This window comes from Schistocerca piceifrons, chromosome 5 (genome assembly GCF_021461385.2).
Source record: "Schistocerca piceifrons isolate TAMUIC-IGC-003096 chromosome 5, iqSchPice1.1, whole genome shotgun sequence".
Taxonomy (NCBI): domain Eukaryota; kingdom Metazoa; phylum Arthropoda; class Insecta; order Orthoptera; family Acrididae; genus Schistocerca; species Schistocerca piceifrons.
This window is the reverse complement of record NC_060142.1, coordinates 636,146,529-636,290,707: the sequence shown is the minus strand read 5'-3', so window position 1 is coordinate 636,290,707 and position 144,179 is coordinate 636,146,529.

Genomic DNA, 144,179 nt, shown 5'->3' with positions numbered 1-144,179 from the left:
GTATGTCGTCCACCACCACAGTGGCCACGCTCAATGCACTCCTGGAGATTTTCGCCATTGAAGGGCTTCCGCACACCAATGTCCCTTGACAATGGGCTCCAGTTCCGACTCACAGTCGCCACACTCGGCATGTCAGCCTGCGGAATCTCATTCCAGCTACTAGACCTTTTTGTTTCCTTTTAATCAATTCCTTTCTAGGTAAACATCCATTATTTATTGTATTTTCGGCAAGCACGTTCAGAACATCTATTGGTGAAACAATATCTTGCTTCCCTTATTAAAATTTGCTGTAAATATTTCAGCAATAGTAACCAGTAACCCACAAGATCTGTATGTTTTCGGAAAGAGAATTGCATTTGTTGCAAATTTAAATATTCATACTTCATATTCTCATGAAACACTTTTGGAGCGTTAAGAGGAAGTATTGGAATTAACAGCATATCCTTTCGTTATTTGATCTCTCTGAAATATTTGGGAAATTGTTTATCAATTATCAATAATTGTTTTTGCATAATTTAATTAAATTTTTAAAATATTGTGTTAGTATGTAAAGGTCCTGTTAGCCTAATTAATAAAGTTATTTTGCTGACATGTGTTAGTAAAAATCTTCATACGAATGATGTTCAACCCTTATTTGGACCAGTCCTTCCACTCCCAGCTAATCGGACACCAGTAGTGTGTACCAGCAGAATCCATCATTTGTTGTGTTTCGAGGGGTTTACACATTTTCCTTATAACACCTCTTTGCTGTTCAGCGAATGTTGAGACTATAATCTCTGCTCTCTTGCAGCAGACTCTGCTTCTGCACCGAAGGCAGCTTTCCGTCACTGGCTGACCAATTATGGCCTTGTCATTGTTCTCCAAATCAAAGAGTTTCCTAACACTGCGCCAGCGCTTGTGTTTACCATGCTGGAACACATGACATCACGGGAGCTATGTTTTTAGTTTTTCTCTCTCCCAATATCTTTTTCTCCGAGAGGGCCGAGATTCCATTGTGATTATACATCTTCGTAATTAATGGGCTCAGTTAATTCTCCTCTGTAATCTGCATAAGTTCAAAGAACGTTTAAGTTACTCATGTAGGATTTTGCCACTCAATCTAGATTCAACCTTAATTTCTGCTTACCGTTGTACGTTGAATTTTCACACTATCAAATAGTTCTATGAACTTTTACACAGAAATTGTCCTAACTTCTGGTACCCTAATTCCCAATATTGCCGGCCAGAGTGGCCGAGCGGTTCTAGGCGCTACAGTCTAGAACTGCGCGACCGCTACGGTCGTAGGTTCGAATCCTGCCTCGGGCATGGATGTGTGTGATGTCCTTAGGTTAGTTAGGTTTAAGTGGTTCTACGTTCTAGGGGACTGATGACTTCAGCAGTTAAGTCCCATAGTGCTCAAAGCCATTTGAACCATTTTTGTAATCAGTTATTAGAAATAGAGCATAATGGTTTCACCTTACAAAAAAATAGATTGCCATATTTACATTACAGTCTTTAGGAAGTCATTTCATTTACTGTTTATGATATGTGAGTTAAAATGTTAGAAAATTTTGACGATGTAGGCAGTTCATTCACACTGTTGAAGTAGTTTGACCTTTGTATTTTTCTTTTGCCTATGCGGCAGTTCATTCTTAGAGTTTTGAGTAAAATTGACTAACAGAATTTAAATACAGGCCATACTGATTTTTAACATTTTCCCCTAGTCTTTCTGTCACTCCGGTCGTACCAGTGTTACAGAGTCTAACTGTGCCAGTTTACCGTCCTCTGTGTATGCTATGGAGCCCGACACCATTACCACACACCATCATCATAGCCGGAGCAACGACCGGGCGCTGTTCAGACCCGTCAAAAAATAAAAATGTATTTCGACCATTTGCTGTGAACCCATCTTTCGAGCCTAGCCGCTTAGGTCACTCTTAGCTGCAAGTCCCCGACACGGGTCATCTCCCCCCCCCCCCCCACCCAGTTATCCGTGGTCCTGCAAAAGAGGGAAGGAATGTACAGGTCATTGAACAACTCCAGGGGGTGTCACGAATTTATATGGTTATTTCAACTGTTTCCCACTTAAATTTTCATCTCCAGTGTTTTAGTAAAATTAGTTGTGCCTACATGCCCAGTGGTATCACCCCTGCATCGGAGTGTTTTTCCGTGAAGCATGCTGACCAACAAGCCTTTAGGCAACCTTTGAACAGCCAATAGGGAACATGAGAGAGCCGTTGCTTGGTGCCGGTCGTTACTGGAATGCCGATCCGAGTCTGGAGTGTCCCTCTGCTCTGGTTTTCAGCTGGCTGCCAGTGATCACTCCTTATGTTTCTAACTTCGTCCCGACATCAAAATTACATCTTTGTATGAACATCTTGCCTGGATAATGGCCTCGGATTCCGTCTTGACCGCTTAGATCCTCGTCTGTCCTCGCCAGGACGCACTCAGTCTACACAGCTGATGTGTGATTTGCTGAAGGAGAAAAGGTGCAGAAATCACTGAACTGCAGATGACGTCATGGTTCATCATTAGCCCCGCTAAACAAGCTGTTCAAGAATAATTATAGTTTGCTTAAATGCGCCATTAAGAGGTCCACAGTGCCACTCCACATGTACCAAAATCGTGTTGCCTATGGAAAATGGTTCAAATTGCTCTGAGCACTATGGGACTTAACATCCGTGGTTATCAATCCCCTATTTAAACCTACTTAAACCTAACTAACCTAAAGACATCACACACATCCATGCCCGAGGTAGGATTCGAACCTGCGACCGTAGCGGTCACGCGGTTCCAGACTGAAGCGCCTAGAACCGCACGGCCACAACGGCCGGCGTTGCCTATGGAGCTGTGGGTACCACGCCGTACGAATTTTCCTCGCATCACTGGGGTTGGAGGAGGGGAACCTGTTCGCGCGACTACTGAGTGGGCGTGGTTCTTGAAGACTCTTCATCATTTCTCGTTCCTGGATAGCTCGCCGGATACTGTACCTATAAGATAGGCTGCTAAGAAATTTAAATCAGTAATCATCATAATACCTTACGTACACAAAACTGCTAGAAACTATATTTAATGTCACAAGTATCACAAAGTAGCTGAAAAAGTCGACTACAGTAGTAACCCACAAATTTCTACAGGCATTAAGCATATTGACATTTTGGGTTGTCGGATGTTCTGACGGATATCAGCGTCCTACTTGCGCAATATTTCAGTAACGTAGCTCGTAACCGTCATCAGGTGAGATCAGAGACTGCTCCTCGAGGGAACCTGGTCCAGTATTTATGTCTGTGACCTTCTCCTTCCACCGGCGGTTGCAGGCGTTCCCTCTGTACTCCGCCCCTGCTCGCTGCGATCTTCTGGAAAGTGGCCGTTCTGTTTTCCGTCCGCTGCTGTTCTGGGTGTTCTCTCTGTGGTCCGCACCGACCACATCCGCTGCTGGGTGTTCCATCTTCGGTCTGGTGCGTTTGGAATTCTTTCTGAAGTACAAGGCGTTCCCTCTGCTAGCATGAGGGCGGTGGAGATTAGACGCCTTCTCCAGCGTGGCTGTGGGTCCCTCAGCGTGTAGTCGACGAAGTGGCGCCTTGAGCAGAGCCCCGCGAAGTGTCAGGCAGCGGTCTTTACACGAAGAGTACGTCCTCCTGACCTCCCACCAGCCACCATCATGGGAAGGGGGAAGGCCCGTCCCCTGGAGCAAGGCCGGCCGTCATCTCGCGGTCACCCTAGACCAGAAACCGACCTGGAAGCCACACATTCAGGACGTCAGGAGCAGAGCATCAGGATGCCTACGCATCCTGTACCCTCTGCTCAATCCATCGTCAGTTCTGCCTCCCCACCAAGGCATCACCCTGCATCTGGTACTGGTATGCCCAGAGCTGGAATACGCAGCTGTGGTCTTAGGCAAAGCAGCCGACACCCACATCAACACGATGCAGAGCGTGCAGAACTGGGCGCTCATGCTCGCTCTGCGCCTGCCGAGGCTCTACTCCATTGCTTGACTCCACGAGCAGTCTGGGATACGGCGGGCGTCCTTTATGAACGGGCTGAACCATCCGAAAACAGGCTGATCCGGGCCTGGGCCACTTAATGCATCATAGGCCGACCCCTCATTGGCCTAAGCTGTTGCGAGAGTAACACCCTGTAACAGAGTCAGGATGCCCCCCACGGAATCCCCTTAGGTCAATCCACCACCCCGCACCCGCCAGGAAAAGCAGGAATAGCGTGAACCAATTATCCTGCCCCAACACAAGCTAGGGTAGGCTCTTTAGGATAAGTAGCGGTAGCTGTAGCGTTCCCTCTGTGGTCCGCTACCACTCACTGCGATCTACTGGGGCGTTGTCGTTCGACTTTCCATCCAGTGCGGTTCTGGGTGTTCCCCTGCGGTCCCTGGCCATTCTTTTATTCATGGATTGCAGCAGCTGTCCCTGTTGCTCCTTTAACAATTCCAGAGCAGAACTCCAGGCTCTACTTGCCTGATACCAGATGTCGCGGTTCATGAGATTTTATCTCAGTCGATTCCCTTATAGCACTTCCCCAAAATCTGGATGTCTATGCTAGAATATGGAATTCATCATATTTCATTGCATGATCTAGTTCTAGACAGTGTTCAGGAATGGTTGACTTCGTCACCTGTTTTGATCGACTGTGCCTCTGATGTTCTTTACACCTGGTATCGACTGTTCTTGTCGTTGACACCAAGATTTTGGGACAATACTATAAGGAATCGATTGAGATAAAAGTGAATGACAATCTCATGAACCACGATGTGGGGTGCCAGCTAAATAAAGCCTGCGATCCTGCTCTGGAACTGTTCAAGGAACAATGGGGACAGCTGCAGCACTCCACGAATAGAAAAATGGAAGGCGTGCATATGGATATGGAAAACGATTAGCACACAGAGTGACAGGTGCAGCGGAAGGAACATGGAACGTCTAGGAGCGAGTCCGACGGGCGCGGACCGCAGAGGAAACCTCCAGAAACACAGCGGACCGAAAACGGAACGGAACGATCCAGCAGATCGTAGTGAGCGGGAGCGGAGTGCAGAGGGAATGCCTGCAACCACCATTGGTGGTGGAGGGCCACAGACATAAATACTCGAGGAGCAGTCTCGGGTTGCATATGATGAAGGTTACGAGCTACGTTACAGGAATATCGTGCAAGTATGACGCTATTATCTGGCAGAGCACTTGACAATCCAAGATGTCATTAGATCGCCGGGAAAGCCTGAAGGGTTACATCACACAAACTGCCTCAGAGAACAACACAGAAATGTGGTAGCATTCGTGATAGACAAGCCTGCTGGGCAATCAAATGTGGTTTTCTTGTATACAGTGAGATATTTCAATGAAAAGTTTTTGAATAGCGATGATGCTAAATATTGCAACTCATACAAGACTTCGCATTACTTAATTATGGCGAAAACTACGTTCCAGTGAAAATGGGACAATTTCTTTTTAAAGAAGCGTAGCAAAATGCAAGTAAATTGATGACACTGACAAATGAAATCTATTAATATTTAAATACACCACTGTCAATATCACAAGTAGGGGAGCACATCAGGCCAGTGAATATATTGGGTGACGTAATTGTTCGATGGTGTATGACCAATCAGTTGAGAACAAATCTTACGCAGAAAGTTACGTAAGATAAATAAAACTGTCGAAAAATTAATGCCAGAGGCGTTCTCTCTTCTATTAATGAAGAGCTAACGATAGACCATGAATAGCAGTCACATGTTCAAATGTGTGTGAATTCCTAAGGGACCAAACTGCTGAGGCCATCGGTCTCTAGACTCTGACACTACTTAAAATAACTTAAACCTACTTGTGCTAAGAACAATACACACACCCTTGACCGAGGAAGGACTCCGAACTCCTGCGGGAGTGGCCGGAATAGCGGTCTGTCTTTTCATCATCGAGATATGGGCTTCCAGCCTCTCGCCATCTGCGCTTCAGATCATAAATATACGTTGAAAATTCTGTTCATGACAAAGGAAATGAGGAATGTAATCGATTCTGAAATAATGAAACTTGATTAAATATAACAACCAAGTAAATAATTGGCAGCAAATTGGAATATAGTACAATTACATCCGATCTCTTAGAGTTCACACAGGAAAAAGATACACAATCATTTACAGGACAAATGAACTTGCACATTAGTTTGTTGTAAACAGTAATGAGCAGAAATCCTACATAATTCGATGATGCTGATGCTGATTTGTGGTGCGGTCAACACTGGTCGTCAGCGCCCATAGAAGTTTCCACTCTTTTCATTTCCAGTGTCGCCGCTTCCAGAATGATGATGCGAATCTTCTTTCGCTTGCGCCTTTGTCCCACAATTTTGCCAGGGTCAGCGTTATTACAATCGAATTTGGCATGGTTAGTTTGAAGTTGTGGCCTGATGCCCTTCCTGCTGCCACCCCATACTCCCCCATCATGGAATCAGTGTACCCCAAATGTCTGCGTCCAGGGTAATCATGAAATAGTGTTAATGTGTTTCAAATGTCTGCAAGTCATGTAACTGAGGCAGAACGTGGGGACCAGCCCGGTATTCACCTAGAGGGATGTGGAAAACCGCCTAAAAACCACATCCAGGCTGGCCAGCACACCGGCCCTCGTCGTTAATCTCCCGTGCGAATTCGATCTGGGGCCAGCGCGCCTACACGAGTCCAGGAAGCAGCCCATTAGCGCTCTCGGCTAACCTGGCGGATAATGATGATGAGATGATGAGGACAACAAAACCACCTAGTCCGCAGGTGGAGAAAATCCCCGACCCGGCCGGGAATCGAACCCGGGACCCTGAGATCCAGAGGCAGCAAGGCCAGCCACTAGATTACGAGCTACAGACTTCATAACTCGAAAAGCTTTGGTTCCTTTTACTAATACACTGCTGGAAAAATAAAATTCGTACGGCCTTTTAAAGGTTTCCAATACACTCTAGGATTATTGTTGCAACAGTTCATGAAATGATTGCATTTATAGACGAATGTTGCAAATGGTTCTGAGGTATCAAGTATCGATCCATGCTGGAACACTCACATCAGAACATGGTGTAGCTTCCCAATGTGGCAATGCAGGCCTGACTCTGGCATCCAGTAGATTGTACAGACGGTGAGTGTTGGCTTGGGATATGTTGCGGCACACGTGCTCGAACTGTTCTATATCTGTACGAGTTATTGGTTGTCAAGTCACATGAATCCCCTCTCGCCTCATCACACCCCACACGTACTCGATTGGAGACATATCTGGAGATCGTGGTGGGTCGGCCGGTGTGGCCGAGCGGTTCTAGGCGCTACAATCTGGAACCGTGCGACCGTTACGGTCGCAGGTTCGAATCCTGCCTCGGGCATGGATGTGTGTGATGTCCTTAGGTCAGTTAGGTTTAAGTAGTTCTAAGTTCTAGGGGACTGATGACCGCAGCAGTTAAGTCCCATAGTGCTCAGAGCCATTTGAACCATTTTTGATCGTGGTGGCCAGGCAAGTCACTGCATATCTTGAAGAGCACATTGAGTTCCACGGACAGTGTGTGGGCGAGCATTATCCTGTTGGAAGAACACATCACCCGCCTGTTGCAGAAAGGCAAAGAACAGGTCTGAACAATTCTGCACGTACCGATCGCTGGTTAACTTCCTCTCCTCCTATGGCACCCAAGACCATAAGATGGGGATTGGCCAGTGCGTCTTGCATGAATGCACTCTACGAGAAAACGCCAATCAGGTCAACGTCGTACACGCAAACGACTATCACTTGCGTGCAGGCAGAATCTGCTTTCACCGTTGAAGAACGCGGTGAGTCATTATGTCTCCCAAGTGATCCTCTGAAAGCACCAGTGGAGCCGTGCGCGTCAATGATATGTCGTGAGTGGAAGACGGTGTAGAGGTATGCCTGACTGTTATACCACTTCTAATAACCGGTTCACAACACGTCTGGGCCCACAAGCTCAGTTATTTGTGCTGTGGTAGCTGTATGGTCTGCCACTGCTGACCTAACAATGCGTCAATCGAGGCCGTCGTTTGTGCTGCGTGGACGCCCAGGACCTTCTCTACTGGTGCGAGAATGTTCGTGTGACCACTGATACTAGCATCATCGCACAACTGGAACAGCAAGTCCAACTTGTGTGGCAGTTCTCCGGAAGGGCCATCTCGCCACTCGGAAGGCCACGTCAAACCCCATTCAGTTGGCTGTAAGAAGGACAGGTGCGTCTGCATCACATGGATGCCTACTTGCTTCACACGTCTGCACCTATGAAAGGGCAGACACAGATGGCGCGCTGGTAGCAATACTACAGCCCTATCTGTTGGCGGACGACGTTAAAACCAATGTCAGTGCCTCTTCTATCCCCCAGGTGGCATGTGCCACCTTCGGATCAAAATCGAGGTATCTTTCGGGAGGGGTATTTACTTTGATTACAAAGAGTGGAACTCTCGTTGTGGATCAAGGAGACATTTACTATTGAAATTTCTAGAGATTACTTTCCAGGAAGAGCTGGACAACATATTCATTCCCCCCTCACATGTAATTGGGGTAATGACCACGAGGAGAAAATTCGAGAAATTACAGTCATTACACAGTTACCGACAATTATTCTTCTCACGCACAATTAGCGAGTGGGACGTGGCTGGAGGTCTCAGTTATTGGTACGAAAGTACCATCCATCCGTACACCATGATCTGGCTTGCGGGATATGATGTAGATGAGATCTCTTTGGTTTTCTTTATAATTTTCTCACACGAATTGGTGTAGATAGTACTTAAAATGTGATGCTTCAACAAAGATCAGAAGGTTGCTTGATTGCTTCAGAATGGACTCTTATATTACACCTGGTACATTTTAGACATAAATTAAAATCCTAGCCGACTTAATTAATAAAATGTCTTGAGCTTACATTAGAATTTAATTTTTGTGAAAGAATTTACTATTACGACCTCTACATGGTAACTGTTAGAATGCATCAAAAACTTTAAGGACACTGAAAAGTATGTCCATAATCAAAACACATGCTGCATGTAGGGTAAATACGGTCAGTCACAAAGACACATAAGTAGAACGGAAGACGATATGCTAAGTAATGGTGTTGCAGTACGCATGTCGGCTGCCAGGCGGGCATCCCTGGTTCACCGGAAAAGTCTCACTGTGTGTTTTGCAGACGATGCAACATCGCTCTTCGTGAACGAAATCAATTCATTAGTTGTGCAAAGTGCAGAAACCTGACAGGGAGCAAAAGAAAAATAGTCCATTTGTTTTAACGGAGAAAGCCTAGTATTCCCTTCCCAGGCCTGGAAACTGTCACATTTTTCCTCGCATATATCTCGGATGATGGCAAACACTAAGTGCCTTGAGGAAGGTGGAAGTCATTTCCAAGGGAGATGCGTCAGTAAAAGCTTTTGTGCCTTCTCAAGGAGTAGCGCTTCGACAGTATTTCATTGATTCGCCAAATTAGCAGTGAGACAGAAGTACAGAGAGAGAGAGAGAGAGAGAGAGAGAGAGAGAGAGAGAGCGAAAGCAATAAAACAGGGTGGTCTACTGCGCTCTAGTAATTGACCCTTGAGGTGCGCTGGCGGTGCTCACGCCGAAAGTAAGGCCGCCGCCAGTCCCCTGGGAGACGCAAGCGAGCGCCAGGCTGTAACCCAAGTACCTGCTCCCGAGGCGTCAGTGTAGCACTTCCACCGAGTACGCGTACAGCTTCGGCAGCATTTTCTTAGAAGGAAGGTAGCCTGCGCTGTAGACTACTTCTGAATTCTTGAACCCTTTGTGGGAAGTTTATTTCGTTCAATATCCCCATAAAAAGAAAAGTAATTTGTTAGTTCGTTTTTCCATACAGAGACTCATTTTTTCAGTGGAAACAATACAGCTGGTATCATCTGCAAGTGTAGATCGCAAAACACCTTACCGTACGTGACAGAAGGTAGTTTCACTACAACTACCGTTTACCTTTACACTAGTCAGTTAGCGAATGAAACGGGGAAGGAACTACTTTCGCTATGCCTTCGGACTGCGGTGTTAAGGATTTGCTCCCGGGGCCCTGTCGATATAACTTCGGCAGCATGTAGCTGGTCATTAGAGATAACGATGCAACTTCCATAATTTTGGAGACATGAAGAAAAACATCCGTGACTCTCGCTTTGCTTCCGATATAGAGCTGCAAGTCTGGGAACAATTATGTTTCCGTAGGCAATGGAATGCATTGTTGAAGAAGAACTAACTGTCTTGCCTCACACGCGTTAACAGTTATGAGGATTACACTGTAAGAAAGGAAAAAATGGGACATCGTTAGACGTGATGTACATGACATGAACGCGCAAACAATTTATTACAATTTCAGAAATATGTAAGATTTATTCAAGAGAAAGAACGTCATAAATTGAGCAAGACAATAGAGCGTTCATCCACCTCTGACCCTTATCAGTTATTCTACTTGGTATAGAAGAATAGAGTTGTTGGACCTTCTCCTGAGGGATACCCTGACAATTCTGTCCAATTGGCAGATAAGACCGTCAGTAGACCGAAGTGGTTGGGGGGGGGCTTGCCCATAATACTCGTAATGTTCTCAGCGGAGGCCAGATCAGGCGACATTGTTGGCCAAGGTAGGGTTTGGAAAGCAAGAAGACAGGCGGTGGTATCTCTCGCCATGTGCAAGCGGGCATAATCTTGCTGAAATATAAGCCTAGAATGGCATGCCATGAATGGTAACAAAACAAGACATCGCTATCCTCAACGTAGTTCTCTGCTGTACGAGTCCCTTGGAAAACAGCCAAAGCGGTCTCGCTAAGAAAGGAACTGACACCCAAGACCGTTACGTCTGGTTGTCGGGCCGTAAGGGGGGCGACAATGAGGTTGCTACCTCACCGCTGTCTGGGCCATCTCCAGACACGTCTTCGCTGCAGCCGGCCGCTGTGGGCGAGTGGTTATAGGCGCTTCAGTCCTGAACAGCGCTCCTGCTACGGTCGCAGGTTCGAATCCTGCCTCGGGCATGGATGTGCGTGGTGTCCTTAGTTCAGTTACGTTTAAGTAGTTCTAAGTCTAGGGGACTGATGACCTCACATTGGTTCAAATGGCTCTGAGCACTATGGAGCTTAACATCTGAGGTCATCAGTCCCCTTGAACTCAGAACGACTTAAACCTAACTAAAATAAGGACATCACACACATCCATGTCCGAGGCAGGATTCGAACCTACGACCGTAGTGGGTGGGCGGTTCCAGACTGAAGAGCCTAGAACCGCTCGGCCACCACGGCCGGCGACTGATGAACTCAGATGTTAAGTCCCATAGTGCTTAGACCCATTTCAACATTTTCCTCGCTGCTGATCGGAGCTCATTTGGAAGCGCGACTCATCACTGAAGACATTTCTACTCCAGTCCATGAGATTCTAGGCCGAAGAGGTGTGTGGAGACATTTCAGCAACCATAACGGCCGCCAGAACACGGCGAAAGTGTCTACGTTTTGTCTTCGTGCTTGCCTAACACTAGCTTGGCCAGCAACTCCGCCAGATCTCTCCTCAGCTGAAAATGTTTAGTCGATTACGAGCAGTGCCACCCAACCAGATTGGGATTTGGCGAGCTAATGCTCCAGATTTGCAGAATTGGGCACGGTATCCTTCAAGAGGACAGCCAAAACTCTCCGTTCGAGTAACTGCTTCCATAAGGGTGGGAGATGAACCAAGACGTTACTGACTTGCTCAATTTGTGAAGCTCTTTCTCTTGAACAAATCATGCAAAATTTCTGAAATTTTGAACATTTTTGTCGGTGCATATACATCACATCTACCGAATTACGGCCCATTCGGATAATTCCCTCGAGGTATGTCTTTTTTGTTTTGTCTTAGATTGTACTTCCGAAATAATGAACAGCTTACTAACTTTTTCTTCCATCTGTCTAGTTTTCGTTTGATTGTCCTTTATATATGGTCAAGTCATATTGATGTCACTACCGCCTATTTTAGACGTCGACGTGCAATAACCACACGCTGATGACATGTGGCAACGCTAGCGGTGGAGGGTATCTGACGCCTGTCAGAGGGATGCGGAAACAGTGCAGTCGTCGTCGTAATGCGGAAACGGAGCGATCTATCTGACGTCCAAAGGAGTATGACCACTGGATTTCGGGCCAAAGGCTTAACCATTTCAGAAACGGCTGAGTTGTAAATTTTCATATGGCACCTTGGTTAAAATATAACGTGCGTGGCAGAATGCCGGTATCCAAAATTGGAGCCGAGGAAACTGTGGTGCAGCGCAGGACACAGCCGATTCAGGGTAACGACAGCTGCAGACGTGTGTATTGGCGAACAGACCACTCATGCTGAGCACCTGACCGCCAAACGGAATCAGGGGAGTATCAACGGTGTCTTCCCAACGACCGTTCAGCGAACGTTGCTGCGTATGGATCTCCGCAACAGGCGCCTGGTTCGTGCACCCATGCCTACTGCTGTGTTTTCGGCTGGAATTTGCACGCCATTACCGCTACTGGACGTCGAGTGAGACGGTCTTTGAGACGTGGGTCTTAAGGAAAGCGGGAAAGATATGGACGGGGCCTAATCAGTTACCGTTGGTTGCACAGAAAACACACACACTTTATTCTCAACAATCATTTTTAAAGATTTTACTACACTGGTGGCTGAAAGCCTTTTAGAAGAATTGTAAGTTATTGTCGGCTGAAAGCCACAGGCAATGTTACACACAATCAACGGCTAAGGCCTGATTAAGAAGGTTCAAAATTATTCGTCAGCTGAAGTCCAGAAGCAACTTCAAAAATACACAACGGCTGAAAGCCTGAATTGCCAAGACACGTTAAAAATACCAAAAACCCTTTTCACAGTCTTCATAACTGTAACAAGTTATAGCGACGGCTGAAGGCCTTGTCAAGACAGAACTGAAACTATTTGTCGGCTGAAAGCCACAAGCGATGTTACAAACAATTAACGGCTGAAGGCCAGCAGCAATTTCAAAATACACAACGGCTGAAGGCCTGAAATACAAGTGAGGAAGGCAATTACACACTAACAAATACTAAGACATTTTCTTCTTGACAGTCATAACGGTAATAAGCTATAGTAACGGCTGAAGGCCTTATTAAGAAAAATTGCAAATTATTGGTCGTCTGAAGGCCACAAACAATGTTACACACAATCAACGGCTGAATGCCTGGTTAAGAAGGTTGAAAATTAATCGTGGGCTGAAGGCGACAAGCAACTTCAGAATACACAAGGGCTGAAGGCCTGAATTACAAATAAGGTGGACAATTACGTATTAAAAATACTAAAACCCTTTCTAATAATCTTCATTACTTCTAACAAACTATAGTGACGGCTGAAGGCCTCACTAAAACAGGATTGAAACTTATTTGTCGGCTGAATGCCACAAGCAGTTTTCAGAATACTCAATGGTTGAAGGCCTGAATTACAAGTAACACAGGCAGTTGCATGTTAAAATACTGAAACATTTTTAAAACAACCTTAACGAACTGTAAAAGGCTACAGTGACAGCTACAGACCTTATTAAGAGAAAATTGAAAACAATTTGTCGGCTGAAGGCCACAAGCAATGTTACAAACAATTAACGGCTGAAGGCCGGAATTACAAGTGGGGAAGGCAATAACATTTTAAAACATTAGGCTGAACTTTAAACAATTATGACAATTTGTCCAAATAAGACGGAGGGATCCACAGACAGTGCTCCCTGGATCGACCTGAGGAATGCGACAACAGCGGTGTAAGCGGTGAGACAGGCAGCCAAGAGTTGTACTCACGTAACAGGATGGCAACTCACACTAGGGGTAGCTTAAGCGCCGCCCGACCGACAAACCTACCCGCCTAACGTCCTATCACCGTTACAACGATGGAATATTTTTAGGCAAGGGCGAAGAGACAGATAGCACCACGTCTTCAAAACACACCCAATGCCGAAGGAAACACCAGAAACAAGGTAGACCTCCCAAAAACATATGCACAGTACAGTTCAAGAGGCTGTCGAACTACACGCCGTGTCGGACAGCATCAACACGACGAGCAAAGGTACGCTGACAGAAAAGTACTCTAACCTCCAGGGCAGGTAACTAAGACGTTAGCGGCCAGAAGGCAGAAAATGCCGCTGGTTGCACTACACAAATAAAAATAATACTAAATCCATACTAACATCAAGGAGTAGAAGGCGGCTAATAGATTCTGCCAACCTGACAGACTCCACTTGTTGCGGTTGGTCTCACCGACCCTTGGAGCAACAACACGCAAACAACAGCGAGATCTCAAACAGTGGAGGTTTCAGTACTGGACACGGTTCACTCAACTTCAAACGTCCTGGGTTCGGTCGTCGGCTACAGCCCCTCGGTCCGACAGTGCCTGCATCCCGCCAGCAGTTCCGGCCTGCCCGCACTCTGTGGACCTTCTCGCTGCTACTTCCGAAGCCGAACTGCCTGACACACACGACAACCTGGAATACTAGCCGTAGCACCAAAGATAGTACCACAGTACTGGCTATCGATAACGGCTGCTGCTGCCACTCGCAGTCAAACAATACTAGCAACTCAGTGGCAACATTAACACAAGAAGGATTCGAGACGCCACTACCGCTACCACACGACGTCAAGTTATGAACGGCAGAACGCGAGCTGCACACGGATCAGTCTTTTCAGATGAATAACGTTTTATACTCCATTGTACAGATGGTCGTTGCCGTGTATGCCATGAAACGTCTGAAAGCAAACACCCTAAAACACTGGTCGGAAGGTTCTGGGCCGGAGAAGGGAACGTTATGCTCCGGGGAATGCCATCGTCGTATTTCCTGCATGATCTCGGCCTTCTGGAAGGCACAGCAGATCAACAAATGCACGGTTCTATCCTGCGGGACCATATCCAGCCCTGCATGCAGTTTGTTTTTCTCTACCAGCAGGACAGTGGAACGTATCACATACCTCGCAATGTACGTGAATGGTTCGATGAGCACGGGGATGAGTTTACCGTACTCCTCTGTCCACCAAACTCCCCGGATTTAATTCCAATCCAGAATCTGTGAGACCACATCGATCGGATTGTTCGCGCCATGGATCCTCAACCGAGAAACATGGTGCAGATTGCCGCGACACTGGAGTGGGCACCTCTCCACGTCCCTTTCGCTACCTTCCAGAACCTCACTGACTCCCTTCCTGCACGACCCACAGTGATCCATGCTGCAAATGATGGTTATTCAGTATTTTGACACACGGTGACGTAAAATTGACTGGACAGTGTATAATCGATAAATACTACGACGGAGCTGTTTTAGACGGGTAGTCTGCAACGTATCCCCACTCAAACAATTAAAAACGATTATCTTCTTGTTTGCTCTGCTATCAAGAGAATTTAAGAAATTCGTATTAGACTTATGGCGTTTGCTTTTTTCACAGAGTCACACTGTGCTTTCTTCTTCTAAACTCTCTACACGCCAAAGAAATATCATTCGTATTGATAAGTCAATATACACCGCCTGTTTTATTTATGGGGACTTACCCATGATAGACCAAGATTATAGATTTCATTTCGTTGGTTGTCCAGATTTGAACTGCTGTCTCGGCATAGAGAACGACGAAGATACACTACTGGCCACTAAAATTGCTACACCAAGAAGAAATGCAGATGATAAACGGGTATTCATTCGACAAATATGTTATACTAGAACTGACGTGTGATTACATTTTCACGCAGTTTGGGTACATAGATCCTGAGAAATCAGTACCCAGAACAACCACCTCTGGCCACGCCTGGGCATTGGTTCAAACAGAGATTGGATGGCGTGTACAGGTACAGCTGCCCATGCAGCTTCAACACGATACCACAGTTCATCAAGAGTAGTGACTGTCGTATTGTGACGAGCCAGTTGCTCGGCCACCATTGATCAGACGTTTTCAATTGGCGGGAGATCTGGAGAATGTGCTGGCCAGGGAAGCAGTCGAACATTTTCTGTATCCAGAAAGGTCCGTACAAGACCTGCAACATGCGTTCGTGCATTATCCTGCTGAAGAGTAGGGTCTCGCAGGGATCGAATGAAGGATAGAGCCACGGGTCGTAACACATCTGAAATGTAACGTCCACTGTTCAAAGTGCCGTCAATGCGAACAAGAGGTGACCGAGTCGTGTAACCAATGGCACCCATACCATCACGCCGGGTGATACGCCAGTATGGTGATGACGAATACACGCTTCCAATGTGGGTTCACCGTGATGTCGCCAAACACGGATGCGACCATCATGATGCTATAAACAGAACCTGGATTCATCCGAAAAAATGACCTTTCGCCATTCCTGCACCCAGGTTCGTCGCTGAGTACACCATCGCAGGTGCTCCTGTCTGTGATGTAGCGTCAAGGGTAACCGCAGCCATGGTCTCCGAGCTGATGGTCTATGCTGCTACAAACGTCGTCGAACTGTTCGTGCAGATGGTCGTTGTCTTGCAAACGTCCCCATCTGTTGACTCAGGGATCGAGACGTGACTGCACGATCCGTTACAGCCATGCGGATAAGATGCCTGTCATCTCGACTGCTCGTGATACGAGGCCGTTGGGATCCAGCACGGCGTTCCGTATTACCCTCCTGAACCCACCGATTCCATGTTCTGCTAACAGTCATTGGATCTCGACCAACGCGAGCAGCAATGTCGCGATACGATAAACCACAATCGCGATAGGCTACAATCCGACCTTTATCAAAGTCGGAAACGTTATGGTACGTATTTCGCCTCCTTACACGAGGCATCACAACAACGTTTCACCAGGCAACGCCGGTCAACTGCTGTTTGTGTATGAGAAATCGGTTAGAAACTTTCCTCATGTCAGCACGTTGTAGGTGCCGCCACCGGCGCCAACCTTGTGTGAATGCTCTGAAAATCTAATCATTTGCATATCACAGCATCTTCTTCCTATCGGTTAAATTTCATGTCTGTAGCACGTCATCTTCGTGGTGTAGCAATTTTAATTGCCAGTAGTGTACATGTGTTAGTTATATCATACTTCGAACTTATTGCTGGTTAAACACCGACTAACGACTTGCAGTACCTCTTCCAACGTCTTTCTACATTATAATTGCACACAAACACCAGTGTAGCTCTCACTTTCAAATGCGATGTACAATTATTTCCATGAAACTGAATACACGAGGGGAACGATCGCTTCTAGCGACTTGCAGTTCCCATTGTAGTTGCAATTGCAGTGCATTGTAGTTTTCAGTTGTAACTGAATATCACTTCAGTACAACAGCCTATCAGCAGACTAACCAGATACCATCTGATAATTAAGCGAAACCGACAGTAATAATTAAATGATAACAATCAATAATTCCGATCGCTGGCGGACATCGCGTGTTTATTCAATGGTCTTGTCCACTAACAGTCTGTGATAACACAGGATGGACTTCTTTCGCACGCAGCCTCGTTCAGTGTATGTGAATCATAAGAAAAAACTCAAAGATACGTCAGTTTCTTCCCGTCTCAGCAATAAACATAAAATTAAAAAAAAAACTGTTCTTGGTTCCCACTGCCGGGTTTTCGTGAACGAGAGAGATACGAGTGCCACATTTTACGACACTGCAATACGCGTTGCCATCTGTCTGATATCCGGTCATGATCATTTGGCAAGATGTATGTGGTAGGAAAAAATACTGTGCCTTTTTCTTCTTGGAGCGTATGCCCGCGGAATCTTAACGGTAATATTCGCCAAGACGCACGAGACGAACCAGTGATTTAATGCGTCCTCCTTCTTTGATACATCTCAGTCACACCTGTCAATGGCCCCAGGTAGTCGGGCAGTACACACGAAGCGGTCACACGAGCGTTACGTAAGCCATTTCTTCTTTAGGTGAACAGTATCCTCTTCAGATTCTTGCAATACAACTGCCGTGGACCTGCTTTTCCTATAACTGTTTTTATGCGATCATTTCATCTCAGGCTGCTCCCAACGGTTACTCGCAGATACTTTGTGACTGTTAATGGTTTCTGGTCAAGAGCACGCACGGATCATACGTACTACTTATGTTTAATACTTTACCGTATTTGCGTTCATTGTCAACTGCCAGTCCCTGCACCACGCATTGATCTTCCGAATTTCATTACAGGTTTTGGGCATTGTTATTTTGTCTTACACAACACTCACCAGACTGATGGTACAACAGTGGAAGTAGCGTACAAGACAACTGGAGGAGCTAATCATGAAGCTGATTTTGAAAGTGTCGGTGTAGTTGAGAACATGGCTGGCAAATTTAAAAATGATTTTCGGGATGATGATATTGCCGCAGAGATGACAAAGGGGCCTATACAACATGGCTTGAGCAATAAGACTGGTGTTGAAAGAGGGTATGTAAGCCTGAGGGGAGAGGCAAAGAAAGCAGCAACTAGAGTAAAATATGCTATGTGGGCTTTAAATGTGAAGAAATTAATAACTGCATAGGGAGTTAAAAGTCCAAAGAAGAAACGACAGAAGTAATATAAATATATAACTCGTAAGTGTAGGTATATGGAAGACATATTACGAAGAAATTTTTAAAGAAGATCGATCCGAATTCCAAGATATATGCTCCTTTCCCGGCAACGGACGTGCCACAGAAATCCAGGAGTTAACAACAGTGGAAGTTTAGAATCAGTAAAGCAATTCAAAAATGCAAAGCACCAGGGCCTGGAGCTATGTATACGGAGTTGTTGAACGCCCGGCCAAATGTGTTATTGGAACATCTCGCAATGCTATTTAACCTCTGTCTTAGTGCAGAGGAAACCTCTGTCGCGCTTAAGTAAGGCTTTATCACAAACATATTTAAAAACGGAAGCAAGGATGACGGCACAAATTTATCGAGGCATCAAAGTCTCAATTATGTATCGAGACTATATGGTAAGATACTTAAAACTAGATTTGACAGAGAGAAATTGGGGAAGTGGTGTAACCTCCCCCTCACTTATCGACCTTAATGACAGTGAAAAATTAAACCGCGTGTACCTAATGGAAATTTGGGAAAAGCAATCGTCACCGAATTTAATCTGTCGGTGAAGATGGAGGAAAGGGTTACATCTAAATGAAAGGAAAAATGCAAATGAAACTGGTGGAAATTAATTTTGAAAAGGGGTAAAGTTAATAAAGAAAGTAAATGTGCGGCCGTTACGTTAACAATTAACTAGCGGTAATTAGATATTTGAGATTTGGGGGAAATTACGGTCGCCAGTCCTATGGACAATTACTATAGTAACTGAAAAAGAAAGGTTATTACAACATATAATTAGCACTAGAAGCGTGGCAACTGAAGATTGACACGTGTAGTGTGAAAACTGAAAGTTTGTCAGAAGTAATAAATTTCACTACACTCTGACTTAATTTAGCAAAAGAATTAATAAAACCGGAAAATTGAAAGTTAAATTAGTGACTGAAATTAATAGTCAGATTTGTTTCTGAAGCACTACGAAATTCAGTAAAATGAGGTTGGTCTTGGGCTACCTCAACAATCATTTCAAAAGTTACTTGAATCTACGCAATTTAGAAATAAGAGATTTAACTTTGAACTTGAATTAAATGATTCTGGACAATTAACAATGGTAACATTTAGTACGTACCAAGCTGAGCTGCAGTCACAGGTAAGCTAAAATATGCTAACAAAACTCGCACCCTTAATTTGTGCTTGTGTAATCTAAATATTGTGGCCAGCTATGAATGCCTTAACTGAACTTTGAAATTAAAGCAGTGAAATGGAATGATATTACTTTAATGCTGGCGTCTGAATTTCAACGAGACTCGGGTTCATTTCGGAAAAGGAAGGGACCCTGCTTGGTAATGCAATTGGGACAGTGAGCAACAAAGGTTCATGCAAAGTTGCTGTAATTTTGTGATGCAACAGTTTTAAAAGCTGAGGTCTGCCATACAGGTCTAAAACTTTACGTGCTACCAGTCTTCCTTGTTGGTTGATTGAAGGTTTGAAGTCGTCGATCGAGGAGGTGGCGACAGTCACTCATTGTCGGCCGTCGCTGTCGCAGAAGCTGGATGTTGGCGCGCCTTCTTCTCGACACGGTCTCCAGCCGAAACGGGCTCTTGATGTGTACCAGCTAACGCTTCCCGTCCGCGACACCGTGTCAGAAACTATCATAGCAAGTCGAGCGCAATTACGTGCTGACAAACCCCGAAGGCGCGGCAACTCGCGGGAGCGTCCCTCAACACACCTGCTCCACTGCTCTCCTCCAGCCAGACTCCCTCTGCCTGCGCTCCACGCACAGAGTTAACACTACCAAAGACCCTAAACACTTTGGTTCTCCACACGACCTATCGATGTAATCGTTCGATAGCATAGTTTTCCCTAGGCAAGACCCAGCGTAAAAATACAAATAATATTTACAAAACAAACCAATTATACATCGACATAAACGCATAAAAATATATATATATATATATATATATATATATATATATATATATATATATATATATATATACAAATAGTAAAACAATTACAATATATAAAGACACAGAAATGTCATATCTTGAGGTAACAAAACAAGGAAAAAAATTATAGTACAATATATGGAAATAGGAGGATATGCATTTCCGGCGTTACAGTGGGAGAACAGAGTGGCTTTCGGGCAAGGAAAGTCTTGTATTGATAATATCTGCAGCATTAGACAGGTGACTGATAAGAGACTGGCACATAACCTGGAGACACACATGGGCTCTATGGATCTGCAGAAGGCCTTTGAGAGTGTACCACTTTCTAGCATGTGGGAACCTATAGGGAGAGACGGGTGATATACAAAATGTACAAGAACCAAGAGGGAATAAGAGAGTGAACGACCAAGAACGAAGTGTGCGGATTAAAGCGAAAGCAAGACAAGATGTAGTCTTTCGCCCCACTGTTCAATCTGTACGTCGAAGAAGCAATGATTGAAATAGAGCAAACGTCCAAGAGTGGGATTAAAATTCAAGTTGGAAGTATATCAATGATTATTTTTATTCTCGTGTCAGAAACGTAGAGGTACATGTACATACATTTTACACAGTTATGATTAAATTACTGTTTGATCAAAACTTGGCCACTTCCAGTGTATTTTCTGTTGGTTGTTGAGGGTCATCTTCTGTAGAGGAGACTGGACACAATCGACACCGAAGCATGTGCCGGACTGGCTGAGCTTCTCCACAGTCACACCGAATATCATTAGGATCAGTGTATCCCCATTTTGCCAGGTTAACTTTTGATCTTACAACTCCGGATCTCAATCTACTGAAGGATTTTCAAGTTGTCCGTTCCGTGTCATGGACTGGAGGTAAAGCTGAACCTCTTTTCCAACATGGGAGAAGGTAGGTCGTAGCCCTCCATAGTTGTAACCTAGCTTTTTCAGCAGTGGTTCTAAGTTCCTTTGATGTCTTAAGGAAACTCTTCCTTGACTTCAGTCGTTGCGGATGCGGTTCATGCCCATACAGAGGATGTGTACAGGGCTATTACAAATGATTGAAGAGATTTCATAAATTCACTGCAGCTCCATTTATTGACATATGGTCACGACACACTACAGATACGTAGAAAAACTCATAAAGTTTTGTTCGGCTGAAGCCACACTTCAGGTTTCAGCCGCCAGAGCGCTCGAGAGCGCAGTGAGACAAAATGGCGACAGGAGCCGAGATAGCGTATGTCGTGCTTGAAATGCACTCACATCAGTCAGTCATAACAGTGCAATGATACTTCAGGACGAAGTTCAACAAAGATCCACCAACTGCTAACTCCATTCGGCGATGGCATGCGCAGTTTACAGCTTCTGGATGCCTCTGTAAGTGGAAATCAACGGGTCGGCCTGCAGTGAGCGAAGAAACGGTTGAACGCGTGAGGGCAAGTTTCACGCGTAGCCCGTGGAAGTCGACGAATAAAGCAAGCAGGAAGCTAAACGTACCACTGCCGACGGTTTGGAAAATCTTACGGAAAAAGCTAAAGCAGAAGCCTTACCGTTTACAATTGCTACAAGCCCTGACACCCGATGACAAAGTCAAACGCTTTGAATTTTCGGCGCGGTTGCAACAGCTCATGGAAGAGGATGCGTTCAGTGCGAAACTTGTTTTCAGTGATGAAGCAACATTTTTTCTTAATGGTGAAGTGAACAGACACAATGTGCGAATCTGGGCGGTAGAGAATTCTCACGCATTCGTGCAGCAAATTCGCAATTCGCCAAAAGTTAACGTGTTTTGTTCAATCTCACGGTTTAAAGTTTACGGCCCCTTTTTCTTCTGCGAAAAAAACGTTACAGGACACGTGTATCTGTACATGCTGGAAAATTGGCTCATACCACAACTGGAGACCGACAGCGCCGACTTCATCTTTCAACAGGATGGATGGTGCTCCACCGCACTTCCATCATGATGTGCGGCATTTCTTAAACAGGAGATTGGAAAACCGATGGATCGGTCGTGGTGGAGATCGTGATCAGCAATTCATGTCATGGCCTCCACGCTCTCCCGACTTAACCCCATGCGATTTCTTTCTGTGGGGTTATGTGAAAGATTCAGTGTTTAAACCTCCTCTACCAAGAAACGTGCTAGAACTGTGAGCTCGCATCAACAATGCTTTCGAACTCATTGATGGGGACATGCTGCGCCGAGTGTGGGAGGTACTTGATTATCGGTTTGATGTCTGCCGAATCACTAAAGGGGCACATATCGAGCATTTGTGAATGCCTAAAAAAACTTTTTGAGTTTTTGTATGTGTGTGCAAAGTATTGTGAAAGTATCTCAAATAATGAAGTTATTGTAGAGCTGTGAAATCGCTTCAATCATTTGTAATAACCCTGTAATTTCCTGTAAGATAAGCTTTGTTTATCACGTTGCTATTCTCAGCGAAAGTGAAGAAAACCTGGAGAATGTGTGGAATGATATGAAGTCTCTAATGAATGCCAAATAATGACTGACAATAAATTGAAGAAAGAAGGAAGGAATGAGAGGTAGCAGAAAAGAGAACAGCAAGAAACTTATCAGAATTGGTAATCACGAAGTAAATGAAGTTGTGGAATTCTGCTTCCTAGGCAGCAAAATAATCCGTGATGGACGGAGATAAGACGGTGTAAAAATTAGACTAACACGGGCAGAAAGGGCACTCCTGGCCAACGTAAGTCAACTAGTATCAAACATAGACCTTATTTTGAAGAACAAATTTATCAGGATGTACGTTTGGAGTTCAGCGTTCTATGGTAGTGAAAAATGGACCAGTTATGCGGTTTCTTTTTCAATAATAAGTTTATGATCTGCAGACTTCGTGCTGAGCAATCGTATTTTATCCTTAGTCGTTTGCCAAGACAGGGTCCTATACCTACTGCTAAGATATTTCCGCATATACTATTTTACTGAGCTAAAAAGTGATTTAAGTAATATCTCAGTATTTTTAATAAACTTTGTGGAGTAGTAAATATAACAATTTAATAATTATTCATTGAGCATAAGTTCTGAAGTACTGTCTAGTACACTATGAAGAGCCAGCGCAAGGATTAATTACTGTGCACGTTTCTAAGTAACAGTGTATATAATTTCATGTGTATATAGTTAAATGTGTTTCTCCTATTATTTTGTAGCTAAAGTGTTCAGTCTTGATCTGAGTGTACTGATAGATTAGTTTCTTGATACCTACTCTAATAGTTGAACCACATTTAAATTTTGTATTACAATCACAGTAATCAAGATGTACAACTTTCATTCTTGTAGCTTGTGTGTGCTAACTACAACTATTCCAACTATACAAGGTTCAAGTATCAGACGTCGAATCTGAGCTAAATAGTATAAAGAAGTGAATGCTCCTCGACAATGTACATAATAATCAGTACAAAAGATAGAATTACCTGAAAACTATTTCAGTGGTAGTAGTTTCTGACAAAAGGCCCCTTATCCAAGTTAGTAGTGCCCCACCATTAGTAATCATTTATCTATTACTATCATTTGCTTCCTACTGCAATGTACAGGTAGTTATGTGTCATTAAGAGCCAGTTGTTGCCTAAATATATTTATACTCCTCTCGTTTGGCTCATGTCAAATCACCGATACACTCCAGAATGGAATTTGCGCTCTGCAGCGGATTGTGAGGTGACATTAAACTTGCTGGCAGTGAAGACAGTGCGCCGGGCCAAGACGCGAACTCGGGACCTTTGCATGTCACGGGTAAATGCTCTACCAACAGAGTTATCGAAGCCCGACTCACGTTCCGCCCTCACAGCTTCACTTCCGTCAGTATTTTGTTTCCTACCGTCCAAACCTAACAGAAGCCCTTGTGCAAACCTTGCAGAACTAACACTCCTGGAAGAAAGCATATTCCGAAGACACGGCTTGGCCACTGCCTGGGGGATGTTTCCAGAATTAAATTTTCTCTGCAGTGGAATGTCCGCTAATCTGAAACTTCCTGGCAGATTAAAACTGTGTTCTGGCGGAAGTAAAGCTGTGAGGACTGGTAGCTTGGGTAGCACAATTGGTAAAACACTTGCCCGTGAAAGGAAAAGTCCCAAGCTCGAATATCGGACTTGTACACAGTTTTAATCTACCAGGAAGTTCCACTGGTGCATTACTTGCGAAACTGCGTGACGGCCTTGCATCTTATCAGCAAAACAGAATTTCCGCATCACGTAAAGTCAGTCCCAATAGTTAACTTTCTTTATGAATCATGGTAGTACTTGGTACAACTTTGCCTAATTAGGTTGCCGACTGTTACCTTTTACGTAATTTCAGATTATTTTATTACTAATACAATCGTGATTCGATTCCCTGCTATTGCTTTCCTTTAATAGAAATCTTTAGAGAAACAAGAATATTCCGATATCCTTCCACTACGCACAATCACAGTCAAATAAGTATCTTTTCACAGGAATAACATTGTAGATGTATTCATAATTTATTTGTAGCCGATAGTTTTAGAGGCGTCGCCTCATGACAGAACATTATTTAGATTCTTACACAGTAAAATACAGCCCACAGCGTATCTACTAAAAGCGAAACAGACGTATTACGAGCACTCAATGTCCACTGGCAGGAACTTGAAATAAATTTAATGAAGCAAATAGCAGGAAATATTAAGTGCCTTAAGAAAGTAAACTATTTCTCATATTCAATATTGAAATGACTACAAAAGCAGAAGTAGTTCAAAGTGAACAGAACGAGACAGTATGGGACGTACCGAAAAACACCTTAGAGACCGATATCAATTACCGAACCGAATACACAGGTACAACCCCAGAAGGGCAGTTGGCTTATGTGGAATACCACAGGTACGTTAACGATAAGATTTAGATGATGAAGCCGTCTCAAATAAACAGGAGCTAAATGACAGAGCAAATAAGAAAGATAACGTGGCAGATGCTATTTATGCGAATGAATCGGTTAATATGTTCAATTCGTCATTAATAGGGAAAGAACCGATTGAAACACTTTAGGTAGAACCAGAACATATGGATACGAAAGACGAGGATAGTGAAAAACCTTTGAGCATCAACGATCTGTTAAAATTTTTATCTACAAAAATTAAAACCCAACGTTGCAACATTAACAGTCAGCTCATGACAGAGGCAGATGGTATTAGTAGCCTTACCAACGCAAGCTGATGTCATGAAAACAGAGAGCGTTAAAATCAGTAAGTAGATCGAAAAAGTAAACGAAAAAGTGGGCGTTTTGACTACTGCAATTAAGGACTTGAAACTTGATATGAATACCCCAATTGCCAATGAGGCCACTGTGCAGGGGCGGATCAATGATGGTAACGAAAGGTTCGATTTAGAAATCGTAAAAATCCAGGAAAAAGTAGAACATTTGGCAGTAACGAAATTCGACGAAAAAGTTTTCGGTCCAAAAACAGAAATTGTTGAAGAACGTAGAAATGAAGTATCACATCTGAGAAAGACAGTGGTTGATTCGGAGAAAGAAACAATCAAATAGGTATTTGCGAATGAAAGTCTGACCATAAATCTTCACAAATTTAAGGCAGGGTCTGCGACCTTGAAAAGAAAAGAAGATACCAACCTAGTTGTGTCAATTATAGGACATCTCATAACAAACTATTAGAGGCTGAAGAATGCTTTCATCATCCCAAAAGACATGGTGGCTGGCACCTATTGGATCTTCTGAAAAATTGCGAAAAATTTTTTCCTTAACATTTGACAGATCGGGAAAAGATTAACGTAGTTATCAGTGCATTAGCAGATGATGCTAAGCGTTGGGGACTAGTCTGAACACTAATCAGATGACGTTTAACGAAGTCAAACAAAAGTTTACCGAGGAATACTGGTCAGAATAAATACAAGATTGTTTATGGCAATTGGGAAGAAAGTCCATGAAAGATTTCTGTGAATCCTCGTACCGAAAATTGACGTACTTAACAAGGAGACGATCCGAAACCGAAATTATTTGTGAGCTATGGAAAAAGAAGTACGAGGATTCGAAGAGATACCTAGGAAGCAATCATTAATTCTTTTCTGCGTTTCTATATTGAGTAAAGGATGAAGATCATGGGTGAATTAATCGTGATTATCTCCAGAATATTTATGACAATAGGGGTACTCACAACGACAAAGAACAAAATGATGGCGATAGGTATCAAGTTAATGTGGTTCAACGATCTAAGGGCAGATGTCGACGTATTTCAGCTGCTCGCGATAGAGGATTTGCACCGCGAGGATAGCGCGACTGCAACCACGTGTAAAACTGAATACCATGTACCGGGTGATCAAAAAGTCAGTATAAATTTGAAAACTTAATAAACGACGGAATAATGTAGATAGAGAGGTAAAAATTGACACACATGCTTGGAATGACATGGGGTTTTATTAAAAAAAAGTTCACATAATGTCCGACAGATTGCGCTGGACAGCAAAACTTCAGTGACTGCGCATGACAATCGTGTATAAAAGGAGCTGTAATGAGAGAGCGAATCAGATGCGCAAGCAGTCGCAGCATGTTGACGTTACCTGAAAAGGCGCTTTTAGTGAAGCTGTATTATCAGAATGGGGAATGTGCTAGTTCAGCGTTACGATCCTATCGCCATAGGAAGGGGATTCGAACGGGTAAAGGTCCGCTGACAAATGCAGCTGTGGCGAGAATGGTTTCGAAGTTCGAAGCCACGGGTTGTTTAGACGATAGACCCCGTAGTGGCCGACCGAGCACAAGGTGTAATGCTGCTGAGACAGTTCAGGAAGAAATGGAGACTGTAGCGGGTTCGTCCATGCACGGGGAAGTCAGCGCTCGTGCAGTCGCACGTCGCACCGGCATTGCATACACTACTGTTTGGTTGGCACTGAGGCGTCCCCTCCGATGCTATCCGTACAAAATCCATCGGCATCATGAACTGTTACCTGGCGATTGGTCCGCCCTCGGTAGCTGAGTGGTCAGCGTGACAGACTGTCAATCCTAAGGCCCCGGGTTCGATTCCCGGCTGGGTCGGAGATTTTCTCTGCTCAGGGACTGGGTGTTGTGTTGTCCTAAACATCATCATTTCATCCCCATCGACGCGCAGGTCGCCGAAGTGGCGTCAAATCGAAAGACCTGCACCAGGCGAACGGTCTACCCGACGGGAGGCCCTAGCCACACGACATTTCATTTCTGGCGATTTAGTGAAGCGGAGGGCATTTGCGGTGTGGGCGTTTCAAGAGATGGCGGAAGATGACGATTGGTTGAGTAACGTGTTGTGGACCGACGAAGCTCATTTCACGCTCCGAGGGTCTGTCAACGCCCACAACTGCGGAATTTGGGCTACCGAAAATCCTAGAACTGTCGTGGAAACTCCATTGCACGACGAGAAAGTCACGCTATGGGTTGGATTTACCGCATCTACCGTTATCGGGCCTTTTTTCTTCGAGGAAATGCGTGATTCTGGTTTTGTAACTGCTACCGTGACGGGTGAGAGGTACGCCGATATGTTACAGAATCGCATCATCCCCAGCCTGGCTGATAAACGCCTGCTGGAACGTACGATGTTTATGCAGGATGGCGCTAGACGCGCGAAAGATCTCTTGCGCGCGTCGTTTGGTGATGATCGTGTGCTCAGCCGCCACTTTCCTCATTCCTGGCCTCCCAGGTCCCCAGACCTCAGTCCGTGCGATTATTGGCTTTGGGGTTACCTGAAGTCGCAAGCGTATCGTGATCGACCGACGTCTCTAGGGATCTGAAAGACAACATCTGACGCCAATGCCTCACCATAACACTGGACATGCTTTACAGTGCTGTTCACAACATTATTCCTCGACTACAGCTATTGTTGAGGAATGGTGGTGGACATATTGAGCATTTCTTGTAAAGAACATCATCTTTGCTTTGTCTTATTTTGTTATGCTAATTATTGCTATTCTGATCAGATGAAGCGCCATCTATCGGACATTTTTTGAACTTTTGTATTTTTATGGTTCTAATAAAACCCCATGTCATTCCAAGCATATGTGTCAATTTGTACCTCTCCTACGGTCGCAGGTTCGAATCCTGCCTCGGGCATGGATGTGTGTGATGTCCTTAGGTTAGTTGGGTTTAATTAGTTCTAGCTTCTAGGCGACTGATGACCTCAGAACCTAAGTCGCATAGTGCTCAGAGCCATTTTGTACCTCTGTATCTACATTATTCCGTGATTTATTCAGTTTTACAATTTATACTGACTTTTTGATCACGGGGTATGTTGTGGAGTGCCGACCAGTACCGGTATAGACGCAATGAATATTGTACACTAGAGAGCGACTGCAAAGCATCGCAAGCATCTGCAAGGAGAGCGACACATGTGTTCAGGACTCAGTCACGGCAGGCAGGCGATGAAACGTATACCTGCTGGCTGACAGAGCGTCCACCGGTAATGAGTAAATCATATCAACTAGCTCCATATGGAAGCTGTAGTTCCGGCAGCAGGACAGAACGAGGTCATACAGGAGGATGCAATGAACCCATTGTTGCAGATGGCGACTCCGTCACAACAGAAAAGGTGAGCTTATTCGTAGGCTAGGAGGAAAGCGCCGACATTCATTTAAATTTAAAGTTAATGTAGTACATCCTAATGAACTCACCGAATTGTCATTTTTACGAAAGATGCACGTCTTCTTACATGCAATTACACGCTGTCCAGTCACGTTAATGTCTCTACCTGTCAAAGCCTGCGGACCACTTGCCGGAAGGGAATCAGTGAGGTTCTGGAAAGCACTAACAGATCTGTGGTACATAGAGCCCGATAGAGATGGTCACATAGATTCTCGATTGGGTTTTGGTTCAAATGGCTCTGAGCACTATGGGACTTAACTTCTGAGGTCATCAGTCCCCTAGAACTTAGAACTACTTAAACATCACTAACCTAAGGACATCACACACACCCATGCCCGAAGCAGGATTCGAACCTGCGACCGTAGCGGTCGCGCGGTTCCAGACTGTAGCGCCTAGAACCGCTCGGTCACCCAGGCCGGCACTGTCTTTTGATTGGGGAGCTCGGTAGCCGAGCGAGTGTGATAAATCCATACTGGCGCTCTTCGAAACACGCACAGACACTGCGAGCTGTATAAAATGTCTCATATTAGTAAAAAGGTACCCAATGACCACCGACTCAACTACTACCGAGGAATCATTACTGTTATTTTCATTTCCACCAAGCACTTCTCAAAAAGTAATTAGCAAGGAATTATAATCCGATCAATGAGTTTTTAAAGTCTCTCAGTGGAGTTACTTGTAACATAGCAATTAGCCCATGTGAAAGTGTAAAACAAATTTATAATCACTGTAAATTATTTATAGTGCGTTAAATTATTATACAAATGCGTTATAAAGCTATGGCACTGACAGACTGCCCGAGAAAGGTTTTACGTAACTGAGTAAGAGTCCGCTCCCAAATATTTCTGCAATCAAGCGCAAAATTTCTAAGCTAGTGTCGTAGACAGTTTATTTCTGGTACCACCCACACTCGATGGGGGGCAAGTTTCTTCGTTAGAAAGCAGCTTTGGAGCATTCGGCAAGATGGATGTGCTGCCTGCTTGACAAGCTGAACTTCCTATCTTTTACTTTCCCTTACAGCAGTGGTGTGCTTATAAACGTGCACGTATTCATGTATACAGGACAGGGCGCAGATGAGGAAGAATATTGCGAATTGCCGATGTCTTTCTGTGTGGAAACCTTTACATTGTTATTCTGTACTGCCCATTACGTATTCCCTACGGATGAAAAACAGTATTGAAGAAAAAAGTCAATGGAATAGTAAAACAGCTCAAAGACTGAATTTGTTAGACTGCTGTGTCAGCATAAGAGGTACTTCTATTTTCTGTTCCAAAGTGGACAATATTCGACCTGGATTTACAATTAACAAAAGCAAAGGAATGAAAAGAAAGGAAGTTGCGATATATATATTTCGAACTGAAATATCCGTCTTGTGGCTCCTCGTAGCCTCTTAGCTGGGTGTATAGCTTGACAGTAGTGGTCGTGGACCGTTTCATAAACGCCAAGTAGACGATAGCATGACTTTCGTCACGACAATATAAAATTGAAGTAGTTAATATCTAATGTAGTTTGAACATCAGTCTTTAGCTTTGTTCGCTTTTTTGCTTCTTTTTACGAAATTATGAAATATGTAGATAAGATATCGCTACCATTTACCGGTTTTGCACTATATACGAGTAATTGAAAAAATGTCTTGAAAAACATGTAAATTATCTACTTTTGGTAACGACAGAGATAAAGTACTCCGTCCGCAGCTTGTGGTATAGTGGCTCGCGTTGCTGCCTCTGAATCACGGTGCCCTGGGTTCGTTTCCAAGCCGGGTTGGGTTGGTTGGTTGGTTGTTTTGGGGAAGGAGACCAGACAGCGTGGTCATCGGTCTCATCGGATTAGGAAAGGATGGGGAAGGAAGTCGGCCGTGCCCTTTCAGAGGAACCATCCCGGCATTTGCCTGGAGTGATTTAGGGAAATCACGGAAAACCTAAATCAGGATGGCCGGACGCGGGATGGAACCGTCGTCCTCCCGAATGCGAGTCCAGTGTCTAACCACTGCGCCACCTCGCTCGGTGCCGGGTTGGGGATTTTCGCTTGTCAGGGACTGGGTGTTTGTGTCGTTCTCATCATCTCATCCTCGTTCGTGACAGTGGCTACATTGGACTGTGTAAAAAAAAATTGGACTTGTAAAACTTGGGATGATGACAGCGCAGTTGATCGCCCCACAAACCAAACGTCATCCTTATAATGAACTCTGGTGCAAACATTTTCCCTTGCAGCACAAGGAAAAAGTTGAAGCTATAAAGAACACACTGAGCTTATGCTTTCTTCAGTTAGAATACTGCTTTACTGGAACAGATGTCGAGCAAGTTATCAGCTCTAAACTTCATGTTTAGTAGCGGATGGTAAACATCAAGAGGGATCGCTTCATATGGAAAGTAAGTGACCGCATTGATTTGACACTACGAATATTTTTCAGCGGTACACAAAACCACCAATCACACGCTTAGCGACGTTACTGAAGTCGATATGTTAGGTAAACATCAATTTTCATGCCAGATGCAGAAGGTAAGGAAATCTAAACCTGTGACACTCACATACCTGCGTTATCTCTGTATCTAGTTATTCTTCGAGATCTTTCGACATTCAGCTTAAAATTATAAACTTTCCCTCTGGTTTAAAGGATCTACCTTACTCTTGTGGATAGTAATTACCTTATGCAGAAGTGACATGTTTGCGACTTTCGTGTGCTGTCCTACAGCAAATTCGTTACACTGTAAATACCGATAATTTATTGTGCCCTCGACCTTACTTCAACACCGTAAACGACACAGGGCGAAAGAAATAAGCTGGGAAGGAGAGAAAAATTATTACGGTTTGATGGTTCTTTTACCGTAAGTCTTGCATAAAAAGTTCTCTGTTTATTTGGCGCTCCAGATTCTGAAAGAAATCCGAGCTTGTAATTTCATCAAAATTTGAATAGGCAAGTAAAGTGTGAACTTTTTATTCAAGGACTCCACCGCGAAACGCTTGGAGCCATAACGTAAGTCTCGTGTGAATTAATTTGAAGCGTTCCATTTTAAATACACTAATTACGTTCTCCAGTTGCTCTCCAGAAATAAATAAAGCACGCTAAGAAAAGCGTCGCAGATGTTTCCCCAAATCCGCCCAGGTTCGCGTCCTCTATGACCAGGCTGTCAACACCAGTGGCTTTCACAGTACTAATACGTGGGTAATCCCAAAAATAAGGTCTCCTATTTTTTTTGAGTACATAGACCTGTTTATTTCTACAATGGTTTACATAAGTTTACAGCTTGAACATTTAGCTATTTTCGGCATAATCACCATTTTTGTCGATGCATTTTTGTAGACGCTGTGGCAGTTTTTGTATGCCCATGTCATTCCAGCTCGCCGCCATGCTGTTCAGAAAGCTATGAACCACTTCTTTCACCTCGTCGTCAGAGATGAATCGCATAGCCATAAGTATATATATGTAGATGGCGATAGTATCGCGTACACACGGTATAAAAGGGCAGTGTGTGTACTCAGGCGATTCATGTGAAAAGGTTCCCTATGTGATCATGGTGACATGAAGGGAAGTAAAACATTTTGAACGCGGAATGGTAGTTGGAGGTAGACGCAGAGGACATTCCATTTCTGAAATCGTTAAGAAATTCAATATTCCGAGAACACAGTGTTAAGAATGTGCCGAGAATACCAAATTACAGGCATTACCTCTCAATACGGACAACGCAGTGACCGAAAGCCTTCACTTAACGACCGAGATTAGCGGCGTTTGTGTACACTTATAACAGTCAAGGAACACTGCGCGACATAAGTGCAAAAATCAGCGTGGAAGCACGACGAATGTATTCGTTAGGACAGTACAGCGAAATTGCTATGGCAGCGGACTGCCGATGCAAGTGCCTTTGTTAACAGCACATCGCCTGCAGCACCTCTCCTGAGCTCGTGACCATATCGGATGGTCCCTAGACGACTGGAAAACCGTGACCTGGTCAAATGATTTCAGTTGGTAAGAGCTGGTGGTAGTTGTCAAAAAGGACCTGTACAAGCTGGTGGGGGCTCCATAACGGTGTTGGCTTTGTTTACATGGAACGGACTGGGCCCTTTGGTACAACAGAACCGATCATTGACCGGATATGCTTAGATTAGACTACGTGGAGACCACTTGCAGCCATTCATAGACTTCATTGTTATGGACGACAATGCGTCATGTCATTGGGCGGCAGTTGATTCCGATTGGTTTGAAGAATATTCTGGGCGGTTCAAACGAATGATTTAGCCACCCTGACCGTCCGATACGAATGCTTCGAAAATGTGTGGGATATAAGCGAGAGGTCAGTTAAAGCACAAAATCTTGCAAAGGCAACACAGTGGCAACAGAGATGAAGAGGCTTGCATGGGATAGAGTAGCTGGGAGACTGGACTGAATACCACAACAACAACAATTGTGAAAAATTGTTGATCCCTTGGTGATCCCTTGATGCCTCAGAATGTGCCCCACTAACCGATCTCCCCTCAGGGGCTCAGAATTCGTTTGCTGAGTACGCACTTGGAGACCCGGTGGTTCCTGAGCTGGGGCTGGTAAGCGCCGCTGGTCTCCTATCACCGTAAGCTCGAGGCACGATTCAGCGAATACTGTGCGGCGCGGCGGTGGAACATTGTGTGTCTCAGGGAACAGGGATCTTGGCTTAACCGCCCGGATCGCGAGGACAGAATAAACCTCTGAGGAGATGCGTAGCCGTTGAGGTGGAACAGTCGTTGCGGGCAACCTCTGGGGGACCTGACGCTCCTCAGCTTTATAAGGCTCACACAGGCACGCGGGGCTCTGTCTGAGCGGACCCTTATTTCCCTAACAGCTTGTGGAACCCAAATGGATTTTCCGAAATCCTCTTTCCCTCCTCCCAGTGGAACGGGTGGGCCCCTGGAATGTACTAACACCCCAACTAATAAGAGGGCTCGGGTAGCCAGCGCTTCAGACACGAGAGCAAGGCAGCACGCAGCAGTAAAGATTAACAGAACACAGGATAGCAATTAGAATGTGTTTTAGTAATAAAAATGAAAGAAGGCAGTCCGAAAAGGTCTCGCCTTTTTAGATCCAGAAGGGCTTAGAATGAATTGTTGGGACTTTAAAATCTGTAATGCGGTTCAAAATGGGATGCTGTAGGTTGAAACATTCAGTTCCCAACAAGTTGTTAACCTACAGACTGCTAAGTGCGTGGGCGAATATGCCATCGATACAGAGCTCCACAGCTCTCGGAACTTCAGCAAAGGTGTTGTGTCATGTAGGGATCTCGCTGATGTACCACTTGAAGAACAGGAGAGTGAGTGGGCTCCAGAGGGAATTGTGGATGTTCAGAACGTTATGAAAAGGGTGGATGGAAATCTGGTGTAATCTGACTCCTTCATCCTTACCTTCAACACCCCAAAACTCCCAGAGCACGCCACAGCAGGCTTTCTTCGTCTAAACGTACGACCTTATGTTCCAAACCCAATGCGCTGTTTTAAATGCCAGCAATTTGGGCATACAGCCCACGGGTGCGAAGTAGAAGCGACGTGTGGCAACTGCAGTAAGGCCACTCAGGAAGGAGTTCGTTGCTCGTCTCTGGCTAAATGTATCAATTTCTCTGGACAACATCCAGTTTGGAGTAGGGACTGCAGAATCTTTCTAGAGGAACGCAAACTACAGGAAATAAGAACAACTATGCGTATCCCCTGTGATTAGGCCAAAAGGATTTCCAGGTATATTCAGCCTCCCACGTTTGCTACGTCTTCTGCGTCCATTCTTCAGAAGGCTACTCCGAAATCTGATGTCTCTACGGAAACGAAGGTAGCGAGTGTTGACACAAACACCTGCCCCTGTCAGTGCACTTGCAAGACAGCAAGTGTTCCAACGTCTGACGTCTGTAGCCCCCCCCCCCCCTTTCAACAGCTGACGCAGGTACAGTAGCCGACTTGTGCGAGCCCCAGGCACCTTCGACGGCTGAAGGTGTTCAGCAGCCCAACATGGCCATTACCACTTGCACTCTGGCTCAAGCACAACCCACAAAACCGCGAAAAGCTGCTGTAAAGCAGCAACAGCAGGTAAGTCAAGTGGTAAACCATACGACCATGTCTACCTGATGCTTCATCTGACACTTCCCCAGAGCTCATGGAGCATGAGGTATGTGTGGGGCAATCATCTCGACCCACGACTGCCCCTCCACCTGCTCCAGTCTCCCCATCCTGGCAGAGAGACAAGATGAAGCTGCTACCACCGTGATAGATGGTTCCCATATTTCAGTGGAATTTGTAGGGGTTCAGGACGCATGTGGAGGAACTTCGTCTACTATCTCAGAGTAGACCACTGTGTCTGTGTCTCCAGGAGACTCTTTTCCATTAATCATACATCCCTGAGCGTTGGGGCTATGTACTCCACAAGAAGGACGACCTGAGGGGTGAGAGAGCTACAGGAGGAGTCGGTATTGTCGTTAGTACCGACTACCACTCCTCGCCTCTCTCCCTTACAGCGAATTTACAAGCAGCTGCCATATCGGTGCACTTGCGTCATCCATTGACAATAGGTTGCCCTTAGCTGCCTCCACGTGATGCGCTCGACAAAGACGCTCTCAACGATCTCCTTACACAGCTCCCCCACACCTTCATCCTCTGTGGTGATTGTAATGCACACAATATCCTTTGGGGTGCTGAAAGTTCCTGTTCCCGGGAGAGAGTAGCTGAGAGGCTTCTCATGTCATCGTGTACGTATTTGCTAAATACGGGACAGAGCACACACTTTTACACTGCACCTGGGTCGTTCTCTGCCATCGATCTCTCGCTTTGCTCTCCAGTCCTTGCTCACATGGCTCAATGGGAAGTAGTCGTCGAATGCATGGCAATGATCACCCCCCAATCTAGATGCACTTGCCAGATGAGGTGGAACGCGAAAGGAAGCCGCCGCGATGGGTGCTCTGTAGAGCCGATTCGACACTTAACGGGCAGCTAGCCTAGTCTGAACGATGTGATGATGTTGAGGAACGGGTGGATCAAGTTACCGAAATGATCCTCCATGCTGCTGCTGAGTCCATTCCACAGTCCACAGGACAACCGAAGAGGCACCTCGTCCCTTGGTGGAGTGACGAATGTAGCTCTGCAATCAGAACTACGCGTGCGGCTGTGCGTAGGTTCAAGTGTCCGCCAACTGCGGAGACTCTTGCAGCCTTTCGGGTGGCGAGGGCAAAGTGTCACCGGATTATTCGAGAGAGCAAGAAGAGGTCGTGGCAACAGTTTCTGAACACCATTACACATTCCACAAAGAGTTCTGTTTGCGATGGAACCGTCTCTGAGTTTCTCTGTCACTGAAGGAAGCTGCAAATTGATATTCACCTACGTCAGAAAGGGCGTCTGCTCAGTGTTCCTTCACTCCGCAACGTAGATACTTACAAGGTGATGAAAAAGCATCCTTGATAAAAACAGCACCTAATATCTACAATTACTGAGGTCGCGTAAATCTGATTATGATTGTTCTTGTAAATATTCATTATAAAATTTCGGGTGGAAAACGGAGTCTTGATCTTCACTGAAAGCTCCGAAATCTGGTACAAGTAGGTTTTATTTTCTTTGCTTCAACATGTGTCATCAGTACATATTTAGTATGCAAAACTGCTATTATAAGCTCCCAGTTTATATCACACGTAAAGCCGCCAGAATTCTCCTAAGTCCATTCCGAAAATAATCACGTGAGTATACAGTCACTTTCTACACATGACGATGATTTATTACATAAGTCATTCAGTAGATTTCTTTCACAAAGGTTGCTCGCCGAATTTATTCTGTAGCAGAACACGGAACATCGCACCGCGGAAGTCCAACAAGTCACACGCGTATATCTCCCGAACAAAATATCCCACGACTTTCAATTTTCTACAAAATGTCCGTAGCAACAAAAGCTGCCATTTCAAATCCATCTGTACACGAAGCACCGAGCATCTCTTCATCTTACATATTTCACGGACGGACACATTTAACATGACCTTCGCGTCTGAAGAGCTAGTCCACGACTCCTTCCCTCCAGCTGCTGTTACAACGTAAGTATCTCGCAGTGTGCGGGAACCATACTGACTTCCGACTGGCTGTTCGAAAAGGCCAGCCAATCCGATCACACTTTCTAGATCTTAATCGCGCCAAAACTGTTCTGAGCCAATCACTACATCGGGTTCATCGGCGTCACTTCGACAAGCAAATTATTACTATAATGTTTAATAACTGAAACTAAACGAAAATTAATCTTGAGATACCTTTAGAAAACTGATTATATCGTTACCGACTTTCTGGCTGCTTTATTACATAGGAAAACATTCATAGACATACGTCATCCGTCAGTTAGGGGGATTTACATTTTTCGTGAAACCCTGGTTTCGTAACACTTGCTAGTTACGTAAGGTGTATTACCATATAAATTTGACGTATGTCTCCCATACGCAGTCACATTCACTGTCATTTACTCTCACCCTAACTGAAAATACAAATATTAACTTTTAAACTGTTATTATCATTACGAAAGAAAAATAATCGAAAGTTTAGAATTGAAAATCTTTATAGAATAAATCGGCACACAGAGAGTACTATAACTGTTTTCAAATAACAAAAGATATATAAACTGTTATGGTTCCAATCTGACTTTACTTTCTTAAATTTCGGTTAAGTACTTTTTTAATGGATTTTTCATATCTCCGAGACTATTATAGGTAGCAGTATCAAATTGTGACACACTGTTCGTCTGAATAACAAAGGGTCCTCTACCACTTTTGGAATAAAACAGATCATATTTAACATAGTTATTTAGTTTCTTAGGTGAGGTGAATAATTGGACTCTATACGTGGCACACAAAAGCATTCCCACGCTCGGCCAGAAGGGCAGGTGGTTGATGACGCAATCGGCAGGCAACAATTCTGCTGCCGCTGGATGCTACTATACTGGAGGCTTCCAGTACAGTTTGTCACAACGTAACAAAACCTAGTGCAAAAACGGCGGTCACGAATTAACCCGCGACGCTGCATGTTGTATGGGAGACCATCAGGCGAATTTCTGGGAGGTGCAGGAGGTGCCCCAAGGCTGCTGTAGGGGGAAATTGGCGCTCTCAAAACCAATCCGCGAGACATTGCCCAGATGATGGCGGCCTATTTGGCCACAGTTACTGCAACAGCCAGTCAGGATGCAGGTTTCCAGCACCATAGAGCGGTTGCTGAGAGGAGCAGTTTGGACTCCCGGTCCGCCTCTGATGAAGATTACAACTGTCCATTCTCCATGTCGGAGCTGGATTGTGCATCGTCTGCGGCTCGTGACACGTCCCCTGGTCACGACAGAATCCGTCACAGTCTGCTGCGGCACCTCACCAGCCGAAACAAATGTAACCTCCACGCACATTTTAATGCCATTTGGGTGTCAGGTCACTATACTGACTCATGGCGTGAGGCCATTTTGATTCCTCTTTTAAAACCTTGGAAGGACCGTACGCGCCCCAGAAGTTATCGCAGTGTTGCCCTCACAAGCTACCTGGGAAAGACCTTGGAGCGGATGGTCAACCGCCGACTGATCTGGATGTTAGAATCCAGGAAACTCCTTAGTCACTTTCTGTGTGGGTTCAGGAGGTATCACTTCACCGCTCGACCTTTGATAACCTGGTCCTCCAGGAGGCGGCTATACAACAGGTTTTCCTGCGCAGGAATTACCTTTTAGATGCATTTTTGACATCGAGAAGGCCTACGATTCTAATTGGAGGCAAATTATCATCGAGAAGCTTCACGATTGGGGTTTTCATGGTTGTCTTCCGACTGTTATTCCGTCCTTTCTCTCGCCATGGTATTTTCGGTAGCAAGTCGGTGAAGTCCTGTCTGATCGCTTTGAGCAGGAGAACAGTGTCGCTGAAGGTAGTGTTTTAAGTGTGATTGTCTTTGCCGTAGCTAGTAATAGTATTACGTCAGCAGTGCAAAGACCTGTCCAGTGTTCTTGGTTTGTGGATGACTTCCCAGTGTTTTTCCACTTCTTTCAGCCTTGCCACGACAACATGTCAGTTGCAACTGACTCTTCGGCGTTTGGATGAATAGGCGCAGAAGATTTGTTTTAAGTTTTCAATCGAGAAGTCTGTGTGTGTTATTTTTATACGTTCTCGTTCCATTTTAAACATTCCCGAGTTGCGGAAGAGGGACACTGTTCTTAATTTAACAGACACAGTGCGACTTCTGGGCCTCATATTTCACAGCAAACTGACATGGTTGTCACATCTTAAGAACCTGAAGAAACGATCGCATAAGGCTCTCAGTATTTTGAAATGTCTTAGTCACACTGCATGGGAGGCAGACAGGACTCGTCAGCTCCGGTTTTGTAGGGCATTTGTGCGATCTTGTCTCGATTATGGGTGCAAAGTGTATGGGTCTGCGAGAACTTCTTATTGAAAACGTTGGACATGGTGCATCATGGAGGCATTCGATTGGCAGCTGGGGTATTCAGTACAAGCCTCATAACAAGCCTCTGTCCAGAGGCTGGTGAACCGCCACTTCCCATCAGTCCGTGACTGCTTACAGTGCGCCAGATATGTAAAACACTGTCCACACCATACACACGTGCAAACCATACCGCTGCTTGGCCTCCACTGGCATGGTTGTTTCATACCTGGCAACGTGAAACGAGGCCCTATGGGATTCGCACACAAGATTGCCTTTTAGAGATGGATATGGCTGGTCTTAATGTCTTACGTCGAGGTTGGAGCAGATTTCCACCTTGGCTCCTCCAAAGACCCAGAATTATTTTAGATTTGACTAATTTTAAGAAGGATAGTACGTCAGATTTTACATTCCAATATCTGTTTTCTAACATTTTACATATGCATCACGGTTCCACGGTCGTTTACACTGATGGCTCCAACCAAGGCTGCTCTGTTGTGTTCCCTGACCATGTCACCAGGTTTCGCCTTCCTGCCCCATATACAGTTTTTGCAGCGGAGCTCCACGCGATCCAGAAGGCGTCGTCTTCCGGAGGAAAGTTTTCTCATTTGCTCCGATTCCCTTAGTGCCTTACAATCGTTGCAGAACCTGTACCCAGCTAAGGAGTTTGTCCGCCTGATATTTGACCAACTATACTTGCTCAACCCGTGGGGTGAAGCAGGTGTCATTCTGCCAGGCCATATACGGATATGGAGCAATGAAGAGACCGATAAGGCTGCCAAGGAGGCCTGCATAGGACAGGATGTGGCCCAGTCTCCTATTCCCTTGCCGTCTATCGCTTCTGCCCTACACAGGAAGTGCAAGCAGTTGTGGGATGAGGAATGGCTGGCAATGACGGCCAGAAAGGTGCGGTTGGTGAAGTCAACAACTCGGCCGTGGCGTTCCTCCTGGCAGTTGCTAGGGCGGGATGAAGTCACACTCACTTGTCTTAGAATTGGGTACTGTCCTCTCACACATAGCTTTCTATTACGGCGGGAGGATGTCCCGTTTTGTGATGCTTGTGGTGTGCATATCTCTATCCGCCACATTTTAATGGAATGCAATTTATACTGTGATGCAACGGCAGCAGCAAAAATTGGTGGGGATCTGCCCTCTATTTTAGCTTATGATGAGATAAGTGTTACTAGGGTCTTAAAGTTTTGCAATGTGCCTGAACACTGGCCTAAACATTTAGGCTGGAGTTTTTAGTGAGTTGCAGAGTGGCTGGCTTCTCCTTTTTTTCCTTATGGCCAACCATCCACAATGTAACACCGTAAATGCAGGGTGCATAACACCTGCTACCGATATATATATATATTTTAAATTGTATATAAATATTTGTAACTTAAATGCTTTCTTTTAATAAGTAAGGATATTGCTTCACTGTATGTGTACATTTAGGTAGAAGTCTGTTGACGTTTCATTGTATTTATCTGTGTTTTACTGTGAATCTTATAAGCTCTGGTAAAAAGCGAAAGGAATTGCTATTTGCATCGACTAGCAACGGTAATAGTAGTGCTTGTGCGTTGTAAAATCTTTGGGTAGGGAGTTGTTGCCTAGAGCGCGCGGAGAGAGCGGGAGACGGGTTCCAGCGCTCGTAGTGTGCGGAACTGTGGTGCTAATGCTCTCGCAGTAGAGAGTACGATTTTCAGCGGCATCACGTACGCGCGCCGGCCTGATGTCTAGAACAGGAGTGCGGACAGTGGACTGGCGGAGGAGACAGAATTAATTACGATTGCCCATTCCTATAGTTAGTCGTGGTTCCACAGTATGCTACCGTCTTCAACAACAGCAGCAGTTCCAGCAACACAGTTTCGCCGTCGGCTCCGAGTTACGTCGCATGCACAGCAATTAAGTAAGACTGGTCATTGGTAGAAAGTATTAACGGCTAACCAAGCAGCACAACTGAATGTGATTTGTTTGATAAGATTTATTTAAATAATAATCAGTTAAACTCAGGGCGATTGTATCCTCATTGCCCCCAGACATTGTTACCAAGCAGGATCCTTGTTCCTTTTTTCCCTAATATGCTAACTGAGTGTCATAAGAAACAAATTGAATAGTTACAGCCAGTTTATTAATGAATAAATTCTCTTTTAAGAATTTTAGCCTCAGTCTACTTTCAATTAACTGTTGTACAACAGGGGATTCAGTGTATGACTAAAGTAAAGCAATTTCATTTTTTATGTTTGAGAATCAATCATTGGAAAAAATTCAAATCTAAATAAATGCACAAAGTAAGAGTGCGGTAGTTTTATTTATTTTGCCTATAGCTTGGAGCACATGGCTGTTTGGTTTGGCACGTATTCTAGTATTTAATTCTGTTCAAGTCAGTAAAAAAGAGTCAGTTGTTCACACAATAATGTGAAATCCAACTTGCAAAATAAGTAACGGCAAAGTAAAATGTGCTTGCTTTTTTTCTAAATTTCTTTGATGACATTATGCTGAGGTCACTGAAAGTCATTGTTTGCGTAACGAAGTTCAGTACTAACATACAGTTGAGTTGCATATTTTCAAATCATTACTCGATTGCCTTTTTCAAACTTTAGTGCCAAACATAACGTAAGAGTGATTTCTCAGTTTTCTTTATCATTACATACTCAAAATTAGTGAAAAAAGTGGCACCTAAAGGTCAGTGTTTAATGATACATAGTAGTCCACCGTTTGTTACATGTGTTTTACTTGCTGTTTCATCTTTCTGTACTGGATCTTTTACTGACACTCGTCTCAATCTGTTTCGCGCGGACGCTAAAGACCTTGTCGTAGTGCGCCCATAGCACCATCTCCATCCATCCATTCACTAACCGATCGCTTCTTCTAGTTAAGGTGTGCCACTAATGCCTCTTCTCCTCCGTTCTATTCAGTACCTCCGACCGAGCGAGGTGGCGCAGTGGTTAGCACAGTGGACTCGCATTCGGGAGGACGACGGTTCAATCCCGCCTCCGGCCATCCTGATTTAGGTTTTCTGTGATTTCCCTAAATCGTTTCAGGCAAATGCCGGGATGGTTCCTTTGAAAGGGCACGGCCGATTTCCTTCCCAATCCTTCCCTAACCCGAGCTTGCGCTCCGTCTCTAATGACCTCGTTGTCGACGGGACGTTAAACCCTAACCACCACCACCACCAGTACCTCCTCATTAGTTACTTGATCTACCCATCTAAACTTTGTAAGTAAGCTGTTTAGGTTTTTTTATTGGTAACACCACCTCTGTATGAAAATCACTGGCTGTGCTGTGTGCAGTCCGTGTCTAGTTTGCATTGTTGTCTGCCGTTGTAGTGTTGGGCAGCGGCAGCTGGATGTGAACAGCGCGTAGCGTTGCGCAGTTGGAGGTGAGCCGCCAGCAGTGGTGGATGTGGGGAGAGAGATGGCGGAGTTTTGAAATTTGTCATGAACTGCTATATTTATATATGATGATATCAAGGTAAATACATTGTTTGTTCTCTATTAATATCTTTCATTTGCTAACTATCCCTATCAGTAGTTAGTGCCTTTAGTAGTTTGAATCTTTTATTTAGCTGGCAGTAGTGGCGCTTGCTGTATTGCAGTAGTGGGAGAAACGAAGATTATTGTGAGGTAAGTGATTTAGTGATTTGTGAAAGGTATAGTTTAATGTTAGTCAGGGCCATTCTTTTGTAGGGATTTTTGAAAGTCAGATTGCGTTGCGCTAAAAATATTGTGTGTCAGTTTAAGCACAGTCGTGTATAATTGTTCAAAGGGGACGTTACAACTTCAACATTCTTCTGTAGTACCACATTTCGAAAGCTTCTATCCTCTTCTTGTCTACACTATTTATCGTCCATTTTTCACTTCCATACATGGCTACACTGCATACAAATACTTTCAGAAAATGCTTCCTGACACTTAAATCTATACTCGATGTTAACGAATTTCTCTTCTTCAGAAATGCTTTCCTTGCCATAGCCAGTCTAGATTTTATATCCTCTCTACTTGGACCATGATGTTATTCTGCTCCCCAAATAGCAAAACTAATTTACTATTTTAAGCGTCTCGTTTCCTAATCTAATACCCTCAGCATCACCCGATTTAATTCGACTACATTCCATTATCCTCGTTTTGCTTTTGTTGATGTTCATCTTATATCCTCCTTTCAAGACACTGTCCATTCCGTTCAACTGCTCTTCCAAGTCCTTTGCTGTCTCTGACAAAATTACAATGTCATCGGCGAACCTCGAAGTATTTATTTCTTCTCCATGGATTTTAATACCTACTCCGAATTTTTCTTTTGCTTCCTTTACTGCCTGCTTAGTATACAGATTGAATGACATCAGGGATAGGGTAAAACTCGGTCTCGCAGCCTCCTCAATCACTGTTTCCCTTTCATACCTTTCGACTGTTATAATTGCCATCTGGTTTCTGTAAAAATTGTAAATAGCGTTTCGATCCCTGTATTTGAGCCCTGGCGCCTTCAGAATTTGGAAGAGAGTATTGTAGCGAACAATGTCAAAGGCTTTTTCTAAGTCTATTAATGATACAAACTTAGGTTTGACTTCCTTTAACCTATCTTCTAAGATAAGTTGTAGGGACGGCTAAAGACGCAGTATGGCTCAGTATTTCTGCAAGGGTCTTCCAACGATTTGCTGTGTCCATGGCTCATCGAGTTGCTGCACTACTCAGGGTAAAAGGAGGTCCGACAAGGTATTAAGAAGTATGCCATGACTTTTGTCACTTCAGCTTAATATTCATTTTAAGGCGACCCAGAGATTACGATAACGGTATGATGTGACTCACGTATAGGCATAGTTTCGTCTTATTTTTTCAGCTTAATATACTTTGTAAGTAATAAACTCGTAGCTATCACTAAGGAGACGGTTCCCATATACACAAATCTGTCCGTCAGAACGATGCTGTATTTACGTGCAATGGTTCACCTGCGGGGGTGAAACTCGCCGTTAGAATGACACTAGGAACTAACAGTCTGAGAACAAAGAGCAGTTTGTTCAGGAAGTTCTGCAACAATGCTGATTATGACAGTCATAAAAAGTAGCTTCTTTCTCATTAGTCGATTTGTTAGAAGGAACGTCGATCCTACATATTGTTGTTGTGCTTAGTAACAGGATTGCGCAGTGTTTCATCTTTATTTAGATGTGGAAATGTAGTTCATAATAAATTTTTAATACCCATATGTCTTTAATTATTGAGTGCCGAGATTATTCCATATTCAGTTCCCTTAATTTCGTTTATTTATAGGCAGATTTATCTAGGACATAAATTATGTTAATACAATTTTCATCTTGAATATTTTTGGAATATTTCGATAATAATTGTTCTGTGTACGATGATTTCATATTACTTAAAACTTTCCACATATCACTTAGATTTTGAAAATAACATTTCCAACAAATTTAGAGGTCATGGTAACCACGATGAAACAGTAATCAATACAATTTCTGTCAGATATTTCTTAACATTTTTTATTTAAAAATTTTAGTATTCGAAACTTCCTTCATCATTATCATTTTCCTTCGACTTTCCAGCATTTACCAAATGCTGGAAAATGTTGGCACTGTCCCTTTTGTATGTCTTGGAAACTATTGAGACCAATAATCCTCCATAAAATATAATAGTGAAAATTTAATTAATTTCAATATTTTCACATAAAATATTTCACCTAAGTCCAACAAAAGCGAAATCAACAAACGTATATGGAATTATGTTCATAGAAAAATTATATAAATAAAATACGTAACTATATAGTCGTATCCACCACTTCGACAAACATTTGTTCCAATAAGTGTTGAATTTGTATAAAATTTATAAGAACCTAGTTCGCATGCAGGATATTTGATAACCGGTTTCGACGATTACCGGTCATCTTCAGATCAAAGTATACACAACACTGGCTAAGATAAGAGGACACATTGTCAAGGGCAGTTCATCCTTTCATCTTAGACAGTGCTGACTATATTTTGATCCAAAAATGATCGATAACGGTCGAAACTAATTATCTGATATCCTATATGTGATCTTCACTAACAATGATTTTATATAAAAAGTCATCATACCCCATACAATGAAATAACAGATCGTGTCTCTACGTTGATAATCTCAGGTAACAACGAATATTTATTACTGTAATAAATTTTTATTTCAAAATAAAACTTAAACGAACAGTCTAAGATTTGAAACTCCTTATAAGCTGACCGCACGTGCAATTTCAAGTTTGTTGTTGGTTTTTAGATATTGTGTGGCAAAGACGTGTATGTAATACGGATGTTTGTTGTCATTGTCTTCCGTCACAAGATTGATTCGCTGCAGCTCACGTGCTTGCCTATCCTTTGCAAGCTTCTTCCTCTGTGTGACTACCTGTAAACCACATCCATTTGAAATGGTTTCCTGCATTCAGTCCTTGCCCTCCCTCTACAATTTGTCCCCCCCCCCCCCCCCACAAAACCATTCACTACCTCATGACAGTTACTTGATGACAAAAACAGTGTCCCATCAACTGATCGTTTTTATTAGTCAAATTGTGCCCGAAATTTCGTTTTTACTCAGTTCGATTCACTACCACCTTATTAGTTACTCGATCTACCCATTTAAGCCTCTTTCTCTTCTTGTCTGAACAGTTCATCGTCCACGTACTACTTCCATACAAGGCTGCACACCGAGCAAATACTAACAGCAAATTTTTTAACACTCCAATTTATATAAACGTTAACAAATTCCACTTGTTCAGAAGTATTTTCTTGCTGATGCCGATGTGTGTTTGATATATTTCCTACCTCAGCCTTCATCAGTTATCTAGCTGCCCAATTACATGTTACTTGTAGCGTCTCATTTCATGATCTAACTTCCTCAGCAACGCTTAATTTAATTGGACTACATTTAATTACCTTTTTTTCACTCTTATCTTAGAATGTCTTACATCGAGACATTATCCATTCTGTTCAACTGCTCTTGCATGCCCTTTGCCATCTCTGACACAATTACAATATTATCGGAAATCGTACAAAAATTTTATTTCTTCTACCTGAACCTTAAATACTTTCCTAATTATTATATGGTTTCCATCACGACTTGCTCAGTGTACAGTCTGAACAACAACTTCTCAACTATGGCTTCGACTCTTACAGTTACAGTAGTAAACTTCCGCCCTCTTAGTTTTATCCTTGCTACACTCCAAGTCTCAGAGACTATATTCCAGTCAACAACGTCATTCAGCATTTCAAAGAATGTATCAAGCCAACATTGTCAAGATTTTTCCTTGAATTGCATATCTTGTAAATGTTGGTTTCCCTTTCTAAGCTAAGGCATAGGCCCAGTATTGCCTGGAGTGCTACTTTATTTCGCCAGAACCCAAAGTGATCTCTTCCAGGAGGACAGCTTCTAACTGTTCTTCCATTCTTCTGCATAAAAGACGTTCCAGTATTTTGCAGGAAGGACTTATTAAACTGATTCTTCAGTATCATTCAAACCTGTCAGCTCCAGTTCTCCTTGGAAAAAGAATTATTACACTTTCTTGAAGTTTGAGGATATTCCGCCTGTCTCATACATGTTGTGCATCGAATGGTACGGTGTACTCATGGCTGTCTCTCTCAAGGATCTCAATAATTCTGAATGAATGTTGTCCACCCCAGGAGCCTTGTTTCGATTTATGTCTTTCTGCACTTAGTCAAATTCTTCTCGGATTCTCTTATCTCCCACCTGATCTTCACCTACTTCCGATTCCGTTTCTGTAATATTCACATCGAGTTTGTTTCCCTTACCCCTAGGAAAGCTAGGATATTTTTATGTGTATGCGTGACTAGTGAGTCATAACGTAGAAGTGCCGGCATTTTTCACAGTTGAGTTTCATAGCTTAGAATAATTTCGCAAGACAGTGCTGTAGAAAGCTGAGAAAATTGTGGTTTCAGGTCTGTGGAAAGCTGAGCAAATTTTGCTCAATACAAGTGTGCTACATATGTATGTGAGCATCGTATAGAAAATGTGTTTTGAGATTACGACACGATAGCACTAAAAGTTATAAAAGACGGCTACGATCTTCACTCCTGTGCGTTAACGGGCGAGTTGTGGCGTCCTGGAAATACTCTGAGTTCGGAGTTGGCTGGGCTACGCGGGAGCCGCTCGGCGGGCGTGGGCAGCTCGGCAGGCCAATCACGTGGTGCCGGACATTGGTTGAAGCAAGAGGGGTCCAGCGACCGGGTGGCTGGGAATTCCATGGTGACACTGTGTCAATGAAACAGACATGTATGCCGTGAATGCCAAAGATGGCGGACTTTGTGAAACCACCATGGCAGACATTTCACAGTTCATATAGAAGTTAATAGTAACAAGTAGAATCATGATACCTCAAAAAGAAACATGTACATTATCATTATTTGCATGACGATTCTGATGGTGTAATCAGATTTTCAATATCTTTAGTAGTTTAAAATTAAGTATCTGATGAGAAATTCTACAAGTAACACCCAGCATTGAATGTCCAAAATCTAAACGGTTCAGCCGATTTCGTCGAACTTCGTGTCTTTAGAAAGCTATTAATGTAAACCTAAATTGGTATGAATTACAGGCATGTAACTTGAATAGTACATGAGTTATTGGAGGTCACAGTGGCCAATTACTACTAATTGCGTCAGGTCATAAGTACTCCACAGTGACACGAGAAAACGGCAGCAGCATGCTTATAAATGTATTTCTTCGCCTACGTCTTCGTTTACATCCTGTATATACTATTCATGAAGAAATTGGTTAAATATTTACTGTATCTTAGAAAGCATAGAGACATTAGGCTACTGGCCTACCTTTTGTTCTATTCCTTTGATATATGTTTATTTAATTTGTTTATCTGATAATGTGTGTTAGACTGTGTTTATGGTCCAGCCATAGGAGTATTCATTTAGTTACAAGTTATTTAAACGTAAATACCATATTTCGAATGTGTTTCAATATGTTTGTGAGTGTACGTTGGCTTGGAGACGTGGAGGGAGCACTCTAGCCAATCACAGCGCTCATTACTAAAAGAGACATATGGAGGTTGGGGAGGATCATCGATTCCAGAGAGGACACGGGGAGCGTATGGGACAGGACACGGGAAGTGCTGGACGCGACGGACGCACGGTCGCGAGGGAGACTGGGAGTGTGGAGCGGTGCGCGTGGTCGCGAAAGAGGGATATACACTCCTGGAAATGGAAAAAAGAACACATTGACACCGGTGTGTCAGACCCACCACACTTGCTCCGGACACTGCGAGAGGGCTGTACAAGCAATGATCACACGCACGGCACAGCGGACACACCAGGAACCGCGGTGTTGGTCGTCGAACGGCGCTAGCTGCTCAGCATTTGTGCACCGCCGCCGTCAGTGTCAGCCAGTTTGCCGTAGCATACGGAGCTCCATCGCAGTCTTTAACACTGGTAGCATGCCGCGACAGCGTGGACGTGAACCGTATGTGCAGTTGACGGACTTTGAGCGAGGGCGTATAGTGGGCATGCGGGAGGCCGGGTGGACGTACCGCTGAATTGCTCAACACGTGGGGCGTGAGGTCTCCACAGTACATCGATGTTGTCGCCAGTGGTCGGCGGAAGGTGCACGTGCCCGTCGACCTGGGACCGGACCGCAGCGACGCACGGATGCACGCCAAGACCGTAGGATCCTACACAGTGCCGTAGGGGACCGCACCGCCACTTCCCAGCAAATTAGGGACACTGTTGCTCCTGGGGTATCGGCGAGGACCATTCGCAACCGTCTCCATGAAGCTGGGCTACGGTCCCGCACACCGTTAGGCCGTCTTCCGCTCACGCCCCAACATCGTGCAGCCCGCCTCCAGTGGTGTCGCGACAGGCGTGAATGGAGGGACGAATGGAGACGTGTCGTCTTCAGCGATGAGAGTCGCTTCTGCCTTGGTGCCAATGATGGTCGTATGCGTGTTTGGCGCCGTGCAGGTGAGCGCCACAATCAGGACTGCATACGACCGAGGCACACAGGGCCAACACCCGGCATCATGGTGTGGGGAGCGATCTCCTACACTGGCCGTACACCACTGGTGATCGTCGAGGGGACACTGAATAGTGCACGGTACATCCAAACCGTCATCGAACCCATCGTTCTACCATTCCTAGACCGGCAAGGGAACTTGCTGTTCCAACAGGACAATGCACGTCCGCATGTATCCCGTGCCACCCAACGTGCTCTAGAAGGTGTAAGTCAACTACCCTGGCCAGCAAGATCTCCGGATCTGTCCCCCATTGAGCATGTTTGGGACTGGATGAAGCGTCCTCTCACGCGGTCTGCACGTCCAGCACGATCGCTGGTCCAACTGAGGCGCCAGGTGGAAATGGCATGGCAAGCCGTTCCACAGGACTACATCCAGCATCTCTACGATCGTCTCCATGGAAGAATAGCAGCCTGCATTGCTGCGAAAGGTGGATATACACTGTACTAGTGCCGCCATTGTGCATGCTCTGTTGCCTGTGTCTATGTGCCTGTGGTTCTGTCAGTGTGATCATGTGATGTATCTGACCCCAGGAATGTGTCAATAAAGTTTCCCCTTCCTGGGACAATGAATTCACGGTGTTCTTATTTCAATTTCCAGGAGTGTACTTCGGAGTGCGGACTTGTTAACTTGTGAAATTTCTGTGGCTTCCATTGTTTCCCTGTTATTCTACTTATATTTTATTTAATTGCTGTACCATAGACACAAATAAGTGTTTTGCAGATATATACCGCATTCTCAAAAGTACTTCTACTATCGTACTTACCATTTAAAGTCGTTAAGATAGTACTTGCAGATTTTTTTTAAATTGCTATCTTTCATTTATAAATTTGTATGTTACCTTCATAATTCACAATTGCAGAGGGATAGGAACTTCGACCAATCGATTCATGTGTCTATTCGTATTGTATACTGTTCACTCAGCGCTATTTGGCCTGTAATGCGGCAACTACGTATCCCAGCCCCTAGACAACTAAACCAGTCAAAACTTTTAACATTGCAGCCTCGAGTCTGAGGGTGCGTAGTTGAGGACCACCATATCACACCATTTCATTTTATTGTATTTGGAAAGCCCGCACTCCGAATCATTGCTGATCAAGCCTCAGGGGATCTAAAATCCATGCTCGATGCACGGATATTAACTCGGAAAGTCGCTTCATGAAAGTGTCGGAATTTTTAAGAGTTCATTTTCGGGACAGGTTTGTGAACTTAGGAGGATTTTCTCAATGCAGCTCTGTGGACTTAGAACTTTTCTGTGAGGAATTAGGGACTTCGTTAAGTTCGCGCAACAGTTGCATGATGTTGCAATATTTGTGCAGCTTTTCCATGAAACCCATTAGTTTTCCTGGAAAAGAAGTTCATGGAATTCCTTTTCACTGCATCGCAATCACAGGTGGTTGCTTATTGCCTTACGGCAGAAATTACAACAACTGCAGAATAGAAACCAAAAACAATTACTGGAATACAAAGACAAAACAATACCATTTACTAAATTTGATAGATTATGAGCCCAAAACATTCAAGCACATAAGTTTAAGTAAATGCAATCAACAATATAACATTAGAATCAGCATAATTTTTCAAGGAACCCATCAACAGATTAGAAGGAGTGACTCATGAGGAAACTCTTCAGTTTCAATTTGAAAGCGTGTGGGATTCTCTAATGCAGCGGATGCAGCGGTATACCTTTTGCACAAGAGTTATGAAAGTGCAATCCAAATGCAGACTGGATTTCTGCCGAGCATCAACTAAGTGAAAGCTGCTAATTCTTTGGAATAAGATGATACTGTTAACAAGAAACGACAATAAAGAATGTATATACTGAGTGGGCAATGTCAAAATACTCGGACTAGTGAATAGGAGTCGACAACAGGTTCGCGAACTTACGCAACTTGTTGCCCGAACTGCCCGTTTCTGGGCCAAAATATCCTTTGAGAATTGGAAGAAGATAACACGACACGACATAAGCGAATGAAAATAAGCAAAGTAGACTAATTTTCGTGCTGAACGATCACTTAGAACTTCACGTACCGTTCGCATAGTAAAACGTGCTGCATTAAGTCTTTATATAAGAGTCTGAACGTTTGCTTCCCACCACAGTTGACTATCTATCTGAACACCTAGTAATTTGATCTATTTAGTTTCAATAATCAAAACCCCGTTCTGCGAAATTAAAACATCGGGTTTTTTGAATTGTGTGTTATAAACTGTAAAAAATGAGTCTTACTGTGATTTCGAGTTAGTTTATTTTCTGCAAGACATGAACTTATAAACTGCACTATTTGAAACAGAGCGTAATATGTAAGAAATTGTCCATGCAACCTGTAAGTACAGTTCAAAACATTACTACTTAATAGGAAATGCCAACCACCAGAACTGTTTACAACCTACAGGTACAGTGAGAAAAATGTAAATTAAATAGCAAACATATGTACATATTCCAGGCCACTGTTGATGCCTTGAAGAAAATAAAGCCGAAACGCGTATGGCACTAAAATTGCGTTTTATTCAGTTGCTATCAGACGGTCCGTAAGTAAAAATTATCAATATACCGTATATGTCTTCCTGACAGGATTACAAAAGTTGAAGATATCAATACAGCTACCCGAGCGGTCTAAGGCGCTGCAGTCATGGACTGTGCTTTTGGTTCTGGCGGAGGTTCGAGTCCTCCCTCAGGCATGGGTGTGTGTGTTTGTCCTTAGGATACTTTAGGTTAAGTAGTGTGTAACCTTAGGGACTGATGACCTACGCAGTTAAGTCTCATAAGATATCACACACATTTGAACATTTCACACACATTACAGCTATGTCAAGCTTTCCTGTCAACATGTACAACATGTTCAAGAAAATACATCTGAAACTCCATAAGACGATACAGCACATAAAATTCAACAAAACATGCAAAAAGATCGATTTAATTCCAAGTTACATTAATGTAAATATTAAAAACAGTTCTACAGTGGCACAAAAGTCGAAATTGGTTGTAGAACGATATTGGATACTAAATGAAATTAAGATGCTCTATTTGAAAAAAACAGCACCTATATATGATGCTCTAAGAGACTCACCTAGAACTGGCAAAAAAGTAGGAAACGCCATAGATATCACGGCACTAGTAGAGAAACTAAGCACAACACATACACAGCAATGAAACAATGAAACATTTGCAAAACAAACATAAACAGAAGATAATGAAACTAACAGGAAAAAAAAAAACGCAAAAATACATTTACATATTAGATGTGAAACCACATGAACACCATCACACATTCCATCCACGTTTAGTTAACCTACTAAAACGATTACCCGGGTTACAGTGTTAAGTATAAGGTGGTACTTTCTAACCTGAGTGACTGCAGGGCAGTCCGTTGTTCGAAAGAGCAGAAATGGCCCGCACCAGCTACTATGACGGACTGACAGGGTGGTGCAATGGAAAATATCTTTGTGGACGATGTTTTGGCATGTACTTATGAATAGGAGCGTTGGGTCGCTCCATTTAGGAGCTGCTGAGGTAATTTCGTCATAAATTCTTGTTTAAAGTTTGTCCATAAAAATGTGTTGATGATGACTTCACACTTGAATCCTACGGTACTCAGTCTTCTCACAACGACGTTGTAGTTACTGATACCTTTGTCCGTGATGGTGCTTCCTATTTACTAAAGATTATTTGTTGCTAAAAGGTATAGTACGTTTACGCGCCGATGTGAAGCTGACGTTCATTGCTTGCAGACTTCATGGTGTTGCAATTTTAATGGGCAGCAGTGTACAGAGGTACAATTTTTGAACGAACCTGACATTGTATATATTTTATTTGACATTATTACACCCAATTTGCATTCTACGGTTTGGCTGCCACAGTTTCGGGCAAGGCACTGCAACGATGAAGAGGTTTCTGACGTAGAAGTAACCAATTTAGATTTCGTCCAAAACTTTCAGTTCCACTGTAGTTGTCACGAATAGTGGAATCAGTTACGAGTGGGTTTAATGATTGTAGATCCACGGCAGTCATATACCTGGATGTTCCTCAAGCCTTCGGTACAAAATGGCATAATGGATTTTTTATAAGTTAATAAAGCTGAAATTCCTACTGTATATTGCCAGCTTAATTAGTTCGTATCTCCAGGGCCGTACTTTTATTTTACACATTTGTGATATGGCTCCTTATGCCCATTTTATCCTTTTTGGACCGACACCATTTAACACTTATATACACATACCAGAAAACTATGGCATCACCTCGGTTCCTAGAGTTCCGTAACCTTTACAGGTAACTGGAATAGAGATCAACAGAAACTTCATTTCAGCCCTTTTTATTGCTCATGAGAACCACACATTGTATGTTGTACCACCAAACAGCGCGACCTTCAGAGATAGTGGTCCAGATTGCTGTGCACAGAGGTACCTCTAATACCAAGCAGCGCGTCCTCTTGCACTGATGCATGCCTGTATTCGTAGTGGCATACTATCCGCAAGCTCATCAAGGCACTGTTGGTCCAGATTGTCCCGCTCCTCAACGGCGATTCGGCGTAGATCCCTCAGAGTGTTTGGTGGGTCGCGTCATCCATAAACAGCCCTTTTCAATTTATCCCTGGCATGTTCGATAGGGTTGAAGTCTCGAGAACATGCTGGACACTTTGGTCGAGCGATGTCGTTATCCTGAAGGAAGTCATTCGCAAGATGTGCACAATGGGGGCGCGCATTGTCGCCCGTGAAGACGAATGCCTCGCCAATATGCTGCCGATATGGTTGCGCTATCGCTCGGATGATAGCATTCACCTACGGTACAGCCGTTACGGCTCGTTCCAAGACCACCAGCGTCGCACGTCGGCCCCACATAATGCCACACGCAAAACAGCGGGGAACCTCCAACTTGCTGCACTCGCTGGACAGTGTGTCTAAGGTGTTCAGTCTGATTGCGTTGTCTCCAAACACGTCTTCGACGATTGTCTGATTGAAGGCATATGTGACACTCATCCAAGAGAACGTGATGCCATTCCTGAGCGGTCCATTTGGCATGTTGTTGGACCCATCTGTACCGCGCTGCATATTGTCGTGGTTGCAAAGAAGGACGTCGTCATGGACGTTCGGCGTGAAGTTGCCCACCATGCAGCCTACTGCGCACAGTTTCAGTGGTAATACGGCGTCCTGTGGCTGCACGTAAAGCATTATTCAGATTTTAAGACCCATAGTGCTCAGAGCCATTTGAACTACATATAACACGAGCCGTGTACCTCCAGCCGGCCGTGGTGGTCTCGCGGTTCTAGGCGCGCAGTCCGGAACCGCGCGACTGCTACGGTCGCAGGTTCGAATCCTGCCTCGGGCATGGATGTGTGTGATGTCCTTAGGTTAGTTAGGTTCAAGTCGTTCTAAGTTCTAGGGGACCGATAACCACAGCTGTTAAGTCCCATAGTGCTCGGAGCCATTTGAACCGTGTACCTCCTTCCTGGTGGAATGACTGGAACTGATCGGCTGTCGGAGCTCCTCCGTGTAATAGGCGCTGCTCAGGCATGGTTGTTTACATATTTGGGCAGGTTTAATAACATCTCTGAACAGTCAAAGGGACTGTGTCTGTGGTACAATATCCACCGTCAATGTCTATCTTCAGTTCTGGAAACGGGGATGATGTAAAACTTTTTTTGAGTGTGTATTATATCTGACACACCAGACTTTCATCCAGCAAATATGGCAATCTTCGCTGATGATAAAACGATAAATCGCGCCTAAAACTCCAAAGGGCTGGACTACTGATTGAAAAACGGTTTACAGAATGGCGGGTCAAAATAAATGTGGGAAAAAGTCGTGCTACGTTTTATACACTAAAAGACAGGATTTAGAAGCCCCGCTGCTGTTATTCAGTGAAGGCATTCCTTGGACTGTTTCCGCCATATATCTTTGAGTTCACTTGGACAATCACTTTGCCTTCAAGAAACGCATAAAATGCGTAGCGAACAAAGCAGACGTTCTATCAGCTGTCTGATACCCCTTAATAAGCGGAAAGATGTCTCTAAATAGGGGAAACGTTCTCCTAGTTTTCAAGTCAATAATACAACCAGCAGTGTTGTACGCCTGCTCAATTTTGGGACATGCTGCGTCCACGCATCTTACCAAATAAGAAACCAAATAAGAATCTGAGAATAATATTTACTGCTCCATTGTTTGTTAGAAACATAAGAATCCACAGTGATTTAAAAATTAAAGAGAGATGCTCTTTACTTAACAGCTTTTACAGCAAACTTCCTTACTCAAGCAAAACAGTAGCTCGTCAATTGTCCATGAATAATATCAATCACCAGCACAAAAATCGTACTGTCACTACGTCGGTAACAAAACCTGAGTTTGAGGTGCAGCTTCGTACTCATCGTGCTCACACATTTATGTAGGTTCCAGGTCAAACTTCGTTGTAAATAATGTTTTATATTATTTTATGTTGTAAATTGTACTACTGTATCTTGTGATAATGTTTTGTCGTTTTTAACGATTACGATACATGTTGTCCAATACTTAGCTAACGTACCGTTAGTTATGAACCCTACAAACCGATTATGAGCTAATCATTTTCATCTCTTAATTGAGAAAGTCTTCCACATTTGAGTCAAGTGACAAATCAGAATTGACACGAGACTCAATTTTGGAAGTGTCTTGGCAGCAAATTAATTTACAACGCGTTAAGCATTTCGATACATCATCACCAGAACACAGAATAAAATACAAAACATACCTCACGAATGTGACCACGTAAGTTACTGAATGTAAGTGTTGCGTACCTATGGGCTCATGTACCAAACAAGTTTGCTCTGTATTTTGTTCTGTGTGCTGATGACGATATACAGAATCACTTACGGTGTATCAAATAATTTGCGACGAAGATTTCCCTAAACCGTATCCTGTGCCGAACTAATGATTATCGCAACAGAAACGTTATTTCATGTTTATCTATTCATCTGTACCTTGTCCTATTATAGGTTTTTCATTACTTCAGTGGGAAATATTACCTTATTTATACAAAATATTTGAGTGGTTTGGTGTAAGGATTTTTGGGTTAGAATGTTACGAAATAAAATAAAATGTAGACACATCAAACACAGCTTTCTGTAGTTGGTTTGTACTTTGTAAAAACTGATGTCTCACGGACCATTTGCCCCGAAGAAATTCTTGACATATATATTTATTGCACTCGAAAATTTCTTCTATAACACAAGAAGGCTATTTAAATCCACAAGTACCTCCTCTTTCTTGAGACGTATTCGTCAGGTCTTCAGGACTAAGTTACTTACTTCCGAATTTAGCTACGTAAAGCGTCAAATATTGGTAACATGAAAGGGACGAAGAACTTGGCGCGGCATTCTCCTTGAGGGAGCTGGAGTGCCCCTACCTCCATCTTTTGCGAAGCTTCTACTGAAAGGCTTTGCTGCCACGTCGCGGTAAGTTTGGCGTTGGAGCAGCGGCGGGAAAATTTCTGCTTGTCGGGCCTACCCTCAGGAGCTGTGACGACGGAGAGCGCCGTTAATAAAGGCGGGTACAACGTTTCATGTATCGTCCGGGTCTTCTTTCTTACATTTCAGTGGTCCCACCATTATGCGGACTTACCGTGTTTTCAGTACACAAATAAGCCCTTCTCACAGGTGAAGAATTGTGTGGTAGGCATACATGACGGCTGTGGGACGCTTCTGATGTTCCTGGAAATTCTCAGATTGAGATCGCAACACACCGTGGCCAGAGGACGTGAAAGTGCAGTTTTTGGACTTTTCAAGAGGTCGAGTCATTGGCATGAGGGATGCGGGAGCACCAAACAGAACGTTGGCCGCGGAAGTACACTGAATGGAGAATAAGATGGACACAGGACACAGGACAACGTTGTTGCAAAAATGGTACGCACGGGTCTTTTCAGAAGGATTTACACCTGAAGAAGGTCTTAGGAATGTCCGAGTGGCTCTGACGATCAGTCGCATGACAGCGGCTGAAATCCGTGCAAAGGCTGAAGGCAGAGTATCACTACGGACCGTCTAATCTACATCTACACTTACATGGAAATTCTGCAAATCACGTTTAAGTGTCTGGCACAGGGTTCATCGAACCGCATTCACAATTCCCTTTTATTACAATCTCGTATAGCGTGCGGAAAGAACAAACACATCTTTCCTTACAAGCTCTGATTTCCCTTATTTCATCACGGTGATCGTTTGTCCCTGTGTAGGTCGGCGTCAACAAAATGTTTTCGCATTCGGAGGAGAAAGTTGGTGATAGGAGATTCGTCAAAAGATTGTTCCGCAACGAAAAACGCCTTTTCTTTAGTGATGTCCTTCCCTAAATTCTGTATCATTTCACTGACTCTCTCTCCCCTATCTCGCGATAATACGAAACGTGCTGCCCTTCTTCGGAATTTTTCGATGTACTCCGTCAATCATATCTGGTAAGGATACCACACCGCGCATCAATATGCTAAAAGAGGACGGACAAGCGTAATGTAGGCAGTATCCTTACAGATCTGTCACATTTTGTAAGTGTCCTGTCAATAAAAGACAGTCTTTGTTTAGCCGTCCCCACAACATTTTCAATGTGTTCTTTCCAATTTAAATTGTTCGTAACTGCAATTACTAGGTATTTAGTTGACTGATTTATCGTGTAATCGAAATTTAACGGAGTCCTTTTAGCACTCATATGCATGACCTAACACTTTTCGTTATTTAGAGTCAATTGCTAATTTTCGCACCACACATAGATATACAGGGTGTTACAAAAAGATACGGCCAAACTTTCAGGAAACATTCCTCACACATAAAGAAAGAAAACATGTCGTGTGTACATGTGCCCGGAAACGCTTAATTTCCATGTTAGAGCCCATTTTAATACCTCTCTTCAAATCACAGTAATCATGGAACGGAAACACATAGCAACGGAACGTACCAGCGTGACTTCAAACACTTTGTTACAGAAAATGTTCAAAATGTCCTCCGTTAGCGAGGATACATGCATCCACCCTCCGTCGCATGGAATCCCTGATGCGTTGATGCAGCCCTGGAGAATGGCGTATTGTATCATAGCCGTCCACAATACGAGCACGAAGAGTCACTACATTTGGTACCAGGGTTGCGTAGACAAGAGCTTTCAAATGTCCCCATAAATGAAAATCAAGAGGGTTGAGGTCAGGAGAGCGTGGAGGCCATGGAATTGGTCCGCCTCTACCAATCCATCGCTCACTGAATCTGTTGTTGAGAAGCGAACGAACACTTCGACTGAAATGTGCAGGAGCTCCATCGTGCATGAACCACATGTTGTGTCGTACTTGTAAAGGCACATGTTTTAGCAGCACAGGTAGAGTATCCCGTATGCAATCATGATAACGTGCTCCATTAAGCGTTGGTGGAAGAACATGGGGCCCAATCAAGACATCATCAACAATGCCTGCCCAAAAGTTCACAGAAAATCTGTGTTGATTACGTGATTGCACAGTTACGTGCGGATTCTCGTCAGCCCACACATGTTGATTGTGAAAATTTACAATTTGATCACGTTGGAATGAACCCTCATCCGTAAAGAGAACATTTGCACTGAAGTGAGGATTGACACATTGTTGGATGAACCATTCGCAGAAGTGTACCCGTGGAGACCAATAAGCTGCTGATAGTGCCAGCACACGCTGTATATGGTACGGAAACAACTGGTTCTCCCGTAACACTCTCCATACAGTGACGTGGTCAACTTCTCTGATGCTGACATTAGGGTTATCGTCATCTGCACGAAGAATTGCCTCGTCCATTGCAGGTGTCCTCGTCGTTCTAGGTCTTCCCCAGTCGCGAGTCATAGGCTGGAATGTTCCGTGCTCCCTAGGACGCCGATCAATTGCTTCGAAAGTCTTCCTGTCAGCACCTTCGTTCTGGAAATCTGTCTCGATAGAAACGTACCGCGCCACCGCTAATGCCCCGTGCTAATTCATTCATCAAATGGGCATCTGCCAACTCCGCATTTGTAATTATTGCACTGACTGCAAAACCACGTTTGTGATGAACACTAACCTGTTGAGGCTACGTACTGATGTGCTTGATGCCATTACTGTAGAGCAATGAGTCGCATGTCAACACAAGCACCGAAGACCACATTACTTTCCTTCAATTAGGCCAACTGGCGGTGAATCGAGGAAGTACAGTACATACTGACGAAACTAAATTGAGCTCTAACACGGAAAGTAAGCGTTTCCGGACACATGTTCTCATAACATGCTTTCTTTCTTTGTGTGTGAGGAATGTTTCCTGAAAGTTTGGCCGTACCTTTTTGTAACACACTGTATTTTCTAAATAGTTTTGAAATTTATTTCTATCTTGTGATGAATTTACAATCGATAAACGGCAGCGTCATCTGAAAAATCGTAAGACGGCTGCTCAGATTGTTTCCCAAATCGTTTATATAGACAAGGAACAGCAAAGGAGCTATAACACTACCTTGAGGAACGCAGGAAATCACTTCTGTTTTACTGGATGACTTTCTTTCAATTACAACGAACTGTGGGTTCTCTGACAGGAAATCATGAATCCAGTCACAAAACTGAGACGATATTCCATAAGCACGGAATTTCACGACAAGCCAATTGTGTGGTACAGTGTCAAAAATCTTCCGGAAATACGGAATCGATCTGAAATCCCTTGCCAATAGGACTCATCACTTCATGCGCATAAAGAGCTATTTGTGTTTCACAAGAATAATGTTTTCTAAATCCGTGCTGACTGTGTGTCAATAGAGCGTTTTCCACGAGGTAATTCATGATGTTCGAACACAATACATGCTCCAAAATGCTGCTGCATATCGACGCCAATGATATGAGCCTGTAATTTAGTGGATTACACCTATTACCTTTCTTGAATATTTGTGTGACCTGTGGAACTTTCCAGTCTTTGGATACGGGACTTTCATAGAGCAAACAGTTGTATATGATTGTTGAATATGGAGCTATTGCATCAGCACACTCTGAAAATAACGGAATTGGTATACAGTCTGGACCAGATGACTGCTTTTATTAAGTGATTTAAATTGCTTCACTACTACGAGGATATCTAGTTCTACGTTACTTATGTTGGCAGCTGTTCTTGATTCAAATTCTGGAATATTTACCTCATCTTCTTTTTTGAAAACATTTTGAAAGGCTGTGTTTAGTAACTCTGCTTTGCCAGCACTTTCTTCGGTAGTATCTCCATTGCTATCTCGCAGAGAAGGCATTGAGTGTGCCTTGCTTCCAGCCAGGAGTCTTTATGAACTGACGAAGCATATGTTTCAACCATTGCAAGAAATTCCTCAGTATGATAGGCGGAGTTTGTTTCCACATACCACAACGAATACAGGCGTACAGTCGTAGACCTGGAGGTCACGCCGCGTACTGATGTTGACAGTTGTTGTATTCACCGACTACTCTTGGCGTCAAACATAATAATGTGGTACGAAAAGAACTGTTTGTCACCAAAAGTGCAGTATCTCATCAGAAGTATCCAGACGCTGCTATGTAATTGACAACGGTGCATCGTGAGAGGCGGGTCCGTCATTATAAAGAGAGGTGGGGAATACTGTGTTGTCAGGAGAGAGCCTGAAACTACGTAGTGGCACTGGAGTTCAGACACTCGAACGTAGACGAATCATTCGGTGTCGCCTGAGTAAGAAATCCATCAGGGACATTTCAACATTCCTTAGCCTGCCAAAGCCAACTGTTGGTGACGTTATCGTGAAATGGAGACGTGAAGTAACTACCACAGGTAAAGCAAACCAGGGACACCTCATGTACTGAGGCTGGGTGTATAATTAAAAAAAAATTCCCAGATTTTTCCCGGATTTCCTGGTTAAAAACACACTTTTCCCAGGTGAAAATGAACATTTTTTCTGGTTGAAAATACACTTCCTCTGTGTTAAGTAACAGTATACTTTCCCTCGGGACCATAAAACACATCAATTATTTGAATAGTTTACGTTATATACACCACTTCCCCGTACTTCAGAAAATGAAACCTAAGGCGTTTTGGAAAGATCTTTAATGCGCATCAACGTGTACCATGCATGTTTTCCTACTACGAATGTATAAAGACCAGTTCCACCAAACATATCACGTTAGCTTCCGATGCTCTGAAATCCAGATTACGATGCTCTTTCTTCAGGCAGTCACAGCTCACGTCATGTTATCTCGCCAGCAAATTAAATAGATATTCAGAACATAGAACACCTGATGTAGTTAGCCAATAGCTACGTCACTGTTAAGTAGAACGAAAACACAAATAGGAAAAGTTTGTGGTAGTCCAAAATGTTACTGTCAGGTTTGTGTTTGATATACCTTAAAGCGTAACACACGCAAAAAAGATCAATATTGTATATGAACGCTTAGCTTTACCTGTAGCTGTACTATATGTACGAGGGTCGTTCAATAAGTAATGCAACACTTTTTTTCAGAACGTATTTGTTGTTAAGGGTCAGAATTTGATGACAATATTCATCAACTTGTCGTGTTCATGTCCTATTATTCTACGTAGTCTCCATCACGTTATATGGCCGCACGCCAACGTTGTGGAAGAGCGTGTATTCTCTGCTGGTAAAGGCTCTTGTCCTGTAGGCGTAGCACTGCAGACGCACTTCCAATGCTGAGCGACAACTGTAGAGCCAATTGACGAGTTGTGATGCTCCGGTCGGCACGAATAATGGCATGTGAGGAGCAGTGGCTGTAACAGACCGTTCCGAGCATCGCTGATCATGAAGCTGTGTTTCTGCATCTCCTGATGCCGAAGTGGCGTCAACTCAAAAGGCGACCGGTCTACCTGGCGGGAGGCAAAAATGGTTCAAATGGCTCTGAGCACTATGGGACTCAACTGCTGACGTCATTAATCCCCTAGAACCTAGAATTAGTTAAACCTAACTAACCTAAGGACATCACAAACATCCATGCCCGAGGCAGGATTCGAACCTGCGACCGTAGCGGTCTTGCGGTTCCAGACTGCAGCGCCTTTAACCGCACGGGCACTTCGGCCGGCGGCGGGAGGCACTAGCCGCATGATATTTCATTTCATTTTTGCATCTCCTGAGGCTGTAACTTTCTTTACCCATCGCCCAACCGTATTCCTATGAACTGCAGGATCACCATACACTCCACATAAACATTTATGGATATTCACCACAGTTTCTTGTAACGTGAGTCGTATGTAGACGCCATTTTGACGCTGTATTACGGCTCTCCCATCTGCCGGAACGGTTCGAAACTTCACCGGCACACAGAACAAAAATCAAACGTGAAGCACGAACAAGGACGTTTGTCTATGTATATTATTGGCTTTTAAAAAAAAAATGTGGGGCATTACTTATTGAACGTACATATAGTAGAGCTACAAGTAAAACTAAGCGTTCATATACATTATTGGTCTTTTTTGAGAGTGTTACCCTTTAACGGATATAAAATACAAAACCTGACAGTAAAATTTTAAATTATGATGTAAATGCCTTGTCTTCTGGGCCTGAAATTTTTCAAAGTGACTGGTCCTCACAATGTTAAGTTTCCAATGAGAGTCAAACGCTCTGTGATTTAAGAAGTTCATCGCACATTCTCACACGTAACAATCCATCTTGCGTAAAAGGAAATTTGCTTTCAATGTAACCCTCTGATACCACCATTTGCAATATTTTCCCACGATCTATTAGAAAAACAGCTCTGAAGCCACGCTCATGGAAAGCCGTTGCTATGAAGTAATGCATAGTATTCGCTCTGAAGCCTTTGACACATCTTGCTGTTGGTGAGCACTTACGTGGGCACTGTAAATGGTGCATTTTCTTCGCACATTAAGTTTTACATTGAAGTTTTTCTCTCGTTTATGTTTTATTGCTGCATTATTATCCTACAGTAGCAGGCTAAAGTAAAATTCTTTGTTAGAGTGTCACTTCTTACCAGTCAAAATTTCAGAAAAATAACTCGTAACCAAGACAACGAAAAATTGCCGAAATTGTAAAGAAATTCGCGGGTTTTTCCCTGTTTTCTCACGGGTGAAAAAATTCCCGGTTTTTTCCCAGATTTCTTGAGCGTCGCGGAGTGTCTACATCTTACGAGGGTTGGGGGCTGTCGAACATTGCCGGGGGTGGCTGCAAAAATATCAGATGAAATCAGAGGAAGGAATCACCACTCGTTAATTCCAAAGTGCTGCCAACATTCCAGGTAGCACAACAACTCTGCGTAGCGAGATGAAAGAAAAGAAAAAAACTGGGTAAAATGCTAGAGCAGCTCCTGATAAACCACACAGTTCTATAGTCAGTGCTAAGCTGGGCTTGACGTGGTGTAATGGTACGAGTATCGACGACTCTGGACTATGGCTGACTGGATCCTAATGATATGGAATGATGAGCCAGACTGTACCTTGTGGCAATTCGATGACAGTGTTTGGATTTGGCGAAGGCCTCGAGATCTGCCGTCATTGCCGTACCGATAGTGGAGTAAAGGGGAGGTGCGGGTGTTTCTTGTCGTGGTCTGCATGTGCTCCACTTAAAGTGCTTAAAAAATTACTAAATGTGGGAAAATATGAACACACTTTTCAGCAATGTGTACTGCGTCCAGTAAAGGAACAGTTCGGTGACGAATACTGTTGGTATTACATGTATATTTACACGCATACCCCACGAGCCAGCGAATGGTGCGTGGTGGAGGGTACATTGTACCATGACTAGTCACTTACTTCCATGTTCCACTCGCAAATGCAGCGAGGAAAAAACGACTGTCTCTTTGCTTGTGTATGAGCCATAATTTCTCTCATTTCTTGGCCCTTGCGCGAAATGTACAATGGCTGCAGTAAAATCGTTCTGTTGTGAGCTTCAGATGCTGATTCTCTAAATTTTTTCTGTGGTGTTCCTTAGCAAGAGCTTTGCCTTCTCATGAGAGATTCCCATTGAGTTCCCGAAGCTTTTCCATAACACTTGCGTCACGTTCGAATCAACTGCTAACGAATCTAGCAGCCCGCCTTTGAATTGCGTCGACGTATTATTCTTTCAGTGTGGTCTGGTACGGATATGAACCTCCGTACCATTTACATGTACAGAAAGTAACTGTATAACTGTGGTCCTATCAGTCTTTCCTAGAGGACCCCTTGTCCCCGATGAACACTCGCCATGGAAGAGGACGAAGTGAATCCTATTACTTAACAAGTCTTCGAGCCACTCACATTTGTGGGAGACTGTTCCATACGCTCGTACCTTCACTAACAGTCTGCAGTTGGGCACCACGTCAAATGATTACCGGGAATCTAGAAATATGTGTTCTGTAGGCTGCCCTTCATCCAAAGTTCGTAGTACATCATGTGAGGAAAGGGCAAGCTGAGTTTAGCACGAGTGAAGATTCCTAAGTCCGTGCTGATTAGTGAACATAAGCTTCTCAGTCTCCATGAAAATTATAATACTCGAATTGAGAATATTTTTGTGAATTGTGCAGCAAACCCATGATACGCACATAGATATGTAATTTTGAGGGGCCGTTCCCTTGCCCTTCTTCTACACAAGATTCATCTCTGCTTTTTCCTGAACTCTTGAGACTTTTCACTGGGGTGAGAGATTCGCGATAAGTGCAAACTAAGTAAGGAACCAATACCGTATTGTATTCTTTATAAAACTGGGATGCCGCCCGCTTGTCAAATGACGGCATGTTTGTACGGTTGTCCTGCGAGAACAACTTCTCAGAATCGAAATTTAAAACTTCGGCTTTCGTTTTGCTATCCTCTACTTTCATACCAGACTTGTAAACGAGTGACTGGATAGAGGCTTAGATGTGCTCAGGAATTTTACACAGTATCTCAGTTTTCTAGGGTTCTCGACAGATCTTTTGCTTAGGTATGACGGTGATAGTAGCGCTGCAGCCTTTGCTTCCTTAGAATTTTCCGAAATTCTTTCTTACGCCATTATGGATCTTTTCCGTCCTTAATCCACTTACTAGTCACCTAGTTCTCCAGAGACGATTTACAATCTGTTTAAACTTTTCCCGCGTTTCCTCTACACCAATTGTACTGGAACTAAATGATGTCAGTTCATTCTAAGTGAGATGCTAGCAACTGCTTAGCTTTTCATTAATCAGAAATACTCTCCTAGGCTTGTTGAGTAATGTACTAACTTTCGTAACCACAGTCGCTATGTTGACACCATAATCGCTAATCCCAGTTTCTTTATTCACGCTGTCGATAGGATCCGGCCTTTTTGTTGCCACAAGGTCTAAAACATTTCCATTGCTCGTTAGCCACCGAACTAGCTGCTCAAGACAGTTTTCGGAAAACGTGCTCAAAAGTACATGGCAGGGATGTGGCTGAGCACCCAGCAATTAAAAAAATGGCTCTGAGCACTATGGGACTTAACTGCTACGGTCATCAGTCCCCTAGAACTGAGAACTACTTAAACCTAACTAACCTAAGGACAGCACACAACACCCAGCCATCACGAGGCAGAGAAAATCCCTGACCCCGCCGGGAATCGAACCCGGGAACCCGGGCGTGGGAAGCGAGAACGCTACCGCACGACCACGAGATGCGGGCACCCAGCAATTAATCCATAGACACCCCGCTACACTCAGGGGTAGTAAACCATTAATACTCGGTAGGTTAAAGTCGCCTGCAAGCAGTATAGCACAATTTACGACCAACTGAACGTAGAATTTTTTTGAATGTCTCTGTGACAGAGGAATGGGTGGACGGTAAAAACACACAATAATTAATTTTGTTTCACTGCTGTTGAATGCGAACAGATAACTTCACTGTCACTGTCATCCCCTCAATGGAGAATATATTTGTCAACTGCAATGAATATTTCCGCTCCTAGAGCGCCTAATCTGTCTTTCTGATACACGCTCCGTTACTCGCTAAGCATTTCAGAGCTTTCTACTTCAAGTTTCAGCTAGATCTGTGTTCCCTGAATACTATAAGCGTGACACCTTTCCTGCAGAGCAGTAAATTGGGGTACTTTGTTAAGAATACTTTGACCATTTTACTGATACAATTTTGACAGTCGAAGAGTCTTTACTCTGAACACTGTCTGATTTCGCTATCTGCGAATCAACTGGCGAGTGTTTGAGCTACCGCCTAGCCTAAGAAACCCCCATGTCCACTCAACAAGTACTCTGCTAACCGAGCAGCTGCTTTCCACTTGTCTACATCTACATCTACATCTACATCAATACTCAGAAAATCACATTTATGTGCCTGGCAGAATGTATCCCCAACCTATCAATATGAGTCCTACAAATCCACAACATATGACGCAGGCCTAGAAGCCTGGGTCCAAGAGAGTCCCAGAGCCGGCGAAGACTTTGGTTGAGACCCTAAACTCAGCTCCAAACCAAAGGACCCAGTTCAGCTCTGGGAACAACGCTGCAAATTGCGAGGTCTGCTTGCACCTTGCACGCAAAACGAGCAGTCTTCATTACTTCCGCCAGCCGCCTGTATGAACTGAGGATGGCCTCAGAGCCCATGCGACAGGTGTAGTTAGTGCGGCTGTGAGCCACAACTTACAGACGACTGTACCCTGCACATTAGATAGCCGCAGGCAAGGCAGGCTCCAAGTCTCAGATGAACCCCCTGGTAGACATAACAAGTGCACCTTGACATTCTTTCCAGTCTTGATTTTCCTAAAGGGCTCCATAAAGCACTTAAAGTTGGAACTTCCGATGAATAGAACACATATGCCTGCCCGGTCTCTGCGGAAGGAAAGGCCACCTCTTCACTCACAGGACAAATAGGCGACGCCAAAGGGCCAGCCTCCACATTGGTCTTCCGCCTCAAGCGACGCTAGGCACCCTGTTGTGGGGGCGGATCCACCGCACTGGCTACACTAAAAGGCGCCTAGGGAGAAGAGCCCCTGGGAGAAAGAAACAATACCTGAATTGTCCCATGCGACGCACCAGATTCTCCGCCCCCTCTACACCCCGAGGCAGCAGCCTGAAGGCTGACCGTAACCAAAAGTGCATTCAGCTGTTACCTAACTGCGACCAGGTGCTTCTGCACCTGCACACGGCATGGACGCATTCTAACCATCCTATAAAGACTAACTGAAGCAGTTGCACTGTAAAACCAGAGAAAAACTTAAACATGTAGCTCCTGATTTGTCGCCAAGGAACGCTGATGCCTCAATGAGCTGTGTAGCTGTTCAGGAGAAATTAAAACATTGCTACCGACTCCCTGAATTTTCAGTTACAGTTGAAAAGGTTAATTGCTGACAATGCTGTGCTGTACGTGACGGCGTCGAAGTCTACATCAACATCTACATTTACACTCCGCAAGCCAACCAACGGTGCGTGGCGGACGGCAACTTACGTGCCACTGTCATTACCTCCCTTTTCTGTTCCAGTCGCGTATGGTTCGCGGGAAGAACGACTGTCGGAAAGCTTCCGTGCGCGCTCGAATCTCTCTAATTTTACATTCGTGATCTCCTCGGGAGGTATAAGTAGGAGGAAGCAATATATTAGATACCTCATCCAGAAACGCACCCTCTCGAAACCTTGCAGAGCGCCTCTCTTGCAGAGTCTGCCACTTGAGTTTGCTAAACATCTCCGTAACGCTATCATCGTTACCAAATAACCCTGTGACGAAACGCGCCGCTCTTCTTTGGACCTTCTCTATCTCCTCCGTCAACCCGATCTGGCACGGATCCCACACTGATGAGCAATACTGAAGTATAGGTCGAACGAGTGTTTTGTAAGCCACCTCCTTTGTTGATGGACTGCATTTTCTAAGGACTCTCCCAATGAATCTCAACCTGGTATCCGCCTTACCAACAATTAATTTTATATGATCATTCCACTTCAAATCGTTCCGTTGCCATACTCCCAGAAATTTTTCAGAAGTAACTGCTACCAGTGTTTATTCCGCTATCATATAATCATACAATAAGGGATCCTTCTTTCTATGTATTCGCAATACATTACATTTGTCTATGTTAAGGGTCAGTTGCCACTCCCTGCGCCAAGTGCCTATCCGCTGCAGATCTTCCTACATTTCGCTACAATTTTCTAATGCTGCAACTTCTCTGTGTACTACAGCATCATCCGCGAAAAGCCACATGGAACTTCCGACACTATCTACTAGGTCATTTATATATATTGTGAAAAGCAATGGTCCCATAACACTCCCCTGTGGCACGCCAGAGGTTACTTTAACGTCTGTAGACGTCTCTCCATTGATAACAACATGCTGTGTTCTGTTTGCTAAAAACTCTTCAATCCAGCCACACAGCTGGTCTGATATTCCGTAGGCTCTTTCTTTGTTTATCAGGCGACAGTGCGGAACTGTATCGAACGCCTTCCGGAAGTCAAGGAAAATAGCATCTACCTGGGAGCCTGTATCTAATATTTTCTGGGTTTCATGAACAAATAAAGTGAGTTGGGTCTCACACGATCGCTGTTTCCGGAATCCATGTTGATTCCTAGAGAGTAGATTCTGGGTTTCCAAAAACGACATGATACGCGAGCAAAAAACATGTTCTAAAATTCTACAGCAGATCGATGTCAGACATATAGGTCTATAGTTTTGCGCATCTGCTCGACGACCCTTCTTGAAGACTGGGACTACCTGTGCTCTTTTCCAATCATTTGGAACCTTCCGTTCCTCTAGAGACTTGCGGAAGGGGGGCAGGTTCTTTCGCGTACTCTGTGTAGAATCGAATTGGTATCCCGTCAGGTCCAGTGGACTTTCCTCTGTTGAGTGATTCCAGTTGCTTTTCTATTCCTTGGACACTTATTTTGATGTCAGCCATTTTTTGGTTTGTGCGAGGATTTAGAGAAGGAACTGCAGGGCGGTCTTCCTCTGTGAAACAGCTTTGGAAAAAGGTGTTTAGTATTTCAGCTTTACCCGTGTCATCCTCTGTTTCAATGCCATCATCATCCCGGAGTGTCTGGATATGCTGTTTCGAGCCACTTACTGATTTAACGTAATACCAGAACTTCCTAGATTTTTTTGTCAAGTCGGTACATAGAATTTTACTTTCGAATTCACTGAACGCTTCACGCATAGCCCTCCTTACGCTAACTTTGACATCGTTTAGCTTCTGTTTGTCTGAGAGGTTTTGGCTGCGTTTAAACTTAGAGTGAAGCTCTCTTTGCTTTCGCAGTAGTTTCCTAACTTTGTTGTTGAACCACGGTGGGTTTTTCCCGTCCCTCACAGTTTTACTCGGCACGTACCTGTCTAAAACGCGTTTTACGATTGTCTTGAACTTTTTCCATAAACACTCAACATTGTCAGTGTCGGAACAGAAATTTTTGTTTTGATCTGTTAGGTATTCTGAAATCTGCCTTCTATTACTCTTGCTAAACAGATAAACCTTCCCCCTTTTTTTATATTACTATTAACTTTCATATTCAGGGATGCTGCAACGGCTTTATGATCACTGATTCCCTGTTCTGCACTTACAGAGTCGAAAAGTTCGGGTCTGTTTGATATCAGTAGGTCCAAGATGTTATCTCCACGAATCGGTTCTCTGTTTAATTGCTCGAGGTAATTTTCGGATAGTGCACTCAATATAATGTCACTCGATGCTCTGTCCCTACCATCCGTCCTAAACATCTGAGTGTCCCAGTCTATATCTGGCAAATTGAAATATCCACCTAAGACTATAACATGCATGGTTATAGCAGGAGACAAGATGACTTAAACATAATTTCTAGTTGGTGTGATGAATGGCAGCTATATTTAAGCGCAAAAAAATGTAACTTAATTTGGATGAGTAACAAAAACACACCCATAATGTTCGGATACTGCATTAATAGTGTCCTGATTGACACAATTACATCGTTTAAATATCTGGGCGTAACGTTGCAAAGTAATATGGAATGAAAAGAACATGTGAGGACAAGGAAAACGAAGGTCGACTTTGGTTTATTGGGAGAATTATGAGAAAGTTAGGTTCATCTTTGAAGGAGACCGCATATAATGGGACCTGGTCTTGACTACCGATCGAGTGTTTGGTATCAGCACCAGACGGATTGATGGAAAGCATCGAAGCAATTCAGAGACGTGCTGCAAGTTTCGTTACTGGTAGGTTCGAACAACCCGTTAGAATTAAGGAGATGCTTCAGGAATGCAACTGTGAATTCCTGAAAGGAAGGGGACGTTCTTTTCGAGGAACACTATTGGGAAAATTTATAGAACCGGCATTATAAACTGACTGCCGAATGATTCTGAAGGCAGAACGATTTTACTGCCGCTAACACGCATTTCACGGGAAGGCCACAAAGACAAAATGCGAGAAATTAAGGCTCCTGCGAAGGCATAGGCAGTTGTGCATCCCCCGCTCTATTTGTGAGTAGATCTGGTACTTAAATGACTTTTTAGACGTAAATGAAGATGTTTGGTTTTTGTTAGGCGGCTGCACACAGCTGAAACACCAGTACGGCAGGAATGGAAGCCGCAATATACTCAGCACCCATCATTCAAGGGTATGTAGAGCGGTATGTGGGACAGAACAAGATATTAGGAGTGATCTTTCCAAGGAGTTCCAACTACTTTTTTAAGTAGATGAAAAAAATGATAGCTCATGTTGCTAAGAAGCTACTATGAGGTGAAATGATTCCCATCGGGGAAAAAGAAAGAAAAAAGCAAGAGAAATAATTGAGTAGTTGTACTACTTCAGGATGATATGAAACAGCGAGGAACGTGGTGGAGGGGATGCGCTTTGGCAGAAAGAGCAGAATAAGGTGCATGATTTTCTGGCAGCCGGGTGGAGCGAAGGTCTGTCATACGCCTTGAGGTAGAATAGGTTGGGAAAGATGTTGAGGATTAATAGACTTTAACGCCACACGTGGGCGTTACATAACAAATAGCACACTGTGGAGGTCTCTTCAGAACATACCTGTGGTGTTACTTGTAATACGTGCCGTGCGAAAAACCTGTGCATGTGAAGCAGCTCTGTTTCAATCCCTTTAAATGATAGTAAGAAGCCACAGACAGTATTCTACGCTGCCCATATGTGAATGATACACCGGTGACAAATTCCAACATATCATCTTTCGTTTAGTGGCTTTATAAAAATATCGTTATTTCACATTTTGCTTTTCAAGCTGCTCGAAGAAAATGGTTAATCTGGCAATACAGAGACTTCATGCGATGTAACCTACTCAAATTTGTGGAATGGAATACTTAATTTTTACCTTTTTGCATAATAAAAATTACAATTAAAAAAGTTGCTTTCGAAATGCACGCTATGTCGTACGACTGACAGACTTTCTGGACGAGACAAATTTGCAGCAAAGAAGTACGTGTTTGGTACATGCCATTTTCATTATTCTTTTGCTTTTTTTCACAGTTGTGCTGTTTCAAAAAACGATAGCAGGTTTACTGTGCAGCTCCGTTAGCTTACAGTGCACAAAGGCCAGAGTCTTCATGCGATGTAACCTACTCAAATTTGTGGAATGGAATACTTAATTTTTACCTTTTTGCATAATAAAAATTACAATTAAAAAAGTTGCTTTCGAAATGCACGCTAAGTCGTACGACTGACAGACTTTCTGGACGAGACAAATTTGCAGCAAAGAAGTACGTGTTTGGTACATGCCATTTTCATTATTCTTTTGCTTTTTTTCACAGTTGTGCTGTTTCAAATAACGATAGCAGGTTTACTGTGCAGCTCCGTTAGCTTACAGTGCACAAAGGCCAGGTCGCGACGCGTTCGACGCATGAGCTCTGGCAGTAGCGCTGACTCCGTGCGATCGTGGATCCACTTGCCACAGCAGGTGTGTGTAAAGTACCTTTCACATGCCGTCAGGTGTACATCGGAATTACAAAAAAGGAAGCAGGAACACCCGCCTTAAGGAACACAAGAGCAATAATTGCTAATTATGATCGCCTGGGTAACACGAATAAGTTGGCCGTATTAGAACATTCACTGGGACCAGGGAGCCCCCAAATTCATTTCTCTGGATATCATCAGGTCAAGCTTAGATCATTACTATGCTATGACCTACAGAGAGATCATAGAAATTCAAAACACACAAAAAACTTTAACAGAGAAGAAGGATTGAAACTGTGAGCCTAAGTAGTAAATAAATCTCCATGATATACGTCAACGCGAATGAGCCATCTTAGGCTGCGGTCTGAAGATGTTATGAACTGATCAGTAACTGTACACTTATAAACAGTTTCGCTTTCGGAGCTAGTTTCACATTGTAAGTGCTTACAGAGCTGTTGCAGCCTGTGATGATGTCTCCAACATCGCAAGACGAAACGTCAGGCAGCGCCTTGAAACCTGGCTAACATCCATATAATATCACCAGTGAGATGCATATAAACTGTCTGGCAACCAATCTGGTATGTAAGTGTGGAACCCAACTTCAGTGGCGTTGATACAGTTGACAACAAGCTACTGTATGCACTTCGATATCTACAACGTAACAATTGTATACACAACAGCAGAAACATAAGCACCACCTATTCAAACATTTTAGGTTGCATCAGAATACGAGTTAAGCTTCTATTAAATTGATGGTCTGCGAAGATTTTTATGTGGAAGCGGAAAAAACAATGAAAAGCAAATCTGGAGTACGAAAACGAGTTTCTTAGTCAGTTTTAGTTCATGGGCAATAGGTCGTGGTGTAGGATATATTTCTGATGATATCTGCAACAATAGGAGACGAATCGTTAGAGAAACCCAGTCGTCGTCCACGCCTCGCATAGAACGATCGTATGGTGTCGAGTCGCTCCAAAATTATGTCAAGAGTTTGCAGACGTTGATAAAATTTGAGTCTGAAAGTTTTTCGTCAAATGATAGAACAATGGTCATTGATTGATCGGTGTACTTGCGGAGGTTGCGCTAAATCAAGTATGCAGCCACTGAATGAATATATAGTGTAGTTCATAGCTCGTGGCATCCGTTGGCGGCCTACATTGTTGTTTGAACAATTATTAAGGATGCTGTGAAATGCTACAGTGTGACACTTTAATTCTTAAAAGCAGTACTGCAATGGAAGACTTCAGTGCGACAGTGAAACTAAATTTGACTGCCGGCATCAGCGTAGTTTTGTCGAGCCTAGGCTGACCATACGTCCCGGAAAATCAGGACTGTCCAGCTTTTATAACGTAAGATATGGTGTCCTGAAAAATTGTTCGGGACTCTCAGATGACCAGAAATACAGTATTTAAATATATTTTATGGCAGTCTGTAAGTTTTTAAAGATTATGCTCTATGAATTAATACTTTTAAGCTTATTTCTCAAACGTACATAGTCCCACAGTAATCACAGTATACAGGGTGTAAATTTTAAGTCGACAAACCGGAATAACTCGAAAAATAAGCTTCACACGAAAAAATGTGTAGAATCCAAAGTTGATTATTTTCGAGGGGGACATCTGCTGATGCTAACATTAGCCCGCCACCCCAGTCCCCTGGGGGTGGGGCGGAAGGCAACTTTAAAATTTCAAATGGGAACCCCCATTTTTTATTGCAGAAGCAGATTCTACATAAAAAACTGTTTACATTTTGTCTTAATCATTTATTCTGATTCTTGGTAGTTGGCGCTGTAATTCAAGAAAATCCATGTTCTCATTTTTGCTTCGAATATGGTTACGGATAAATAAAAAATACTTATTTACTTCCCACGTTTTGATTCGCTAAAACTAAAACCATCCCTCTCTCCCCAAAGGGTGGGGTTTGGAAGAGAGGAATTAGAGTTTTACAGATGTTGACCAAACTATTAATTTTTTACGCAGAGTCGGATAATATTTGGCTCAACATTCTATGGTTATTTCACGTAGTGTTGCTTGTCTGTTAACACCGACAGTACTCACAACGCCACTGCTCTCCGTTGTTAAGTAACGCCTGTCGGTCACTGCGTTTTCCATGGTGAGAGGTAATGCCTGAAACTGGGTGTTCTCGACTCACTCTTGACATTGTCAATCTCGGAATATTGAATTCTCTAACAATTTTCGAAATGGAAAGTCCCAAGCGCCTAGCTCTAACTACCATTCCGCGTTCAAAGTCTGTTAATTCCCGTCGCGCTCACGATCACGCCGAAAAACTTTTCACATGGCTCACCTGAGTACAAATGAAAGCTCTGCCAACGCACTGCACTCTTTTCCCTTGTATACACAATGCTACCGACACCTGAATACGTGCATATCGCTATCCCATTAATTTTGAAGCCTCAGTGTACCTTTATACGGGTGATGTGACCATCTCAAAACTTATCATACAGAACATGACATAAACACGCTGTCAAAATAAATAGTGGAAAGCTTCATGTATTACTTGATATGTAAAAACATAGGGCAATTTTTTTTGCTTGTTACACATAGGAACCACCGTCCATGAGCATGGAGTTTGCCGTTGGTAGGGTAGCTTGCGTGCCTCGGCGATACAGATAGCCGTACCGCAGGTGCAACCACAACTAAGGGATATCTGTTCAGAGGCCAGACAAACCTATTTCCTGAACAGGACAGTTGTTTCGGGAAACAAGAAGCACATGCATCAATATCAAGACCTCAGATGGAAAACCAGTCCTAAGCGAAGAAGGGAAAGCTGAAAGGTGGGAGGAGTATACAGAGGGACTATAAAAGGGAGATGAGCTTGAAGGGAATATTGTAGATATGGAAGAGAATGTAGATAAAGATGAGATGGGAGATACGATACTGAGAGGAGACCTAAGTCTAAACAAGGCCACGGGAATAGACAACATTCCGTCAGAGCTACTGACAGCCTAGGGAGAGCCAGCCACGACAAAACTCTTCCCTCTGGTGTGCAAGATGAATGAGGCAGGCGAAATACCCCCAGACTTCAATAACAATGCAATAACTCCAGTAGGAGCTTACAGGTGTGATAATAACGAACTATCAGTTTAGTAAGTAATGGTTGCAAAATACTGGGACAAGTTCTTATAGAAAAATGGAAAAACTGGTGGAAGATCATTTGGCATTCCGCAGAAAGGCAGGAACACATCAGGCTCTGCTGATCCTGCGACTTAGACGATAGGTTAAGAAAAGGCAAATTTATGTTTACAGAATTTGTAGACGTAGAGAAAAGTTTTGACGATGTAGACTGGAATACTCCCCTTGAAATTTTCTAGGAAGTACGAGGAAAATATAGGGAGCGCAAGGCTATATACAGCTCGTTACTTCGAATTACGATGCAATGTTCCTCGTTCTTGAGGTAAGGAATAAAAATCTTCTTCCCCTGAAAGGGATTATCTGTTCATATATACTTCGTTTCTCTTCTGGAAAGAGTTGCAACATTTGGTTCCGCAAAAATCTATCGAGGGCCTCATTTTGAATAACTTGTCATGCTCAGGATCAGCAGAAGGTTTCTTGTTGTTATTACTGTTTACATGTAAATATTTCCTTAGCATTTCAAGTCTTTTCCTGCTCATAACTTATGCAGCTGAAGGGAAACGACAGTTGTGAGCAGTACGCTTTATACTGTGGCACTGAAACTGCACGCATAATAAGTAAAATACCAATGTATTGTTTTATTTCGTTAGACATCATTGACAACTTCATCTTTGATGTGTGCTTAATGATTTGTCTCAACGACAATGGATTCGTAATAGCTAATTATCAGTGAACATCTAAAAATATTTTATTGGATTCAGGTTTCCATCAAATGATGGTGGAGATACGTTACGTACCTTCCCGCGTTGTTTCTGGTGAAATGAAATCACCGTTGTTCCATCTGCAGTTTTTCTTCTCCTTGTTTGAAGATTGAGTTGCTTTCTGTAATATAATGACTGTATAAACAATTAGTTCTGTGCGTTTTTGAACTAACAGTACGTAAAAATTCTTCACACTTAATATTTATAATACTTGCTTTATTGGTGGAACGCTGAACACCATTATTTTGTATGTTTGTCCCATGTGATTTAGAGATGCCCTTGTATCCAATAATATGATACTCTCCTTGGATGTGTGTTTCAATATGATTACATGATTAGTTTGTGGACATTTCAAGACACTGTCGGTGTCTTGTTGAATAACGTCAAATTCGTTGTTTTCTTCATCAGATGAAAAACTGGACTCTAAAATATCGTTATCCGGAATCTGCAGGAGCATTAATATTTCCTCATCAGTTCGACTTTTCTGAGGAAACGCCATTCTCAGAAAACAGTAAAACAGAAAATAGAGTCTGAGGTTATGTCAATGTAGCACATGAATTCCTCTTGTTGCCAAGCGCCAAGTCACATTTCTTTAAATGTTCTGAGTATAAATTACTACAACTGTATTAATACTTCATAGGAAGTGATACAGTGTAGTTTATCAATGTTATGTATATCTTTCGTTATAAATATTTGTGGCGAGAGCAGTACAAAAATACAACAGATGGGACACAACAGCCAATTAAAACATCAAGGTGGCAGTTCATGCAAAAGATTTCTCTCAAGGCTCCTTGGTGTGCATCCTGCTGGTATCTGTTGCTGATTTGCCCAAATACGTATGTGTAGCAATAAGGCAACTACAGGAAAAAGATCTGATGTTGGAGCTTCAAAGAGCGGCCGATAAAAAGGCAGAGTTGCCAGAGTTGTCATTTGGCTACAATAGGGACGAAAGGGTTAAAAGAGCGGAGGTAGCACAATCAACAGAAAAGGATTTTAAAGAAAAAGTTGGCAGTTTTATGACCCTTGTATAAAACATCTGAGCAAGTGAAGCACCTCATATACATCATTATCGTCAGCGTTTGATTGGATGTTATTCAAAATGGGAGAGTGCCGAAGAGATAGTTTCTTATTTGAAAGGGAAAAAATTTAAATCGATGGCTTCATTTCCTTCGATCAAGTTGGGATATTGACAAGTACGCCTGAAGAAAATTTTCAAGTGGAATAATGGAAACGAAGCACAATTGCATTGTCGTGATAAGTCGGTGTGTTTTTTAAAACGCGGTGCCCGTCTTCAGCAGTGTAGTGAGATGGTAATAATTGCAGGGTATTTGTAATGCCAGCCCATAACGCCTGTGTAGAAAGAACATTTTCGTTCATGGATATCCAGTGGACTGAGGAAAGGAACAGAATGACGAGGACTCACTTTAAGCAATCCAATAGAACCTGTAAAATTACAGAATCAACGATGTAGAATTTTACCATTACATCTAAAAGAAGAAAGATATGTTCATGAAGTCTGGAAGCAGAGAAAAATATCTCTTCTCAAAGGACTACCGACCCCATCTGCAACGCTCAGTAATATTTAAATCCTACGCTCTAACATTCTGAAAAGTAATAACAAAATTGGTTTTATTGTCTACATTAAGCAACCTTAACTAAACAGATATTGGAGAAATAAATTAGACTAAATTTATTTTCACCATTCTCACTGACAGTAAATACGCTATAAACAGGTTGACAAAATATATTAATATTAAAAACTAAAATACCTGGGGCCGCTTCCATTGTAGCCCTGCTGGTTGTTTCCCGATTTTCGACACAAGCAATTTGGCCACGGTAGTCTACCCATTGTTAGGTAGTGTGATACTTATGAACTCAGTAAAGGAATAAGTGGTATGAACCATTGTCCTTCCGAAGGACAATTTTTTCACACAAAATTGGTGAACGTAATGAAATGAAACTACATATATGGTTCCAGAGACCTTTCCAACACTCAACTATCTATGAGAATTAAGTGAGGAATTAAAATTTCTTCCACGGCTGGGATTCGAACGCGGGTCTCCTGCTCACAAGGCAAATGCGCAAACGGCTGTAACCACTACGCTACCACGGCTCAGTATCTTTGCGCAGCTCTGCAGGCTACTGTTGTGCACCTCCATAAACTGTCCAGATTCCCATTCACAACTAAACCCACTTGGTAGTCTTCCTAAACTCAAACAACATTGCCTAGTGAGCAGGCGACGCTTTTTCCAATCCTGGCCTTGGTACAAATTTTCATCGTCGCTTCAGTTTGCATACAGATTTATAGATGTTTGAGACTTCAAAATGTCTCTGGAACCAGTTAGTTTCATTAGATTAAGTACCTGTACCTAGATTTCAGGCAAGATTTCCTGTTTCGTTGGATGATGAGGTGCTATTCCAGAGTACGTACTTAGAAAACGTCTGGAATTCTGTTCAAGTTTAGAGGAAATAGCAAGTGTGCCAAGCCGTGAGTGGGAAGTTGATAGAGGAAGGGGGCGATGCATGGTAGTCCGTGGAGTTGTGCAAATCAACTGTGCCAAGGTGGTGTAGTTGTCAGCGCATATGCCTGGTGAACGGGGGACCTGGGTTCAAACCCCAGTCGTTGTCCAAATTTTCATTACCGCTTCACTCGGGATGTATACTCAATGGATTTAAATATTCATAAGTAAAAGAGGCAGTTTTTCTTTTAAGAACATTGGTCAGGTTTCATACGAAGCGTTATCTATATGTTTACTACCTTTTATCTATAATCAAGCGCTGCAAGGAAAATCATTTCAATTTTGTAAGGTCTGTGGTAGCGAGGGTGCAAACGAAACTCACTGATCAGCAAGAACATTATGAAGACCATCCTAATAGCTGGTAAGTCCACCTTTGGCAGGAATAACAACGGTGACGTGTCGTGGCGTGAAAGCAGTCAGACCTTGGCAAGTCGCTGGAGAGAGTTGGCACCACACTGTCACACAGGTCACCTACTTCTCGTAAATCCTGGGTAGGAGGGCGATAAGCTCTGACACCACGTTCAGCCGTCTCCCCGAGGTGTTAGATAGGGTTCGGAGATGCCGCGTTGGGGGGGGGGCGGGGGGGGGGGGGGGGGCGAGCACGTCAATTGGAACTCACCACTTGTGACGTGGTGCATTATCTGGTTGAAAAATATCATTGCCGTCGGGAAACATGATCGTCATGAAAGATCTACGTGGTCTGCAACCAGTGTACGATAATCCTTGGCCGTCATAGTGCATGGATGCCCACGTGAATGTTCCGCAGAGCATAATGAAACTATATATATGACGCTAGTATCTGTTCCCGAAAGAACAGTTACCGTGGATGACCATGCAGCTTTGCTAGAAATGAAATGATAATTAAATAGTCACCCTAGCTGCAAGCAGGCGTTGATACACTTCACTGGGGACATGTTGGGAATGTGGATCTCACGGGGAGCGTGCAAGGGATAAGTCCCTGCAGACGCACTATCCTCTGTGCCTGCGGTGGCTCCGATGGATAGAGCGTCTGCCATGTAAGCAGGAGATCCCGGGTTCGAGTCCCGGTCGGGGCACACATTTTCAACATGTCCCCAATGAAGTGTATCAACGCCTGCTTGCAGCTAGGGTGACTATTTAATTATCATTTCATAATGAAACCTCCACCAGCTTGGATCCGTCCCGGAGTACAGGTGTCAAGGAACTATTCCCATCGGCATAATCAAGAAGGTATCGGGATTCATCATACCATGCGACGCTCGGCCACTGCACCAACGCCCAGTGATAGTGGTCATGTGTCCAACATTGTCTCATGAATGGGACGTCGGCTGTGGAGGTCAATCGTTACTGGTGTTCGGTGCACTGCGTGTTCTGACAACACTACTCCGCACAGCATTACACGCTGATGCTACATCTGTCAGTCGCCGCATGTCCCGTTTTATCAGTCTGCCCGGCCTACAAAGTCCGACATCTGAAAGAGGCTTGCTGCCCAGCACCACGACGTCTGCACGTGGTTTCACCTTAGTTTCGCCTCGTGTTGAAAACAGTCACCACAGTGCTCCTCCAACAACCGACAAGTAGTGCAGTTTCCGAAATGCTCGTGCCGAGCCTCCGGGCCACTACAATCTGCCTTCGGTCAAACTGAGGTAGACTGCAAGCCTTTCCCATCTCCCACACAGACAGCACACTCTCTGATACCACATGCAACGTGCGTGTGTCTGACTAGAAGTCAATCCTAACGCTGCTATCACCTGGACGTATTTATACCGATAGTAGCTTGGTGGTCATAATGTTATGGTTAATCAGTGTATGCCTTGGACCGCCATCCTGATTTAGGTTTTCCGTGATTTCCCTAAATCAGTCCAGGCAAATGCCGGGATGGTTCCTCTGAAAGGGCACGGCCGAATTCCTTCCCCATCCTTCCCTAATCCGATGAGACTGATGACCACGCTGTCTGGTCTCCTTCCCCAAACCAACCAACCAACCAACCTTGGACCGCGGACTAATACCCATAAACAGAAATCTTCGTCGGCGCTAATACCGGTTCAGAAAGCGTGCATTGAAAGAAAGCGACGTTTCTAAGAAGTGTCAAGTGCTGAAAAAAGATATAAGAAGCGAACCAAAGATGTGCACTACAAATAAAAATTAGAAGGGATCAACAGTAGGTAAGATGTACATTTGCAAAGAACAGATCATGAAATATTAGCAACAATACTGAAGAAATAAAAAATGTAAAAGAAATCGAGGTCCTAGGAGACCGCTGGAACTATGGATTACATAACATGCAATAATTTAAAATGGAACGTGAAGAAAAAAGAGCAGAATGTAATTCAGTTCTGAATAAGAACTGAACTGTGAAAATCATTCTGCACTGATAAACATACTCTCAGAGCGTCTGACAACATGTGAAAATCAAAATACCCAAGACCTGTTACCCCTCCCTTACGCCATGGGCTATGTATTCACTATCTGAGCGTAGAAAATTGCATAAAATTCGGATTTGCTGATGCTTCCTACTCTTTAAGTAATGCTTATTTATCTGTGGAAAGTAATATCTCATTGCAAAGAAAAATTCTCAGAGACACGTTGAAGTATTTTGTACCAGTTGTTTTAAAAATGTTTTATGGGTGCCGCTCAGAAGCAAACCGCGATGGATAACCGACCAGTTGGGTTTCTAACGCGTCTGTCCCCTTGAAAGCTTCCTCTCAACCATGCTGGCCCCTCCCCTCACGCCAGACACACGCAATTAGCAGTTAGGCTCTCCTCTGCGAGGAAGAGCTGACACGCTATTTAACGTCCCGGGAGCAACAAAGTAATTCACAGCGCTTCTGTTAGCGAAACTTCGACAAACGTTCTTTGAACCTTTGACTCCACGTCTTTCCGTTCTCCTCTGTTAAACTCGCTTAAGCTCTTTGGTCAATTTCCCGCTGCTGTGTGTTGTATTTTTTGCCTCAGGTCTCTGCGTTTGCTATTCTTACTGAAGAGACTATTTTGCTTGAGAAAAACAACAGCTGTTCTCAATTCTGAGACACTGGGACTAGCAGAAAACTTTATATCTGCTGGTAAAGTCACACGTTCAGTATAGAGCCTGCGGTGAGGAAAATGGTGTGTTAATTGTGGAAACCAGATTAACCAGAATAAAAGCACGGAAGATTGTAAGCGCGTGATAGTGGGGTATCGCTCTTTGTACGTAGTACGATAATCTTCACCTCGGAAAAGCAGTTCTGAGTGACACAATTGGGAAGTGTAAGATTTTTTAGGAAAAATGCATTTTTGAGCATTTTAGGTCGATGTGAAGTCTTATGTCCAGGTTTTTTACAGATTGTAAGTAGAAGATGCAAAGCAGTCGGTTACAATTCATGGCTCGGCTTCCATAGGCATGTGACTGTACCAGAGCATCTCTGTATTTCACTAGCCTCTGCATCGAGAGAACACATCGAGGAAGAGAATAACTGCAACTCGCAACCAATACTTAACGAGTGTACGCGCTAAATCATAGGGTCACCGATGGATGCTGGTCATCGGGAATAAATTATAAAAAATAATCTTTATTAACATCAGTAAATGAAGATCATGATATCCTACTTGATGTTTCTATTTTGAGGACTATGTTGTGGAAATGAACGTTTGGCGTCATTGGCCGGGAGGCCTCTTACGGAGCAGGTCCGGCCGGCTTGGTCCTTGGTGCAGGTCTTATTACATTCGACGCCACATTGGGCGACCCTCGCGCCGGATGGGGATGAAATGACGATGAAGACAACACAACACCCAGGCTCTGAGCGGAGGAAATCCCCGACACAGCCGGGGATCGAACCCGGGCCCCTTAGGACGGCAGTCCGTCACGCTGACTTTCTTTTTTTTTTAATTTCTCGGGACCTTGGCCTTTCGCAGGCAACTGCTCTACCAACTTTTTCTTTATCCCTCATTCGTTGGTATTTTTTTAAATATTCACTACCTCAACGAAACAAAATTAAAAATACAACGCGAAAATTGAAGAATAATAAAATATTTCACTAAATTACATTACGGTTAATTCCCTGTTAAAATAAAAAAAAAAACGCAAAAGATTGAAACAAAATTTGACACCCAATGTGCAACTGTGATTTATCGTGACTTGCAACTTCTTTTAGTCAATTCCCTGCGGAATTTTCATGATTAATCATAAATTGAAACAGGCATTTGGAAAAAAGGAAACAAAAGTAGCATAGACGGGCCTCGAACCTGGGTCGCCTGGTTCAAAATGGTTCAAATGGCTCTGAGCGCTATGGGACTTAACATCTGAGGTCATCAGTCCCCCAGAACTTAGAACTACTTAAACCTAACTAACCTCAGAACATCACACACATCCATGCCCGAGGCAGGATTCGAACCTGCGACCGTAGCGGTCGCGCGGCTCCAGACTGAAGCGCCTAGAACCGCTCGGCCACACCGGCCGGCGGGTCGCCTGGACGGGAGTCCCGCTCGCTTGCCATTTTTGTTTTGTTTTTTGTTTTCTCTACCAACTTTTTTTTATAAGGAAAAAGGCGTCTTTCAGTTATGACAAACAAAATTAGACTGTACAACCGTAACAACAACAGAACAAGAGTACCTTCGAAAATATGAAATAGGATTTTAAACTAATTGTATGATGATAGATAATAAAGAAACAATAACGTAAGCAAAACCTTCACGCCATTTCATGTGCATGGCCCGTCTGCGTACAGATTCCATGTTCCAAGTGATGAAACATTTCGCAGCGTGTGGAGCTCCCTGACGGCGATCATCCTCTGGCCCGGTACTCCCCAACTGTGACGGCGGTTATCGAAGACACTGCGCAAATAGTTTGCAAATAACTTTCGGTATCTGGGTGTACGCTCGAGTGTGCTATGACTGTCCTGGAGAAACTGCCAGTAATCAAGTACCATCTTCTGATCGTCTCGAAAGAGGTAATATACGGACATGCCTTTAAACCATGTGAGAGCGTGAGTCTTCGCAGGCGGGAAATAAGTATCCACTGGACAAAGGAGGAGCCGTGGCTCAATTGTGCGAGGCGCGATACGTAGGTAGCAGGCGAGGATCTTCTGCACTAGCAGCCATACCTCTAACCCCGATCCACATGTTAAACGGTGTTCGTCAGTATCCACGAGGTGACAACGTGGCAAAGGAGGAATCCGTCATCCCAATAGCATGCAGCCTTTGTCGTGTAACAACTTTCCCGTCTACCACCTGGTACCACGCGGCTCGTACCCGCGTGGGGAGGAACAGCTTCTGGACCGCTCTCTACACTGCAGGCCATAGGGTCGTCGGGCTTTTCCTCTCACTCACATTGCGAGGGGTGGACCTTAGCAGCAACCTGTAAATGTCTCTCGCCTTGGGAGTGCGAGTGTTGGGAAGGTCTGGGTGCACGTAACTATACTCAAGAATAAATGCCGAGAGGTGCGAGAGTGAGGGAGTAATGTGCACAATCGTGACAGGTGGCAGAAGAGACGCCAGCATCAATTCCTCTAACAGACGTCCCATAAGGAAAGCATCTTGGTGGGTCCATAATTTCATGATTGTGCGCAAGTACAACGCTGTAGCTCTCGGTCGTACATTTATAAGTCCCAGTCCGCCTTCACGCGGAGGGAGGGTGGGTGTTTCGTAGCGGACTTTAAATAGGAGTCCGGTGCTAAGGTAATATCCAAACGCTGCTTGCAGTCTGTGTGCCATCGCTGTCGATATTGGTAGGACCTGAGCCATGTGGATCATCTTAGTCGTCACGTGAAGGTTGAGGTATTCCACACGCTGTAGGAGGTCCATCCGTCAAAGTAGGTTTCGGCTAACTTCCGTGCATATCGCCTGTAGTAATCGTTTATGGTTCATGGCAGCCGCGCGACGCACACGCTGTGTAAATGTTATGCCCAAGAACCGGATCTTGTTGACTAGTGGGAGTGGGGCTAAAGTGCCCTCCTGTAAACCTCTCCCAATAGATATCGCTGCCGACTTGGTCACATTCATGAGGCTGCCAGCTGCCAATCCATATCGATTGATCCATTTTATCACCCAGCGTACCTCGTCACCAGATCGGACACGTAATAGAAGGTCATCAGCATATATCTTGCAGTGAAAGGTGTGATCACTCAATGACATGCCCGAGAGCCTATTTCTGAACCCCCCCCCCCCCCCCCCCCGACAAGTGGTTCGAGTGAGATCGCGTAAAGTATCATGGAGAGTGGGTGTCCTTGGCGAACTGACCGTCGGATCGGCAAGGGACCCGCAATCCGTCCATTCACCAGTAGACGGGATGCAGTTCCGCGGAAAAGGCGCTGAAAGATGTCGAGAAAGTCAGGCGGGAAGCCCATGCGGGCCATAACTGACAGAAGGAACTTGTGGTGAACCCTGTTGAAGGCGTGGTAGAAATCAATGGAGATCAGAGCAGCTCGAAGGCGACAGGATGTGGCGATGGCTATTAAATCCCTGCATTCGCTGGTTGCCGTTTGCATGTTGGTCACTCCGCCCCGTGTCGTTTGCTCCATGGAGAGGAGTAGGGACAGAACCTTCTTTAGGCGGCTGGTGAGTAGTCGGGCGAGGATTCTATAGTCCGAGTTGAGCATTGTTATTGGCCTGTAGTTCTCGACCGTCTGACCTCTGGAAGGTATTAGAGGACCTTCGACGAATCCAGGTGGTACATGGGAACCGGGGGTCATCAGTTCTTGGTACATGATGATTCACCGGGGCATCATTAGATCGCGGAAAGTCCGATAAAACTCGAGCGGCAGTCCGTCTGTCCCGGGCGACTTCTTGGGTGATCCCTTGTTAAGCGCGTCTTCGATGTCGTCCCATGCAAGTCCAGCTAAAAGCGACGCCGCTGCTGCATTGTCAAGCGTGTGTGACACGTGCTGCAGTATGTCCTGATCGTCCGCTTCCTCTGTATTCACCTCGTCGTAAAACCGGCGATAGTGATCTGCAAAGGCTTCTGCAAAAGCCGCCTGAGTCATTACCACCCTACCATCTAGCAAAATGAGGTCGGTGATCAACTGCTGTCGGCGTCGGCGTCTGTCGAGCACGATGTGATGCATAGACGGGTTTTCTCCTCCCGCTCGGTCTTGACGTAGCGACCGCACGACGATCCCCTCCAAACGTAGCCTCGTAAGAGACAATATTTTACCTTTAATTCGGCGGCTTTCCATTTGTCGGTCTGTTGACGGTGGTTGGGTGGAGAGTTCGCGGAGCATTGTGCAATAAAAATCCAATGTGTGACGATGCCACGCTGCGATATCTTTTCCAAATTGTGTTAGCACACGCCGAAACGCTGGTTTTGCACATTCCTTCCACCACGCTAGAGTCGAATGGTATCGGGGAAGACAACGTTCGCAATCCACCTATGTGCTGGCATTAATCTGACGGCATTCCGGGTCTGGAAGATGTGCCACATTCAGCTTGCAGGGTCCACGGCTGCGCCATATCCGCTGCTGCTGTAGAGTGAGGATGCATATGAAAACGGTATGATGGGAGAAGGCAAGCGGCCAACGTTCGGCGTCCAATACTCTCGGCACTAGAGCTCGTGATACATAAATGCAGTCTAGGCGACTGGCAAGTTATGTCGGTCCGGGACGGTCACCATGCATTATCTCCCAAGTGTCGGTGAGAAGCAGATCTCAAACCAGTAGCTGAAGTTCTTGACTAGTCGAGAACGTGAGACTTCGTCTTTGGGGTGGAGCACACAGTTGAAGTCGCCGCCGAAGATATATTGATCGAAGCGACTAATAAAGAGGGAGCGATATCCTCCGAGTAGAACTGCGGTCGCTCGCGGCGGTGGTCAGTTCTTGATGGAGCGTAAATGTTAATGATGCGCGTGCCCAGCGCTGTGATCGATGGCAATTCCGTCGCGCACTTGTATTGCCGTACCGCTGCAATTTCGGTCCGCCGGTGACATGTATGTCACATAACCGTGGAAGACGGGGAGGGCCGCTATATACACTTCTTGGAACAGGGCGATGTCAACATCCGAAGAACGAAGCATCTCACGCAGCAACTGGATCTTCACTGCCGTTCGTATCATATTGAGGTTAAGCGTGGCGACACTTGTTGCCAAACCGCAGGTGCTAAGTTATCCATTGAGGCTGGAATTGTCTATGGAGCTTCTGACAGTAGTGACACCTCCGCATCCTCCCAAACTTCACCTGCAGTCGTTTCTACAGAGCCGGCGCCAATAGCGTGGGCCATGCTGGTGTAATTTGCAGGATGCAGTCGTCGTCGTGGTCATCCGACCACGCCGGGTAACTCAAAGCAAGATTGTCTTCCCTAGCTTTCTCAGGACACGGAATGGGTGCTTGCACTCCAGAAGGTACTGGGCAGCATCTGTCCTGCATATCGGCATCCGATTATGCCACTGTAGATATGTGTGGTTTGTTCTCAGTTCCTTTCGGTGGTGCCACACTGCAGCAAATGGCGGCTGCCTCTGTGGTAGCGTCGTCATTGAAGGTGTAGTCGTCGTCCTCTGGAGTCTGTGACGCGTCCCGTTCGGAAGTTACTCTACGCCTCCGCTTCCCTCACTTCGGAGAGCGTTGCTTCATGGTGTGTCGTTCTGTGTCAGACGATGGCAACAATTCACGACGTTCCGGCACAAACGCCGCCGCAGGCACAGTAAAGCGAGTGTATTGCCATGCTATCGTCGTGTATCGCGTCATCCGTCGACTGTGGCGGCGGCATCGGAGTTGAATCCGTAACTTGTAGAACGAGAGTGTCGACATCACCCTGTAGTGGAGGATGGAGCCGCGACCCAACAGTGGATATCGGCAGTCTTGGTGAAGTGGTAGCGGTCGTGAGGGCTGCTACATAAGTCAGAGGAAGCAGCGTCGGCTGCGATGGCGGGTCCGCGTCAGCCGGCGACAGTTGAGTGATTCGACGTTGGATCTGAGGTGTCCCTCCTTTCTATAAGAAGAGCAGGTCTTCGGTTGCCCGTCGTAGATGACGATAGCACGGCAACCACTGATATTCAGATATGAAGGTAAATGTCTTTTAAGTTCTATTCGGACCTGGTGGACGCCGTTCAGTACAGGATATGTTAGGAATTGCGTCCATTTTTCCGCAATATGATTATGCACCGCCGGCCGCGGTGGCTGAACGGTTGTAGGAGCTTCAGTCTGGAACCGCGCGACTGCTACGGTCGCAGGTTCGAATCCTGCCTCGGGCATGGATGTGTGTGATGTCCTTAGGTTAGTTAGGTTTAAGTAGTTCTAAGTTCTAGGACACTGATGACCTCAGATGTTAAGTCCCATAGTGCTCAGAGCCATTTGAACCATTTTTGATTATGCACCGTGCCGTAGGGGCGCAGCGCTGCCAGGACGTCCTCCGCCGGTAGTTCGATTTGGAGATCAAATGTCTGATCGTGCGAAGTCCCATGCCAGAATAATCGACGTGCACAGTCCCCACATTGCCATCAGCATGGCCGAAACGGAGGCCCTGTTTCGTCTCCAGAAGGATCCGTTCACATGTTGCGTCGTTGATGATCTTGAGATATACGGTACTACTCACAATGAACAAGTGAATGCCAAGAATGTCGGTCACCGGGATTTTTACTTCTTCTCGTAGAAATTGTTCGACTTCCAGTGCTTTGGGCCGTGAAAATTCGATGCGGAAAGTAAATTTGAGCGTCAATTTTCTGTATTGGTGCGACATGGTGATCTATATGTTGAGTACGCACGCGCGAAACGGCCGAGTACGATGTAAACAACACGAGCGCTCGTTCCACGGCAGGAACACAAACAGCGCGTCCTCACCGCAGCACTGCCAAAGGCCAACTACCATTGAGCTATAGGGGCGGACAGGTCTATGTTGCTCATGCCACACACCAAGGGTCACAATCATTTTTAACACATACAGTTTCTGGACGCTCTGGAAGAGAGAGAGATTGATTCGTGTAACATCTTAATATCACCTGTGTCACCCGTTGGTGTTTACCGCGAGGGCAGCAACAGGTTTTCTTCTTACACGAATAGAGGAAGAGAAGTATCCAATTTCTAAACTGCCAGAAGAAGCTTTTCCGACTCAGTAAACGAGTTTGCATTTCACTTTATTCTGAAATATAGAATGCTCGTAAAAATCATCTTCCGTGGTAACGTTTCCCCAATTATAAACACAGTTTCGATTCAGCACTTCAGAGCAACTGAGCTCACTTACATACATTTATTGTCGTGTGGCGCTATATCGGGTGTTTGTTTGGTCATCAGTAGAAAAGGGACGGGCGACAACTGAATATGTGAAGTCTGATCACAAGTGGTTTCCTCGCTACAACATATGCACAGTCGCAGTCATTCTTATATTATGAAACGGTCATTGAATAAACCTACGTTTATTTCGAAATACCGCAATTGAGACGTAGAGTCAAAAGTGTCTAATGGCCGTCGTTTCATTTTATCATCATTCCGGATAGCTGCGTATTAGTAGACTGAGTTTAAACAATAACTGTGTCCATCGTAGCTCCCCAATACCATGACCTTAAAGTTCACCCGACTTGAAATCATTAGATTTCTTTGTGTATCTAAAATCTTTGGAGTATTCCAGCCCTGTTGATAGTACCGATGACCTCTGGGATTAGATTGTGGGTGGTTGTCAGTGCATTTGGAACACCACTGGTGTTTATGAAGACGTACTGGCATCTGTGGAGAGATGTGCTAAATCCTGTCTTCACATGAACAGTGACAATATGGAACATTTACTGTGTTCTGTCTACAGTTGTGATGTTCTGGGGCTCTGTTACAAGATGTTCTTATATTCTGTCGTAATAGTTCGTATCGATGAAATCATTAGTTTTCGGATCTATGGGTATTAGTTTTATTTGCTTGTTTCATCGTCCTTCATTCGTCCCTGTATTTACGAAATTTGATGCCCGAAGGGAACGTATGAGAGCAAAACAACACGATGAAAATTTGCTGTGGTAGGAGGTGATAGTCACTGCTCATTATGCTACCTGAATGGAGAACTCTGGTCTTAAGGAGTGTATAGCTTGCTATGTGTGCCAGAAGATTCCTTTTATCTGTATCGCATGCCATATTGTAACTGAGCAAAAATCCTTGCTCAGAATGCGTTGAGAATGACAGAAAAACGTCTAAAATGCGAATTTCCCGCACGATTTCAACGGCACGTGTCGGCGTAATAAGAAAACCAGCTGGACAATGTAAATTTCGTGTGATCATTTACCCCTTGCATTGTGACATTACGTAGATTAGTTTGTTCATTTTTAATTATCATGTAATACTGCCAGTAAGGAGTGATTGCCACTGTAAGTGGAAAATTGTCAAGTCACTCGAAGGATTGTTTCCCATGGTGTCATGAATCTTACACTGTTCTCTCAACGGTCATTTCTGCAGAAGTGAAGTTTGTACCACCTGCAGCCTTTGTTCGTGAGCATGGTAGGAATTTAAGTCTTCAGATCGAGAGATGGTGTAATAATTGCAGTTAGTTACTTATTTCTGGTTCTGAACGTTGAATCGTTGACTGAGAAAGTAATCTGAAATGAAGGAGCATCAGATTAGCACAAGATTTGTTACATAAGATCCTCCTTTCCACAGATAACCATAAGAATTATTGTTTTTCCCATAGTAACTTTAAAAGAAATTTAGTCTTAAAACCGATTTAGAGTGAAATTAACAGGATTCCCTACTCAATGTACATTTACTGCCAAGGAGTACATGGACATTTTACCTGTAAATAATTATTATTTTGAATGACAGACGCTGGATTCGGGAGGCTACTCTCAAAAGATGAGGTACATGTAATACTGTCAGATACTGATATGTAAAACGCTGTCGGTTTTCTTGCCGTCAATTCAGGATGGCCTCCCTTGTCATTGTCAGCAGCAACTGACTGTCTTCACAGCTTTTTTTTCCTTTATTGCATTTCGATTCCCCCTCAAGGGGGGGCAGGCTAGCAGCAGAGTAATAGGCCGGCCTACAGCCTACAGAAAAGTTAAAAAACGTAATGAGAATATAAACAAACGATAGAAACAGGTGATAAAACGGTGACATTGTAAAAAAAAAACTGTAAAATGGGGATAGTTCTGGAATTTAAAACAGAAAAACACGGCGTTGACAATGCAGATGAAGACACACAGTAAGCAGACAGGCACAATTAAAGAAACACGGATAGTCTGGTTTTTGTTCACACGAGATAAAAAATCACAACTAGCGACAGTATGGTGGTAGTTCACAACACTGTCAGGGAACACACCACACTGAACATTGACTTAAAACAGCAGTATAGAGGCGACAAGGCGACAGATGATGGTGGGGGGTGGACCCAGACCAATGAGAGGAAAAAAGGGGGGAGGCGAGAAAAAGAAAAATGGGGAATGTCGATGGAGGGAGAGGACATATAAAAAAGGGGAGCAGGTTGAACGCGAGGAGGAGTGGGAAAGGCAGTGGAGAGGAAAGCAAAAGGACTCAGGGGAGAGAAGGGAGTCAGAGAGAGGGCAGGTGGGGAAAGAACAGGGGAGAGTGAGCCCAGGAAAAGGACAGAGGGAGGGAGGGTGAGGTGAGGATCAAAATTGATAGGAGGGGAAAATGGAGGGAATGGAGGGAGAGGGGGCATCATCTGGAAGGGAGAGTTGATGGAAGCCACCTTGGGAAAGGAGATGATGGGTGTAGAGGTGGAGGGTAGGGGGAATACAACAGTGAAGGCACGGCAGAGGGCAGGGCTTGAAGAGGAGGGGAGCAACCAGGGGATGAGGGGGATGAAGTCAGCAGGAGGCATAGAGGATGTGGATATGTTTGAAGAAAAGGTGCAGGTGGGGGAAAGGAATCAGATCATAGAGGATCTGCATGGGGGATGGGAGTCGTTTGAGGATCTGGAGGCACTTACAGATTTGGGTGGGGGGGGCAGTTATCAAGGTGGGACTGGCACAACAGAGGATGGGAGAGAGTAAGTATTTGTAGGTGTGGAGGATGGTGGAGAGGTTCAACCCCCATGTCTGAGCAGAGAGGAGTTTAAGCAGCCAGAGGCAGTTGTGGACTTTGAATTGGATAAAGTGGAGATGAGGGACCCAGGTGGCGTGACGGTCAATGGTGAGTCCAAGGTGGATAAGGGTGGGGGAGAGGCAGACAGGATGGGCGCAGTTGGTAAGGGGAAAATCAAAGAACCGGAAGGAGCGAGTGGTACGACCTGCCGTGATTGCCGTATCTTCACTGCTGCTGTAGTGGCCTTATGTAGTCCGTGGACGCCGGCCGGAGTGGCCGTGAGGTTCTGGGCGCTACAGTCTGGAGCCGGGCGACAGCTACGGTCTCAGGTTCGAATCCTGCCTCGGGCATGGATGTTTGTGATGTCCTTAGGTTAGTTAGCTTGATTAGTTCTAAGTTCTAGGCGACAGATAACCTCAGAAGATAAGTCGCATAGTGCTCAGAGCCACTTAGTCCGTGGATTGCTTCTCATTGGTCGTTTCGTGATTGGTAGGCGATTTCGTACTGCTGTCGCAGGGAGTGTCAGTGTCTGCGCTGGTGGGAACGTAAACACTGCAAGGAATGTCTCTGCTGCTTCTCTGCATCGAGCGCTCGTTTCCATGCACTACTCAGATAATATCCGCTAGCGGATGCTCGTTGCAGAGACGCGGCAGAGACATTCCTTGCAGTGTCGACCAATCAGAGGCCGCCCACGGGCTATATAAGGCAACCACAGCAGCAGTGAAGACAGTGAGCTGTTCCTGACGATGACGATGGAGGCTGTAGACGAAAGCTCTAGATTTTATCCAGAACTGACGCGGCAAGAAAACCGAGAATGTTTTACGTATTAGTCCCGTCGCGAAAGACTTCGTTCTCACTGTCAGACACTGCGAGGAAAACGGAGTTATGAGTGGAGAACACAGCCCCAAGGGCTATCACAGCCAACGGTGTCACGAAACTCATTCTTTTCGTTCCATAACTCGTGTGTTCGATTTCAGAGTTACAGAAGATCTCATTAACGATTGTGGCAGAAAGTTTCATGAAGCAGTTAAACCAAAATTTGGAACACACAGAATTTCTCGTTATTTCCAGACTTTGCTGTTCACGATTAATGGAAACATTTGTTCAGTGCAGTATGACGAAGACGTCGGCGGCGGCGCCCTCACTAGTGACACGTCCCTTGGGTCGGCTGCCTGTGACGTCAGAGTTGAGAGTCCACAGTGGGGCCGTACTCCGCTGATCACACCGTGCCAGCAGGTCGCTGTGGGGCCATCGCCGCCTCTGCCGTGTGCCGCAGGTCCCGCGTGCAATCCTGCCGAGTTCTCTCCTCTCCTGTCCTCTCCTCTCGTCTCATCTCGTCTCACAGCTTCTGCGGCGGAGGCTCGGGGATATCAACTGGGCGATTCCATTTGTGCCAACTAGGGTCTCATCACAAATCTCGCTAACTGTTAATTCAGTGTATGACTCAACACGTTTCCACACTTAAACCTCTTCAACAAATGAAATTTCAAGTGAAGAATTTAAAATTTTTAATTTATTTAAAACTTCATCGAGAAGAAAGGTACGGACGTAGAAAATTTTTCTAATTGCGTCTTGAAAAGAGGTTATAACCAGAAAGTCGACAAAACTAAATCAGGGGTATCGAAATCAGATGCAACTGAGGAATTAGTGAAGGAAATCACAAACTAAAAGTAGTAGCTGAGATTGTTACATAGGTAGCAAGATAACCGAAAACGACCAATGTCTATAGGATATCAAACGTATATCGCAGGTTCGAATCCTGCCTCAGGCATGGATGTGTGTGATGTCCTTAGGTTAGTTAGGTTTAATTAGTTCTAAGTTCTAGGCGACTGATGACCTCAGAAGTTAAGTCGCATAGTGCTCATAGCCAAACACACATCGCCAGTGGTAAGAAATTCATTTCCGTCATAGAGAAATTTGTTGACTTTGCACCTACATTTATGAGTAACGATGTATTTTCCGAAGGTATTTACTAGAGTATAGCCTTGTGTGGATGTGAAATGTGGTCGATAAGCAGTGCATAGGAGAACGGAATGCTGTGGTTGTTACTATCGTTGTTGTTGCAGTGGTCTTGAGTCGGAAGATTGGTTTCATGCAGCTCTGCACGCGACATTATGCTGTGCAAGCGGCTTCTGCTCAGAATAACTGCTACAACACACATCCATTTGAACCTGCTTACTGCACTCGTCTCTTGGTCTCTCTCTGCAATTTTTATCCACCACACTTCCCTGCAATACTAAACCGACGATTCGTGAGTGGAGAAGAGGAATGTGTCGTATCAGCCGATCCCTTCTTCTAATCAACTTGTTCCTTTCTCTTTAGTTCTGTTCATTACCTCCTGATTAGTTACATCATCTGCCCATACAATCTTCAACATTATTCTGTAGCACCACATTTCAGGAGCTTCTATTCTCTTCTTTTCTCAACTACTTATCGCCCAAGTTTACGTGGTTAAAATCCTTACAAATGCCTTCAGAAAGACTTACTAAGATTTAAATTTCTATTCGCTGTTAACGATTTTCTCTTGTTCAGCACTGTTTTTCTTGGCATTACCAGTCTAAATTTGATATCCTCTCTACTCCTCCCATTCTCTGCTGTTCTACTGCCCAAATAGCGTAACTCATATGCTACTTTCAGTGCGTCGTTTCCTAATCTATTTCTCTTTGTACCATTTGATTTAATTCGACTACATTCCACACCCTTGTGTTGCTTTTCTTGATCTTCATCCCATATCACCCGATCAAAATACTGTCTATTCTGTTCAACTGCTCTTTCCTTTGCTATATCTGACATTGTTACTACGAAGGTAATCCCAAAGGGAAGGTCTCCTATTTTTTTGTAAGTACATAGGCCTGTTTATTTCTACAATGGTTTACATCAGTTTACAGCTTGAACATTTACATATTTTTCGACATAATCACCATTTCTGTCGATGCATTTTTGTAGTCGCTGTGGCAGTTTTTGTATGCCCTTTTCATACTGGCTCGCCGCCATGGTGTTTAGAAAGTTATAAACCTCTTCTTTCACCTCGTCGTCGGAGCTGAATCGCTAGAACCACAGTTAACGCTGACAGGTGACAGGTACTGTAAGACTGAAATAACTGAAACGGGCAAATCAGAACCAGAGAAAACTAATGTTGAACAACGGCTTACACATCCTCCATGACAACACTCGCCCACATATCGCTCCTCAAACCATCGCTCTCCTGCAACAGTTTTAATGGAACATAATCACCCATCCACCCTATAGTCCTGAAATGGCACACAGTGACTACCACCTGTTCCCTAGGTTACAAGATCATTTGGCCGGAAAGTGATTCAGCTCCGACGACAAGGTAAAAGAAGAGGTTCATAAATTTCTGAATAGCATGGCGGAGAGCCGGTATGACATGGGCATACAAAAACTGCTACAGCGTCTACAAAAATGCATCGACAGAAATGGTAATTATGTCAAAAAATAGCTAAACGTTCAAGCTGTAAACTGATGTAACCATTTTAGAAATAAACAGATCTGTGTACTTATAAAAAAATAGGAGACCTTACTTTTGGGATTACCCTCGTATGTCATCCGCAAGCTTCAAAGTTTTTAATTCTTATTCCTGAACCATAATTCCCTCTAGCAATTTTTCTTTGGCTTCCTTTACTGTTTCCTCAGAGTGCAGATACAACACCACTGGAGATAGGTTACAACCCTGACTCATTCCCTTCTCAACCACAGCTTCCCTTTCATACTCCTCCACTCTGACCACTGCTGTCTGGTAACTGTACGAGTTGTAAGTAGCCTTTTGCTCCTTGTATTTTACTCGTGCTATCTTTAGAATTTCAGTAAGTATATTTCAGTGAAGAGTGTAAGAGTCTTTCTCTAATGCTACAAATGCTGTAAACGTAGTTATGCTTTCTTTAATCTCTCTTCTAAGATAATTCGTGGACTCCGTATTGCCTCGTGGGCTCCTACATTTCACTGGAATCCAAACTGATCTCCTCTGATGTCGGCTTCTACCAGTTTTTCCATTCTTCTGTAAAGAATTCATGTGAGTATTTTGAAACCTTGACTTATTAAACTGATATTTCGGTAATATTCACACTTGCAAGATTACTTATGGTAGGTAGTGGCACGTGCACATCGGAGGTTTCAGAATGTAATGCCACAGAAGAATATCGAGATTTAGTTTGGTGGATAATGTAGCTAAAGAACTGGTACTGAATCGAACTGGGCGAAAAAGAAGTTTGTAGCTCGACTTGAATAAAACAAGTGATAAGTTTTTGGAACATACACTGTGGCATAAAGTATTCGTTATTTAATAATAGATGGAACTGTGTGAGGGGGTGAAAACTCTAAAGAGAGGTAAGGTAAGAATGAAGTCTGCAAATTTAGATGGAGGAAGCTTACGGTAGTTATACAGAGATGAGGAGACTTGTAGAGGAATTTTAGCGTAGAGATATGAATCAAACCATACAACTACCCGAAAACCGCATTGAACACACGCACACACACACACACACACACACACACACACACACACACACACACACACACACACACACACACACTAGACAGAATAAATCTACCTGAGGTACATGTCGTAAGGCTGGTAGTACTGCCCTAGAACGAGTAGGGTGGACCATGGCTTACAGGAAGGAAAGATCTGGCAGATAATTTCATAGTCTGGGAGAGAAATACGATAAAATTTTTGTCAGAAAGAGATCTGGACCGCTTTGAGATTACGAGTAGTTCTGACATATTGATAGAGGCGCAGCAGCTGACCAATGTTCTCGAGGATAGGAGTCATGATATGTCGTTGGGCCTCGAATTATTTTGCGGGAATTGTAAGCCAGATGACACTGCTGTATGTGTCTGCATTTATACATTCCCTTGGCGGAGGTATCGAAGTTTAGAAATCAAATGAATGAGTGTACGTGGGGCTACTGTAGAATCCGGGAGGTACCAGAAATGGACTGTCACGCCTACGCGGTGTAGAGACGCAGTATAATATCGTACCGGAAACAGCGTACATGTACAGTGAAGAGCGAAAACATTACGACCATGCGCTTAATGGCGCGTTGGTCCAGCTGTGAAATATAATACAGCAGGATTCTACGTGGCACGGAGCCGACAAGTCCTTGGTAGGTTTCTGGAAGTATGTGGCGTATTATATAATTAAAAGTCACACAATTGCAGTAATTTTTTAGGTAGCTGGTTTGTTGACGTGGAGCTGGCGCCCGACAGCGTGCCACATGCGTTCTAACGGGTTCTGATAAGGCAAAATGGTGGCCATGACTTCAACGTGAATTCACTGCCATTATCGTTAAAATAACTGCAACACGAATCAGGCCTTGAGACATTTGAGTGAATTCGTACCATCAATTTTTTGTCACCAGTTAGTCAGTGCCTCTTCTCTGAAACCACATCTCAAAATTTCTAGTTCGTACTTGGCTGCACTGTTTGTCGTCCACGTTTGACTTTCGTAGAAAGCTACACTCCAAATAAAAATATATTTTGGAGTCTTTCTTACTATAGCCTCTCCAGTGTCACAACCGAACCAAAACCTCTCACTTGAGGCTACCAGGATTTGTTAACATCATCATTCCATAGAACAGAATGAACTCACACAGTGACAGCATTTCCTGAATTATTCGGTATTCCCACTGCTGTCTCGTCCGAAAAAGACACAGCCAGGGAAAGAACACCGCAGGCGCAGATGCAACGTTTTGTCAGCGCTTTTTGCGCGAGTTCCACCAGCTCCACGGGCGGTGCTGACGATGAAGACATCGACTTCGCCTCGGTCAATTGCCGGCCAAGTACAATCCGCTAGTGGCCAGACTACAAAGGGCAGAAGCCTATTCCGATGCAGAAGAACAGGTCTCACCATGTGTTAAGAGATCATCGTCCATGGCTGACTTAGGCAGGGAATTTCGTTTAGTGAACTATTAGAATTGAACACACAGTTGTAATTGCATTTGCTATGTACTGTGAGGTTTACCTGCGATTATTTGCACTTAGCCATCGACAGCCATTTTGTGTTTGTTACATGCAGTGTTGCAGACTTAAACATTCAAGTCACAAAGATAAGTAAACCTTTCTAAGTCATTTGTGTGACTTTGTTACTAATTTGTTGGAATATTGTAAAACCCTCGTTCTCCTATCCTGTTACCTGACCCTGGGGCATAGCTGTGTATTGGTGGCAACGAGAAATTGTCTTAGCGGTGTACTGCAACAGAGGCCGTTTCACGACCTCACAAACTAGGTCTGCTTTAACAACAGTGGCAACTCGGCCTCCACAGCAGTAGCAACGAAGCCTTTATAATACTGTTGACTAGGGTTTACGAAACATACAATGAAATATTGCACTTACATTACTTTCAAGAGCCGAAGAGCGGCAAATTGGCCAGTTCTGACCCGCACCACATGACAAATAAGGAAATAAATTACGGCCACAGGTGATATTTTTCTGTTGCCTGCTGTTGAAGAAATTTCTGACAGGAGTCGGCGTTTGATACGCCAGTATCCCTCTGCGCGCAGTCAGGGAACAGTCGGCGCTGATGCCGGCGCTGCCTCGCGGGACGATCCATCAGCTGTCCGGCCCCCCGGGATGGGCGGCGTGCCTCCGCCGACAGCAGGCGGCGCGCCTCCTCACTGCGGCCCATGTTGTGATATTGCGGCCGTGACAAATGAGGCGCCGGCCAGCGCCGGCCCTATTTCCATGCGGCTCGCTCGCTCTCCGTAGGCCTGCGAACTCGTCCCCCTTCTTCCGCCGCCCACCCTCCAACCTTGCTGTTAAGGGGCCGTTTATTATGCAGCGGAATTGGCCGCGCGCCACACCCACACCCACCCCTGGCGCAGCAAGTGTCCGCTTCCAACGCACTGCCAACTCCGCCCGCCTGACCACTGCCTGCTGCGTAATACTGCCTGTTTCTCCATCAACACTTGTACTGCTATAGCTGCTGCGCAGTACTCTGGGAATTGTATACCGTTGTACAGGGTGTACATAATCAAAGTTTCAAATGTTTACTATCAAAAACAGCCTTGATCGCAATTTATTTAATACGGTGACCAGTTCAGACCATTACTGTGATCATCTTCAGACCTACAAGTCATATACAATGCTTTAAATAGAGGGCTACGTACATTAAAGAAAATACATAAAGTGATGAATTACCAATGAGTAAGAACTTCCTTCTGCTGGAGAATCACTACTGGAGAAACCAGTGTTTTTTTTTTTTTTGTTTATTGTTATTTTCACACCTGATACAGGTAGGCCAGCAGCGGCATACTACGGCGATCTTTGGCCACAGATATGACTAATGATACAAAAGGAGACAATCGCAGAACAGACATGGTGGATATACAAACGTAGACATACAAAATTAAAACACACGGAGCCGTTCACAGGCGCAGTGTCCAAAATAAAAACATTCAGAAACGTGCCGGCCGGAATGGCCGAGCGGTTCTAGGCGCTACAGTCTGGACATCCGCGACCGCTACGGTCGCAGGTTCGAATCCTGCCTCAGGCATGGATGTGTGTGATGTCCTTAGGTTAGTTAGGTTTAAGTAGTTCTAAGTCCTAGGGGACTGATGACCTCAGAAGTTAAGTCCCATAGTGCTCAGAGCCATTTGAACCATTTTTTCAGAAACGTGGATACACACAGAGATGACAGAGATGACACACGCGAATGTTGGAGCTGTAACCATGAAACACTGGAACAATGGAACACGAAGACGATGGCACACACAAACAATAGGCGATGATGTCCAGCATGTGAAAGTTCACTATATGTGTACGAGTCCTGGGATCTGCCAAAAGGGGAAAAGGTGGGGGAGGACGAAGAGGGGAGGGTGTAGATGCCAGCGGTAGAGGAGATGGGAAGGGGAGGAAAGAAGGTACGGGGTGTAGGGGAAGCCTGTGAGGAGGAGGGGGAGGAAGGGAGGAGGAGAGAAGCGAGAGAGGGTGCCCTAAGGAAAAAGCACAGGGTGTGGAAGGGGAGGATCAAAGTTGATAGGATGGTTAGATGGAGGGGATGAGGGCATCATCAGGGAGGGGGAGTTGGTGGAAGCCACCTTGGGCGTGGGTGTGGAGAGTGGAGAGATGGAGAGCAGGTGGGATGTGGGAATAGCGGCAGTGACTGGGGGTGAGAAAGGTTGGGAAAGACAAGTGGGTGAGGGGGATCAAGTTTACAGGAGGTGTAGAGGATCCGTATCAATTCAAGGAAAAGGAGGTGAGTGAACGGAATAAGGTCATACAGGATCCATGTGGGGGAGGGGAGACGGATGTGATAGGCGAGGTGGAGCACATGGCGTTCTAAGATTTGAAGGGATTTGTAAAAGGTTGGAGGGCCAGAGATCCATGCAGGGTGGGTGTAGGAGAGGATAAGTTGGATGAGGGCTTTATAGGTGTGGAGGGTGGTGGAGCGGTCCAGACGCCATGTGTGGCCAGTAAGGAGCTTGAGGAAATGGAGGTGGGAGTGTGACTTGGCTTAGATTGTCCAGAGATGGGGGTCCAGGAGAGGCAACGGTCAAGGGCGACGCCACGGTACTTGAGGGTGGGGGTTAGGGTGATAGGATGTCCATAAATGGTGACATAGAAGTCGAGGAGACGGAAGGAAGGGGTGGTTTTGCCTACAATGATCGCCTGGGTCTTGGAAGGATTGACCTTGAGCAACCACTAGTTGCACCAAGTGGTGAACTGGTCAAAAAAGAAACCAGTTCACCTCTTACTATTTATAATGGAGGCTCTGCCCACTTCTGATGGAATGATATTGTTAGTAACCAATGGGCTATAGGTCGAATAACAATGTAAAATTTCTCGGTTAAAAGAACATTATCAAGAAAGAAAATAAACACACACTAAACTTAGCTTATTTAACAGCTATTGTCAATTAAGAAGCGTTAAAAATATTTAAAAATGTAGGATAAAGGAACTTCGTTTTTCACAGTACATGGGTTGCCCTCTGAAGGCCTATTAGTGAACCATTTGGAACCACTGGTTGCCATGGTGAAGTTGGACGCTGTTCCAAAGATGTGGCAGCAGGCTTCTTTCGATGATGTGGCAGCAGTGTTGCCACATCTTTGGAATGACGTCCAACTTCACCATGGCAACCAGTGGTTCCAAATCGTTCACTAACAGGCCTTGAGAGGAAACGCATGTACTGCTAAAACCGAAGTTCTTTTATTATACATGTTTAAATATTTTTAACGCTTCTTAACTTACAATAGCTGTTAAATAGGCTAAGTTTAGTGTGTGTTAATTTTCTTTCTTGACAATGTTCTTTTAACCGAGAAATTTTACATTGTTATTCGACCTATAACTCATTGGTTAGTAATGATATCATTCCGTCAGACGTGGGCGGAGAATCGATTGTATATAGTAAGACGTGCACTGGTTTCTCCAGTTGTGATTCTCCAGCAGAAGGAGGTTCTTACTCATTGGTAATTCATCGTTTTATAGCTCTATAACTTTATGTATTTTGTTTAATGTATGTAGCCCTCTAATTAAAGCTTTGTATACGACTTGTAGTTCTGAATATGATCACAGTAGTGGTCGAAACCGGTCACCGTAATAAATAAATTGTGATGAAAACTGTTTTTGATAGTAAATACACTCCTGGAAATTGAAATAAGAACACCGTGTATTCATTGTCCCAGGAAGGGGAAACTTTATTGACACATTCCTGGGGTCAGATACATCACATGATCACACTGACAGAACCACAGGCACATAGACACAGGCAACAGAGCATGCACAATGTCGGCACTAGTACAGTGTATATCCACCTTTCGCAGCAATGCAGGCTGCTATTCTCCCATGGAGACGATCGTAGAGATGCTGGATGTAGTCCTGTGGAACGGCTTGCCATGCCATTTCCACCTGGCGCCTCAGTTGGACCAGCGTTCGTGCTGGACGTGCAGACCACGTGAGACGACGCTTCATCCAGTCCCAAACATGCTCAATGGGGGACAGATCCGGAGATCTTGCTGGCCAGGGTAGTTAACTTACACCTTCTAGAGCACGTTGGATGGCACGGGATACATGCGGACGTGCATTGTCCTGTTGGAACAGCAAGTTCCCTTGCCGGTCTAGGAATGGTAGAACGATGGGTTCGATGACGGTTTGGATGTACCGTGCACTATTCAGTGTCCCCTCGACGATCACCAGCGGTGTACGGCCAGTGTAGGAGATCGCTCCCCACACCATGATGCCGGGTGTTGGCCCTGTGTGCCTCGGTCGTATGCAGTCCTGATTGTGGCGCTCACCTGCACGGCGCCAAACACGCATACGACCATCATTGGCACCAAGGCAGAAGCGACTCTCATCGCTGAAGACGACACGTCTCCATTCGTCCCTCCATTCACGCCTGTCGCGACACCACTGGAGGCGGGCTGCACGATGTTGGGGCGTGAGCGGTAGACGGCCTAACGGTGTGCGGGACCGTAGCCCAGCTTCATGGAGACGGTTGCGAATGGTCCTCGCCGATACCCCAGGAGCAACAGTGTCCCTAATTTGCTGGGAAGTGGCGGTGCGGTCCCCTACGGCACTGAGTAGGATCCTACGGTCTTGGCGTGCATCCGTGCGTCGCTGCGGTCCGGTCCCAGGTCGACGGGCACGTGCACCTTCCGCAGACCACTGGCGACAACATCGATGTACTGTGGAGACCTCACGCCCCACGTGTTGAGCAATTCGGCGGTATGTCCACCCGGCCTCCCGCATGCCCACTATATGCCCTCGCTCGAAGTCCGTCAACTGCACATACGGTTCACGTCCACGCTGTCGCGGCATGCTACCAGTGTTAAAGACTGCGATGGAGCTCCGTATGCCACGGCAAACTGGCTGACACTGACGGCGGCGGTGCACAAATGCAGCGCAGCTAGCGCCATTCGACGGCCAACACCGCGGTTCCTGGTGTGTCCGCTGTGCCGTGCGTGTGATCATTGCTTGTACAGCCCTCTCGCAGTGTCCGGAGCAAGTATGGTGGGTCTGACACACCGGTGTCAATGTGTTCTTTTTTCCATTTCCAGGAGTGTATTTGTAACACATTGATCACTGTTCACTCCCATAATGTATTCAAAAGTAATTAAAGTTTAAGTTCAGAAACCCTGTAGTAACAGAACCACTGCTCAGAACGACGTCAAATTTTATCAGTATATTACGGGGCACGGGGAAACGTCAATGGAAAAAATAACGAAAATCTAAGAAATAGATAGCAGTGTAAGCATCTGAATACCAACGCCAACAGAAGCATGGCACTCGGCTGTTCCTCATTTAGTTCAAATGATTCAAACGGCTCTGAGCACTATGGGACTTAACTTCTGAGGTCATCAATCCCATAGAACTTAGAACTACTTAAACCTAACTAATCTAAGGACATCACACGCGTCCATGCCCGAGGCAGGATTCGAACCTTCGACCGTATCGGTCGCGCGGATCCAGACTGAAGCGCCCAGAACACCTCAGTTAGTGTTCGAGACGCCAAGTCTGACTGTCTGAATGAAGGATGCAGCGCTGTTGATAAGAAAGGTGACTGTGTGCCAGTAGCCCTGCTGAAGTTCCAGACATTCAACGGTATGGAAAAAAAGGTGCTGCCAGAAAGACAAATTTTTCCTCTGGAATTTCTTTCTCACAAGGAAGCAGACAACGAATGCCTATAAAACATTCTGTGGACAGGCGAAGCTCATTTCCATCTCTAAGGATTTATGAATACGAAGAACTGCAGATTGTGAGCAACGGAAAATATGCATGTACATCAACCAGTACCATTTTATTCTGCGAAGGCGACTTTGTGGTGAAGGTTGACGGCACTGTTTACCGTAGGGCCATATAATTTCGAGGAGATGAGTCCTGCGGGTCCTATTACCTGTACAATTACTGGTAAACACTACCAGAGTCTTTTCCACACCAACGATATTCCAACTTTCAACAGTGTGGATGAGTTGGTAGGATCATTTCTAAGCAAGATGGCGCTTGTCCGCACATTCCGCAGTCAGTGAAGCGGCTGGTGCTAAGGCATGTCTGATATGCTAGAATTACCAGCTGTGATTTCCCTACAGTCAGGTCGTCGACGTCACCTGATCTTAATCCGCGTTACTGCAGGCTGTGGGGTTGGCTGAAAGATATTGTGTTCAGTGCTCCGATTACAAACGTAGCTGAACTGAAGGCACGCTTTTTGCAACGCACTCTGAACGCAGCCTCCGAGACACTCCGATCTGTTGTGCAAGGAACTGTTCCTCAATTTCAACTTGTTACTGAAAACGCCACACAGCATATTGAACATGCCCTGCGCCGGTCTCACGTCAATTACAGATCGACGTAATCTTGCTTTTCAGCGGATCTTGGCTCTAAGACAATTAAAAACCTGCGTCATTTCGCTTTTTATGTGCGGTTTTGGCCTCAGGACAATAAAAACCGATTTTTCCCATCCTATGTGGTACGACCTTGCCGTGATATATGAGCTTACCTAATTATGCATGCCACAACTCTTGAATGCCAAACTCGTGCAATCACGCATTTCCAGCAATACGGATAGCGTAATGTGCAACTCAAATCATAGCCTTCATATTGTGATTCATCTGTCATTTATAGCCGACCCGATTAACGTTAAGATGCTTACAGCGGCATCTACTGAGTAAAAGTTTCGTTACGTTTTTTGTTCGTCCTGCGTCAGTAACATGCTGTTCAAATGTGGCGTCATCCTGAGCACTGGTTGTGTTTCATTTGTGATTTGAGACTGACACTTTAATTGTGGACACCCTGTACATTACAACTCCAACACTAAGAACCATGTGGAGATGGAGTCGACCTGAGCTCCGATCACGATACGGATGCATCACCTCATACTGGAATGAAATTCCTACTCTGCAGCGGAGTGTGCACTGACATGAAACTTCCTGGCAGATTAAAACTGTGTGCCGGACCGATACTCGAACTCCGTTACTGGCGGAAGTAAAGCTGTGAGAAGGGGTCGCGAGTCGTGCTTGGCTAGCTCAATTGGTTGAGTACTTTCCCGCCAAAGGCAAAGGTCCCAAGTTCGAGTCTCGGTCCGCAACACAGTTTTAATCTGCCAGGAAGTTTGATGTCAGCGCACACTCCGCTGCAGAGTAGGAATTTCATCATTCCATACTGCTTCATCTCCATCCCAGAGATAGCCTATCTTAGCACCTAGAGGATGGTGGCGTAAATGATTCTCGGCAACACATGAGAGAGCAACAGTCGAACACTCTTTGTGTGGAGGACGAAAGTTCAAACCCGCATCCGACCATCCTGATTTATTTATATGGATATGGTGTCTGTTCTTTCGGACATGTCTAGAACAAAATTGTAATTATATTAATACCTTCAGCTGCTGACGGGGGTTGATATATATTAAGCAGGAGATCCCGGGTTCGGGTCCCGGTCGGGGCACACATTTTCACCTGTCCCCGTTGATATAATCAACGCCCGTCAGCAGCTGAAGGTATAAATATAATTTCATCCTGATTTAGTTTTTCAATGATTTCCCTAAATCACTTCTGGCAAATGCCAGGATGGTTCCATTGAAAGAACACGGTCAATTTCCTTTCAAATTCTTCCCTAATCCGAGTTTGTGCTCCGTCTCTAATGATCTTGTTGTCGACGGGACGTTAAACGCTAATATTCTCCTCCTTTGGGTCGGGGTCTTTCAGGATATCACGGGAAACCTGGGAGCTTGTGTTATCCTTTTGAAACATAAGGGCAAGGTGACTTCGAAGGTAGCTCTCAGATACCGTCCTAGGTAAGTAATGTATACCCTGTGTTAAGTCACTTTCCTGGTCCATAACACAGTGACGAATGCAGTCTGTCGAGGTTTGTTCTACTCTGAACCTCCCCATGCACACACAGACACGTCCATCGTTATGCTGAGTGCAGAACCTGGACTCGTCTGGAAAGACGATGTGCTGCCTCTCCCTCTCTCTCTCTCTCTATTTCTCTCTCTCTCTCTCTCTCTCTCACTCTCTCTCTCTCTCTCTCCCACGTCCAGCGTCACCACCGTCAGCGCGCCTAGTGACGAGTCAAGGAAGGCCGCAGCAATATCCCGCGAGCCTAGAACTCATGTTCCTCCAGACGTCGACGCACTATCCGAATGGATGATCGTCTTGCTGCAGACAAGCGCATTTCCCCCCTCGACGTACGAAATTTGTCTATGCTATGCTGTATGGCCGAGCGGACAATAAGTCTGTCACCGTTAAACGCGAGGGGCTGTTGACGTCTTGCATGGCATTGAGGGTGACCCTCTTGAGGATATGGTTCATATATCCGCATGACAGTCGTGGGATCCGCACCAACGCGATCAGCAGTACTGAGGCAGGATAAACCACAGAACAATAAGAAAAGAGAAGCGCAACTCCCATGTGAAAAGAGGGCAACACTGACCGATAGCAACGCCTCTGGTGGTATGGAGATGAACTAGAAAAAGGATAAGCATTGCGGGTTGCATCCCTCCCATGTACGCTGTTTTTTTTTTTTTTTCTTATCTCAGTTTTCTGGGCGTGCTATGTAATTATTTTGGTAGCATCATAATAAAATAATTTAAACACAGCTATAGCACACTGCAATACAGCAGTAACAACCTATTATTCAGGAATATTTGTAGTCCAATTTAGCTGCAACAATTTTATTGAGCTTCAGCTATTTAAGCTACAAGCTACAAGCTTGTTTCGACTAACTGTCAGTTTGAAGTGTTGCGTCTAGTTTTTATGACGCACAAAACATCCTGGAGCTCTTATATGTTGATAGAAATCAATATAAGTGTGTCAGTTTACAAGTATATTCTTGACGTTTGCGTCTGACTGTCACTGCTTCTACGATCTTTTCTTGAGCAGCAACTGTCAGGCGCAAACATCAAGAATACACTTGTAAACTGACACACTTATATTGATTTCTATCAACATATAAGAGCTCCAGGACGTTTTGTCCATTACAAAAACTAGACGCAACACTTGAAACTGACAGTAAGTCGAAACAAGCTTGTAGTCTAAATAACTGTCACAAGCTAAATAAAAATTGTTGCCAATAAATTGGGTCACAAATATTCCTGAATAATGTCATACTTTGACATCTTATAAGCTGTGAGGTCAATCGAAGAAAAAAACTATTATTAAGAGAATAATCGGCAGTTAAAGAGGTTCAATTAATAAATCTTTGTCACGGTGTTAATGTATGAAGAACTCTAAAATTTGTTACAACTATGTTTCAGGACTGTAATTTCTGAGTAACGGCCCAGGAAACGTGCACTATTGACCATTAATTTATTAAAAAAGTTCCTACATCTTACAACTGTAAACGCTTCAACACAAAAAAGACGTCAATATTAAGTACCAAAAATAGGAAAGGTGGATAAAAACAGTGAAATGAAAACAAAACTTACTTTTTATTTGTTAAGCACACAATAAAAATTTCACTATGAGCAACAGTTTCACCTGCTTCACTACTGATATTAACAATTTCACATGGAACACGTGCTACATCTTTTGGAAAATCACACCTATGCCTAGTTTTATTCATAAAATCTTCCTCGAAAAAATGATCTTCACAAACAAAATAAGCAGCACAAGTCACATCAGGTCACAGTTTACAAACACTTTTCCGCTTCAGAAGCAATCCTTGAAGTAGTTTTGGAAACCTGTTGAAATGCTTGTTCCTAACTTTCTCCGTTGAACCGACGTAATGCCCAGACGAAGAGAAAGGGAATTTACAGGAGTATTTATACGTCAATTTGTTGTGTTGAATATTCTGGAAAACATAAAATTCTTCATCAAATAAAACTACTAGTGACAGGTCAAAGTCATTTAAGTAAGCAAACAGATGTCATACAGCTTCATCCACGACAGAAGACAATATATTTCATTCAAAGGCTACGAGATTATTTACTAAAATTAAATGTATTATGTTAGGATTAATTGCGGGCATTTTTTCTGCAGGAAATCTCTTCAGTTCCACAGTGAACTTTATGAAATTTAAAGTAATAAACCCGTTTATAATTAAGATGAGTAGTACGTAAATATGAAACATATACAAAGACGACTGTAACCGTGGACTTCAGTACAGAACAAGACGATATAATATCAATAACCGCCATTGGACAGTTCTCATTGGTCAATTGGAGCTTCCTTTGACCCATAGCGCCTCTAGTGGTCTGGAAGGAACTACCTGGCTTGTTGCCTCTTCTCCCATATAACTTTCACCCCGGTGGGATAAACCACAGTCTCGGATGGCAGCGGTTCTGGAGGTGCTAGCAGCTGCTTCTCCTTCTAACCCGAAACGTAACACGATCTTCTCGTAATTAAACCACACTCAAATGCAATTTCTGAACTAACACACAAGATGTAGGTGCCGTTACTCATATCATTTGCGTACCCAAGAACGTAGCACCATACGTTTCACGCCAGTTTGATATTTACTGCACGTAGCGTTCAAAAAATGGCTCTGAGCACTATGGGACTCAACATATTAGGTCATAAGTCCCCTAGAACTTAGAACTACTTAAACCTAACTAACCTAAGGACATCACACACATCCATGCCCGAGGCAGGATTCGAACCTGCGACCGTAGCGGTCGTGCGGTTCCAGACTGTAGCGCCTTTAACCGCTCGGCCACTCCGGCCGGCTCGAGAACACATTACTTGCCATTCTATATAGGATTTCACTATAAAAAATTCGCTATTCTTCCAACGTTTGACGTTTAAGCTTCTTTAGCATCTGTCTTAAAGTTTGATTTGGGCTGTATTGACCAGTTAATGTCACTGCAGACTGTTTCTGGTTTCCTCCGGCGTCCGTTCTCGGGCTAAATTGAGAAGGACCAAAATACTGAATAGCTCCTCTTACGTTGGCCTTGTACGCGTTCTCTTTAACAGACACATTACTTTTAATCAGAAAAGCACAACAGATACACAACCAGTCCCGTGGGCCTTAAAAGAAAAGGGCTGGAGTACGCGGTGGAGGAGAGTCCACATGTGTATTCACATACGTCATATCCAACTCACTTCACTAGTATAACCCAGAAGATACAACGAACTGCCCGCGATACTGATGGCTACGTTTCACCTGACGTTGTAAATTGTCCAAGAAATCTTATCTGGCGTTTTATCGGATAGAATGATTTAGCGAGTTAATCCACATGTAACAAAGCCTCCGGATATTCATTAAATAAACGCCCCTGTAAACATGGCTGTTACCATCATGGTCGTTGGGTGCTTCCGCGACATCCTCATCAACAAGATGTAGAAAAAAGGGCTATACTTGGAGATCGAGAATGTTAAAATTAGTGTCCTCGTTCAGTTAGATAGTCACATGTCCCGTAGAAAAAGTCAGTTTACAGGATACGTATACTGGAGATCAGAAAAAAGATCCGCATACTCGCGCCAAACTCGCCTGCAGGTCCGACAATGTCATCTCCGAACTCGCCGTCTCTGTACTCTCGGAGACTCGTCTGGCGAAACTACGCCGCTACACATTTATAAACGTAAACCCGGCACTTGAGTAGTGTTAGGTACAAGCGAACTCTGCCAGCGGAGAAAGGGGAGCCAGTACACGAATTTGGGAGTGTAATCGATGTTTCGCGGCATTGTCGCTACATTAGCTGCCAGTACAATGACTGACTCGTTAGCAGTGATAGCTATTGCGACAATATGGCGAATTTCCTGAAGTTTGCAACTAATTTTCATCATTTATACACTCCTGGAAATGGAAAAAAGAACACATTGACACCGGTGTGTCAAACCCACCATACTTGCTCCGGACACTGCGAGAGGGCTGTACAAGCAATGATCACACGCACGGCACAGCGGACACACCAGGAACCGCGGTGCTGGCAGTCGAATGGCGCTAGCTGCGCAACATTTGTGCACCGCCGCCGTCAGTGTCAGCCAGTTTGCCGTGGCATACGGAGCTCCATCGCAGTCTTTAACACTGGTAGCATGCCGCGACAGCGTGGACGTGAACCGTATGTGCAGTTGACGGACTTTGAGCGAGGGCGTATAGTGGGCATGCGGGAGGCCGGGTGGACGACCCGCCGAATTGCTCAACACGTGGGGCGTGAGGTCTCCACAGTACATCGATGTTGTCGCCAGTGGTCGGCGGAAGGTGCACGTGCCCGTCGACCTGGGACCGGACCGCAGCGACGCACGGATGCACGCCAAGACCGTAGGATCCTACGCAGTGCCGTAGGGGACCGCACCGCCACTTCCCAGCAAATTAGGGACACTGTTGCTCCTGAGGTATCGGCGAGGACCATTCGCAACCGTCCCCATGAAGCTGGGCTACGGTCCCGCACACCGTTAGGCCGTCTACCGCTCACGCCCCAACATCGTGCAGCCCGCCTCCAGTGGTGTCGCGACAGGCGTGAATGGAGGGACGAATGGAGACGTGTCGTTTTCAGCGATGAGAGTCGCTTCTGCCTGGTCGTATGCGTGTTTGGCGCCGTGCAGGTGAGCGCCACAATCAGGACTGCATACGACCGAGGCACACAGGGCCAACACCCGGCATCATGGTGTGGGGAGCGATCTCCTACACTGGCCGTACACAACGGTGATCGTCGAGGGGACACTGAATAGTGCACGGTACATCCAAACCGTCATCGAACCCATCGTTCTACCATTCCTAGACCGGCAAGGGAACTTGCTGTTCCAACAGGACAATGCACGTCCGCATGTATCCCGTGCCACCCAACGTGCTCTAGAAGGTGTACGTCAACTACCCTGGCCAGCAAGATCTCCGGATCTGTCCCCCATTGAGCATGTTTGGGACTGGATGAAGCATCGTTTCACGCGGTCTGCACGTCCAGCACGAACGCTGGTCCAACTGAGGCGCCAGGTGGAAATGGCATGGCAAGCCGTTCCACAGGACTACATCCAGCATCTCTACGATCGTCTCCATGGGAGAATAGCAGCCTGCATTGCTGCGAAAGGTGGATATACACTGTACTAGTGCCGACATTGTGCATGCTCTGTTGCCTGTGTCTATGTGCCTGTGGTTCTGTCAGTGTGATCATGTGATGTATCTGACCCCAGGAATGTGTCAATAAAGTTTTCCCTTCCTGGGACAATGAATTCACGGTGTTCTTATTTCAATTTCCAGGAGTGTAGTTACCGAATTACGACGCCGAATTTGCTTTCAACTTTTTTAAAATTTTTCCCTCTAATGTAAGTATACTTACATAAGCTATTTCTGTGGCAGCTGAAAGAAACTTCTAAGAAAATTTCTACGACGTAACATATATAGGACTCGATTAAACAGCATCAATATAATAGCGCAGCAACTCCCTGTCCCCCCGTGAAGAGAAGAGGTTTGTCAAACATCTGCCCTGTTATACCAAATGTAAGCACACACGTAAATCACGTACGGTTCTTGTGTTTACCTCTGAGCTGGTAGCCCATCAGTCTTCGTTCAGGTATTGTACCAATCCGACAGCTTTCTCTTAAAGCTATTGAGACATTCACCACGTATACGAGAGTCAAAAACGTGAACATTGTTTATGGTGAATGTCACCAAGCAATTAGAGCAGCGGTGGGGTTGTGTGCTGTAGAGCATCTAGATAATGCCATGCACTCACAATCTGTTTTTGAAAAGCGTTATAAAAATGTTGTAGAAACTGGAAGTGTAGAAAATGAAAAATGCCAAGGAAAAAGAAGAGCAGCCAATCAAAGAAATGAAACTAGTTATTTAGCAGCAGGAACACACAATGAAAATGTCACTAACATGCATGTCGGAAGTACGAGAGGAATCAATCAAACAAGTGTGTTCCGAACACTACATTTCATCGCCATTCACCTTCTTCACATTTTGCGGCACCTACAGATTCACGGCAATGACTTCCAAACTTGATTACAGTTCTCTGAAAGTTATGTGCGAAAAGTGCAAAGTGATACGGCGTATCTAAGCAATATTTTGATGCAGTAAGATGCAACTCAGTTTTCGTAATATGGACTAATCGTTAGTTGTAAATCCCCGTAGACTAAAAGAAGTAGATAACAACAACGCTCTTGGTCTATAACAGTTTGGTCTGTGTCTTTCAAGATCCGCATCATCGGTCCCTGTTTCATTGATGGGAATCTAAATACACTCAAAGATGTCGAGTTATTAAGATATACTGCTGTGGCAGTTATTGGAAAGTCTTCCAGTGGACATAAGGCAGTCACTGTGTTCTCAACACAACGAATGTTCCTCCCCTTCCACATATAACGACAGACCCTTTTAAGACAACATTTGGAGAGCAGTGAAACGGTGTTTTCGGAAACATAAAATGGTCTGCATATCCAACAAACACAACACTTCTGTATTTTTACATGTGACGAAAATAAAAATTAGAGGACTATTATGAAACACTGACGACTCCCGAAGACATGAAATACCGTGTAACAAAGGCCTGTGCTACCGTTAACTCCAGATGAAATTCAACGTCCAGTATTATTTCTCCAGAATCTATTTTTAACCTAGAGCAGCGCTTGTGGTCAACATTCTGAGCACATGGTATGACAGGCATAATAATAAACACGCTAACGATACCTGAGTTATTTGGTTGCTTATAGACGATTGTGGGACCTCTTCTCCTTACGACAGGAGAGTGGTTTGCACCGCTGTTACCTTGATACTATTTGATCAAGTCACACGCATGCTATGTCGCTGAAGTTCTCTAAGAAGCTTTTTCCAAATGCCACAGAAAAGTAATATGGAGTTCCAACAGAAAAAATAATTCCCATGTCGTAATTCAGCGACTCTAAACGATAACCATAACTTGCCAACGGCAGGAAATTCGCCATACTGTCCGCTACAACTTGGCAAAAAGGCACCTCGATAGTTTTATTCTTCCTTGTTATATTTGGAGTGGCCTGTCTTAGCTGCATCACACTACATACATACATTGAAGCGCCAAACAGACTGGTACAGGCATCCGCATTCAAATACAGAGATATGTAAACAGGCTGAATACGACGCCGCTGTCGGCAATGCCTATATATGAAAAACAAGTGCCTGGTGCAGTTGTTAGATTGGTTACTGCTGCTACAATGGCAGGTTATCAAGATGTAACTGAGTTTGAATGTAATGTTATAGTCGGCGCACGAGAGGTGTGACACAGCATCTCCGAGGTAGCGATGAAGTAGGGATTTTCCCGTATGACCATTTCACGAGTGTATCGTGAATATCAGGAATACGGTAAAACATCAAATGTGCGAATTCCTAAGGGACCAAACTCCTAAGGTCACCGGTACCTAGAATTACACATTACTTAAACTAACATCTAAGAACAACACACACACCCATACCCGAGGGAGGACCGGAACCTCCGGCGGGAGGGGCTGTGCAGTCCGTGACATGACACCTCAAACCGCGCGAACACTCCGCGTGGCGATAAAACATCAAATCTCCGACATCGCTGCAGCAGGAAAAAATCATGCAAGAACGGGACCAACGACGACTGAAGAGAATCGTTCAACGTGACAGAAGTGCAGCCCTTCCGAAAACTGCTGCAGATTTCAATATTGGGCCATCAACAAGTGTCAGCGTAAGAACCATTCAACGAAACATCTAATGGGCTTTCGGAGCCGAAGGCCCACTAGTGTAACCTTGATGACTGCACTCTACAAAGCTTTACTCCTCCCTTGGGCCCGTCAACACAGACATTGGACTGTTGATGACTGGTAACATGTTATCTGGTTGGAGTGATGTGGGACTCCTAATAATGATGATGTCGTGTGACGAGAGCCTCCTGATGGGTAGACCGCTCGCCTGGTGCAAATCCTTCGATTTGACGCCACTTCGGCGACTTGCGCATCGATGGGGATGAAATGATGATGATTAGGACAACACAACACCCAGTCCCTGAGCGGAGAAAATCTACGACCCAGTCGGGAATCGAATCTGGGCCCTTAGGATTGACAGTCTGTCGCGCTGACCACTTTTTTTTTTTTTTCTAAATCTCATTTTGTTAGTTTTCGTTCGTTGTATCTGCTCCGGGCGGACGTCGAAAGACACCCGTTTCAGTTCGTTGTTGATCCATTAACTCAGTTTTTTTATTACAGAGGGCAACTATCCCTCTGACTGAACACGCTGAGCTACCGTGCCGGCATCACTCAGCTACCGGGGGCGGACATGGGGGACTCCTGATACATCTAGATACGGCTCTGACAGGTGTCTCGTACGTAAACATTCTGTCTGAACCTGCATCCATTCATGCCCATTGGGCATTCCGACGGAGTTGGGCAATTGCAGCAGGACAATGCGACACCCCACACGTCCAGAATTGATACAGAGTGGCTCCAGGAAAACTCTTCTGAGTTTAAACACTTCCGCTGGCCACCAAACTCCCCAGACATGAACATTACTGAGCACTTCTGGGATGCCTTGCAACGTGCTGTTCAGAAGAGGTGTCCACTTCCTTGTACTTTTATGGAGTTATGAACAGCCCTTGATTATTCATGGTGTCATTTCACTCCAGCACTAATTCAAACATTAGTCGAGCCCATACCACGTCGTGTGTGGCACTTCCGCTTGTACGAGGGCCCCTACACGATATTAGGCATGTATACTAGTTCCTTTTGCTCTTCAGTGTATATTAGCACACACTTTTAGAGATTTCCAGTTCATTCAAGATTTATTATTACAATAATGTAACTGTGTATATGGAGATATGGATAACATGTAATAATTACTCTCACGTATAAATAGCACAAGAGGTTCTGAGGTACCACATTACCCATTCTGAAATACCCATGCTAGTACGTGGTGTAGCTTGCAATGACGACAGTGCAGACGCTGACCTGGCGTCCAGTCGATCGCACATATGGAGAATACTGCCCTGGTATAGGCTATTCCACACCTGCTCGACCTTTTCAGTAGTTCTGAAAGAGTTATTGGCTGACGAGTCGCATGAGGAACTTCAGGTCCCATAATAATACACACGCGCTCGATAGGAAATAAGTCTGGAGATCCTACTGGCCAGGGAAGTTGCTGCACATGTTGCAGAGCACGTTGAGTTTTACGACCAGTGTGTGGGCGATCATCCTGCTGGATCAACTCATCTCTTTACTGTTGTGAGAATGGCAAATAACACGTAGAGCAACACTCTGCACATACTGAGCGCTGGTTAACCTCCCCTCCAGTCATCAAAGCTAAAAGAGAATTGTAGCCTATCGTACCCCTGGCTACAAGGCCTGCGATGGGGCTAGTGTGTCTACGAGACAGCGGTCATCAGGCTAACGGCAGTCACCTGTGTGCAGGCAGAATCTGCTTTCATTGTTGAAGAGCACGGCGCGTCATTTCAAGTTCCAGGTTATCCTCTGATGTCACCATCGAGCTATTCACGTCGTCGCTGTGGTGTGGATGGAAGACGGGATAGAGGTGAGCGTGCCCGTACTCCCACTGCTCATAATTGGTTCGCACCAGTACTTGTTGACACGTCTGCACTCACAAGCCCTCTTATCTGTGCTGTGGTAGCTGCACGCTCTACCACTACTACTACAACACGACGATCCTGGCGTGTGTCTGCGCTGTATGGACATTCAGAACCTCGGCTACGTGTGTGACATTGATCACGTGACCACTGATACCAGCATCGTGGCACAACAGAGGCAGCACGTCCAACTTGTGTGGCAATTCTCCGAAAGGGCCATTCCACAACCCGGAAGGCCAGAATTTGACCCCTTTCAAACTCGCTCACTTTGTTGCAGGAAGCATCGCTCACTTTATTGTGGGAAGCACGTGCACATCTCCGTGACATGATTGCTTGCTTGCTCCGCACGTTTGTACCACTTCGAACCTTCATGCTGTCGGCATTAACTATTAACGGGTAGTCACAAAAGGCGCTCTTGTAGCTATGCGACTACGCTATCTGTTGGCGGACGACACTGGAAACACTATCAATGCATCTACTATTCCGCATGTAACATACGCCATCGGAACAAACTCGACGTCGGTTTTCCCGGTGCACATTTTTTCCGTCATTAGGGTGTTCTCTATTCAAGAACGTCTTACACTTACATTGACGCACGCACATTGTAGATACATAATCGAGTGTGTGATGACAGCACAAGCAAACAGAAACGAGGGTGCTGTGTATTCTCTGAATGGTAATTAATTATTAAAGTAAATTTACAGCAGTCTTCGAGAAAGCTGAAGAAATGAATGATGAAGTACACTACGTGCTATTATCTCATTAACTCATTAACACGTGTTTACGTGACTAAAACAATACACAAATACGGTGTTTTCGTCGAAACAATATCATAGTGATGTTGCTCTCTACCCTGTATTCATCTGATGAAGAATGTATAGCCGGCCGAAGTGGCCGTGCGGTTAAAGGCGCTGCAGTCTGGAACCGCAAGACCGCTACGGTCGCAGGTTCGAATCCTGCCTCGGGCATGGATGTTTGTGATGTCCTTAGGTTAGTTAGGTTTAACTAGTTCTAAGTTCTAGGGGACTAATGACCTCAGCAGTTGAGTCCCATAGTGCTCAGAGCCATTTGAACCCATTTGAAGAATGTATGTTTTCTCATCGTAGATGTGGAATAAACATGAATACAATCACGGTCTTTGAATGTTTGATATGCTTTTCGTCCGAGGGATGGACTACATCATTGCATCACTCCTCCTGTAATGGAACAAAATTGGAACTCTTTACACTGTATCACTTAGTTTTCTTCCTACACCGTCCAGTCTCACAAAACACAGCGTCGTTAAAGGCCACCTGATCAGGACATTCAGTCATTTCACCCTATCTCTTCTATTTCATAACAGCAAGTCGTGCACCCAATTTCTGTGCCGAAGTGTGTAGTTACATCGATGGGTTGGTGTGGTGTAACGACGTATTTTTAGGTTTTCGTTTGATATATGTATGACCATGTGCAGACTTCGTCACCCACGTCAGTTACACTCACTTCAAAAATGATTTATATTCTTTTTAAATTGTCATAGAATGGTTCTTGAACGAAACTGGAAAACATCAGTTGAGTCGTGTGCAGAGAATTACATCACTTGGGCCAATTGGTTTTCGTAACTTTTTCGAATTTAAATTTCGTTTGTTTCTCCTCAGAAAATTATATCGACACACGTTATCTTGACCTAATCGATATCAGAATCACACATTAAATAAACTTTTTAGATTCAAAGTTTCGGCCAACGCTGTCTGAATCAATAATCTTGTCAAATATATTATTAATCCGTTCACATAACTCTTCATAAATAACTCTTCAAGACACGTGTTTCAACTTTAGTAGCATACACTATTTTATTAGCTTCCTACACATACAGATGTGAACTTGAGCGTTGACAGACAGTGACTAACATCTCAATAAGATTAAGCTCATTATGACGTCATTGTTGTACAAAAAGAGTATAAAAATTCATTTTTAATTTTTAGAAACACGACGCAACAACTCGGTTCCAGGATCTTCTGTTGCTCCTTGGCTGTCGACCCGCGACGTATAGCGGCCAGCAATTTCCTCTCTGGTCGCGGCAACGAAGATGCTGTCCCCGTTCGTTGCGCCGACCTCTCCGTACATGAAACACATAAAAAAATACAAAACTTTTAGATAATTCACATTTATTACAAATAATAAGAAAACACATAAACAAAACTAAATTAAACTTATAGTCACCTGCAAACTGGGCTGACTTGGTGGATGGGTGACGTTTAATTTCGTCCCACTACATACCCCACCCACAAGCTCAGTTTGTCCGGTTTTAACCGAAATTAAACTTTTCAATATACAATATTTAACTGTTAATACATTTTTCTCACATTTTACGTAACCTAGAGCCCTTGCTCTTAGATAGATTTAATCCTTTTAATACGATATTGTTGTGACTATTTGTCATTTACTCTTAATTGTGCTATTATGGTAATTCGTAGCCGAATATAGGGAGATTGCTCCTCTTCAGTTAATAGTTGCTAATAAATACTAATTTAGTACGTTCTTTAACGTTGTACATTAGGACAGAGCATTCAAATTGTGATAGATTAGTGATAGTTTCATTTATTTACTAGAGTTATTCTTTCCAAGAATGTATATTACTAATACGTTTCTCACAATAACTAATAGTACTATCTACTTTACGTCATTCTTTTCCCTAATGCCTTATTTATGCCTGAGGTCAAGAAGAAATCAAGCAAAACTTTCTTTAGAATCTCGGCACGGCTCTCTTTACCTTCGGACACCTTGTTGGGTAATGGCCATTTATTTAGGAGAAATAAGCGAGAGAGCCCCGTTTGGTGTGTTCTATATTAACACTATTACAAACCTCTATTAAAGGCACTCTGCTATGTTCTCGTGAGCCATATAGCTCTGGACGCCCATGGTCCCTAAAACTATTAACCATCCCCTTTGGTTCCTACTATCCGAGTAAATTTAAAATATGCAAAATTCCTTTTGACCTAAGAGCAAAATTTCTTCCATATAAATCCCCCTTTGGGTTATCTTTCTCTTTTTGAAGTACCAGTAGATTATTGTAGAACACATGTTTAAGCTTTCTGTCATTTATTTAAAATAACACGTAACTATCACGAAAACTTCACATGAATAAACTATGAACGCTCTTCCGTATGTAACATATACTAAATATTAACTTATTTAGGAATGAAGAGTTTCATTTGATCAACACTATATAATCCTTTAATTACACCTGATGAAGGTTCCATAAGAAGTAATGCTTTGGGATGTACAATCTTATGTACAACATATGGACCTTCAAAGATAAAGAAGAATTTTCTACATTCCTTATCGATCTTAGAACTTTTAGGATGAGATCGTACTAACACAAGATCTCCTACCTGAAATGAGGGTTCTATAGCCTGTTGATTATAACTTTTAATTCTCCGTTCGGCATTTTTTACAATCTGTTCGCAAACTTTTTCGTCTGGAATATCTTGTTGTATCTCATTTACTGGTGGCCAAGGTAAAGCAGCTAGTAAAGGCTCACCTATAATTCGTTTGCCTAAAATTTCTATAGGGGATAATCCCGTCGTTAGGTGAGGCAATTCATTTAATATCTTTTCGAATTCAGGCATTAGTTTGGCCCACCGAGTATGTTTATGTGCACAATAAGTTCTACATAATCGTCCTAGTTCTTTCATGACTCTTTCTACTAAATTACTTTGAGGGTGATATTTCGAAATTAAGATATGTTTGATTCCATATTGTCTTATCATATCTTGAAATCTTTGACTAATAAAGGCACTACCGTTGTCAGACATAAGTCGTTTAGGAATGCCCCAGTTAACAAAGTAATTTCGGGTGAGGCAGCGTATAACGCTTGCTGTATTCGCTCGTTTCAAAGTATACAGTTTCACATGTTTGGACCAACATTCCATTACAACAAACACATATGTTAATCCTCCTGAACTCCGAGGCAGAGGGCCGAAAAAATCTAATGACAGTAGATCCCACAAACCTCGAGGAATTACAGCATATAATTTATAACGCTTGGATTTGTTATTAACTTTAACCTTTTGACAGGTTTCACAAGCCCTAATAATACTTCTCACAATACGTGACATATTTTTGAAATAATAATACTTCATTAGATGTTTAATACATTTATGAATTCCAAAATGCCCGTAACCTTCATGAATATAAGTAATTAACTCGTCCACAACAGTTTCCGGAATGCAGATTTTCCATCTCTGGTGTTCCCTCTGTGCTTTCCAATACAACAAGTCGTTAAAATATAACCACACACCCCGGGTGTTAACTGTTTCGTCCCCATTATTAAGGTTTTGTATAAGGTCCCTATATTGATCGTCATTTCTTTGATTGCATCTAACAGCAGTTACTTTCCGTTTAACCTTACGTTCGTTCTCCTTAGTTAAAAGGAAATAAACATGATAATTTGTTCCTGGTTCTTCTGCAATATTAATATTCTCCATTCCTACGGGAAGCCTCGACAAAGCATCTGAAACTACATTCTGAGATCCTTTTATATACCTAATTTCGTACTGAAATTCTTGCAAGTATAATACCCAACGTAATAGCCTACGGTGAAGTAACCGGCAATTGTTCAAAAAGATTAAAGCCTGATGATCAGTATATACAATTGTTTTTCTTCCCATTAATAATCCTCTAAATCGTTGAAAACCCCATACCACTGCGAGAGCTTCCTTCTCGGATACAAAATAATTTCTTTCATGTTTATTTAAAGTTCGACTAGCGAATCCAATAGGCCGATATAATCCCTCTTCATTGGTCAGATCACCTTGGAATATTACACAAGACACACCATAATCAGAGGCATCCGTACACATACCAAAGTCCTGATCGAAATCTGGGTGGTATAACATTTTGGCTTTGGTTAACGCTCCTTTTATCTTATTAAAACCTTCCTCTTCCTCTTGTCCCCAGAGCCATACTGACTTCTCTTTCAATAAATCTAGTAATTTAGGATTAACAATATCCTGCCCTGGAAGAAATCTTCTTAGAAATCCTACCATTCCTAAGAATGATTTCAATTGTTTCCGATTTCTAGGACTCGGGCATCGAGCAATAGCTTCAATACGTGCTGGGTCTGGCCTAATACCTTTACTGTCCACTATATGCCCCAAAAATCTCACTTCCTCCTTTCCGAAGTAAGACTTAGATAATTTTAAAGTAATTCCTCTGTCAATTAGACGGTTAAACAATTCCCGTAATATCGTTACGTGTTCTTCCCACGTTTTAGTAGCTACCAAAATATCATCTACATATAAAATAATCTTTTGTAACAATTGCTGACCCAAAGCAGAATCTAATGCCCTAATGAAAGTTGACACTGATATATTAAGTCCAAAAGGTAAAACTTGGAACTGATATGATCTGCCTTCAAAAAGAAAAGCCGTATATTGCCGTGAATCCGGGTGTAATGTTACTTGATGGTAGCCAGAGGTTAGATCCATTGTACTCATATAACGAGAACCAGCGATCTTAAGAAGTACGTCCTCCATAGGAATAGGTCTGTCTCTTTCCATCTCTATAATTTTATTTAATTCACGGGCATCCAGAACCAGTCGTACCCCACCAGTAGCTTTCTTAACTACCCACAACGGACTGTTAAAAGCGCTACCTGATCGTTCGATAATGTTTTGTTCTAGCATCTTATTTATTTCTCTACTAGCCGCTTCTTTGAATTGTACTGGAATAGGATAAGGTTTCTTAAAGAATGGTTTCTTATCTTTAATCTTAAGTTTACAAACGTAATCTTTAATTCTCCCCGGTTCATCTGAGAAGACGGCTCTAAATTCTAACATCAAAGATTCCAACTCTTCCTTTTCTTGCTCGGATAGACAATTCGTAGATAAACATTTTTCTTTCACTTCGGTTTCGATACTATTACTAGCCTGACATTGGTATACTGCATACCCAAGATCACTAAAATCTGTTAATAGATTCATGGTCGGTGCGTACTTAATCTGTAAGGACTCGTAGCAATTTTCAGGTACTTGACTGTTAGAGAACCTCACCTTAAAAGTACATGCCTCCTTATGGATGGTTAAGGAAGAATCTTTAAAATCTAATATAGCTTTATATTTACACAGCCAATCTATACCTAAAATTATGGCCACATTTAAGTTGGCTACGACGAGTACAGAGTGAGCAATTAATTGTTTAGCAATTTCAAAAGTTACATAAACTTCTTCAGTAATATTTTGACTTCTTTTACCAGTAACTCCTATAATTTTCACCCCAGTTACAGGTAAAGTCGGGAAATTCCAATATTTCCTTTTAAGCTGAAATAATTCTTTGGATAAAATACTTACTTCACTACCCGAATCAACTATAATATTTACTTCGGTATCTTTAATATAACCTTTAATAACGGGTTTATATGTTACATTCTCCCTTATCTGATTGTCTTCCTGAAGTAAATCTTGTTGCCAGTCATCGTCCTTTTGGCAGCTTAATGATAAATTGCAATTGGGTCTTGGATAATCTTGACCAATAGTTCCCTTTAGTTGACCCGTACTAAAGGACTTTACTAGTTTTCCGAACGTTCTATGATGACGTCACCTACCACTTGACCTTCATTAATTACTTGAGGATGATTTATCTCATGATCGTTATTGTGTAATTTCCGCACTTTAGAGTTATTACCACGATTTTGTTGGCTCTCTTTCTCTTTAGATTGACGTTTTATATAACAGAACCGACTATGATTGTTGTTATTAGCTTTTCGTGGTTCTGAATCATTATTATTATTTCGAGGATTGTCATTTCTACCAAATCTAAACTTCTCGTCTTCCCTTTCTCTATTAAGTATATCTAACTGCTCTAAATATCCTAACAATTCGCACGGCTGTGACCATTCTCTTTCTATCATTCTTTCCTTTACGTAATACGGTAACCTACTAATTAGGACTCGTATTAAATGACTTTCAATAATTGGTTCTTCAATTAATTTAGCACGGTTTAAATGCCATTCAAAATAATTCCTATAACCTCCCCACCGTTTAGAATATGGAGGAGGGTCTAACAACTCTAAAGTTAAGTGTTGTTGTTTTCCCCTTGACCAATAATTTTGTTTAAACTGCTTAACAAAATCATCCCAATCCCTGAATTCAGTTCTATGCAGTACTGCCCACTCCGCAGCTTCTGCTTCTAAATGTCCTATTACAAATTGAATGCGTTTTTCATTACTCCATTTAGGAGATAATGATGTTTCAAAAGCTTTTATAAAGATTATAGGGTGCAGTTCGCCTCCTGGTTTGAATACAGGAAATCGACTTGCTACATTTGAATTTGTTGTTATGTCATCCAGACATTCTGCGAGAGAAATAGTCGGATTTTGTTTAGATTGCAGAGACGGAGTTGCATCGGATTGGCTTGCCGTGATTGCCTTATTCATATTGTTGTCATCCGTGCTAGCAAACTCGATGCGACTGTTGTCTCTGATTATGTTATTACCTCTGCTACCTGAAATGTCCTCGTTATTATCTAATTCCGATAATCGTTTAGTAATTTCCTGTATCCGCATTTCTGTATTGGATACGCGATTAGCTAATATCGATTCTTCACTGTGTTCACGATGTGAACGCTCTGTACCTTCGTCAATATTTTTATCTTTGGCAGTCTCAAGATTACTGCATATCTCAGTAATTAAAAATTTCATGTTTTCGATTTCGGTACGGTCCTTTTCTACTTGATGAGTTAATGTTTCTAATTCTACATTATCTATTGAAGAAATCTCTACAGGTTTGGTAGAGACCTCTTTAATAGATTTCAATAATTCTCTGCGAACAGTTTCTGTTTGCATAGAAAATTCATCTCGTAACATATCGTTATTTTTCTGTATTTCATTTACAACTAAGATATTGACACTATCTAGTCTCTCGGATAAGTCAGTAATATCGTGTCGCATGCGAGCTTTTTCCTCGCGCGATTCCTGGATATGTTCTTCTAACCTTTTACAATTATCAGCAATCTTATTACTAAGTCCCACTAATTTTTCCTGCATTTCAACTTTAGAAGACTCTATTTTATCACTTAATTCTCCACTGGTTTCATTAAGATATTCCTGCAACCTGTCTGTTGATTTTGTTAGCTCCCCTTTAAGTCTAGCAGTAGATTCCTCGTTAGACTGTTTTAATTCCTGTTTTAGTTCCTGTTTCAATCTAGCAGTAGATTCCTCGTTAGACTGTTTTAATCTCGCCATAGATTCTTCGTTAGACTGTTTTAATTCCTGTTTTAGTTCCTGTTTCAATCTAGCAGTAGATTCCTCATTAGACTGTTTTAATTCCTGTTTTAGTTCCTGTTTCAATCTAGCAATAGATTCCTCATTAGACTGTTTTAATTCCTGTTTTAGTTCCTGTTTCAATCTAGCAGTAGATTCCTCATTAGACTGTTTTAATCTAGCCATAGATTCTTCGTTAGACTGTTTTAATTCCTCTTTTAATCTAGCAGTAGATTCTTCGTTAGATTGTTTCAATTTAGCGATCGCCCTAAAAAGGGATCTCACGCTCCTATCGGACATAGATTGCTCTTCGTCTGACATTTCACTTCCCGACATTATTGTAAGATATTAACTATTTACACACGCAAACTTGTAATCAACAATCCTGTAAAAGCACACTTCCTATGTACAACACTCCACTTCCAACTTGAAACAAACTCACCGGACACTAATATTGTAATTTGTAGTTCTCGATGATCAGTGTGCTGCTATGGGCTGCAGATGTAACAGCCGTCGATGCAACCGCTGAGATGCTGCGACCCCGCTTCCGCAACCGGCAGGACGCTGAGTCGAACACCGAAAACGTCGCTGGCTGCAACCACGCCCGGCACCGCCGTAGACAGGCGAAGCCCTCAGCAACACCTCTAATACCAGCCGGAGGAACGCCCCGCAGCTGACGTACTGGGCCTATTAGTTTAGGGAGAAAAAAGGTTGTCGGGGTTTGCAGCGTTCAGCTGCTGCCCAACAGACGCGCCTTCTCGTGGAACAACTGCGTGACCGTACTGCTTGGCTGCGGCTCCGTCAGATGCCCACACCCACGAAGTCGCCGCTGGCTGGTGAAGGCTCCACGAAAACTCGCGTTAACTTCCGAAGGACTCTTGATGTTTTGTTTCGTACCTGTGTGCCTTAGTTGCACACAAGTCCTGTTTCTAAGGTCGCCACGGTGTGGTGTAACGACGTATTTTTAGGTTTTCGTTTGATATATGTATGACCATGTGCAGACTTCGTCACCCACGTCAGTTACACTCACTTCAAAAATGATTTATATTCTTTTTAAATTGTCATAGAATGGTTCTTGAACGAAACTGGAAAACATCAGTTGAGTCGTGTGCAGAGAATTACATCACTTGGGCCAATTGGTTTTCGTAACTTTTTCGAATTTAAATTTCGTTTGTTTCTCCTCAGAAAATTATATCGACACACGTTATCTTGACCTAATCGATATCAGAATCACACATTAAATAAACTTTTTAGATTCAAAGTTTCGGCCAACGCTGTCTGAATCAATAATCTTGTCAAATATATTATTAATCCGTTCACATAACTCTTCATAAATAACTCTTCAAGACACGTGTTTCAACTTTAGTAGCATACACTATTTTATTAGCTTCCTACACATACAGATGTGAACTTGAGCGTTGACAGACAGTGACTAACATCTCAATAAGATTAAGCTCATTATGACGTCATTGTTGTACAAAAAGAGTATAAAAATTAATTTTTAATTTGTAGAAACACGACGCAACAACTCGGTTCCAGGATCTTCTGTTGCTCCTTGGCTGTCGACCCGCGACGTATAGCGGCCAGCAATTTCCTCTCTGGTCGCGGCAACGAAGATGCTGTCCCCGTTCGTTGCGCCGACCTCTCCGTACATGAAACACATAAAAAAATACAAAACTTTTAGATAATTCACATTTATTACAAATAATAAGAAAACACATAAACAAAACTAAATTAAACTTATAGTCACCTGCAAACTGGGCTGACTTGGTGGATGGGTGACGTTTAATTTCGTCCCACTACATTGGATGGTGGTGGTGACTGGCTGAAAGGAGAAGTGGAGACATTGCTGTCAGTAGGCAATGCTTTATTCTACTTTGGTACAGGTTTTGTCTTGGCTCAGCGAGGCAAACACACTCCTGACTCTGTTGACCCTAGCCAGCACTATTCGTAGACGGAATGTAGAGGCTATACCTATGACGTCAGCGATGCTCCGTTCGTTATGGTTCCTGGAGCAGGCCCTTGATTCCACATGTGTCCTACGTGGTAGTGAGTGGAAACAGCTGTGAAGGGGTTTCGACCACTGCCCTATGGCAGGAATCAGATAGCGGCTGGTGCAGAGGCCCTAAGTCCCATGAGGAAAACTGTGCTGCAGCATCAGGCATGTGGTGCTGTGGCACTAAGATCCGTGAGGATCTCAGTACTGAGGGCCGCAGTCTAGTCTCGAACCAATGACTTCTGCTGACGACGCCCAATCATCTCACTGTCTGGCACGGCCCTGGTATTGACGTGGTGCTGCTTGACGTTAGCGACAGGAAGCGCCGCTGCCTCAGAATTCAGAGACATCTGTATCACTCTGAGGCACATTTCTCTCACTAAAACTTGGCACCTGACGTCGCCCATAAGGGGAGACCTTCATTGATGTGGTGAAATCCACCCATCTGCTACGGTAACCACTGCTGTCTAGTACAGTTCTCTGCCAAAGGCAGCTAGCCTCGTATCGCAATCCCCTTATGCGCATGCTTTTCTGACCCACATGTAGCCTAATTGCGGCTACAATTCTGTGGCTGCTAATGCAGTATTCTAAGCGGCTTTCTCGTGACTTATTATTAGTTTTGATAAAAGACTAGGTTACGACAGCACACTGCCCCTCCGTAAAGAAGACCTGCCCCTTTGGGCCTTACTTCAACCTGGAACTCTTTTGAAATTACCTTCACCCTTAATCTGCAACATAAGCATATACTACAAGATTCGCGTTATTAACTGCTAGACAATTATTCAAGCTCATAAATCTTGGAGAATTCAGGCTATGGGAACAGCTCGAAATAACATTAGATTGGGCTGCCACATGATACATCGTTTCATATACACGAACACTAGGTACAGCAAAATCAGAGTCACTATGGCACTAGGAACTGCTGCATTTAAGGTCATGGTTACTGATGTATACCAATCGCAATACTGTTCCACATTCTGCAACAACTGCTCTGCAGTGACCCATCCTCCTGCGTTCCTGTCACCTGGTGTAGTGATTGACTCTCAGGTGTCCTTCAGGATTTTTTCTTTTTTTTGACTATAGCTCTAGACGTTCATCTGGCGAAAACAGACAACAAAGTAACCCCATCATTGTAGCTGGTAAATGGTCCATGATACCACACACACTCCTATTGATCAACAGTCCACTGGGCCGCGCGGGATTAGCAGAGCGGTCTTGGGCGCTGCGGTCATGGACTGTGCGGCTGGTCCCGGCGGAGGTTCGAGTCCTCCCACGGGCATGGGTGTGTGTGTTTGTCCGTAGGATAATTTAGGTTAAGCAGTGTGTAAGCTTAGGGACTGATGACCATAGCAGTTAAGTTCCATAAGATTTCACACACATTTGAACATTTGAACAGTCCACTGGCTTTTAATTCTAAACCAATTTCTCCCATGAGCTTCCCTTCCGCTTACCAGCTAGTAACCACTGCTATGCCATATGCTGAGTGCATCCAGTCCAAACATGCTCCCTGTACGGCGGTACTTGGCACTACACATTGAGCCGGCCGGAGTGGCCGAGCGGTTCTAGGTGCTACAGTCTGGAACCGTGCGACCGCTACTGTCGCAGGTTCGAATCCTGCCTCGGGCATGGATGTGTGTGATGTCCTTAGGTTAGTTAGGTTTAAGTAGTTCAAAGTTCTAGGGGACTGATGACCTCAGACGTTAAGTCCTATAGAGCTGAGAGCCATTTGAACCATTTGAACTACACATTGAAGTTTGAATAGTTTGGCTCCAGCCGCCACGTGCTATGGCACGAAAAAAATATATATATTTGTTTCACTCAAATTAATTGAGTGGTCGAGTGATGTGGCTGGTCTCAATGTTTGACTACGTTTTTCGTCACGGGGTGCCAGCTCATACTTTTCGTAAACTCAATTTTTAAGCTGAAATAAAATATAAAAAAAGGAATGCAGGCAGGTACTGAGGCGAAATTTAAAATATTGAGTCACTAACGTGGATTTATAATTTGAACAAGTAGTTTATTTTTCTTCGATATATTCAGTAAACACTTAAAATGCAGTCTGAGGACCTCTTTCGTAAGGGCTGCAGTTAATAAGTGATGCTACAACATTTCGCTATAAAATTCATAGGTCGCGATCATAGCACTCGACAGTCTGTTGACAATTCACAACATAAGATCTTGTCTGCTGTCCTAAACCACGATATTGCTCTCCACTTGATCGCTTTCGAACGTCGCTACCTACAACTTGTCCCCGAACGTGCCTACCCACCCGCTACTCCCACAGATAGGCGGCACGTCTGGCTCAAACTCAAGTGTCCTCAAAGATGGCCGCCCTATCCATCCTCGAAACGACTGCCTAATTCAAAACGATGTTTGACAGAAATTGCGAATATTCAAAACTAAACACAAAACATATATAATATATTAAAAAATATGGGAATTTTTCAGGCAATAACAATTTAAATTCCAATTTTTTGTATCTGCCACTGTTTTTTCACAAATAATGTTCCTGTGGCACGATATTGCTTTTTCCAAATTTTAGATACTTAAAATACACTCCTGGAAATGGAAAAAAGAACACATTGACACCGGTGTGTCAGACCCACCATACTTGCTCCGGACACTGCGAGAGGGCTGTACAAGCAATGATCACACGCACGGCACAGCGGACACACCAGGAACCGCGGTGTTGGCCGTCGAATGGCGCTAGCTGCGCAGCATTTGTGCACCGCCGCCGTCAGTGTCAGCCAGTTTGCCGTGGCATACGGAGCTCCATCGCAGTCTTTAACACTGGTAGCATGCCGCGACAGCGTGGACGTGAACCGTATGTGAAGTTGACGGACTTTGAGCGAGGGCGTATAGTGGGCATGCGGGAGGCCGGGTGGACGTACCGCCGAATTGCTCAACACGTGGGGCGTGAGGTCTCCACAGTACATCGATGTTGTCGCCAGTGGTCGTTGGAAGGTGCACGTGCCCGTCGACCTGGGACCGGACCGCAGCGACGCACGGATGCGCGCCAAGACCGTAGGATCCTACGCAGTGCCGTAGGGGACCGCACCGCCACTTCCCAGCAAATTAGGGACACTGTTGCTCCTGGGGTATCGGCGAGGACCATTCGCAACCGTCTCCATGAAGCTGGGCTACGGTCCCGCACACCGTTAGGCCGTCTTCCGCTCACGCCCCAACATCGTGCAGCCTGCCTCTAGTGGTGTCGCGACAGGCGTGAATGGAGGGACGAATGGAGACGTGTCGTCCTCAGCGATGAGAGTCGCTTCTGCCTTGGTGCCAATGATGGTCGTATGCGTGTTTGGTGGCGCCGTGCAGGTGAGCGCCACAATCAGGACTGCATACGACCGAGGCACACAGGGCCAACACCCGGCATCATGGTGTGGGGAGCGATCTCCTACACTGGCCGTACAGCACTGGTGATCGTCGAGGGGACACTGAATAGTGCACGGTACATCCAAACCGTCATCGAACCCATCGTTCTACCATTCCTTGACCGGCAAGGGAACTTGCTGTTCCAACAGGACAATGCACGTCCGCATGTATCCCGTGCCACCCAACGTGCTCTAGAAGTTGTAAGTCAACTACCCTGGCCAGCAAGATCTCCGGATCTGTCCCCCATTGAGCATGTTTAGGACTGGATGAAGCGTCGTCTCACGCGGTCTGCACGTCCAGCACGAACGCTGGTCCAACTGAGGCGCCAGGTGGAAATGGCATGGCAAGCCGTTTCACAGGACTACATCCAGCATCTCTACGATCGTCTCCATGGGAGAATAGCAGCCTGCATTGCTGCAAAAGGTGGATATACACTGTACTAATGCCTACATTGTGCATGCTCTGTTGCCTGTGTCTATGTGCCTGTGGTTCTGTCAGTGTGATCATGTGATGTATCTGACCCCTGGAATGTGTCAATAAAGTTTCCCCTTCCTGGGACAATGAATTCACGATGTTCTTATTTCAATTTCCAGGAGTGTATATAAACAGATAAAAATACATACTTAATTACTCATTTACCTCTTTAAACTTTGGAATTCTGCCGCTAGTTTCGTCTCTTTAAATTTATTTATTATCAAAAACACAGTTTCTCTCTGTTAAATCCCATATTCCGACCTCTCATTCAAAAATGGGACACACTATGCTAAATCGGCTACGATTGCTCAATGCAGCTCTACTAGCCGCATCCGTAGACATTTTGTTCATATCACCGGCCAAAGCATTACCGAGATATTAGCTTTTGAAATTGAATAAATTTACAATTTTTAAGACAACACTAACTTTTAAACTATTGTATAATTTTGTGGCGCGTCTAGGTAATTTAGCTTTACATACTTTTCTGTCCATGAGTTCCAACCCGCACCTCCATGTCACTCTTAGTTCTGTTTTTATCAATTTTTCTGCGGAATATATATTTCTCCAAGAGCGCAAACGCGCCCCTGCCTAGCGTCCGCTCGGGTTTTTCCAAAGCCGCGTAACGCTAGCCTCTCGTCACGGACCCGTAGCAACCGCCAGCCATGTGCTCTGCGGCGGCAAACTGTCGCTCTAATCTCACGCCACAGCTTGTATCCGCACACCTGAAAATACAGCTCTGGTTTCATCACCGTTTTTTGGCATGGTCTTTACTCTGCTTTACCCCTGAACAACTGTATGATGTTTATGCTTCAGCCCATCGCTACCTCTTGATAACCTCAATCTGACATTGCTAAAATGTATCTTCAGGTGTTGGCCCCCGTTTTCCACCACTTGTAATACCCCTACCGCTCTTCGTTGCACGAATCCCCCAACTGCCACAAGCTACACTGGATAGATGTGCACAATATAACGTTTAAGGAACACACGTTTGTTCCCTACCAGAATCCTCACTCATACATACAACTGTACAATATCTGTCGTCACAACCACAGCTGCTCCCTGCTAGCAGAGCGGCAAGTTCTATTCGCTCTGCACCGCTACCTACTGTAACTCCGGCAGTAATTCTACTTGCACCCATCTAAACCCCTCAGATGCAGTTCAGGTGACAATAACAGACTTAGCTGCACATGTAGTGCATGATGAAGTACTTGCTGGAAGTTCGTCAACTCCGTTATTGCGTCTGCTGTTCCAAATATAGTATCTAGCATTCCGCCTCCAGCATCTCTCCACCCCGTTTTTACCCTCCTTGACTCATGCGGAGCCACTCCTATCGCTTCCTGCACCTGCTCCTACAATAGTGCATACGCTGAGAGCAACTTCCTACGCTCCTTCAGCGCCGCCCTAAGCAGCCAGTACTACTTGCTATATGTTGCACCCGCGAAAACACGGTCACCAGCCTCCTTAACTCGTTTCACAATCCCCATACGTTACATGACAAACCAAGCAAACACCTGTGGCTGGAAAATAATACGCCTAGTTTCCTGAAAGTAGAATTCCTCTGTCCAGATGATGATTATGGAGCGAAACCACTCTAAAACCTAGAACAGAGGAACAGGACAGCCAAAACTGGCATTCTTCTTCTCTCATCTTTCTCGTACAGCAGCTTGAGGACAGAGACCGGTGTCACCTCCCGTGCCCTCATGGGTCTTTTGTCTCCGAACAGAACATCTTAATACACTAAAGATAATTATTAGCTTGACATAAAACTAGAGGATTGTCAGAAACATTCTGAAAAGCTTATAAGGGTGTTGCAGGGGACAATGTGCTGACTAATAATTGTTAAGAAAAGAATTCGAAAAATTGTGGAGCTTCCGAATTATTTAGAATCGAAGTTAGCCAATTAGGTCGTTGTGCGCACCAAATTCAAGCACTCGCACGCTCTAAAATGCCTGTGGGTCAATGAATTATCATTTTTTTTTGAAATGCTCATTACTAGTTAAAATGCGCCTTTTTCGGAACTGATAAATTTAAGACAAGTGATCGGTTGGAGGAAGCTACACACCGAACACGTTGCAACACTTCCTCTGGAAAGCTGCTTGAATTCGTGTGTGCGACGACCTGATAGGCTAACTTCAATGCTAAATAACTCAGAAACGGCGGATTGTATCTAATCTTTTCCTTAACAACTAATTCTCAGGACAACCTCCCCTGCAACACACTTACAAGCTTTCCAGACTGTTTCTAATCACCATGTGTAATCTTATCCGAAATAACTTCAATAACCTGTACCACACACCGTAAGTAAAATACTCAAAAGCACAAAAGCACCATTCTTATTAACTATTTCCTCGTCCTAACTTCAATGCTAAATAACTCAGAAACGGCGGATTGTATCTAATCTTTTCCTTAACAACTAATTCTCAGGACAACCTCCCCTGCAACACACTTACAAGCTTTCCAGACTGTTTCTAATCACCATGTGTAATATTATCCGAAATAACTTCAATAACCTGTACCACACACCGTAAGTAAAATACTCAAAAGCATAAAAGCACCATTCTTATCAACTATTTCCTCGTCCTGAATGTTTCCCGAACATGGACTTCCTCTGCCTGTTCCTCATATCTCTGCTTCTTGTTTCTACCTTCTTCCTCGACGTCATTAATAGCTCTCGTGGAACTGCTTCTGGTGCACCCTTGAATGGTTTTAGATGCCCGACATACGCATTCATTGACCTCGTTGGCCATTATAGCCGCAAATGGAGCGATGATGTGTTTTCATTTACTTGATTAGGGGCTTGCTATCGTTTTATAAACTACTTCTTTTTCTCTTTCGGAGTATATGGGCTCCACAACGTCATCCACTGGTCCACATTGTACTGAGGTAACGTTTCCACTCGCTTTACTGTCTCTTCGTTTTTCTACAGTGCTTCAGTATTTGCTTCCCTCTTCCACTCTTCCGTCATCATTCTAGCAAATTCCCGGACAGACCCTGAATTCCTGGCTGCTTTCTGTCTAATCCTGTCGAATGTCCATGGTATCTTATTACCATACACCACCTTCAGTGCCAACAACCCTGTGCTAGTGTGCACTTAAGAGTTATACGCACTCGCAACAGAGGATAAATGTGTGTTGCATTCAGAATGATGTGCATTCACTTAATAGCTAAGCATTGTCAAATTCTCTGATGTACTATTTCCATCCTTCGGTTAGGCTCAGATTGAAGTGGGCTAGCTTTTAACTTTTCTCCTTAAATAACCAACGCAACACATTCAACAAGTCTGCCAAGAAACTTCAATACGAATCTTATCAACTAACAACTGCACAACTGTGAATGCATGTTGGTCCGTCACTGGCAGCATCTCGATGTAACAAATGAAATAGTCTATTATGGTCAGCACAAAACGATTACCTGCTGGTGTACGGTTGAATGGTCAACCCCAACTAAATAAACCGTTCTATTGCTTCTGGAAACCTCTGCAATAGTACTCTATGTGATCAAAAGTATCCGGTCACTGGGCTGAAAATGACGTATAGGTTGGTGGCGTCCTCCATCGGTAACGCTGGAATTCAATTTAGTGTTGGCCTTTCCTTAGCCTTGATGACAGGCATACGTTCAATCACGTGCTGCAGGGATTCTAGGAAAATGGCAGCCATTTCTTCACAGAGTGCTGCACTGAGTAAAGATATCGATGTCGGTCGGTGAGGCCTGGCATGAAGTCGGCGTTCCAAAACATCCGAAAGATGTGCTATAGGATTCAGTTCAGGACTCTGTGCAGGCCAGTCCACTACAAAGAGGTTACTGTCGTGTAATCACTTCGCCACAGGCCGTTCATTATGAACAGGTGCTCAATCGTGGTGAAAAATACAGTCGCAATCCCCGAATTGTTCTTCAGCATTGGGAAGCAAGAAGGTGCTTAAGATATCGCTGTAGACCTGTGCTGCGGTAGCGCCACGCAAAACCACAAGGAGTGCAAGCCCGCTCCACGAAAAACACGACCACACCATAACACCACTACCTCAGAATTTTACTGTTGGCACTACACATGCTTGAGGATGACGTTCACCGTGCATTCGCCATACCCATACCCTGCCATCCGTTAGTCAAATTGTGTAACGTGATTCGTCACTCCACACAACCTTTTGACTTTTTGTTTTCTAAACCTCTGCAAACACGCCCCTTTGCTCTCTTTCATCTCCTTGAGCTCGCCACCACGTTTGACGATGCTTGCGATTTGGTATTCCATATCCCGTTTTTCCTGTAGTATTTGGCCTACACACCTTCTTGACTACTACCCAGGAGCGGAACGTCTTCTATGTACTTGATTTTTCTTCTGACCTAAACTTAAACTTGTTTCCACGAGTCTTCCGCATGCTACTTTGCTCTGGAATTGGATGAGGCTGCTTTCCTACTTAAGTAACGAGTGAAACCAGTTGGTGACTTAATTTGAAATGCCATTGCTGCGGTTTCCTCCTTTTGCTTATTAATTGTTACCTTTTCCCATTTCCCATTTTCTCTGTCTCCCTTCTGTATCTAATTCAAAATACGCCATTTCTAATTATGCCTCAAGCTCCTCATCTAGCACTATAGCTACCCGGCCCCAGTGGCCGAGCGGTTCAAGGCGCTTCAGCCTGGAACCGCGTGACCGCTACGGTCGCAGGTTCGAATCCTGCCTCGGGCATGGATGCGTGTGATGTGCTTAGGTTAGTTAGGTTTAAGTAGTTCTAAGTTCTAGAGGACTGATGACCTCAGATGTTAAGTCCCATAGTGCTCAGAGCCATTTGGTACTACAGCTACAATCGCGCCAATGAAATACCAGCCCATAGTCTTGGCATGTTCATCTAATACTGACTAACCTACGGCAACATCAACAATTATCACTCTGCACGCTACTTTTACAGTGAGTCGAAAAACTGTAACGGACACTTGAACTCCAGTAAAATATTTACTTGTGAGTCCCTACTTTCTGATTGAAATTATGCAGCTAACTAATGGGCGGCGGGAGGGCGTAAACACGCGAAAGTAAATCCTGCCAAGATATAAATTAACTGTATGGTTTGGATCGCAAAAGAAACGAAATAAACTAAAAATAAAAAGCAAAATATTTTTAACAACAATAGTAAACCAAAAACATCAGAAAGTTACGGATAACACTGTATCCAAAACAACACGTAGTATTCCGTACTGCCGGTGGTGGTGCCAGAGTACTTACAGAGTACGCCAAACTGCCACGACTGTCAACCGCAAACATGTTCACGGCAACCTCAATGGGTAGGTTCAAGTGGTGGTACGAGAAACGCCCCAAAACTCGCAGATCCATACTGAACTACACGCTTCACACCCTCTGGTTTAAATTCGTGATTGGGTCATCTATGCACACGACAGGGCTGGAACGTCAACTCGCCGGACAAAACTCCACACCTCAGAGTGAACCACTGTCCAATTACTGTGTTGTTCGGCTCTCTGAGTACGTGTGACTTTATCTGTAAGGCGCCGAGTGAGCTTCTGACACACTCCTACGGTTTTCGAAATGATCGGCATTGACTGGACTTGACCAATACTCACATGGCTTCCCATGGTTTCAAATGCTTCATTAAAAAACTGATGCCCAATGCTTTAATGATGCCAAAAATGACCCTAGCAGACATAGACATGTGTGTTACGCCTCACGATAGATAGTAAAGATGGGGATCATTTAATTGTGAAATGATGTAATGGTCCAAATTACCACAATTTATTATAAAGTTCTCTGGCAACATATACATGAACTACAATTAATCATGGGATCTGCTCGAGATTGAAAAATTGACAGTTTCTAAACACGAAATGTTCCTAATCTGCAATTTAAATTACCAGATGGGTTAGATGAATGGGAAGGACCGGCACCTTACGCATCAGTTACGGTAAGACAAATGGGTTGTGGCGATTATCTGATTGCACCAGAGTGGAAAGAAGAAGAAAGCTGACGCTGCCAGCAGTAAAACGTGAACGTAGTAACTACAGTATTAACGTAGCAAATTACAAATCTATTAGGTACATGGCCTGTTAGAGGTCGCAGCGACAGGAATTACCACTCAGGACATGAAACTGTGTGGGGTGCAGGAGGCGTCCTTGGTGAAAATCTGTAAAGAGGTGTATCGTAATTTGTAGCGAACACTGGCGCGAGTGAGAATGTACAACAGAAGCAAACAAGTGCAAGTAAACTTGGGTCCGCAATCGATTCGTTTGTTGGATAATTGCTATTGAATCGTTAGGAGCCACGACAGCCCTTAATATCAAATGTCGTAATTGAAATTTAAGACAAATTTCATGGGGACACAGTAGAATAACTTAGGTTTCAAATACTTTTTGTTGCAACTAGGAATCTATTTAAAACTGAAATCAGTGGCAGCTACAGATGACTCATTCGCAAGCACGTACTAAATATGCCAAAAATAGGTTGTTTGTGAATATATGTTTACTGAAGCAGTTTTGCTTCTACAGCTTTGTACTTTCATATGTACGAACTATAGCTATTAATTGTCATTCTCTCAGGATATATAATATCAACCTTTTTGTAATGTTGATAGATAAATAAACAGCAATAAATCTCATGTGACTAAGAGCCTGGTTAACATAAAGTCCAAAATTAGATGATACTTTTTGTGTATGTCAGTCGAACTTTTTCCTGTTGAACGTGTAAGAAATATAAATTACTGAAACAAAAGCTTCAGTTATTAATGTAAAGAAATAACAGTCATTTGTTACTCTTTCCACCCAGTTCAACATGTAGCACATTTTTATTGAAGTTCGAACAGTACAACTTTCTGCTGTCAGTAAAAGTTTTTAAATATCTGAAAAATTAGGTACAATGAAATGAATTGCTTCGTCTCTTAATATTAAACACAAGAATAAGATTTGGGAATTTATTACTGTTCCAGAGTGATATCTCTTAAAACTTATTTTACAAGCCACTTCCACGAATACTAGGTGCAGATTTACTTTTACAGGTCTTAGCTGGAGGCCAGGGGAAAGCAGCTAATGTCAGTGGGAGGGCAGAGGGGGCGGCCACAAATGACACGTCACATGTGGGAGAAAATTTTCTCCATGATTAGAAATTATTATGATGACATCAGCTATAATTTCTCTAATTAAGAATTAAGAGCAAGGATACCTAAGAATATGCGTGATTAACATAAAGAAGGAAAATAGCAGTTATGAAAGTCCTAATGCTAGAGCAATTTTAAGGGGTAGAAAGTAGTTAAGGACGTTAGCAGTAGATACAATTACGTAATACCTAAAATTAAAGTAGATACAGTAAGAACTATGAGAGACCATACCAGTGGTAAAACAAATGAAGGGTTAATACATTGGAAGATATTACTTCATGGACTAAAGGATATTGCAGTAGTTTGGACACAAATCGAGGCAAATGATGTTGAGTGGATAGATTGACTCACGTAGTTTCACTAAATGTTATTCACTTCTGTCATATTTGTAACTGTCTTCTTTATAGCTGCAGTCTTGATGATTAGACTGACATATTGGGCACACACTTTCTGAAGTCGGAAATGAGATATGGTGTTGTTCAAAATCTTTTGCCGTTGGTGTACCAAATCAATTGTTATTGTGAATTTGATTTTGCTAGTTTTTTCTTCTAGCAAAACATTTCATCCGTTTTCTCGATAGGAGATCAATTTGGTAATTAATGATCGATACTTAGCAGCACCTGATACTCTTTGTCCCACCAAATACACACTGCCAGTGTCCAGTTTGCGTTCCTCAGCTGGAGGGCAAGGGGCATTCTGAGTCACATCCCATATTACTACCACCATAGAGGACACATCTCTTTCCTAACCCTCATCTTTCTCTAGGCCAAGCCTTCTAAAAACCACACCCACATTTTATGCCACATCCCCTTATTAAATCACATCCCTTCTTAAGCTCCATCCACTTCCCACCCGCTACCCTCCCACCTCCGCCAATCGCATCTCAGTGTTACATCAGCCATTAAACCAGCCATTAAAACGAAACAGAAAATCAGTATGTAACCCGTCTTGTTCTATATAATCTCACCTGACACCGTTTTTTAACTCTTTCTTAAGCCACGCCCCTTGCTTGCAGATATACCAGTCAGAAGCATTGTAGTCAAGACACCATTTTTAGATAGCCTAATCATAGTCCAGTGTTTTACTAGTCGTTAAAACGTAACGGCCAATCAAAGAGCTCCCTATGTCAATGATTGAAAGTTTCAAAATGGCTCTGAGCACTAGGGGACTTAACATCTATGGTCATCAGTCCCCTAGAACTTAGAACTACTTAAACCTAACTAACCTAAGGACAGCACACAACACCCAGCCATCACGAGGCAGAGAAAATCCCTGACCCCGCCGGGAATCGAACCCGGGAACCCGGGCGTGGGAAGCGAGAACGCTACCGCACGACCACGAGATGCGGGCAAAAGATTCAGGATATTATTCTTTTCCAGTGATGGTGGCAGTTGCGCAATCGCTGCATAACTGAAAGCTATTTGTGGCAGTTGCAGGCGAGGTGAACGGTGGGGTGTCTTTAGGCCACACATACAGCTTTATCAAAGGAGCCACAACTGTGTTAAGTATGGACATGTCTGTGATCTAGCGGACTCCACAGAATCCTAATACAGGTTTCACACATATGTGCACACATACACACACAAACACACACACACAACACACACCAATCACAGCCAGTAAAATGGAACAGCCAGTAATTATCGGCCATTAAAACAGAACGGCAATCAGTGTGCACTCCATCTTGCTCCCTGTATCTCCCACTTGACAATGAGCAAACTTTGCTCTTCGTCCCCAGTCTTTGGATAAGACATATTAGACACCAAAATTAAGTTTTCCTGCATCTAATTTGCCTTTATTAGTAATTATTGAAACGTGTTGAGATTAGTTCTGTAACAGTACAGAACATACACGGCTCACATAGTGGAAGTTCTTATCTAACTTACAGGTTAGGCGCCACTAGATAATCAGGAAAGGTCGATCTTAATACCATACGGGTAGCAACGGACAATGGTCCGTAATGCTAAATATTTCCACATCTAAATATTCAGGTTAAGCTATGCTTGCGAACGTCAATAGTTCGATATTTGTACCATACTTTAATGAAACCAAAAATTGCCTGTACTGTTTATCAAAATACATAATGATTTGTCCTGCAACAGTACGTAACATACTTGCCTTGCTTACTGATGCTAGTGAGACGAGAGTATAATCAAAACTTGAGAAAGCAAACGTGGATTTATATCGACTTAGTGACATGTGACATGCTTGGAGATTGTGCATGTCTAGGCTTGTCTGAGAAAGCCCATGTGTATTTATGTTGACTCCACAAAATATGACACACGTGGAGTTTGCGAAATATGCAGGAAAACATGGCAATGAGCAATCTCACGCTACGAAAAAATCAAACTCCTCTCTCAGACACGAGTGACGTTTGCTTCTTCTTGACTATGATGTCTGCCTCCTGCAGAGGGTACTGCTGCAGCGAGTAGAGAACTGGTTATGAGTCACTGGCCCGTCTTACAGTTCTCTTCTTAACTGCGCGTTAAAACGCCTCCAATATTCTCTCGTGGGAAGATAAAGTATTACTCTGAACTTTACAACTCTGTTGCTGAAGGCCATAACAAAACACGTTAGCTGTCTCTGAGAGAAATTAGAATGTCAAACCATAACTGTCAAAGTACTGTTGGGCGTAAAGCAGTAAGCAAGAATTCATGTGGTGAGTGGCACTGACCTGCTTCCCAGTACTGCATCCCTGAAGGCCAACCTCACTTCCTCAACCTTTCCAAGTCACCTGACCTCAGCTCAGGTGCGGTTATCAGCACACTGCGCACCAACATGTGAAGTCTCTTCGATTAACTGCTTAACACAACCACACTTGGGGAATTCCAGGACAACTACGAATAAAGCCGACTAATTCTGATAAAAGTTATCAATAATGTGGAGGCCCGTTGTCCTCAAAGTAATTGGTTGCACGTTCGTGTTTCTCTGAAACCTATTCAAAGATGGCACTTACAAGAATTTACAATGCTTGCTCGAACACTAGAGTGGCGGCCCCAGTGGGAAAAAGTCACACACGAAAGCTTTACTTTCGTAAGAGTTTATTCAGTATAAATGCTCCAACACAGCTATGTTGGGAAGATTCAATTAATGTAATGCTATTTCCTAAATGGGACTTATCAGAACTCGCCAGGGTAATTTGAAAAAGTTGGAAGTAATTAATTACATATTCTCCAAGCCGACAAAATTCCACTAAATTATAAGCCGTGCCCAAAATGTGGTTAGAGATGACAGCATCAAAACGCTTGAGGAGTTAACAAGTTGATAGTCCGTGCCCAACCTACCCTCATACTCCACAGCTATACGACGTATACTACATAATCTTTGTTCGTTAACGATTTGTTTGTAGCCCACAGCAATTCGTCATCAGTAGAAATACGCTATAAACACGTTCGTTAAGTTCACTATGTGAGGGAGTTCACTTAGACAGTGATACTAGACCAGTATGAGCATTAGCATAGCTCACTCTGCAATCAAGACGGAGTGACACTCTATTCACATCCATCGGGTTCCACCTTTTAGCAATGGTGTGTAACCATACTACCAATGACTTTTGGTGGCACAGATTTCAGACACTTCAGTTTACGAAATGTCAACTCTACTTGTGATTATACCATTATCTACGAGTGACTGACATGGAGACAGTTCTACACTTTGAGACTGACTGACGTGGAGACAATGTCTACTCTTTCCATTAATAAACTATTAAAAGCATCTCGCCTTGAAGTTGGTACTAAGTTTCGAGCTTCTGTAAACTTTTCAAATCTTGTAGATTTTGCGTTCTTTGAAATTTGGAATGCTTTTTTCTTCCTTCTGCAACCTCTTTTGTGTACTTGTTAGTTTAAGTGAAGTCGATACTATTTCTTTGAATCTAAATCTAGTCTGGTTTACACATACATAGGCATATCGGAAGGAGTGCAGACTGTCTCTTAGGAAGGCGCCAAGCGAATTTTTATCTCCTTTTTTAAATAGATGTATTTTGCTTTTGTTTAGTGGGTTTTGTTGTTACGGTATTTAGTCCCGCATCCATCATGATGCTCCATATTTTCTCCGAATTATACGTTGCAAAGAGGTGAAGTATGTTTTCGCAACTGTTTGTTTAAAATAATTTTCTGAGAAAGCGTTCAGAACGATTTCGGATAACGTTTTATGCCTATCACCGACTTGAACATGTATTTTCGCCAAAATATGGAGTGTAGATCGAAGTCACCTGTATGAAATGAGACTCAAGTATTCTTTGAACTGCTAAGCAACTGTTATTATCTGAGTCGTGGGGTCGGTAAAGGAAACAAATTATTAATTTATTCCAATTGCCAAGTATAGTCTCTACCCATACTAACTCACAAGAGCTATCTACATTAATGTCAGTACAAGACAAACGACTTCTGACAGTAATAAACACTCCACCACTTTAGTGTATCCTTTCTGTACACGGTTTCGTCTTTTGTAAAATTTTTGGCTGGACTTATTTCTGGCTTTAGCCAGTTTTCCGTACCTACAGCGATATGTACTTAAGTGCATTCTATTAGCGGCTGGAGCTCTGACTCTTTTTCAACACAGCTACGATAATTTATGACTACAATACCCATTGTTTCTACGTCTACCTTCCTGTGTTTGTCCTGCACAATTTTAGACTGGAGACATTTATGTAGTTTCCCAGACCCTCTAACATAAAAGAACCTCCTAGTCCCCTCCACACAATCCCACTACCCGTATAGCCTCTTCCTGTGTATAACGGAGCCCTGATCTATTAAATGGAACCCGGATATCCACCACCCTATGATGCAAGTCTATCTAGACCCTCCACACCGCTTTGTACCAAACGACCGCAGTCAGTTCTGTCAACGATGCTACAGATGGTGAACATCGCCTTCGTCTCGCAGCCTCTTCCATTTCAGCTTGCCACCCAAAGCTCTTCATGGGCTCTGGAAGCAGCCCTTCTTCATCTGGAATGACTCCTCCTAGTATGCAGGCAAAGTGCCCACTGGATTCCTTCCCCAGGTTGGCAGCCAAATTCCAAAGGGGGCCCATTACGCACCCGCCGTTGGGGCTCAAAACCACCAGTAATCCCACCCTCTGTGAATGCCCAGACCTTACGGTCCTCCAATTGGACTTCCTAAACGTCTGTTGTCGCCTGCCACACCTTGAAGCGACCTCCCACACGACCAAGGGTGGATGGGCATCTTCAATGTGGGCAGCATCTAAGGCGATCATAGTAATGAAGAGATCGGACGACACTTGGGATCTCTACGTCCGGTCCCCTCAGTGACGCCCATTGGAAGTGCGAATCAGTGAAGACTTTGTTAGAGCCTAGTAGTATTATGAACCTCACTCATTTTAAGGCAACAGTAATGCATCTGGCTATTTGCATCTCAGCATTTACATCGAAGTGTGCTGCTCAAAAGCTTCCATTTTGCATAAAAGAGAAAAATCTGATTTACTACCTATTACCAGCGTGCTTCCCAGGCAGAATACGACACCAGAAATGTTGAAACCTTTGTGGTTCAAACACCATGCTGAACTAGTAAGCTCTACCGACCTTGCTTTCTAATTGGCCAAATACGATCAAAGCCTTAACCGCTGCCATAAGGGGTCCACACTCCATCGCATTGGTGGACAGGTCGACCCGTGGATCGATTTTCAGCTGCCAACAAGTTATTAACACTCCGCATGTTGCAGACCTACGATATATTAAAAAGCACTTGTAATGAAAGGCTACTCTTCAGCACGTTATACCGCTGGAGACCCCATGGAAGGCAATTTGCAACGCCACAAATAGAAGATTATAGCTCCGTTGAAAAGAGATCGGTGTCATGAAATGGCAGTTATCAACGTTTGATAAATGCGTAAGCAGATAATTCGTCATATTGTTCTCTGTAACTTCGCAAAGCTTGCATGTGGATGTATTGTTGCAGGCTCGGGGGTCGAACTCGGGACTATAGATGGCCGAGCTCAAGCCATGACCCATCGCGCAGTATTTCTTCAGGAGGCCGAGCAAGTTCAAGAGCGTCGAGGGGCAGCGCAGAGTGATACAGCAGAATTCGGTAGCATTACTTTATTCAGCTAATTTACAGTATTTGATCTGTGCAACGTAATGTTGGCGGAACGCCCGTAGCACTACCCCGCGAGTCCAGCCGGCTCAGCAACTCCTGGTATGCCGACGCAGCTGCTCCTGTCATCAGGGCCGCTCAGCTGAAGTCGGCCGTGCTCTTCCCAGTCGCCGTCCGCCGATGCGTCGCGTCTTTTGCCGCCCGCAATAACAGAGACTGCTACAGTCTCTGGTCCTCGCCGCCCTCTGCCCCGTTTGGCCTGCTCTGTCCGACGATGGGACGAAGGTGGATGTACTGGTCACCCTTGGGCCGCCGCTGCTCCCAGGACTTGACCTGACTCAAACCCGCGCCCTCCTGGATGCTGTGCCGCAACTTGCTGCTAGTGGTGCTTGCCGGATGGCAACGCCCGCCGGCATCTCTGACGCTGAGGCAGCGCCGCTGTGCCACCCGCAGCGTACGCCTCTCCCAGACCCTGGTACGTCAGGTGGGGAGCGAATGTGGCCCATAGACTGGAGTGAAACCGAGCCCCTCCTGGACCTGCTGCAGACAGCTGTCACTGCCCTCTTGCAGGCAGACCGTGTGATCTCCAAGTTCCAGGCTGCCGTTCCGTCCCGCCTCGGAGTTGTGTCCCCGGGGGCGGAATATAGCCCGAACAAGTACATAGAAACAAAGTACAAGTCTATGCTGAACACTTGTAACGTTGCTGCCAGACTGGCCCCTGTAAGTCTAGACCAGCACAGCTCTGTCCTGACGCTCGACTGACCTGGCACACCCTCCCTCTAGCTATAATTGCCCGTCTATTTATACTGGTTTTTCCCCTCGCTTCTGACGTAGTGTCAGAGAGAGAGAAACTATGGTAGGGATAAAATCCTACACGTCAGTCACTTACAAATCGCCACCCCTGGCTCTGGTCTAATGCCCCGCCTCATACATCGCAATAACTTAAAGCAACGCTGCAGTTTCCTGCCTCGTTGTTGCTCCACTCAAAACAAATCGCGCGTGCAACACCGCCGTCGCAGCTCCGCGCCCGCGAGTGCCGTGTTTACCTTGCCTAGCCTGCTGGCTGTCGTCTGTTACCACACTCTGCCAACGGCCCCAGATTTCATCGCCCAACCGCGCCTTTATTGAATTTTGATAAAATTTCCCTTTCCCTCAACTAGGATTGACACTAACGCAGTAGTATGTAATCTTTCTGAATGTCCTTTGATGATCTTGTCTTCGCTGCTTCACCATTTACATACGAATTCACATTCAAGGGTAAAAACTAGTGGTCATTCTTGGCTACTCTGATCAAGCCTAGCGACTGCTCCTATCACACGTGTTCAAAGTGTACTACGCTTCGACGCACGAGAACCTGAAAGGAGCAATGTTACCTATGGGTGAAATCTGTGATCAGATTCGACATATCCGCTTTAGGTTCGTGACCATCCCTTCTTCTAGTCACGGAAACGGGATATATTCACATTCTACCACTGGCCAGAGCCGTCCCACCCTTGATCTTCTACAGTGGCAGTAGGGTTGTTCCGTTTGTGTTGTCTGTGACACACGAATCTTAGAACACCACAGTTTAACAGGTCCTTTTTATATTGAAATGTGAGGACAGTGGTGAAATTAACAGAGAACCTGCCTCTCATTTTAGCTGAAAACAACGACAGTGTGGTATGCGTTTTAAAATTTCGTCTTTCGTGTCGGCTGCGATGTAAGCTTAGCAAGTTCCAGAGTGACATTTTCCTTTTAACTAATCCAGTGAGTTTTAACACGTACGTGCCTTAATATGTCAGTTTCATGTGATACACAAAAAGCTATTCTTACGTTGAGAGTCGAACATGACATCTGAAGCAGAAAACGCATCTTGATGGACATGAGTAGTAATAACTGACGTTTGTTTCTCAAAAGTGAGGAAGTAGGAAATAATTGTTGGAAAAACTCTTATTGAACCTTGATACTGTCTACAGCGTTATTCAGAAATTTCCAAGACGTTTTGTTAAGGCATTAATATTCAGTCGCTTTTCTTCAGATAGAGTTCTGTGACACCCAGAATTTTCACGCATCATTATCGTACGAGTGTACTAAGCTAACATATCAGTGATATTAAAATGATTAAAATTATAACTCACAGTACTGAACAAGTGAAACTAAAAATTGCACATAAAGCTACTAAATATCGGCAAAGAGTACATACTGGTAGGTTGATACTGTAAAAGTAAAATCTGGGATAGAAAAACATTTGAGTGTCTGGGATAATCCGGATGGACATCAATAAAAACAAGAAGTCATCGCCCTTATTTTTTAATACACTTTAGTATCCTACATGGTGTA